Source organism: Oenanthe melanoleuca, chromosome 1 (assembly GCF_029582105.1).
Source record: "Oenanthe melanoleuca isolate GR-GAL-2019-014 chromosome 1, OMel1.0, whole genome shotgun sequence".
Classification (NCBI taxonomy): domain Eukaryota; kingdom Metazoa; phylum Chordata; class Aves; order Passeriformes; family Muscicapidae; genus Oenanthe; species Oenanthe melanoleuca.
The window spans coordinates 15,245,098-15,353,400 of record NC_079333.1 but is presented as its reverse complement, the minus strand read 5'-3'; the positions used below and the strand labels follow the sequence as shown (position 1 = coordinate 15,353,400).

General features: G+C 40.4%; 2 protein-coding genes and 1 long non-coding RNA gene across 16 annotated transcripts; 1 reads left to right on the top strand and 2 right to left on the bottom strand.

The window, feature by feature from the left end:
• Positions 1 to 40,040: 40,040 nt before the first annotated feature.
• Positions 40,041 to 81,039, bottom strand: EMSY (EMSY transcriptional repressor, BRCA2 interacting). Of its 14 annotated transcripts, none has more exons than XM_056485825.1 (21): positions 80,888 to 81,039; positions 79,848 to 79,956; positions 76,325 to 76,424; positions 75,597 to 75,671; positions 73,225 to 73,400; positions 71,819 to 71,971; positions 67,510 to 67,769; positions 62,852 to 63,116; positions 60,585 to 60,854; positions 58,364 to 58,513; positions 56,484 to 56,657; positions 54,023 to 54,159; positions 52,289 to 52,462; positions 51,188 to 51,386; positions 49,729 to 49,893; positions 49,322 to 49,480; positions 47,579 to 47,638; positions 46,418 to 46,569; positions 44,455 to 45,018; positions 43,100 to 43,468; positions 40,041 to 41,547 (listed from the first exon to the last, which is right to left on the bottom strand). In XM_056485825.1, the coding sequence occupies exons 2-21, from the start codon at positions 79,915 to 79,917 to the stop codon at positions 41,353 to 41,355; spliced, it is 3,867 nt and encodes a 1,288-aa protein (XP_056341800.1). In that variant the 5' UTR covers positions 79,918 to 79,956; positions 80,888 to 81,039; the 3' UTR covers positions 40,041 to 41,352. The 14 variants fall into 14 exon arrangements, with proteins under 14 accessions (XP_056341800.1, XP_056341817.1, XP_056341809.1 ...); XM_056485842.1 differs by having other exon boundaries at positions 49,322 to 49,477; positions 80,888 to 81,012; XM_056485834.1 differs by lacking the exon at positions 80,888 to 81,039 and adding an exon at positions 80,430 to 80,759.
• A 9,311-nt stretch (positions 81,040 to 90,350) lies between these two features.
• On the bottom strand, positions 90,351 to 92,070 carry LOC130255556 (uncharacterized). Its single transcript, XR_008840946.1, has 2 exons — positions 91,982 to 92,070; positions 90,351 to 90,756 (listed from the first exon to the last, which is right to left on the bottom strand). It is a non-coding gene; the product is annotated as an uncharacterized LOC130255556 (long non-coding RNA).
• THAP12 (THAP domain containing 12) lies at positions 90,750 to 102,759 on the top strand. The gene is made up of 5 exons (XM_056496409.1): positions 90,750 to 91,843; positions 96,903 to 97,023; positions 98,562 to 98,669; positions 99,615 to 99,651; positions 99,905 to 102,759. The coding sequence occupies exons 1-5, from the start codon at positions 91,374 to 91,376 to the stop codon at positions 101,848 to 101,850; spliced, it is 2,682 nt and encodes an 893-aa protein (XP_056352384.1). The 5' UTR covers positions 90,750 to 91,373; the 3' UTR covers positions 101,851 to 102,759.
• The last annotated feature ends 5,544 nt before the right edge of the window (positions 102,760 to 108,303 follow it).

Here is a 108,303-nt window from a genome sequence, read left to right as displayed (position 1 = left end):
TTTTCAATGACCAAGTTTTGCCTTGAATCTAAGATTCCAAGTGAAAGAAGCCCATGGTTTCTTCCTGAGTGAGGTTAGGCGGGTGATTTCTGTTGCCTGGGCTCATTTTACAGCTTTTCCCTTCGCTGGACCCTTTACTAAGCCTTTGTTGGTTTCCATTGCGCTATCTTGAAGCCCTCTGGAACACATTCACTACTGGGTTTATAAAGAAGTGTCTGGCCAGCAGATCCTTCTGCTACACATAGATGCCAGCCCCCACAGTCCCTCTGCCCCAGGAGCCAGCCCCAGCCCCGTGCTGGCCCTGCTGCATTGCTCTCTTACAGTGAAAGGGGTGCATTCTGCATTCCAGCCCTGAGCTTGGAGGGGCCCTGCTGTGAAGTCCTTAGACTGATTCCTGGGGTCTCAGCTCCTCAGGCAAATCTATTTCAGAGCTCTCCAGGAGAAATCATTTGCAAAGAGCTCCTTCCTATGACCACTGACTTTAACTGCCCAGGGCCAGGGCCAAGTCCTTCAAGCATCTCACCCAACCTCAGCTTTCTGTTCTCAATTCACTGTCTCAGGAGCAGCCCCAAGAGCCCTCTGTGCTCTTCATCACCTCCTAAGATGGGAATGACAGGAGGATGGTCTCCTTAGCACATGCCATTTTAACTTTTCTCTTTTTTCCCCACAAAAACTGTGTTTATAATATTACATATCAATTCCTTCCATGAAATCCTCCTTATTGGGCATTGGAGGAGAAAGTCTTGGTTCATTCTTCTCTCTATGAACAATGTATGTTCAGTTCATAAGGAAGAATGGGATTATTGACACATGCTTTTGGATATATTTTAGATGAGCCACTGCAAAAAGCAGTTTTAGATGTAGTCCTGCTAGGGATGAGTTCTCAAATGTTGAAGCTATTCTTTCAGGAAGGTCATGCTGTCATAACAAACAATTCACCAAAATAGAAACAATACCCTGGGAATCTGAACATTGGAGTGGAAAGTCAGCTTCCTGGCAGATATTTGTGAAGTGCTTTGAAGATGTGAAGAATGACACTGTGGCTAAGAAGTATTTGTTCCCTTTTTTTGTACTGTGATGATGCTGAACTTAAGGGCTTTTTTCAGTGTGTAATAAAACAGAAGCAGCATCTACTCTGCACTTGGGGATTTTATAAAAAAAGAACACAAACCACCCCCCCAACACCTCCCCCACTTACATAAGAAAATCTCTGATATCTCTGCTACCAGCAGAAACATAAACAATTCTGTTTTATGTATAGATTTTTCCATAGTTCTCACTGCTGTGGTATCTGAATGACTCTACAAATACTTAATAGCTACAATAATGTGAAAGAGTGAAGTATTGTTTATATTTTGCCCAGAGGAAACTGAAGCAGAATTAATTAAGCAACAAAAAGTAGAACAGAAGATTAGATGCTGATTGTTGATCTATTGAATCCAAGTTTACTGTTTGTTTTATAAATTAATGCCTGTTAGACAAGGGGGAATAAAACAACAAAAAAAACCCCAAAACCAACCAACAAAAAAAACCACCACCAACAAAATAACCCAAAACACCCACAAAAAAAAAAAGACTAACCAATAAAAAGAAAAAAAAAAGAAAAAAAAAAAAAAAAAAAAAAAAAAAAAAGAGATAAAAAAAAGAAAAAAGCTTTATCCAGAAACCATTTAGTGGTTTTTGGCCTGAGTTGTACAACCCGGATAAGATAATCTCAAAGGTTCCAGGTATCCCCAAAATCTTGGAAATTACAAATTTTCTCTAATTCCTTTGTATTTGGGTGTAAATAATTCTGACCATGTAGAATCCCCCAAAAGGAGGTTTTTGTGAGCTGTAAGTGGACCTTTGTGTCTGTTTCATGTCTCAGCTGTGTCATGCTCCCATCAGGTGGGCAGGACAGAGATCCTCCAAATGCTCATCTGAGACTGGGGTAAGAGAGAGAACATTATAAATGACTACACAGCAAGAAAAATGTGAGTTAGAGTTCACCAGCTTTACAGGAACAAAAGGAATCAGCCAAGAGCTGCAGCTCATTAGGAAACTGGGCTTTAAAATTTCTTGTGTTTGTAGTGCTCCTGACATTTCAGAAGGTGAGATGCACCTTTTACACTGTGAAGGATTTCTCCTCTGGAGAGGTGATTCTCACACTATTAATTTTTAGCACCAGTGGAGTGTGATAGCAGAGTCTGGCTGCAGATGAGACACCACCTGATCTTCAGTCGTGGCTCAGCCCCATTAGTCATCCAGAAGGCAGATTTGGGGTTGGTTTGTGTTCCTCACCTCTGATATGACCTCCAGCTACTCTGAAACAGCCCTCCCACAGCAAAAGCTTTGCTTTCCTTGGCTTGTGCATCTCAAATAATCCAACTGTCTATTAGACTCCTCATTAGGATGGAGACAGTCGTGCTCTGGTCTCTGCTGAGGTTCTGTGAGGGGATGGGTGAGTCAGTGCCCCAGTGCCCTGCTCTGGGGTGAATGCCACCTCACACAGCTGGAAGAGTAGCCCTGGAGCAGAAAAATGTTATCAGACCCTTGACATGACTGTTTAAGGGGATTCAAGTCAAGATTCACACTGATGAAGTGGTTCCTGTGACTGTGGTGAATAAAGCTTATTGTTCCCAAACTTGGAGCTATCCATACTATACACACCAAAGAGAGGATGGGAATGATGCATTTCCCTGGATACCTGGAAATAAGCTTCAGGCCAAACCCCCCAACATTTTTTTTTTATTTATTTTTTTTTTACTTTGGACCCTTTAGCTATAAAAAGACTAACAATAAACTAACCTGTCAAGATACTTTGAACAAGCTTTACCAGCCCTACTTAGGTAGTAGGGGGTTTTATGGAGAACAGAGAGGGAAGCAGATTTCTTCTCCAGTGCTGCCCTTGTTTGCTGTCTGTTAAGACAGAGGCTGTTGTCAGAAGCACTCGTGTTTTCACCTCTTATTCAGTCTCTGTGAAGGACATTAGGCTGCCATAAGCTTGTGTCTCTTAACAAGCTGTTCCCAGCTGTTCCACATAGGAGCATGGATGAGAAGAGACAGAGAAATAGTTTTATATGACTGGGTGATTGTTTGGTTCTCTTCTTGTTTGCTTTTCTGTGACTTTTCAGAAGTTCAGGAAGACTAAACCAAGATACTTCTTTTGTTTTAATCCCACCTAGCAGGAAAACTATTTTCTTGGTCTGTAAGTCAGACATGGTAGGTCCTTAAATGCTGGAGCAACCCACACAAAGTGTTTCTTTCCAGGATCAAGAAATGGTTATAATGGAACTCTTTCCAGAGATGCAATTAAGAAATTATCCAGCTCCCTGCCTGCCAGTATGGGCTTTATTTGGGACTTGGCTGGAAGGTTGTTGTTCATTGTGGTAGTAAAGGAGGTGAAATTTCTTCTAATGCATGAGAAGAATAGATTGATTTTCTGGAGAAATTGTGGCTCTCTCATCCCTGGAAGTGTTCGAGGCTGGGTTGGGTGGGGCTTGGACCAACCTGATCAAAGTGTTGGGGGTTAGGTTTCTTTCCTTTTGTTCCTTTTTATGTATAGAATTTTTTTTCCCCATAAGTTTCTAGGAAACACTAACGATTGAGTACTTAAGAAAACAAAAGAAGTGGCCAAGCTCAGGGGAGGACAGAATATGGCTGCACTTCTCTTTACAGGGAGTTTCTCTCTGATAGACAGAAATACCACGAGAATTGGGCAGGTAAAGGACTTAAAATAAGGACTAGCAATCTGAACCTTTCTCTCATTCCATGGTCAAGTCCTGGGAAGGACAGAATAGCATGATTAAAAAGTGCTGTGCCTCTGCTGCAGTTTGTTACTTTGCTGTGGAATTGTCCTCGTTCCAGTACCTGCTCACCAGGACAGATGTAGCAAGCAGAGAGGAGTTTGCTCACACTCCCCTGCCCCAAGAAGTCACTGCTGGCCAATGCCAGAGGCAGGAAAATGCAGCAGAGGGACTGGCAGGTATCACATCAGCTGGTATTTCTAGTAACTAAAGGAAACTGCCAAAAATTGTATTCCATTACACAACAAATTGTGTAGAAGGAGTGGCTGAGGGATAAAAGACAAAGGTAATAAAGACTATGTTGTGTAGATTAACATAAACAACCCTTTTTTCCTCAAAGAGATGGTCTCTCTGAAACACTCTTTAGCATTCAATTAAAAATGTTGGGGTCATACAAAATGAGCTCTGTGAAAATGTCTGCTTAACACTCAGCTATGACTAAAAATACTCAGAAAAAGCTCTTATGGGGAATTATTATTCTCTACCTGAGAAGGGGTAGTGAACTACAGGATTATGTCACTTAAGAAACCACAGAGTATAGAGGTTTTTGAAAGGTCTTTTGCACTCTGAGCTTTACTCCTCATCAAAAATATAGCAGGATTAGAAAAGATTTTAAAGGGTCAGAACGAAGAATGCTATTTTCAGAAATGTGTGAAAAGACTAGTTGCAAAATCAACTACTTCCAGGAAGGTGGGAGGAACCTAAGGCACCCCTTCAGTAATGCTGGCATTAGGAGCTTATATCTCAGCAAGCAAGAGACACCAGGGCAGGTTTTCATCTTTGCTGCAGAGGAGCAAAGTCTCAGAGCTGGTTAAGCAGTCTGGCCAAAATCTTTGTGAGGTGGGACAGTGCAGGAAGGAGCTGGATGCCAGTTTCCAAGTCTTGATCCCATGCCTTGCTTCCTGCAGGTCTGTGACACATCTGTGATGCTCTGCAAGTAATTAGTATCAATTCTATACTAAAATAAAAACAGCAGTGGCTGAAACAATGAGGATTCAGAGAGGAAATGCCTATTCATTGACCTTTCAATACATTTGCATGTGAAACCTAGAGCAGACAGCAATTCAGCTTCAATCCCTCTTACTCTGTGTAATCACTGGCCCTTGTGCTCTTGCTCTAAGTTAATATTCATCTCTGCTAGGAGATTTCTGGCTGTTTACATATTGAAGTACTTTCCCTTTTATCCCTTGTGGTGGCTTAATGTCTCATTCCCTCTTGGCTTCCCTGCATTTTCTGAGTCAAAATTTCTCTGTATGGGACCATTTCAAATAAGAAACAGCTCTGACCAAGGCAACTGCTGCCTTGTCAGCTTTCATTTCTATAGATTATGACTAATGCTTCAGCTTATGGTTGTGCTGGATTTTTGTTCTCTACCCCAGTGCTTTGATATGGGATTTTCATCTACAGAGTTCTCAATGTATTGGTCCCATTAGAACTCATCTGTGAGTGATGGCATCTCTGGAAATGGCTCTTCTACAACCACCCAGTCTAATTCCTGTTGTTGGCTTCTGTTAACGTGCCCTTGGTTTGCCCTGGGCAAATGGCTGGGATCAGCAACCCATCCTCCAGTCCTTGTGTGGGAACAGGCTGCTCTCTGTCCTTTGGGATCTCCCCCAGCCCCACCCTTTCTCCTTTTTTATCTTCCAGCCATCTCTGGAGCCACCAAATGACGATATTTTTCTGTGGTCTGAGAATGTTAGTGATGGTTCACCCAAAGTGCTCGTTGTTGTGTGTGTGAAAGTTGCTGTTAGGAAGGAAACTCGTACTGCTCCTGGCTGCAGATCCTCTGAGTGAAGGCTTCAAGGCAAATCTAGTCTCTTCCTTATATCCAGTGGAGCAAGAACAAGATCCTGGATCACTTGTGAAGAAGTAACTACCCATAGATGAACATTGTCACCTGGCTGTCCCTTGTGCTGGGTGCATCAGCTCAAGGCTCAGAGCTTCTCTGTAGAATCAGAAAGTACCAACCTAAGACTTGTCTTTGGGACTTTGATGTAAAGTCTAATCAAAGCCTTGGCTGGAGGATATGACCATGTTAGTGCCAACTAGCAGGATGTACAGGTCTGGACAGTAGCTGAGTCAGCTATTCTGTCTGTCATATCCACCACAAGTGATAGACGATTATTAATGTATTTAGATAGATGCCAGATCTGGCAAAACATTTTAACCAAGCCCACAGACTACTCCATGGCAGAGCTGGGATCAAAATCTGATCCTTTGACCTCCAGCTGAGTGCTTCAACCACGTGAACACACTTGTGCTATTTGCTCTCCCTTTTCATGAGCTTTTCTGTATTTATCATATCTAATTTGTCCCTGCTCATAAGGAAAAAATCTACCCCCTTTCAAATTCAAATTGCAATGACCAAAAAACATACTAATGGTCCTCAAACCTTTCTTTTTTTAAGTTTCTGTAAAATGTGTTCTTTGAGTGTTTATTAATTACAAAGGTTGTGAGACAGGAATTTTAAGTACACTAATAAATGTAATCAATCTAATGATGATCCTGGGAATTTCATCCAAGCAGGGGTTTATGCCATTAGATTACAGAAAAAGTTTCCTGAGACATGTGGAACAAGTCAATACTTCTGGGGCTTCAGCTACAAGCCTTGAATGTGCTGATCCCTCACACACTGTCTGCAGAGCAGCTAAGTGGGCCAGAAATGCTGCAGATTCCCTAAATTAAGCAAGGATTGGTCATGGGAACTCCACAGGTAGAAAGAAACTCAAGCAAAACAGGGAGAAACACAGAGATCTGCAGAACCTGAAAGTTTTGGACAGTGAAATAAACATCCAAAACTGGAGTCTGGATTTTGTGAACTCTTCCCTACCTTGAGCCTTTAGGTAATGCATCCTTACAAAGAGCCACAGTATTTGGTATTTAATCTGAGTACCTTGTGTCATTCCTACAGATATTAACCAGATATTAACACAACTGGTGGCTGCCAGCAAGTTCAGAGTTGCATTTTCTGTGCCTCCATGAGGAACAAGCATCCTGATAGCCTTTTCTATGACTTCCCACCAGGTGGTTTTCAAGTCCCTCCTTCCCTCAAGGGATAAACTAACCAAACAAAGATCAGCTGCCAGTGGGGACAGCTTGATGCCCTCATGTCTCTGCAGAAATGCAGATTTGAAGCACAATGTGTGCATGCTGCTGCTTCATGTCCTTGCAGGCTTTTGTCTCAAGGGCTCCCAATCTATATGCCTGCTTGCCCAACTTGTTTGCTGTGGCAATTCCAAGCACCTTTTGCCTCCTCTTGGAATAAAAGCTCCTCACAAGTGCTGTTTCAGATGCTCTCCCTGCTCCCTGTTCTTGCTCTCCACGACTTGGTTTTTTCCATCTGTGCTATTTCAGCCACTTTGCCCTGTGTCTTTCCAGGGTGGGGCTAAGCTGTAAAAGGGATCTGACTATCTTCCCTCGTTCCTTGGCACAGAGCCTTGGGCTATACACAGCTTGGCTAAACCATTCCATGCATTCCTTTTGCTCTGTAGTAAGAGCATAATTCATTGCAAAGGTCTTTTCCACCATGCCCTCCTGCCACAGAAAATTTCTGTTTTGCAGCTGCCTTGACTCACAGATCTTGGGATGAACTTATCTCAAGCATCTTGTGTGCAGAAAGACTCCATGGCAGCATCAAATAATAAACAGATGCTGGAAGTGTGTGCAATGTGCAAGCAGCACGAAAATGCTTTATGTTCCTAGACAGACATTTCTACCCAGATCTTCCTCCTGCTGCCATTTTCCAGTTAGGAATACATGGTTTAACCCAACTGCTGAAATGCCAGAATTTTATGGAACATGCCTCAGTTACCATTTGGTGGACCACGACCCAGCTCTTCCTTTTCCATTGCTGACTGATGAACCCATGGTTTCTGACAAAGCAGGCATGATCACACTGCATGAAAGCCATGTCCCACTCCAAGGATGAGGACTACCCACACGTTTAGCTTTCCTCTACGGAAACTTGGGAAGAAAAACAAACTCACACAAGCTGCATCATGCCAACTGTCTCTGAAAGAGGGTCTCAGGATTAAGAAGGGCATTTGCCTGATCTCTAAAGCCTTTTGCAGGCATCAAATGTCACAGCTACTTTACTAAAAGTGCTCATCCTAAGGAGAGAGGTCTATCCTTAGGGCTGGGACTATGGGGAATCCTATTTCTGTCTCCAGAGCATAGCTGTTGGCACTATATATTCATACCTTGTGCTTGTGTCTTCTCAGAAAAGCATTGACTCCATCAGCTCCATACTGCAGCCCCAGATGATGTTTTACACTGAGGCAGCCAGGACGTGTGTCTGTCTTTGGGTGCACATGGGGTGTCCTGCAAGAGACTGTGCAAGCAAAATCTCCTGGGCAGTGATGGAAGACTGTGAAGTGGAGGGTGAAAAGCTACAGAGTTGGCTCATTCCTAAAGATGAAACAGCTTTTCTTTACTTGGGATGATCAGGGAGGTGGAATTGGGAATTATTTGGGGAGATAAATTAAAGCATTTAATTGACAATCCCCATTTCCTGTAATTAGAGAGAAATGTATGGGACAAGGTAGCTGAAGTTTTTTAAGTGTTTCCACAATTAGTTTTATCTCCCAGAAGCATTCCATGCCAAAAGCCCACCCAAGTCCCTTTTTACTGCTCATTTTCAAACCCAAGTTGGATATCTAAAGTCCAAGAGGGCTAAAATTTCCAGGATCCATCAAACAGCCTAGTTGTTTCACCCATCCTGAAAGAAAAATACCCAAAATTTGTCTGAACATTTGGACTGAGAAGTTACATCCTTCAGCATCTGGTGTCATGGTGAACATGGGGTCCCACTGAGAGTCTCACATCTCCTTCCTAGAAGATGACCATGTTTGCTCACTCACCCTCACACCAAATTTTTAATGTGTTCAGAGTGGTTGCTGAACAGGTTGTGAAGTGAATGCACATCATCTCTGTGGTCTACAGAGTTTGTTTACTGGGAACTTGGAAAGGTCAGTACAACAACATTCCTTTTTGCTTCTCTGCATTTCAAACTTCAGACCTCTAACTAAACATTTGGCTTAAGCTATGGACAACTGCTGGAATGCAGTTTCTGGAATACTTGGTCAGGATGAGAGGGCACTGCCTTTCTTCAAAGAGTTTTTACTGGAGAAATAACTTATTGGAAGAGTCTTGCCATTGTACATTGGATGTTCTGGATGGTTCCCACAGTATGCCCAGAGGAAATGGCTTTTCTTTGGCACAGTTAGAAATGTGACCTTGCAATCAGTGCAGTGGGTGATATCCTTGTGAGGAAAAGAGCACTGGGATTTTCAATGAGAAGCCAGGAGGGAATATTTTGTATAATTTTTGATCATTTGCTCCAGGGCTTATAGATTACATCCTGTTCAAAGTGTCCATTTTTAGTAAGCACAGAGCTTAAATTCCATTTGAAGGGCAGGGGATTTAGCATGGGCCCCTCTGCTTTGACAAATCTGGAACACTTAACATGTACTCAGTGTTCTGGTGACTTCAATGAGAAAAAACTTCTGGGGGGTACAATCAAGTGTTGACTAATGAATTACAGTCATACCAATCCAGATGCTTTTTCCTCAACTCAATCTGAGTCAGATTTCTTGCTGCTGGCTCAATCTACATTTCTTTACTAATGTACACACTGAGGTCTATGAAGTGCTCAGAATACTAAGAATTCAACTATTATTGTCCCAAGATAGCACTACCACGAATTTTACTTCAATGGTGCATGAGAAACTTAATATTTAGTACCAGACAACAAACCTCCTTGCTGACACAAAGCAATTCAGAAGAAAAAAAGGTGACCTGTGAGGACACTTCACCACTGCTTAGTTTTCTAGTCCTTGCCTCAGTGACAGTGGCTGTGTTTGAGGGAACTGGCACTGCAGGTAGTGCCATTATTGATTATATATTTATTATATCTGTATTTATGGAATCATGGAGTCATAGAATTGGGTAGGAAGAAACCTTAAAGATTATCCAGCTCCAATGCCCTGCTACAGGCAGGGGCACCTTCCACTAGACCAGCTTGCTCCAAGCCCTGTCCAACCTGGCCTGGAACACTTCCAGGGATGGGGCAGCCACAGCTGCTCTGGGCAACCTGTGCCAGGGCTTCACATATAAAGATGAAATTTAGTTAAGGAGCTGATGCTCATGTAAGATGCTGCTTTTGTGTGGTCTGATTCTGCTTGCAAGGAAGAAGGCAGATGGCTACAGTCTGCTCTCCAGGCTGCAGCATAAATATGAGACTAGTCGTAGGTTACAATGTAAAGACATGCCCAAAGGGATGTATTCTATCACCATCTGCTGAAACCAGGTGGGGCAGTGATTCTTATCTCTGTATGAGATATCCTCTGCTAATGGGCCATCTGTTAAAAACCAGGTGGGACAATGTTCTTTATCTTTCCCAGGACCCACCCTTCCTCCAGGGAGATATCTTCTGTTAATGGGCCGTTCAGTCCCACTGCATGACTGATAAAATTACATCATCCCATTGGGAGATGCTCCACCCCAGGGGAGGGGCCAAACATTTTCTACCTAGATAAAAACTAAGATTTTAGAACATCAGAGCAGCTCTTACCCACTGGTTTCCAGAGGACAAGAGCTACCAGACCTTTGTACAGCATCACTGCTTCAACAAGACCACTTCATCTGTACTGCTACCACCACCCTAACTGTCAGGTTGTATTCTGACTATGTCAGTGTTTCTTTTTCCTTTTGTACTATTGCATGTATTTTACTTTTTCTCTTTTTTCCCTTTTTTCCTTTTAAATTGTACTTCTGGCTTGTAGCCTCTCACTGGTTTTGATTTCAAAACCATTACACTAGTATTTTGGATCAGCAAGTCTCAAAACACCTGGGGAAAAAATTCTTTTCATCCATCATCTTCAGGAGGGCAGGCCATGAAGAAACACACAAAGAGAAGTCTCAAGGGCACCTGGCAGCACAGAACATGGTACCCAACACAGAGTGGTGAGCACAACCCACCTGAAAACCTTGGTCTGGGGTTCTGCATGCACATAAGCAAGATAATTCATCTGCCCACCAGACCAGGACTGTGATCAAAAGGCTTAAAATGCTTATATTTAATTAAATGCAAATGAGATTTTTAAGGCTGCAAAAAAGATGAGGTCAGGATGACCTGGAAGCCTGGAAGATATCAGCATCTTCCACAGTGTCTTCTTCAGCATCCAAGTTTTCCTGAGTTTTTCCATCTAGGCTATATGTAATTTTGCAGTTCTTTCAGTTATATATATTCATGCCATGGCTTCTCCCAGCCATGCCCAACAGATACATTTTGGTGCTTCAGTTATTGCAACTTCCTCTAATCTTGTTTTGATAAGTGCAAAATAAGGATTTTCAGAAAATAGTTTTAAATTAATTTTATAATTTCTCCTAACTTTATATACCAACATAGGTTTCTTTTTTTTTTCTTTAGCTCATAAAAAAAAATCAGATTTTTCTTACTTCAGGCCTCTTTATGTTTTATCCTACTTTTTTTTGGTTTGAGTCTAAAAGTTTGGATTTCATCCACTGTTGATGTATTTGCTATGTCCTAGGCCTCTAAGAGAATCATACATGAACCTGGATGGCATATTTCAGTTCCTGGCTATGTCCCTCTTGGGAGATTTTTTTTCTGTACTTCCGTTCCCATGCAGTATACAGAAGAATAAACCTTCTTTGCCCACTATTTTTAACTACTTGCTCTAGTTATGCCACTTAGTCCATATTTGTAGAACATTTCACACAGCTCTGATCAGAGATGAAGTCATCAGACACTACCAGAACCTTAGTGAAAATGACACTTTTAGGAAAATAAATTCTATTATCAATGAGAAATTCCTAATGAAATTAGTTATTTGGGTGCAGAAATGTCTTCAGAAATACTGGAAGTATGTAGATTATGGTGGATAAACTATAATAAATATTGGACATCTATCCTTGTTGTCATATGGGGCTGGAGCAGAGAACATCAAACTCCAGAGGGTCTTTGTTATAAAGTTCACTAAAAAATAAAAAAAAAAAATCAAGATCCCCTGAGCAGCAGCAGAAGGTATTGCCAACAGCAGACTGGACACACTGCAGATATGTGAGTTCTTTTAATACCCTCTCCAAATCTTCAAGGGGAACAGTTAGCAATTCTGAACCTGGGGATGTTTTGGGAGTGTGTATATTTGTACTTTATTTACTTATATAAGTTTTTTTTTCAACTCATAATCTGATCACCTTCATGTTCCAGGAGAAAAAACCAACGAAGCCCTGGTGATAACAATTATTGCCCTAACAGTCAAGATTGTTTTCATTTACTCCCTTACAGCACAGACAAGTTGGGAAAGAATTCTTAGTCATGAATCTGGTGCTGCAAGAAGGGAAATTCTTGAGCAGTGAACTAGCACAGCAATATCCCAAACATTTTTCTTTTTTTTTCTTTTTTTTTTTTTTAATGAGCACTATACAAGTCAGCATCAACTAAAGTTTTAATTTATTTGTCTTTATTTTATTCTGATCAGCATTTCCTGTGGAGCGATTCTCATCAGCACAGACTAAAAGATCATTCCAACCCCTGCCATGGGCAGGGACACTTTCCACTAGACCAAGTTGCTCCAATACCCATCCAACCTTGCCCTGTGAGTACATGCCCAGCTCAAAATTCCTTCTCCACCCTTCTTGTATTCTCTCTAGGATTTATCCATAGTTAATTTACATTTTTATCTGTTAGCTTGACAGAGAAATTTGGCCAATATAAATACTGCTATCAAGCCTTGGTATGTCCTATTCCATGGAAGAAAGGCTTTAAATGGTTCAAAAAGAAGCCAGCAAATTGTCCTGGGAAACACTACAGAAAACAAGTTATCAATAGTGAACTGCAGATAGTCCAGTGTCTGACATTTGGTCGTAATTTCTATATCTGCTACTCAAAAAAATACAAGCACAGCAGAATACATTATCTGAGGAAATCTGAAAACATATTTATTGGAGGTAACATGAAAAACGTGGCTTCTTAAATGTCTCTCCATATCCATTTGAAATTATTAAAGTGGAAACAGCTTCAAGCAGAGAGGGATAAGACTGGATAGACAGAGGATGGACAGAGGATTAGATTGGGTATTTGAAGGACTCTCTTGGCTGTGAGGGTGGTCAGGCCCTGGCAGAGGCTGCCCAGAGAAACTGTGGCTGCCCCATCCCTGGAAATATTCAAGGCCATGTTGGACAGGGCTTGGAGCAACCTGGATAGTTGGACTAGTGGAAGGTGTCCCTGCCCATGGCTGGGGTGTGGACTGGATGTTCTTTAAAGTCCCTTCTGCCCCAAATCTTTCTAGGCTTCTATGAAATCAGAGTTCAAATAGCCCTGGAACCATTTAGATGTAATACTCTATGGCATCATATTTCATTCTCCTGGCTTCTTAAGCACTGCCACAAATTAACTTATTTATAACTTTGTCTAACACATTCCATATACCGCTTCTGTCCACCCCAGGGCCTTGACAGTGAAAGCACCAGTTGTGAGCTCCAAGTTACTCCCTGACATGAGCCAATATTCTCCTGGTGGAAAGGTGGGACCATTTTAAAGAAGGGGAAACAGAGGCATGCCAAGGTTGGGATCAGTCTGACCAAAAGCATCCTTTGGTTTGAGACACCCCAGGCTCTCCTTGTAACCCAAGACACTCTGGGGGTGCAATTCACCTTCTTGGGAAAGCAGTGTCTGAAAGAAATCAGATGAACCACAGCCTGAAAGTGCCTTCTCTCTACTGACTGTGAGGGCAGTCATGGGTGGCTCAATCAGGCATAGACATCAACACAAACACCTAAAGTCATGTGTGAGGAGTCACATCTTCTGTAGCTTGCCCAGCACGTGACAGACATTTAGCAATTGCAGCAAAGTCAGAAGCTCTTCTTTAAGATAAATAAAATAAAAATTTGAAAAGATCCATCTGGTAATCTGGTCTGAGGTCCCATGCCTTTAATCTGACTCAGACCCTGTTATTTATCATATTTACATCTCTGTAGCAATAGGAAGTCAACACGCTGGGGGCTACAGGAAATGCAACAACTTTCTGCTGCAATAGTATTGCCAGTCCCAGTGAAGACTCTGGGGGATCTGTGTGGAATCAGGCTCATGCTCTGTGTGTGATGCATGCAGTTGATGCAATTGATACACCAGGAATGGAAAAACTGACCCCAAATATCCTGCAATGTGTGTTTTATATTACTTTTTTTTCCCTAAGTTACTGCTGCACTTCTGAGCTCAAAGGAACAATGGAAAAGATGGACTGCTCTTCCAGCTTCCCCCTGGAAAAGGAATCTGGAGAATCCCCCATGGATTTGAGACTTGACACAAGCGAAGTTTGCTCCAGAGATGGAACCCAAACACCACCTCATCCTACTTTTGCTATGAGCTGTGGGTTTTAGGAGAAAAGCCAGTGGTAAGAAGAGGGCATTTTCATCTGGAGATGGTCCACTGGAATGTATTCAGTGGTCTCCTGGCATTTCAACAATGGTCAGGTGCTTGCAAGGAAAACCATGACCCAGCTGGTGCTCCTCCAGGGCAGCTTGCACTTGCAAAAGACTGTTAGGAGCTGCACAGGTTTCTTTAGCTCAGGCACTGTTTTGTTTTTTATTTCTTTTCTTGGGGATGGCTCCAGCAGACCATGGAGAGCTGCAAGAAATGAGAATTTTGCAATGTCTCTAGACTGAAACCACCAGAAACCTCAACATGGCAGATGGGTGCCTTCAACTGAAATAAGGTGGAAAAGACCCAAAAAGGAGATTTTTTCATCCTGGTATGAGCTCTCCTCTTTGCTGGGGTGGCCCTGGCTGGATTCAGAGCAGGATGGGGAGCAATGTTCAGGTGTTGCTTGATTCCTTATGATAGAATTTCTAAGGACTCAATACCAGCCTCTACATTCTGGGCACACAAGAGAGTTAATAAGCTTTGTTACTGTTGGTTACCTTTCCTGGAGGTGCCTTTGCCACAACTTTTGTGATCAAATTCCTTGTTAAACCTACATTTCCCTGTAGAGGATCACAACTACCATGTACATCTTTCACAACCCCCTGAAGCACTGGGGTTTACTCTGCTTTGGAGTTCAGTTTACTTTGTCCTTAGTTTAGAGACACAGTTCTACTGAGTGAAATTTGCAGACATATGAGTCAAAACAGGGTTCCTACAACCATGTTTAGGGTTTCTGAGAAATGTGATCTCAGCTTTCTGTGGCCATGGAAAGCAGAGGTGCTCAGTACCTTTGAAATATTATTAGCCTTGAAGAGTCTAAATATAGGTTTTAAGGTCTAATTTGAGAACACGGTTTAAAAAGAAAGAAAATTCTGTGGTTTTTCTTCCCTTGAATATCTACAGAATGTAAAATTTCTAGTGCAATATAGTATCAGATACTTGTGATTTTAATTATTTCCCTTACCAAGAAGTTGCTTTTCAGTAGACTTCAGATACTTGTTCAAAATAAGTTTGATGTAGTGTCTATGTTGTCCCATTGCATTTCGGGGAAATTAAAGTTTAAATTATTCTAAATCCCTATTTGAAATATCTATCATGAATATAGTCCTATTAATCCCTTCAAGATGCAAAGTATGAGGACTTTTTTTTTTAATAATAAAGGAAGAATAAAAAAGTTGCACAAATATGTGCACATGCCATATGTCAGGTTTCAAAAGCAGAGAACACAGTTTTGGTAAGATGTCATTTAACTGAGACATCTGATAAATTTCCACTGAATGACGTGCATTTGCATTCTTAATTTAGCTAAACATTCTGTCCTGTATTTTTGTTGGGAAATACTCAGAAGAGTGATGCAATGATCTGAGATTAGAAAATAAACCCATGAGAATCTCTCAAACTTTACCCCTCTCCCCAACAGCAGCGTGTGACAGGAGGTTGTTGTTCCAGGGATGTCACCCTGACTTGTGCAGCACACTGACTGTGATCCATGGCCAGTATTTCATGTGAGCACCAGGGATGGAGCCAGGAGGAGTATTTGGAGTCCAGGAAGGATTGCAGAGCCCTGGCTCTGGTGGTAAGAGGGAGTGCAGGTAGTTTTTTCCTGGATACTCCTGGCCAAAGGGAAGGGGTCTGACCAGCCCAGTTGAATCTGGGGATTCCACTAATCCTTACAGGACTAGTGCCACAGCCAGGGATTCAGATATTTAGAGTGTGAGACTTGCTTTGAGAAACCTGCTCTGCTGGGGACTGATGGGGTCCTTCTGTCTGTAAAGGGAAAAAGCAATTCTGGTTATAAACTGGCCATCCTGGCGAGGAGGGCTGTAAACTGAAGTTGGTGGGGGAAGAGAACCTCAATCCATCCCACTCCCACCAGTTTGGTGCCAAGGCCAGCAACAGATGCCCAGAACATGGAGAGAGATCACAGAAGGGCACCTGAAATCAGTCATAGGTCAGCTGTGCAAATGCACACAGCTTGGGGGATACAAGAGGAGATGTGCACACCCATGCAGCACTGCAAACTGATCAGGACCATGGAGATGTGGTGGGATGGCTGCTGTGCCTGGGGTGCTGGGATGGTGGGACACAGGCTCTTGAGGAAGGACAGACAGCAGTGGGTGCTGTCAGTGACCAGCTGGGGTGCATGGAGCTCTGCCTGGGGATGGATGAGGATGAGCTCACAGGTCAGGATCAAAGGAGAGAAAGGGACAGGTGACATTGCAGGGGCTCTGCTACAGGCCACCTGAGCAGGAGGAACAAGTGGATAAAATCATCCACAGGTAGGAGAATGGCTTCCCACTGACAGAGGGCAGGATTAGATGGGATATTGGGCAGAAGTTCTTGGCTGTGAGGGTGTTGAGGCTGTGTTGAAGCAACCTGGTCTAGTGGAAGGTGTCCCTGCCCATGGCAGGCCATGGGAACTGGATTATCTTTGAGGTTTCTTGCAACCCAAATCATTCCATGACTCTATGTTCTTTTATTTAGCTGAAGATGTGTGTTTTGAACTCCAGGCTATGTTTTTTCTGTATTGGACTGACAAATCAAAAGAAGCTTAACTAATTTACCAGTTGCTTATTGAAATCCCATTAAAATTATTCAACAGCCATTTATTTCTCCCCAGTTATTCTCTTGTATGGTCCTGTTATCAGTCAGGAAGGAGAAAAAAGATATATCTGATGGATAAATTAAATTGTCTCATTTTAGGATCAGGTATAGAATTTAACTATTTTTTATAAAAATAAATGGGACTTCTGCAGGTGAGAGTTTTCAAAGGATACCTGCTAAGTTTCTGAGCATGTGTATTATCTTCAGAATGATGACATATTGTCTGAGGCTTAGACATTTTAAGTCAAATTAAGACATGATTTACAGTTTGCATCACTTTTTCCAAATAACCATGGAAAGTCCCCAGCTGTGAAAATTTCACCAAAAAACAGTGATGAACAGGTATTTGGTAAAAGGCCCTACAGGCCATTTTAAAAATTAAACTCAAAAGAAAAGTGGGGGGAGGAATATGGGGTTTAAAATGCTTAACCAGCTTACATTGTGCCTTCCCTAATTCCAGCCTTGCTGCACAATCAGCTACACCCTTTGAAGAAAAGTTAGTTGGTGACAGAGTGGTGTGCACAGTGGGACCACACCACACACCAGAGCCACAATGGTGCATCCTGGACTCCATCCCAGTGGGCTGGAGGGGATGGAAGGACTGGGGTTGGAGGGGATGGAAGGGCTGTGCTTGCTCCCTCCCATCCCTTCCCCTCAAGAATGACCTGCACCCAGGTGTCATCCCAAAACACTCTTGGCACCCCTTATCCATCACCATAAGGATATGTGGTGTGGCTCCAGCAGGGAAACAGATTTGGGATCAAACCAAGCATTGCATCAAGCAGATAAAAATGTCTTTCCTCCAACAGCCATACAAGTCACAAGTCCCTCCAAGGGATTACAGTGGCATCAAAACAGCAAGTACAAAGTGAGCTGTAACTGGCTGAATGTGAAGTATGAAAAAAATTCCTTACAAGAGAAAAAGCAGGCAAAAATCTTGTGGCAAGTTGTTGCAATAAATGTGTCTGGCCTTGCTTTGAGCAATCTGTGCCAATTTGAGGTGAAATTGTCAATGGTTTCCTCAGGGGACTTGCTCTCTTCTGGCCTTGTGGTGGGAGAACATCCCAAGAAAATGTGGTAAGAAGGAACAATTTTATTGTCATTACTCCAAAGATTTGCACAAGATGATTTATCCTGATGGCAACAAATTCTTAGGAAGAAACTACCACTGACTGACACATCCTACTCCAGACACACCCCAGATGTCCAGTCCCCTCCCAGTCTGAATAGCAGAAGACTTCTCCTAGGCAGAAGAATTCAGCTTAGGACATCACAGTGCCCTTTGTTTAACCTTTTAATGCTCTGTAGGCTCCTACCTGTTAGGTTCTGCTTTTTACTGACTATCAGACAGCTCCTAGATAGAAATGGTGTTTCTTTATGTTCAGCTTCAGCCAAATTTGGAACAGCATCTTAAGAAACCTGACCTCTCTGCAAAGCTTAATGTGAGTCCATCCCATGCTCAAGGCTCCAGAATCCCTTACAGATTTTGGGAATGAAGAGTTTAAGTGTTTATTGCTTTCAGACCTGTAAATCTGTGAGATTCATAAGCAGTTAATTTTGTGTAATGCTGCAATATTGCTCTTTATTCCATTTTTGTGAACAAAACCCATTTTCCACCAGACACAGGAATGAGATGATCTCACAACAGGTTTGCAAGACAGTACTGATAAAAGCAATTAAAATGAAAGTGCTTTGAGGATGCAAAGGTCGCTAGGTGGGAGTGAGAGCAGGAGATGACATCAGGCTAAGGCAGAGGAAATGAAGAAATGGAAGCAGTCTGTGCAAGGGAGACCTTGCTGCTGGGGGAAACATTGCATCACATCTCTGGGTGGCATCACTGCGGTGGCAGGAGAGGTCTGGGGGACTTTTTACCCTCCAGATCTGCCAGAAGGGGGATGGTGGTGACTGAGACCAGCTTAGACTCACACAAAACTCTACCCACGCACCGAGGCAGAGCTGGGTTTTCAGGTCTTGCCCTTCTCAGAAATTACTGTCACAAATTAGGGGAAGATAATCTGAAACTGTTCTAAACCTTCTTAGGCCAAAAGTCCTCAACAGCTAATTACAGCTTACAGAGACAAATCTGCAAACATCCAGGCTGCCAAAACCCCTATCTGTCACACAATACATGTGGATTTCACCTCAGAACACAGAGCCAAACACTGGACTCAGAAAACTGAATGCAGAGGTAGTCTGAGCAGCAAAAACCTTTTTCTACCAGTATTATGCAAAATTGAATTTAGAAGCTGTCTCAAAAAATTCTACTAGGAAATCACATCAGTAGGATTAGGATTTCAGAACTGATCCCTTTTGCTCATTTCAAGCCCAGCCTCTGCCAAATCCTTGCTCTGCTGCCCCATCCCTTCTCCCAGGCTCCAGGGCAGTGCTGCTCTCACACCACCCAATGTCAAAAGGGTGCCATGGGTGTCATGGGTGAAGTGACACCCAAAAACTCATCCTGGCTCAGCTGTGGTCACACTCCTCCATCACTGCCCAGCTCCACCGACCTGCACAAGATAATGGGATGGGACTGGGCTCCAGGTGTTGCTGCAAGGACAATTGCACAGTCTCCAGCCAGAGACCTCATTAGTGTGTGATCTCAGGTGGGGACATCCCCAGGGTGTGCCTTAGAGGCTGTTTTTGGGTGCCTGCTCATTAACAGCCTGGAGACCACCATGGGAGATGATGCTGATGCCTTTGAGAACCTAGAAATGAAACAACATGCTTTCGAGATAATATTAATCTAGGTGGTAATATAAAGACTGGTCTTTACTGGAGGTCTCCAAGGGCAGATATGGAAAATGCCTAAATGCCCAAATGCCAAATTCCCAAATGCCCACCCCCACATGGGGTGAATACAGTTTTATATATTTAGCGAATTAGCAAAAATCACCAATTAGGAGCACAAGTGGTGAGACAACTCCTCCCCACTTCAGCCCCTTCCTAAATCCTTACCCTCAGATGGGCATCTAAATTTTGTTTATGAAAATGTGTCTCAAAAGGCTTTTTTCAACCTTGGTTCCCAGGAAGAACCAAGATGGGAGAGGGGACCTTGTACCTGCTGGGGCTTAGAGGTCTGGAAAGTGTTTTGTCTTTCTGGCCAGGGAAAAGATAGGCACAAGTACTGGGACTAGCTACAAATACAATAATAGGCTACAGAGCTACAAATATATGTGTAAAGAATATAGAGAATATAATAAAAGCAAAAATGATTCTGGCAACACTAGCACCATGGAGATCAGCAAGCAGCCAGCCAAGGCACTCAGCTGCAGCAGAGAATAAAAGTACCAGAAGCTGTGTAGGTAAAGCTATAAATTTATGCCACCCACCTGCCCCCCAACAATATTGTTTTGATGTATTTTGAGGCAGTCAAACCCCTCTGGGCCCCCATTGATCCTCCTTCTTGTTCTTACAGGGAATTGAAGGGGAGTTCAGATGATTAAATTCTTTCCTGTGAGGGTGGTGTGGTCCTGGCACAGATTGTCCAGTGGAGCTGTGGCTGTTCCACTCCTGGAAGTGTCCAAGGCCAGGCTGGATGGGGCTTGGAGCAACCTGCCCATGGCAGGGGAGTTGGACTGGATGGTCTTTAATGTCTTTTCCAACACAAACCATTCTATGATCCTATGAAACTCAAGGTTTTGCATAAAGCCCTGGAATCAGAAGTGACTTTGAGAAAGGACAAAGAAAAATGTGTTGACCTGCAACCCTGACCCATTATTCCCACACACCACATAAGATTTGTCCTTCAGATTAAAAGACTCTGACATTTACAAATCACCATGTAGGCTTCCTGATAAATAATTTTTAAATGGAAATTCTCCAGCTATTCCAGGCCAAAAGCAAACACTGCAGGAGAGAGGAAAGAAGCTCATGGCTTTACAATGGTGAGATAGGACTAAAGGGCTGGAGAAAAGAAGCCAGTGCCCTATGTAATGGAGAACACAGATATCTATGTTATTTGCCATGAGATGCATGCAGGATTTTTAAGGCAGAAAGCAAATGAAATGGTGCTAAGAAAAGAGACAGGTCAACAGTAATCTTTTGTGCAAAGGCCATCAGCAGCTTTGGTCTGTGTTGTGGAGTAGGAGGCAGTCAGAAATGGAATTCAGTAAGTGCCCAATGCCCAGCTTTTAATGGCCACAACAATGCTGTGTTGTTCACAGCTCCTGGACATGCTGGGAAGGAAAACTCCAGGATTTTGGTAAATGCCAATAACCTTGTGTTGTGCTGGTTTCCTGGAGCAGCAGAGGAAGTCTGTTTAGTTATTAGTAGTTACCTCTATCCTCATATTCACATTGGATAACCTGCAGGACAGTGCCATACTGATTGCATTTCTTACAGAGTGCCAGCAGGACTAATAACTGCACCTGTTTCCCTTGATGCTTTCCCACATTTACTTCAGGAAAAACTTTGATTCCCATGGACTCTACTGGTGTGAATCTGGAGAAAAAGGGAAAAAGCAACCACTGGTCTAGAACAAAAACCTAAAGCACTGAGATTGGACATGAATTAGAAATATTCATCATAGAATGATGAATATGGTTGGAAGGGACCTAAAAGGTCTTTGGTTCTAAACTGCCTGCCATGGGAAGTGACACCTTCCACTAGACCAGGTAGCTCCAAGAACCATCCAAACTGCCCTTAAACATTTCCAAGGGATGGTGCTGACACAGCTTCTCTGGACAGCCTGTGCCACAGCCTCAACACCCTCACAGCCAAGAATTTCTGCACAATATCCCATCTAACCCTGCCCTCTGTCACTTTGAAGTCATTCCCCCTTGTCCTGTCACTCCAGGCCCTTGTCCAAAGTCCCTCTCCAGGTCTCTTGGAGCCTCTTTAGACACTGGCAGGGGCTCTAAGGTCTCCCTGGAGCCTTCTCTTCTCCAGGCTGAACACACCCTACTCTCTCAGCCTGTCTCCAGAGCAGAGGAGCTCCATTCCTTGGAGCATCCTTGTGGCCTCCCCTGGACTCACTTTGCATGGTTACTTACCCATTGAGCAAATTACATTGATGTGCAGGGATATGACATGACTGTCTCCCTCTGCTGCTTAACAAGAACCCCAAATCATTTTTTTCCCCATTTATGTCATTGAAGCAGAGTTGGCATTTCCTGACTGACCCAACACACTGATTAATATAATCAACAGTCACATTTTATGACTATTCCAACCTACTTATTCCACCCAGCCTGAGCAGAAATTAATTTCCCTGCTCAAAAAAAAAGCTAATGACTTTTATTATTTAGTTTCAGACCTATTCAGCTCTTCAGTTTCCATAGGTGAGTCAGTCCCCTCTAGCTGTGAATCTGGGGTAGTTTCCTGGCAAAGCAGTTTTTCTCCTGCCCAGCATTCCTTTGAGAGCACTACATTAAGGAAACAATCATCTTGCCATTATTCTTCAGCACCTTTGCCTTCACTCTGAATGTTAATGCAAACTAGAGGTGCCAGCTGGGTTGTTTTGTAGACTGAAGTACCTGAGCAAACTCCCTCCACTACTGTAAAACAGAAAGGACATAAACTTGGCACAATTACATAGACATCACAGATATTGTGACTCTTCTTGGGGACTTTATGGGTTTTGAATAGAGAAACCCATTCCCTTAATTTGGGTGGGATTTGAGGGTGGTGTGAGAGATGGGTGTGGATTAGGCATAAAAGAAATAATGGAGCTTATAAGATTTAGCCTAGGAGACAGTTTTGTGTCCTATATAGAAGTTAATCCCATAAGATATAAATAATGGAAATTTCACAGGGTCAGAGGGGTGGGTTGCACTTGGTTGCTCTGAGCTGGACCAGGAAACAAAGTTTGGGTTGAAATAAACAAAACTATGGAGAGATTCTGCAGCTCTGAGGTCCTGACCCTGAGCCCAGTGACACTCTCTTTTGCTATCAGATGGACTTAGTGGTGCCTTTAGATAGACATTAACTTAGACACATGGAGAGATGTCTGCCAGCCCTATTATGAAGCCCAAAACCTGGCTTCAGAGCCCATATTCCCTGCCCCTACAAGTGCATTTTCTGTTAAATCACTGTGCAAGTTACGGATGGGCTGAAGTCTCGGGAGGATTTCTTAAGGTTCATTACTTTATTGTGTTTATCTTTCTGTTCCATGGTGATAGCTGCAGTAATCCCAGACTTTACTGGGAGTAAACTCACCTGTGTGATCTTTGCCTGTGTTTAGTTAAAGACCACGAGGTGCAATACTTTCCACAAACAGCCTTGCCAGGGGAGTCATGCACTGTGCATCCTGCTGGAAATGATATTGTCCATGTTTAGTACCCATTTGATGCCCAGTGGAGCTGGTGGAAATTTAAAAATGCTGGCAGCAAATAAGGAAAACAGCTTTTTATTTTAATTTTGCCAAAATCTCAGCTGAAGGTTTGTCCAGAGGTCACCAGTCCACCTTTCATTACAAACTTGCTGACTCTGAACTTGTGTTGTTTGTTTGTTTGATTTTCTTAAGTGTCTGATAACCCACAGAAAAGACTGAAACAGAGTGTTACTGAACAAGTTTCAACTTTGCAAAGAGAAGCAATAGAAAAACAAAACAAACAAAACCCCTCAATAAATCTCCAGTTAAAATGTTGCATCTGAGCAAACTACTGGCATCAGTTTCTGGCTGGAGCTTTGTCCATCCCCCAGTGAGCCTTTGAGCCAAAGTAATTTTTGGCCAAGTACAGTTTCTTCAGGAAGGTCAAGCCCTTAACCTCCAGTCCTCCCTTTGCTGGCAGCCTGGAGCCTGAATATTTTGGGACAGATGTTCAGGGCTGTAGATCACTTAAAAAAATAGGGAGACCTGTTTGCCTTTCTTGGAGTTAGACTGAAGATGTTATTCAAAGCTCTTTGCTGCATGATAGATTTTTCATTTTAGTTTTAAATCAAAAGATCTGTTACCTATTTTATTGCTGCTAGTGAAAGAAACCACAAACAATTTTTGTCTTCACAAAACAAAACAAAACAAAACAAAACAAAACAAAACAAAACAAAACAAAACAAAAACCAAAAACAAAAACAAAAACCCAAAGTATTCAAAGCAAGCAAAAAAGTCTCATAACCTTCATCCAGGAGACAATGGCTAACAATTTGTGCTGCACGACTTGGCCTTTCACCCACCTGGGTACCCATCTTCCAGCTGGCCTGCTCAAACATAATTTTGTGCTATTTACTCATAAAAACCTATTTGAAATTAATCTGTGTGCCTGCTTAGTCTACAGAGGAAAAAAAAACAAACTTTGAGATGTGAATCTCTTAAACCAAATTATTGATCTCATTATATCTCATTGTAATTTTTTGCTTTGTTCTCTTTTCTATTATTTTGAACAATAATTCTCACACTGCAAAGCTGTCTCACAGGATTCTGAGAGCTGGCAGAAAGATGGTACCACTGGAATGGACTGTCAGCTAAAGGAAGCAAAACTGCTCTCCCAAAGGAAAAAATTCTTTGGAAATATATGGGTATTCACTGAAAGGAAGAGTGCATTACTGAGACTTTTACAAGTCAAGGGAGTTTGATCATTCTGGTGTTGTTGCCTTAAGCCCCTAAAATCAAGGGCCAAACAAGGTTAAGGTAATAAAAATGCAGTTACTGTTCAATGAAGGATCTCTCCAGGTGCACAACATGCTGAAATACATGTTGAAAATGCACTTAAAATGCACACAGGATACAGTGCAAGTACAGTTTTGTAGGTTTGACAAACTAGCATAACTTACAAGAACCCCCAGTTAGAAATACAGGTAATGAAGTAATTCCCTCTCTTAGTTCAACCCCTTTCTGAAGCCCCCTCCTTGCTTATATATTATATATATATTATATATATATTATATATATACACATATGTATACACATATGTATATATAAATGTATATATATATGTATATATATATGTGTATATATATGTGTGTGTATTTATTTATTTATTTGTTTATTTATATTTGTTTATATCTAATACATGAGAAAGTGTCTTGGGAAGGTGTCATGGTCCTGATTCCCAGAAGAAGTAAGATTAGAAGAGGCTCCAGGGATCAGCAGCAGGTGTCTTCACTGGGTGTTACCCAACCAAGCAGGTAGTTCATTTACCACAAAGACATTTTATCAGCCTGTGTTACTCCTAAAGAAAACTATACCTTAAAAACCATTTCAACACCACACATATAGTATCCACTCTAATACTTGTGAAAAGCCAATACCATAGTATTTATAACATTTATACATAAATACATAGTCTTTATAACAATTGCATGCCATGAGTGCAGCCTCAATGCTAGTGAATTAGTGGCAAAGCCAGAAAACAAACTTAGGAGCTGAGTCCTCACCTGGTGTCTCCAGCAAACAAACAAACACTAGAAAATCAAATAAACAAAAAAAAAAACAAAAAAACACCACAAAATAAGGTAAGAATTTCTGGTAACCTTTGCCTGTAAATGTGGCTGAATGGATAATTTTAAACACAAAGCAGACCCACTGTCCTGGTATTAGTTGGCAAGAATTGTCTAGCAACTCAATCTAAACTGCTGCAAGAGAGATGGGCTGGAGCCTGAGTACATGTCACAGAGGGATTCATGTCACAGGCTATGCTTCACATGTGATGTTTTTCCCCCACCTACTCACACAGTAGGTTTGTGACTTTAATCTGTTTATTTTTAGTAGGAAGTATAAGTAGGTAAACACATCTCTGAGCTGATATTTTAGGCAGGGAGGTTTAATTGTGTATGTGTGCTAGTTGTTGTTATGTTTCTGGGTATTATTGATTTTGGACTTACTTCTGCACTCCAGGGGAATGGGTTGTTTGGCTACTGTCACAAACACTCCCTGCTACTACTCTACAAACTGCTCAGGGTGGGAGTTTCCACACTTCCACATCCCCCTCCTGCTCTCTGCTAAAAATTTGGAGTTGTTGGAAGCTGCCAAATAGATCTTTGGAGAGAATCCTCCTGTTTGTCTGCAGGATGAGAGGAGGGGAGACCATGGCCATGCAGGCTGTCCCTGCACTACACTGGCAAAGGGCAGCCCCCAGGATGGTCAAATGAGCCACAGCATCCGCTGCTGCTTTGCTTTTGCTTCCTTTGCTTCAACAAGTGATGAAATCAGCAATACCAGCAGAGAAAATGGCTGTGAGCTTTGCGCATCTTGTTAACTCCTCGATGATTTACACCTCTCTGCCTCCAGCAGGTCAGTGAAGGTGCTCAGGGCTCAGGTTGGTAAAAGTCTTTCACGTCCTGCCTACGTTGTAAATCTGCACTCACTCAAGTAGTTGTGCAAGCACTTGGCCCCAGTTCCACGTCCCACAAGCAGAATAAGATTCCTCAGTCATACACAGATAACATCTTGGACATCGTTGCATGGGAACATTTGTTGAAGAAAACTTTATAATCTGGTAAATATGCACTGAACTTGGAATCTTTACACAGCCCTCTCCTGATTCCCTATTTCATTCTGACTTCCTGAGTTGAAAGCTCTTTAGGTAAATACCAGATTTTTTATAAACACTCAAGTTCAATTCCAAACAATTTACATGGTTTGGGTAACATCATCAAATAAAACACAGCATAAATAATGCCAAAAGCCATAGTGCAAATAGGTTAAACAAATTACAAGGTCTTGCAAAATGACTTGATTTTGATTAAAACCAAAAATAAAAAGGCAGACCAGAGTTTAGTCAAATGGCCAATGTTATAAATAGCTGTGGAATTATTGGGTTTTGCTGTTATGTGTTTTGCAAATTATTATTAATCACAACAATTTTGATGTAGCACTATTTGTAATCCCTTTTAGCTAATTTAATATAGTATCATCTGTTAGCTTTTTAATGCATATAAATAGTAGTGTGATAAATGTATCAGTTTAGGTGAACTTTTGCAGGATACTTTCATTTTGTAACTAGCTAACTCTAGTGAAAATAACTTAGAAATGGCTGAAACTGTCTGTTTTATTAGATAATAATGAAGGAACCACACAGATAACATTGGAAAAAGGATGTGGAAAAACTCCTTTTACTGACTCTGCATTCCCTGCTGATGGTTGTGAGGAAATGGAATATACATTGTAAGGAAACCACATACACAACTCCCCAGAATAAAATCTACACTATTGAACCACGGGTCAAGGGTCCAACAAAGCTAAAAGAATTCCCGGAACAAGTAAAATAACTCACAGGAATGTTTGGATATGTATGATCTTATTAATATGTAGGTAACCCCCTGACTGAAAAAGTATGTAAGAAAATTGCTTTAAGTTAACCTCTAATGCCAAGGCACCTCAGTGCTGGGGATTGTCCCTTTTATCCCTTAATAAACCTTTAAAAATTTTAAAGACTGAGCTGTGTTTCTCACAGCCAAGATCAGCTTGGACTGGCTGAAGACCTCTCAACCAAAGTGCTAACATGCTTCACTTTACTTTCTAGACTGTAATTAATCACCACCACCCCAAGCAAACAATCTCCTCTAATCACCTCGTTGTGACAATACATCTTTGTAATATCCCAGATGCTCAGAGATATCCTATAAACAGGATGGAAGTGAATGTCTATTAAAAAATTAACTGGATTACTGCAGTTGCTAAATATTATTCCAAGTTTCATAATACTATGTGCTTTAAGGCCAACACATAAAACAGCAGCTGCTGTTAGAGGAGCTTGTTTTTCTACTAATAATCAAATTTTGGCTTGTGAAAGGCTGTTTTTCTACCCTCATTTTCTTTTCCTGGGAACTGTTGCACCAAGCACTGGCATAAGAAAAACAAGGGGGAAAAAAAGAAAGCTGTCTTCCTGAATTTTTAAAATGTGTTTCTTTATTTTTCTCTTTACTCCACCCACCTCTTCACTCATCAATTGCTGGTAGCTCTCTTCTGTTATGTTGGTTCTGCTGGAGACAGCTCTTTCTCTCTGCTAGGACAAACCAGGATATTTCTCAGATTCTGTGTCCAGCTAGGTGCCCCAAACCAGCTCCTGGATCCACACCATGATGCTAATTTTTAACTCAAGCTCTTGTACAAATTAGCAACATAAAGGTGGAGTGGTTTTTTGGACACATATTACCATACACAAGGGAGAGAGCTCCACCAGTCCTGCCAAGAGGAGGATGATAACCCATTCTGCATCAGCTCCAGGTGGGAAACCTAGACCAGGACATGGCTTTCCTGCATCACTGCAGCACCATGAAGGTCAGCTGGAGGTTTTTCTTGCCTCACAGTCAAAGAATAAAGCAAGGGGCAGACAGCTCAGTAGAGACAGGGGAGTGCAGGGCAGCAGCAGTCGTGCTCAACAAAAGCCATCAAAGTTTCTGCAAAGAGGAATTTTATCAAGGAGTGGAAAAGCACAGACTTGTGGTTTTGGAAGCACAGCTGATCTAGTGGAAGGTGTCCCTGTTCATGGCAGGGAGTTGGACTAGATGATCTTTAATGTCCTTCCAACCCCACCCACCCCATGATCCTGTGACAGCAGCAATGGCCACATCCAGGCAGAGGCAGTCGGCTTCTCTACATTGGAGAAGACAGAGGGAACAATGTCTTAGGCAGAACAGAGCTGAAGAAGGTGTCCCTGAACATTTTCCCACAAACCTTTCTGCAAGGGCACCTCTAATCTTATTCTGTATGTTGTTGGGCTGGATCATTGTTTTGGTCCTCCATGCTTCCTTCTCCCCACCTTCCCCCCTGAAGTATTTCATCCATGCTTCTGCCATCCAGCCATGATGCTGGGCCTTGGACTGGGTTTTGACCTCTCTTCCCCCTCTGTCTCGACACAGAGAGCTCTCACTACCAACACCTGCATTTCAAGCACACTTCTTGTTCTCAGAAGTGAACACATTTTCCTCCCAGATCCCACCTCTCCACCTTGAGTTCACTCACAGATCTTTGATTCTTTTTCCTCCTTTTCTGTCCTTGGTGCAGAACATCACTCATGCTTTTCTTTCATTCCCAAGTCACACTGCCCTCTTGGAGACCAACAAATCACACAGTATTCAATCACACAGTTGAAGTTATAAACACAGCTGTCCTATGATCTCTTCTTTTCTACCTGCACTACTCCCCAGCCTCCATAACTTGAGTTCGTCCACCCAGGACCAAGGTCCAGATTACTATTTCATAGTGCACTGGCTTATCTCTATCTTCTCATCTAATTTCTTTTTTTATATCTGCACATTCCTGGCCTTGTGCCTTTGCCCTTTCTCTGTGTTCATCTGTCAAAGGTCCTCTTCAAAGCACTGCTTAAAATTCAGCTCACCAGTCAGCACTCCCCTTTTCTAATCAACTGGCAACCTCACATAATCCTTGTGATGAAATATTTTCTCATGCCCTGCCATGTGTTAAACTTGACTACTTTAGATTTCAAAGTGTCCTAGACAGGGAGTATGTCTTACATGCAGTCTATAAAATACTGTTCACATCTAAGGTACCCTGCAAATGTTATCTAATAAATGGAATTCATTGCACTGTATTTATGATCAGCTATAAAAGGATGAGGAAGAACAGATAAGATGTGGAGTTAACCATTTAAAGCCTAAAACAAAGATCCCAGTGATATGAAGATTGGATTAGGCCCTAAACTGAAGACAGGCAGATATAGATTTGATATTAGGAAGAAATTCTTCCCTTTGAGGGTGGTGAGGCCCTGGCACAGAGAAGCTGTGGCTTCCCCATCCCTGGAGGTGCTGGGTTGGACAGGGCTTGGAGCAACCTGATGTACTGGAAAGTGTGGGTGGAATTGGAAAAGCTCTAAGGTCACTTCAAATCCAAACCATTTTGAGGTTCTGTAACTTTCAAGTGAGATTTTGCTTTGTTGTATAAAGAAATTTTTTTTTTTTCATTGGATCAAAATGCTGAGTTTTGCTTCAGGGCTTCCACTCAGGAGGAATTTACTCTGAAGCATGTGCTCAGATCTGTGAATAGGCATTTCAGATTGCTTTGCTTGAATGGCAATTGTTGTGTTAACTGTTAAGGTCTTGACAACCACAGGACCATGCTCTGGGAGAGTTGCAGCCCATGATGTGAGTCTGCTGAGACCATGTGTGTTGCCATAAATTGGGAGAAAGGGAGTAACAAAAGATAAAAGTGGCTTTTGACAATTCAGAAAAATCCAGAATGACCTCCAGTTCCTTTATAGTCACCAAGCTGGTATCGCCTGACCTTCTATATAGTGGGAATAGAACAAAAGGCAGTTTAAAATATTAAAACTTAATAAAAATGAAGTTCACAAGCAGGTTTCATCCAGTGTAGCTCTGCTACCATGAGCATGGATTTGTTGATGTACAGTCCCTTTGGACCCAGCTAAATCATCTGAACCTAACCATGTAAAACACTTTATCTCCTATCAGAATCACAAACACCTTGGACATCAATGCATCATTGTATTTTGTACCTTGTATTTGTACAGCCACAGCCATGACTTCTATGGATTTTTTTAGTCTAACTCATAAACTTGGACTTGAATTAAGCAATAAGGTTATAGACAGATAATCAGAGAATCTCTATATAAACAACAGCCTAATAATAATCTAATCTAATAATAATCTAATCTAATAATAATCAAATCTAATCGAATAATAATCTAATAGCAAAATAAGGCTAACTTGAGCACAGCTTCCTCTGAGGAGCAGGTAGTGTGGGGAAAACCCTGGAAGAGGATATTAGTTGGGTCTTATCCTTCAGGCATCACCAGGAACATTGCAGGGAAGGGAGGAGTTGTGCTGGAAGAGAGTGATGATTTGCCAATTAAAAGCTGCTAGAAGAAGAAGAAAGAAGTTGCAGGATCCTGGAGAGAACTGCTGAGCAAGGACACCAGATGAGCTGCAGCTTGGGATGTCAAACTGGCCCAAGGAAAGACACAGTGGTTGGTTAATTACATAAAGAGAGTTAGAGACCAGAGAAAATTCTCTAGAAAATGCATTTTTCTATTTATGTACTTTTAATTTTGCCCTAAGTGCCCTAAGCAGTATCCAAGCGACTCAATCACAAATGGATTTTATCTTTACCCTGTGGAGAAGGAAGATAGCCAGAGGCTTGGGGAGCCAAGGGGAAGAGCAAAGCAAGTGATTTATTAGCCTGGGGTCAACAGAGATTCTGGTGATGCAAGCCTTTGTTGAGCCTCTTCACCACAAAGGCATGCTTTGCCCAAAGGAGGGAACTGATCAGCAGCCTACTGGTGTTTATTTGAAAAAAGGTCTGAGGATAAGGAAAACACTAATCTTAGAGTGATTAAGGGTGGAATAAACCCTCTAAGATTATTGAGTACTTATCAAACCAGCACCACTGTATTCACCACTAAACCATGTAACCAGCTGCCGTATCATGGAGAAGTGTCACACACAACCACAACCACATTGTTATTATAACAGTTTTCCATTGGAAAAAGAAAAACATTATCATAAATGTGCCAAGCTGAGGCAGAGCTCACTCTGCATCATACTGTTGGGTGTGCTCATGAAATCCAGTAATGGGATGGGTCCTGATGAGAGGCAAGAAATTGGTCCACCACAGCCATTCATGTGGGTTTTTTTCCATAGACTACACAAAAAGGACTCCTGCACACTCCTCAGCTTGGAAGCCACAGCTGGTCCAGCTGTGTTTCCCAACTTCTGAACAGTTTGGTGAGGTTAACACATTTTCCCCAAAACAACAACATTCCCTTGTGGCTTTTAGACTGGCAGTTCAGTATTGATATTAAACTGATCATTGCTAGGTGATGTTCCCATCATCTGGATACAGCACAATCCTTTTGTGTTTAGAAGTTCTATTACAAAAGTTCACCTGTAAAAGCAGAATATGGGAGATGCATAAACAGCAGAATAATAAATTTAATGGAGAAGCAATTTTTTTTTTCCATTTGACACATAGAATCATAGAATGATTTGAGTTGGAAGGGACCTTAAAGATCATCTACTTCCAATCCCATAGTGAAGAATTCATTCTCATAGTGAAGAATTCATATTTATAATGTCATGGTACATGGCATAACCAGATTAAATAATTCGGGGATTTTCTGGTATTAACTTGCTTTTTGGAGCTTTTCTTTTGTCAAAAGATCACAAAGAAGACCAGCCTGCCACCACACTCAAACTGCAACATAAAAACTGATTAGACATTGTTCTTCACAGGAAATCATTCATAGCATGATGCAGTTTGGGCTGTTCCTTTGGGTTTGCTGTGACACATCTGCATGGGATTGTTTACACTCCTGGAAAACAAGAGAATGTTTACAGCATGGCTGGAGAAACCTGGCTGCATTCCTAGAGAGCTTCATGCAGGTGGCATCCAATTAAGGCACCTGACCCTTTGATTTGTCTTTTACGTCAATAATTGTATGTTTTTGAGGGGGACAGAGTGAAATCATATGTTGAATTTAAAACTCATGTATGTTTTCTGCCAGCTAAATCCTGCATCACTCATAAAAGAAAAACAGAAACATACGACATCATGAGCTCATATTTCAAAAATGAAGCATCCAATTAAGGGAGTCAGTATTTTCCAAACAGCAGTCTTTCTTCACTTCCATTATAATCAAGTTATATTATTTTGGCAAAATTATTTACTTTTTTCATATAAAACAATGAATTCTGAGTAGCTGTACCTGAAAGCAAACAAAAATTGAAGCTGTGGCAGAGAAACCCATGGAAATCCAGGGGGGATCAGGGACAATAGTTTTGAACTAAAAGGGGAGAATTTTAGATTAGAAACTCATTTCCCAGAGTGGTCAGGCACTGGCACAGGCTGTCCAGAGAAGCTGTGGGTGCCCCATCTATCCATCCAGGCTGGATGGAGCTGGGAGAAAACTGGGATAGTGGAAGGTGTTCCCATGCCAGGGGGATTGGAATGAGATGATTTCAAAGACCCCTTCCAACCCAAGCTTTTCTGTGGTTCTATGAAATCCAAAGTATAACTGGCATTTAGTTTTAACCTATCCACACTATTCATGGCCCTGAGCTACTCTTTGTCCTTAGTGCATTGGAAATTGCAGACTCCTTGCTTTTTTATTACACAAACAAGCAGTATCCTACATAGTTCAGAAGGGACTGGTATTACCTAAACAATAATAAAATAGTAAATAATAGTAAGAGAAAACTAATTCTGTGTGCTGAGACTGTAAGAAACACAAGGCACTAGCATTAGGAAGAAATTTTTCAAAATGTTTGTGAAAGAACAGGACAAATTTGAATACCCCACAATAGTAAAATGGGCAGGTTACAGCCACAAACTAAGAGGGACAAGACACTGTGCACAGCATGGAACATGTTATGGATCTCTGTAGGCTGAGTTCCTGCCAAGGCAAACCAGAAGATATCTACACTAAACTCTCCCCAGTTGGAAAATTTATTTTGGTATCAAGAAATTAAGTACCAAATGACATTTTTGGTGATACTCCAACAGCAGCAATAATAAGTGTTATTTTGAGTTCCTATAACAAAACACATCTGGCCAAGGGAAGCAGAAGACAAGTCTGATGGACAAGTCACACCAGGAAGACACCCACCAGAATTTCAGGAGTGAGACTATTCTGTTTCTTTGGGCTTCTTGCACTGGTTTGGTAGAAACTTGGGAGTCTACAAGAAATATTATGATCAGAAGGATGGGTGGAATATAACAAGAAGAGGGCACAAATCACAAGACTTTAAATTTTCATTGAACACCAAAAGCCAAAAAATTGAAACATGATTCTTAAGTCTGTATGAGAAACAATCACCATTTTCTATAGGAATAAAATCCAAGCTGTCCAAGTGCATCCTGGTGTTTCCATTGCCTATTATATTCTAGATTCATGAGTGAGCTCAAAAAGTCATGCAGGAGCTGTCCTTGCTTTAAGGGACATTGCCATAGGATGCAGCAGCAAATGGGATGTCTGGCAGTGGGGAATGTTTTTGTAGTGTCCCATTCCACAGCAAACCTCAGTTCTGTGAGGCAGTGTCCATAGCATGGAAATTCACATCTTCTAGGCCTACAGTGAGGAAGCTGTCTCATGCTTTTCTACAGTCATCCTAAACAACTAAGGAATTTCTTGGCAATTTCCAAGGGGAACTTAATTTAGATTTGACCTAAGAACCTCCATTCCTTACATTACTGCTGTCCTGCTGCACCCTAGGCTGTAGATTACTGCAATATGACCACAAAGTCTGGGAAGAAAAGGACAGAGAAGGAAAAGGAAATCATGGAGCCCTTTGGAAATCATACAAAGGACACCCTTTTTGCCTGAACCAAGACCAAGAAAGTGGTTTGTAATGAAAATGAACCTCACTCTCATAAAAAAGTTGTTGGACAGGAAAAGTGATTTCTAGTAGCTTTAAGAATGAAGTTGGGTAATTTAAACTGTATTCTCTAGAGGTGGAAGGTAAGGAAAAAGAGGTAATGGGGGGCATAGTCCACCTCAGTCAGGAACTTGGTGACTTTCCAAGTTCTTGTAAGTTTTGCACACAGGGGTACCACTACCAAACCACCCGTCTAGGTGCAAACCATGGCTGTGTCTCACAGAACAGGAGCTGCAGCTCTCTGTAGGGGGTTTTGGTAGCTTCTCTCCAGTTGTCCTGCTGGCACAGGACACCATCATTCCCCACATTCCATCTGGACATACCATGTACATCCAAATCAAGCAATTTACCAGAGCAATTCTTCTGCCAACTTCTGCAATGGGACTAAAGCTCTGGGGCCAGAGCTGTTCTTCTGCCATCTGCATCTTGATTGAAATAATTTAAAGGATCCAGATTACATTTACCCTCGTTTAAAGTTTGCAACCCTTGTTCCTCCTGTTCCTCAACCCAAGTTTACTTCAGCTTGAAGTTCCTATTTTATTTCCACACAATAACCTTCCATAAAGCACCTGTGCTAACCTTAACCAAAAATAACCTCAAACCCTCTGACTGATCAGACAAGGAAATTGCTCATTGAGTCCACACCCTACCATCAGTCAAACTTCATAGCAATTATTTGTAATACAGCCATTTGATAACAGTTAATTGTAGTAAAGCCTTCTCCTCTATTCTCTGTACTTAGCAAGCTCTGCTTTGCAGCATCTTCCTAGTTTGTCTTAAGATGCTTTGGCCGATTTTTATTATGATAAAATAGTATCTCCTCAATTCTATTTATTGCAGGAGAACTCATACATGCCTCAGGACAAACTCAGAGGGGAGCACAATCTGCAGCCAAATGAGTATGTGCATCCTCAAGGAATGGCTCTAGCAAGGCTCCACCCTGACCAAAATCCCTGCTTCACAGGGAAGGCAACCCTCCAGTTCTCAAATTAGTCATTCTGGGCTTGCATGTGTCTACATTTACATGGTAGATTTGAACAAAAGCAGTAAATCAAGAGCTAAAACTGTGCTGTGGTCACCTATAGATCTATATTATATTTTTTCATGCAAAAAACCAAAGCTGCACAATGCTCAGTAACAACTATTGCAGCTGGCATTCAAATCCTTCTCTGGACACCTTTTTAATATTAAGAAATACTAGAAAGTGGCACCTGATGATAGTGTTTGTTAGTACCCTGTGTCTCTGCACTTCTCCTGAAGTGGCTGCAAGGAGAATTGAACAAATTGAACTCTGGAGGGGAAAACAAATATTTCTATTTCTGGAAACATTGCAGCAGCAACACTTTGTTCTCACTAAATTTGTGCTTCTTCCTTGTGGTTTGTTCTCATGCCATTGTGAGCCTCTTCTCAATATAGTATTTCTATTTCACATCCAAAACAAACCAAGAGAAAAACCAGAAAACACAGCACATACTAGGAAAGAAGAAAAAAGAATGCGCGGGTGGTCACTGGAAAAGGTTGTTGAGTTTCCATCGTGCTAGGTTTCCAAAAACCCAGCTGGACATGGTCCTGAGCAGTCTGACCCTGCTTTCAGCAAGAGGGTTGGGCCAGATGATCTCCAGAGGTTCCTGCCAACCTCAGTGAAGCGTGGGCACAAAGAACTGCTCCCAGCTCTTTGCTGTATGCAGCTCTTGGGCAGAATCCTTAACAGCAAAACCCTGTGCAAAGAGACTTCCAGAGGCTTTAGCTGCCTTCTGGTAAAGCCTGACACAAAGGAAGGCACAAAGTACTGGAGATCTGGCAGTTCTGGCTAAGAGCTGTGACAAGCTGGGTTTTATTCTATCATAAAAGACAATTTCTGAACAATGTTTGCTCAAATGAGTAATAAATTAGGCTCTTACAAGTAAGGATTATCAAAATTTTACTAAAAGTGCCATCAAAAAGGATTAATGCTAGGTAGTTTGGGCATTCAAGCGACAGAATTAGAAAATCTCAGGTCCTTTCTTCCAAGCCAAACCATTCTTTGGAGCCTAAACCCATATGTAGCCCATAAGAGAAAATGACTGCTCAAAAAGCCCACGGTTGTAGTTCAGGTGGGTGACAACAGTAGCTTTTCTAAATCCATTCAATAAAAGCAGCTACAGCAAACAGGATCACCAGGATCACAGAAAATATGAAAACTGCTAAAAACCTTACTGAGTTGGAAAGCTGGTGAAAACACCAAGATACCTAAAAAAACCCCAACCAATCAACCAATCAAAACAACAACAACAACCCCAAACCAACACAAACAAAACCAAACAAAAACCCCCAAAACAAACAGAAAACCACCACCCCCCCCAAAAAAAAAAACCCAAAAACAAACTCAAAAAAACAAAAGAAAACAAAAATACCCAGCAAAACAACAAAAAAACCCCTGACTTTTTAAAAAGAGGCCAAGGACTGAGCAAAACTAAAACCATAGGAAGTTTTGATAAGGATCAGATCTGGAGTATTTCTTGGACATTTCTAACAGTCATCACAGAATGGTTTGAGCTGGAAAGGACCTTATAAATCGTCCTGTTTCAGTCCCTTTCTGTGGGTGCAGTCCTGGGCTTCAAAAATTAGACAAGACCATTTGACTACGCTTCAGTCCAGTGTTTGAAAACTTCTTAATATCTTTTTTGTACCAAATAATTCAAAGACCCTTTTCTCTAGAATTAATGAGCAAGTTCCCAGGTACTGATCTTACTATTTTAACAGTTCAGCAACTTTGCACCAAAGTACAGTGAAAACACACCTCCCCAAACCCATCCAAGATGACTAACCACCTCTGCATGCCTCAAGGTACCACCAGGTTCTCTTTTATTTTTTTTCACAGTTTAAATCCTTAGCATACCAATTCAACTCTCAATTCAATTGCCATTATCAGAGATATGAGGCCACTAGATTTCAGCCTGCAGCATTTGTGCTGATTGGAGAGAAAAGACTGCAAATGATAGAAAACACTACACCCCTTTTCAATCCCAGTTAATTATCCTCAATCTTACTATTGATTTTTTTTTCAAGCTTACTTGTTTTGTTTTCTTTTCTGTCAGAGTGTCAAGGTCCTGGCTCAAGTTTCCCAGAGAAGCTGTGGCTGCCTCATCCCTGTAAGTGTTCAAGGCCAGGCTGGACAGGACTTGGAGCTACCTGGTCTAGTGGAAGGTGTTCCTGCCCATGGCTGGAGGGTTGAACTGGATGAGTTTTAAGGTCCATTCCAACTCAAATCATTTGAAGATGATACTCTGCCTCTGTACCAGACTGATGCCCCAATAACAATTTCTTCTTGCAAAGGAACTCACAAATACACCTAAAGATACTCCTTCCATAACTTTCTCTTTGATAAGCTATGTTAGGCTCTAATTTTATCATAAGGTGTTTTTTTTCTACTGGAAGAAAACAGGTTCAAAGATTCTCAGGACAGACTCTGAGTAGGGGAAAAACTCAGTCCCACAGTGTGGAAGGAAACTGTGCACAGGCTGTTAGCAACCATTCTTCATGGTTTACTTCAAAACTTAGGGAAAGGAGCTAAGCATAGACACACAGGTGCTAAACATACTTTTTTGCCAATACAGGCAAACCCCAAAGCAGTATTTTTCTAGCTCATTATCCTAAATTATGATCAGTCTGCTCTGGATTGAATATTGCCAAGCTGAAATCATCTCCCTTTGTGTGCACCTGTGGGGATGCACAACCACCTTCACCTGTGAAATAATTAGATTTCAGGAACTATTTTTGCATTAAGAAAAAAAAATATGGTCTTAATTCAGGATTTTTAATTTTTTAGGTTGTTTGGTTTTTTGTTTTTTTTAGAAAATCCCATTGATTTAGTCATGTGTTCTGTTCAAAGGGCCCTTTTTCTATTTTTGCCCTGAAATTTCAAAAGCTTATTTTGTCAGTGGGAGAAAGACTGAGACTGAAAATACAGTCAACATAATGGTTTAACCTTTCCAGAAAACATGCAGTCTTCTGTGATTCCCTGCATCTTTAAAGCACACATAAATCTCCCTTAGTTTCAGTAATTCCTCTAACTTCAGTTCACTTTCTTAGCATTTTTTTGAAATTTCATGTGTTACTGCAGTACCAGTAACCAATTTGTTAAACTGCTGAATTCAAAGCAACTCATTAATGCCATTTCACTTGCTCTACAATTTACCCACAGCTTTTTGATAAGATACAAGTCTATTGCCTGCTAATTCTCAGTACCAAAAATGATCACTACCATACCTAGTCTTTATTCTATTGCAAGAAGGGACACCAAATTAATTTCAGGAATGAAGATGCAACTTATGAGGGACATGGGATATGCAAATATTGCTTTACATACTGATGTTTTATTTTTAGCAAGGGCTATTTTATAGGGCTGTGAGAAGTGGATACACAGCTGCAGGGGGATGAATTATCCCAAGGACAGGTAAGAAAAAGCTGCACATCTGCCAGGCAGGACAGAAGAATAGGCACTGATGCCTGGAGTTCATGCAAAGGAGAAAAGGCCAAATGCTCCAAGCACCTTGTCTTACTGTCATTATCAAAAATCAAGTAAAAAACCAAACTATGTCTACCCTACATTTCAGCTCATCTTGTCTACTTATTTGTAAAGGTGTTCACATGATGAAGTGCTGAAACAGACAAATTCAATAAAAGAATCTAAAAAAACCAAGTTGAAATTTGGGAAAGCAGCAAGAAAAGAGTGCCAAGAATGAACACACTGATTACGAAAATTCCTTCTAAATTTCTTACATCACCCCTAGACATGCCCACCATGTGCTTCAATTTGCCAACCTTAAATCAATCACATCTCATAGAAAAATGAAAACTTTTCAGGTGTTAAAATAATTTGCTGTCTTCAAAGAACTGTCAGATAGTACACTGTAGTTTTCCATGCCTTTGCTCCATTCATCACTAAAGAGGCAAACAAAAGTCTTACATAAAACATCAGAATAAACTGGACCAGAACTCAACAATATAGTGAATGCATTAGATGTTGAATTCATCATAGGCCATTTCTTGATATCTATTTTTGGCTGGGGAGAGCATGTACCTTTTTACCTAAAACTAAAACTGTAACTTAGGGCAATGTTCTTAGTCATAAGCACTTAAGAAAAATCTTGCTCTCTCTTATATTCTCATGGCCTTCCAGTCCTAGGTATGCCAGGGACATTCAAAGCACTGCAAGAGCCCAGATGACAATGAAAATTTGATACATGCCAGAAGAACTCTGTGTGTCACCTGCTTTGGGCCTTTCACAACTGGCTATGGAAATACAGACCATTCCTTATGCTGACTTATGCAAAGCACAACTGACTGTCCACTGCCAGTAACATCAGTATTAACCACTTTTTGTCCTTCTGTAGCAATGTGGAACTTTCACAACTTAGAGCATAACTTGTTCACTTTTGTTGATTGCTGTGATTCTTTAAAACAAGAGTAAAATCTCCTATATAGTTATCAAAACCTTAACTATCTACAGTGACATACTGGCAGGGTTATCATTTAACTTAAGAAAGAAATGTGGAATGTTTCATTTATAATAATATTATTCTCTTTGATCCTGAGCACTAAGGACAGCAGAACCCAAACCAATACTTATTTCAATACAAAGTTAACAAAAAAAATCATTAGTTTTGTAATCCAATACTCCAGTATTTGCATGTCAAATTTATCAGGACATTTCTCCACAATTATAAACTTCATTATTTTGGAACTAATGCTGATGGAAAAAGAAAACAGAAGGAAAAAAGAAGTATAAGAAGGTCCTAGTGATTTAGTTTATAAGATAACTGAGGTTAGAGAAAACCAAGAGCCCCCTCTAGGGGTTACTGTGAGTTCTAACATAGGTGGATACTCGGGTAAGAGAAATGGTTTTTAGGGTTTGTATTTTTCAGTTTAAGTTACTCCAATTGGAATTTCACCTTAATGACAGTATCAACAATAAAATGACAGCTTAAAAAAAAAAGAATGACACAAAAAGCTGTATTAGACTTTGGATGAAATCTACTTACAGTACTTCAGCACCAAAACGTGGGCAGTTAGGCTTATACATGTATATACAATTCAATGACATGTCAAAGTCATAAAATGCTTAGTTATTTATAATGAAATCTATACAAAACAGTTAAAAACATGGTTTTATATACATTTTGGAAAAAAAATGTATTGTCTTGATTACCAGAATTATTAAAACTGGTTCTCTTGTCCCATCTGAACCCAAACTGCTCTCTGTGACTTGTAACTATCACAAAACCCCAATGTATTGCTTCAACAAGCCAAGGCTAAGGCTAATTTTGGAAACCTACCATTGTACACCCATTTAAACTTTTAAACTCCCCAAATTGTCAACTTTAAAAACAGCATGTAAGAGTAAAATATAGATTTTTAAAAGTCTTAGCTCACTTTTAAATTCTCAAGTTCAACCTGGGAAGATGTTGAACTATTTATCCCCAATTTTGAAAAACTGATGAACAGCAAAATACACCTCCTTCTCCCTGGTTTGTATAGAATTAATATAACTGCCTGTTTCACAGGAACTTTTTCAACAACTTGTCTCACTTTAAATTTTATATTTAAATAAATAATTAAAGGTTAATTAAAGTAGATGAGCATTTTATATGCTTAGGGCACAAAGAAATGTCTCATCTACCATTACCTTACTTCTTGTAAAGCATGAAAACAAAACTCCACTAGCAAATCTGCTTTGTTACCAGTTAGCAGTTTTGCTTATTTCCAGGCATTCACCAACAAGAATTTCTAAAAAATATTTTAAGCTTCTGAAAAAAAATTTTAAGTGAGCACAAGTGCAAGAAAGCTAACCAATTCCAAAATTCCTGGGGCTTTTCCAGCACTGTCAGAGACATATTTTCTCTCACATGCTATTTGAAAATAAAAATATTTATTAAACGTTTTCTATTTTTTATGGTGTTTTGCTCAACAGCTAAAAAGACACAGCAAAATAATGATCCCTTTTCACTTAAAGCTGTTTCAGTATCTGGGCAAGGGCTTCAATAGCACAAGCTGTATAATTCACTGCAGATGTTTTTGAATAGGAGTACATTTCACTGTCACAGGTTTACTAAATCCTGGTACCTACATCTCTTCTTCTTTTCTTTCCAAAACAATTTTTCAATACTGTCTTGTTAAAACATACTGAAGCTTCAAGAGTCCAATGAACAATTCTAATAGGCAAAGTGCTCTAAGACATCACAATAGAAGGGCATCTTGGATGCTCAAAATCCCAAGATATTTTAAAGTGCACTCCAGTGTCCCTGTTCCTTAGGACTGTTCAGCAGAACTTTGAGAGGGGCTGGGCTCAGTGCCATCCTCAGTGCTACTGTCCACATCTTGCTCCATTGCTGTCTCCTCATCGTCGAGGCGCTGACTGGTGAAGTTGTTGAGCTCCAGGAGCCCGCTGGGTTCCACCACCACATTGGAGCTGGAGTGACAAGGGATGGAATAGTGAGGGATAGTCTGAAAGAAAAAAAAATATTTAAGTTTAATGAACAATTTTGAAGGTAAAGGAATCTGAGAGATTTGTGAAAAAGGGATTATTTGGTTTCCAAGGGCAATTTTCCCTAACTAAAGCTTCAAAGCAGCCTTTTGTTGGATTGGGTTGTGAAAGATGAAATTTGAATAATCTTGCTCTCCAGGCAGTGATCTTGGCCTTTGATCTTCCCTAAAGGTCTGTGACAGCATAACCAGTGGCCACCATCCACCATTCTGCAAACCCAAAGCAGAGATGCTTTCTTCAGCCTGATCTTTTTCAGACAAGATGTGCCGATGAAAGAATAACCTGAGTTAGAATGACCCACAAGGACCATCGAGTCCAACTCCTGGCCCTGCACAGGACAACCCCAAGAATCCCACCAGGCAGTGCATTGTCCAGGCACTCCAGGAGGACTTTGTTTTTTGCCTGCAGCTCAGAGGCTGAGGAAACACAATACATATTTATTTCTAAGATTATTATTATTATTATGGTTATTATGTTATTTATTTTTACTTATTCTTTCATAGGTTAGAAGATAAATCTCTGACTTTATACAACTGAAATTCTGGGCACTATTTGACTTGTGAAACAGCTCATAGCACACCACAATAATAAATAGTACCAATTCTCAAAAGATACAGATTTCAAGTAAAACAGAAATCTACCTTTGTCTACTTAAGGAGGACTAAAAATGAATACAGAACTGACAATTTCTACAAAAGAGAAGTTAGGCCCAATAAAGACTTCACAAAGCAGGATGAAAAATTTGAAACCTCTGCACACAAATTGTTTCCACATCAGAAGTATTTTCACTGTAACACAAGTATGATACATATTAAAACAATTTCAATCCACACTACCATTTGTGTGAACATAAGCTACACCAACTTGTCTATAAAGATTCACATTACACTTGGAAGACTTAAATACCTCCTTAGTTGACATTCTTACAACTTATTACAACATACAGCATCGTATTTAAGGCAGCAGAATCAATGAAAATATTAAGCATAGCAGTTAGGAAATTATTCACAGCATTTAGGCTAAAAATCAACAGCAATTTTCTCTCAGAGGTGGTCTTATCCTAAAGTGAAGTTAAAAAGCTTTCTTCTAATTTCAGACCTTATTTGCTGAACTTTCACAGTAAGCACAACCCTACTATGTCATTAATTTTATACTCAGAAGCAACTTTAATAGATAATATAAAAGATTCTAGCACATAGCTCCATACTAAGTACTGAGGCAGTTTTAAGCATTGCAAACGAAAGCACTTTGTAAAATGAGATGAGTTTGGTTGTTTTCTTAACAAAAGAAGGAAGACACTAAGGACAGAGTAAATGATACAGTACTGGAGAAACCTGAGCCCAATTAAAAAGAATTGCACTTCAATGTAGCAATTGTTTACAAGAGTAGAAACAGAACCAAAACCTGAGGAATAAACCCACAAGTACTTGAACATCATTCAATGGCTATCACCACATCAGACACGTGTTTGCTCTGCTCAATCTTTGCCTTATCCGCTCAGTCTTCTCTTACCTGGACAACAATTTCTGACGAGCTCTCTTCAGCTTTCTTTTGTGATATATTCTGAATGTGTATGAACTGGTTTGTTGCAGGTGTTCCTTGTGCATCGAGTTTCCTCTCTGTTAAAGCAGGACCAACAGCAGGAGGACTTGAGGTGGAGTCTGCATGTGTCTGTTGCTGGGGGATGGAAGGAGCCGCCATCCCTACTGCAGCCACGCTCGGGCCCTGGGCACAAGGTGACGACTCTGCTTCACTAGCAGCTCTACTAGTGGACGTGGCCTTGTTTGGGGGATCCACTAGCGTGTGTTCTATGTTTGCATCAATCTGAGCTTCCACCATAGACACTCTCAATATATCTGCTACTGATGTCTCCGTGGATGCCTGCATGGGAAATAGGCTGGTAACCAGCAATGCCAGTTTGGGCACAGAACTGCCACCTGCTACCTTTGAAACACAGGAGGCTCATGCCTCTCAAAAGTTATTTCTGTAACAGTGGATCCTTGCATTACAGTTAGATGTTGCACCTGAAAATCACATTTTTTGTTGTGCATATTACAGTTAATATTTTTTTTATTGAAATCCTCATCAATATTTCCAAGGACAGAATGGCACAAACAACATACTTGCTATTAGGAAGACAATTGAAACTCAGTGTTTTAACAAAGGAATTAGCAATGATAGGGCAACAGTTAATTGAAGCCTGGGGAAAAGCAGCTTTTTAGGCTGCTAGATAAGGATTGTAGCAGTATAATACCACAGCAGCCTAATTTTCATTTGAGATTTACAGCCCCCTGGTATGTTTGCCAGTTTTCACATCTACTCCTAAAAGGGTAAAAAAAAAAAAGGTACTTTTCTGGAGTTAGTTAAATACATTTTTTCCCATGTTCCTCAGTCTCTGCCTTTTTCCCTCCCAAGGAAAATCAAATTACTCCTCTACATGAAAACCATGTAACTTCAGGAAGATGTAAACTACAAAGGAAGAGGAACAATGGAGAGCCTTAGGAGACTGCAGTGTATTCATCTTTATTTCTATAGAAATAAAAAGTGCTAAGGGAATGGAAACTACTAATGTGTCATTACCTAAAAATGAAAAGAAAATAATTAGGGACAAATCCCATGCACCAGTGGTGGCTGAAATTAATAAAAACTGTCCAACAAAACGTGTTTGTGAGCTCTATGGATTTTTTCCCCTATAACATGTGCTTCTCTCTCCTAGTGTCAACCTTCTGCTGGAATAATTACAACCAGCGGAATGAGGGATTCTCTCTTGCCAGGACAAAACACTGCTACAGCGACAGGGTCGGTGTTTTAATTTTTTTTTCCTTGAACAGCGACGTGTATTTTGCATGCTATCAATATTCCGTTACCTGGCTTGCTGGCTGTTTCTCTGAAGAGGCAGGTAGCTGCATTTGACTCTGGGGGGGCTGGGGTTGCACGAAGATTTTTTGTGCCGTTGGTGCCTGTTGCAGTTTGGGCAGCTGCTGCGTGGTTTTTACTGCAAGCACCTGTACTACAGTTTGCTGTGGCTGTGCCACTAAGGTAGGGAGTTGCCTTTCTTTGGCCATCATATGGTGTGGGGGGTGCTGTGCATCTGGTTTGGTCTGTGCTTGCTCTTGCTGCAGGGGGGTTAGCTTTTGATGCCTTATGGAAAGTTGGGGCATTTGTGGGAGTTTGTGCTGGATTTGATCAGCCTGCAGGTGGATTGTCTGCTTCTGCTTAGTCTGGAAACACTGCAGAGTTTTCACTTGCAGTTGAGTCTGTTCCAGCTGTGGCTGACTCAGTTTTTGCTGCTTTTGTGCCTGTGGCTGTGTCAGGGCAGATCTGTAAAACAGGCCAGTCTGAGGATCTAAGGTGTCCATCTCTTCCACTTCTCCTTCCTCAGTTCCAAGTTGTTCACTGTGTTTGGTAAACGCTGTGTGACTGCTTAAGGCCTTCAGAAGAAGAAGAATTTAGAGCAAGTTAGTGAAGAGAAATATCAGAATACACAATCTAGAAATAATTTTTAATGTTTCAAATGAACTATAACTCTTTTTACCATTACAGACTCCCAATTCATATATTATAAGATACTCTTATGTGGGTGTTTCACAATATATAAGCAATCAAGATCTATTATAATCATGTTAAACTGTGGTACATCTCTACGTGAAAACATGAGCTCCACAACTAACCCTCAGTGGGATTATGTAGATCTCACTTGTGTGAGACTGAGGCTCAAAGCTTCCTAAGGCTGCCTGGCAGGTGGATATGAAGCAGCAGGGAGTAGCTGAGCCAGAAGCTCCTCATTCAAGCCAGAGCCTCTCTGCACAATAAATTTTTATTCTGCCTCTTGAAAGTCTAATCATCTTCTCTAGGGTTTCTTCTGTAGGGTCCCAATAACTACAGGCTGTCCTCTTTCAGGCAGAGATCCTCTCTTCTCCTTCCTTTCTCAAAATTGCATTGCAATTTTTCTTGGGCATTACACAAACATTTGACTTTTTGAGGGAATGCGCAACCTATGCTTTGTAAACCGAAATGTATAAATCTACTGGCAAATGGTGCTAGCAAGATCAAACAGCCTAATCCAACACCTGTAAAAATACATTGCCTAACACAAGTTATTAACTCTCACACAGTACTGCTCTGGACTGCAGCTGAAATTCTCACAAGTCAAAGCAATCCAGAGTTGAGAAGGTTCTGATCAAGTCATTCAAGAGGCTTCAGCAAGATTTCACCATAAACAGCACTGCTTATTTGAGTTGTTTGGAATCCCCACAGTCCTGACCTAAATAGGATCTGAGTTTTTGATTCAGAGAAGTCTTCTATTCACAAACTAAAGACATCAAATGGAAAAGATACTGCGTGCTGACCAAAATTCCATTTCAGCCCTCTTCCCTCTACACTACCACCAACATAACCTAAAGAGGTCAGGCCACTGCAATACTACAACCTCCCTCACCATCAAAACACAATCACAGAATGGTTTGGGTTGGAAAAGACCTTAAGGACCATCTAGTCCAACACCTCTACCATGGACAGAGACACCTTCCACTAGACCAGGTTGCTCCAAGTTCCATCCAACCTGGCCCTGAACACTTCCAGTGATGCAGCATCCACAACTTCCCTAAGCAACCCATGCCAGTGCCTCATTACCCCTACAGTAAATATTTTATTTCTAATATTTAATCTAAATCTCCTCTCCTTTGGCTTAGAGCTATTGAAGCGATATTAAAAGCATTAATTTGCCTGTATGCTGAACATTTTTGGTGGCAGCACCATGACACATACATTTAGAATAAGCCCTGGCCCTATGCAATTTATATGACCTGCTGGGAGAAGAAAGGATCCAACCTGCTGCATGATATGGGTAATGGCGCCAGTGGAGGATGCAGGAATAGATTTCACCACAACAGAAGTCTGCGTTGCTGTCTGCGACTGAGCCACGTGCTGCAGCAGCGTCCTCTGGGGCTGAGATGACTGGTGGGGCTGGGACCGATGACTGACTGAAAGTAAAGAGGTCAGTGGCACTTCTCCAGAACTAACTGCAGCAACTCAAACTGTTTGCTTTGCAATTAAGCTTCAAATGAAAGCACACGTGAGTGAAAAAGATCTAAGTATGGGAAATGTCTTTCACTCTGTGCTAGTGGCAACTATTACATGTTAGTGGATAGATCTATTCTGAGAAACCTCTTGAAGTAGCAACTCAGGGATTTTGCTTTTGTCTCTGTTTCCTAAGTAACCACACTTGGTCCAAACCTCCTCTGGCCACCCTTTCCCAATACACCAATTCTGCAAGCAGAGTTTATATCTAATGTTTAGCTCTGGGTTCTTTATACAGCACTAGAATATTGCTGTAGAACACAAGTTATTCTGTGGTTTCTACAGTATTAAAAACGTCTCCACAACTGACTGCAATTAGGAACAGCAAGCCTTGCTCACCAGGTTTCTACCACTGATAAGCTGCACGCAATACTTCCCAGAGCATAAGCTAAATTTGAAAGATTAACAGATAAAATGTTTGGGTATTATTAAAGCAAGTGGCTGATCAGAAATGACAGATCAAAAAATGGAGACCTTGTATGGGTCTATGTCACTTCTGAGAACAGATCTAGCTTGAGATACAGAGCTATAGTGATAGGCCTGTAATTAAACAGTGGAAAACAATATGCTGCTGAGAAGAAAAAACAAAAATAGCCATTCTATATTCCACTCACTGATAAGATGTGAATCTAAATAATTTTATGTCTGTCCACATTAATAAGCAAATATCTGTGTAACCTAATTTCTTAGGCTACAAATTATTTAATCACTGAAGGAGAACAAACAAAGTTTAAACTCAATTGTAACTTAAAGAAAGGTCATATTTTGAATAAATATGGTAATTTTACTTTCTCACTCCGAGAAAGTTGGTTTATACCAATACTGGCCTGCATGCTGTGCCAGATTTATCCTGGGTATCTCCCAACAATTCCTACACAATTGAAAATTTAATTTAAAAGTAAAGTTTCTAACCTATATGGTTGTGTAGATATTCTTCCGAATGTGAACCAATACAGTGTTGTCTTCCTGAGTCTGCAGACAGACAAAAAATGGTGACACTAAGATGTGTGAATTGCTCCCTTCATCTCATGAGGAAGCACATGCTGAATCCCAGCTCCCAAATACTTAATCCTCTGGTCTAGGCCCAGGCAGAACATTTCACAACAGACTACAGATTCTTTACTATCTTACTACAGCATTTTTTAGCAGAAAATATAGCTATGTGGGTTACTGATAAATTCAGAGAAGCACAAATTAAACCAAAAAGAAACCTGCATTCCTTGGCAATGTTCAGAGAAATGGGGGAAGGGACAAAAATCTAAGTATAAAATAACCAGTTTAGTGCTGCAGCAGAATCTGCTTCTGCCATCCCATAGGAGCCTGCACTTCTCTGGTAGATTCCCACATTTCAAATCAATGTTTACAGAGATCCTAATATTTAAAATATTATCTCCATATCTCTAGGAATTTTTCTGCCATTGTACTTTGTGTGGCTTCTAAGCTGCAGAAAGTACTGAAGTTTACAAAGACACTGACTGTAATTTTCCATCCTCTCTGCAAAAGGCCCTCTTGTAAATCAACTTTCACAGTAAGACCTATCATAAAAATTGGAACCTCTAAAAGAAGCTCAATGCACAATAGCTGTGTCAGTGAAGATATCTAACTGCTAGTTGGAAAGCACTTTAACACCATATATTATACTTTGTATTTGTTTTAAAGGAGATTCAAGGGAGCATGATTCAAGCATTTGAAACTGAAGCCAGATACAGTAAGTGCTACTTAAATGAATAACAATAACATCCCCCCAGCTTCAATTTCACATGACTTAAATTCAGGCCATACAAGGGATGGGAGCAAGGTGAGAAGGTACACAACAAAATGAAAATATCACATTAGACATTTAGCACTAAAATCACCAGAGCTACAGATATGTACTAATACAGTTCAGTACTATTAAGTTTTATTTCTTTTTTCCAATGTAGACTTTAAATACATTTTTGCTTTCATTTTCCAAATAATATAGAGACCAACAATGTGGGTTTAAGAAATTAAAATGGAAAACAGGTAATCTGATCCTTTCATGTGTGTATGAGACGTGGCTCATACCTAGTGCTCTGGGGTAGCAGGAAACATCAGAGATAAAAGAGAAAGGACTTGCACAAAATCAATGTCCAAATAGGAGGAGTCAAGAATTTAAAGAGATGAATTTGAACAACTTATATATTTTAAAAGTGCATATTTATTAGTTCAAAGCTTTCTAGGAAATAAAGAAACTACATTAGCATGCTAAATGCATACCTGGCTTTATCTCAGGACTAAATGGATTTTAACAAACTCAATGTCTGACTCCTTTCAGTATATACAGAAACCAGGCTATGGTTCCTGTAGCTTCATTTTCTGCTTTCTCCTTACTGGATATTTTCCTTTAAGGGCTGATGGGACAGTCTCTCTTTTACATCCAGGGAATAGAAAATCTGCTCAAGTGGGCTATCCTGAAGCAGCCACTCTTTGTTTCAGTTAGAAACATTTTCCCTTATGCCCCAGCAAGGCAGATGTAATCTCCATCCCATGAACAGGGTCTCAGGAGTGGAAGACTCATTTCCTCTACAGAAAATTACAGCAAAAACACGAAAGTGAAACCTACTGTAAGAAAACTCCAAAACTAAGTCCTGAGATCAACTGCAAAGCCACCCTCACACTACCTTAGCCACTTACCAGTTGTGATATATTCAGCCACTAGTTCTGACTCTACAACAGCAATTGAAGGACTTTCTGGAGAATGCCTTTTTTCTTGAGTCATCTGGATTGGAACAGCCATTTGGCTCAAGTCAATGGTAGGCTGCCTTGGTTTTGATTCCAACTTTTCCTTCACTGCTTTAGAAGAAAAGAAAAGCATAAAATTAACCTCTAATATATAAACCTTCAAAATAGAATAAGCCTGTCAATGTATCAGTTTAATTGAATATAGTGAACACTATAGAATAAATGCAAACAAACTGATACAGGATAAAAAGGAAGGAATCAAGTTGATTCAAGATAAGCACTTTTCAATTACAAAACTTAGTACATAAGCCTGCTTAAGCAAAAAATAACCTTTGAAGTGATCCTAAACAATTTCAGACCTGTTGTCTGCTGAAGTTCCAGCAAAGCTTTTATTGTGGAAGTAGCTGACTGAGATTCACTGGATACATCCTGGTAAATTATTGTAGGGTTTGTGTCCACAGCAATTTCATGTTCGGACCAATCTTGACTTCTTGAAGCAATCACATGGACTACAGGCTGAGAATCTGTTTGCAAAAAAAACCAAAACAAAGGCACATCACAGAATCATGGAATAGTCTGGGTTGGAAGAAACCTTAAAGCTCATCTCATTCCAACCCCCTGCCATGGGCAGAGACACCTTCTGCTAGTGCAGGTTGCTCCAAGCCCTCTCTGACCTGGCCTTGAACACTTCAAGGGATGGGGCAGCCACAGCTTCTCTGGGTAACCTGTGCCATTTCAAGTCATCATAGAACCATTATGGGCTGGAGGGCTCTCATGCAACCTCTTGCTTTAAAGCAGGGTGATAGCTCAAAATTATACCAAATTACTCATTACTTTTTAGTTTTTACATTGTCAAGGATGCATACCCTCATTCTGCAAGACTTTAGTTTCTATTCCAATTGATTCTTGAAGTAAAACACTGTTGATGTTATTAACAGTTTTCAGCAAAAACCCCAGTAGATTTTTGCAGAAGATTTTATTTAAAATATCAAAGTTCAGCAGGTTTTTTTTATGTTGAATTTGCCTTGGATTGAACTTTTTTACCCTAAGGTTTCAGCAGTTCAGGTAATCAGCATGTATTCAGCATTCTGAACTAACAGCACCTATATTTTGGTAAGCTGGTTGAATCTTCAGAACTTTTTAGGAACTTACTTAAATGGCCATATAGACCAACAGTTACAAAATTAAACAGAAAAGATAGAAAGGTTTCACTGAGACACTTGCTTTTATTTGCTGTAGTGATACATATCATGGTCACTCCCAAACACAGGTTAGATTTTGTTTATGCCCTATTATTTATGCTCCTCTTACACACAAAGAGCTGCATCAGTATCATGGCTTGAAGCCAGGGCAGAATTCCCACCAGGACTGCATGTCTGATATACATCCTGATGCACATACATGTCTATAAAAGGACCAAGATTTGTGTTGGCCCCATGGCAGCTTTCAGACATGCAGCAGAGACGCTTCTATACACTCCAGAAAGACAGCAGCAGAGCATGGACTGCCACCAAAATAACCTCCTAAACTTCCTGTCCTGCCTAGCTCTGGCAGACTCTCCAGAAGAGGGAACAGGCTGCATTGCAACAGCAAGTTGGAGCCCAGCAAGACACCTTTATCACCACTTTTAAGGATTAATGAAAGCACATAGTAAGTAGCTCAAAAGAAACAAAAATATAAAAGTAAGGGAACAATGGTGCTTCACTGCAAACAGATGGGGTGAAACCTGTGCTGAAAGGAGAAACACAGAGCTCTCTGGGGCAAGCTGGCATGCTTGGAAGACAGTCCACTCATACATTATGTGACACCAACACAGACCTTGAGAGCTCTGGGAAGACTCTGTAGAAGAAGAGCTACTGTCAGTGTAGGTTTGTGGTTCTTCTTTCACTTCTGGGAGAGATGAGTTTCCTGTCTCTGCTACCCTTGAAGCCTGCTGTAACGTTTCAGTCACCAGCTGTCTGGTTTGTTCACTCACAACTGTTGCTTGAAATGTCACTGGCTTTGGTTTTATGAGGACCTAATTAGAAAGGTAAATTTTGTTTACAGTAAATTAAGCACTTAAAAGAACAGATCTGAGCAATCAAAGTACAGGGTGCCACTCAGATCTACGAACACCACCTACATAATATTAATATTTTACTTAAAAGTCTACCTCTAAATTCAGTAACTTTGATTATTAAACCACAAAGTCCAAGTAAACGGCAATGCACAAGAATGTACTTCTCACTCAGTAATTTGAAGTGTTTAATACAATAAACCACAAAACAGTTATTTTTCAGGACTAGATAAAACTAGTGTGGTAAGAGACAGCTACACAAGTGAGCTGGAACATGCAGTGCACTGATAAGGACAAGCACTTCCACAATAAATACAACTGAACAATCAAAACACACAAAATGTTACATCTGATAAAAGCTTAGTTCTCTCAAATACTAAGTGCAGCCAGAGAAAAAGCTGAAACTGAAAGCATCCAGAAATAAGCCAGGTTCTCTGTATACATCCCAACCAACTATATAAGGTTGCAGGGACAGCCAGAACAGGTATTAAGCAGAAATTAAACCTCAATAAAACCTTGGATTTGCTGGATGACCTATGTCCAGGCTCTGCATCTTTATTTCTAATGGTCTAACCATTAGCTGGAAGATGGTAACAAGTATCTGGAGCCATGGCCAGACAGTTTCAGCTACAGAAAAGGCTTAGTAAATCCTATAGGCTTGCTCTAGGCCTTCACAAAAAGCTAACAGATGCAGATACTGTGCTTGAAAAATCAGGACTGAGGCCACTTCATTACACTACTAAGTCTCATTCCCCACAGATAATATATTAAACCTGGAACAACTGAGGAAACACACTGAAAAATTATTTACTTCCCATTAAAATTTAGGGGTACATTCCAAGACAGAAAGGGGTCCTCTGTACCTGTGTTTTCCCTTGCTGACCATAAACAATTTTGGTTGGGATGATTTTGGTGGCTGGCTGGACCGTGGACCCTATTCCTTTTGGCTGTGTAACAATCATTTTTGTGATGGGTCTTGTGGCAGTGATGATAGCAGGTTTTGCTCCTGCTGGCACTGCCTGAATAGTTTTCTCCCCCTGTAGAGAAGTCAAAGTTTACAGGTTAACTTAATGGAATTGTTCAGTGAGACCCAATTTTCAGAAAAAATACAGTTATATGTGAGTGTGTGTACCATGAAATACATCTGCTGCTACAACTACATTTATTTGATACAAAATACATTAGATGACCAAGAACAAAATAACTTATGGTTTTGAAAGGAAAAAGCTACCAAAATTCACTTTTCCATTACCTTACCTTTTGAGCAGCTCTGAAGGGATAAATAAAAAGAATCAACTAAAAGACAAAGTTTTTAACTTTGGAACTTTCTTCAAACACAAATTTTTTTTAAGACCAACAATTTCTACTAACACTAACGTTGGCAACACATCTACAAAACTTGAACTGAGATTCTAAAACAAAATTATTTAAATATATATTTTTGCATTGTCTTCAGGACCAAGACATTAATTGTGTATGGAGTTTTTTTTCAACTAATAGTTCACTTCATCAAAAAATGCAGATTTACAGCTGTTTCACAGGAATCATTTGACTATAGAATAGTGTTTACACATGACTAGACTCTTGATAGCTTAAGGAGAGCAAAGACATTGAGCATGATTTTTTTAAGCTCTGCACAGTAACAAACCAAGTAACAACATCAGTAGCCTGCCTGTTCCTACCAATATCCATGAAATGCTGGAAATCCCCCAAACCATACTAGTTTCAAAAATACCATCCCATTTTGGTAGCTACTATTATGTAACATCATAAGATTTCCACTTATATGGAAATACACCTTTAATTCTAAATCTAGAGAACTTCAAAACCCAAAACAAAAAATCATAAAAAGGTTTTAAAAAACCCTACTTGATGGGTTCTTTTGTAGTTCTGCTACTCAAGCAGCCTTTTAAATTTTACAGGATTAAGGCATTAAATCTCAGTTTTATCTAGGAACATTGATAATTTTTATTTACTAGTACTACAGATAAGCTCAGTTTATGCTGGAAACTTGATTTTATTCTTAGTTATACCTCAGATTATCCAAAAAATAATTCACCACTATGCAATACCCAGGGCACAGAATGTCACAATGTTACACACCACATTAATTGAAAGTGGTTCCCCTACTGTAACTACTGTTACTGTCTTAACAGTAACAATAGTAAAATGTAAAAAGTTTATTTATGCCCCTTATGCCCAAAACACAAATGGCTGGAGATGCAAATTATTAACACAGGACCCTGGTTCTCACTGGAGCAAACAGATTCTAGTAGTTTTCTAAGATTCTAGTAATTTTCATCTTATTTACTTAATTGCTTCAGGAATACAAATTCATTATCCATGGGAAAAAAAGCAAGTTTTAAAGCTTATATTTTCCTTTACCTTTGAAAACATTCTCAGTTTGCTTTAAGCATGGAATCATATTCTGCAAACCACAGTCAGTTTTCAAACATCCCTGACATCAAGTCATGCAGGATCTGTTAAGGAGCTCATGCACAGTTTGCTTTTAATTGAGCCTTTAGCAGAATGAATGCAGCAGCCACCACACAGCTTGTTACTAGGCTCTCCATTTGAGACTTAAAACAATTACTTACCCCAGCATTCAACAGTGTTGTGACAACATTTTTGCCTGGAAGCCCTTGAATTGTAGTTCCTTTCCCAGTAGTTTTTTGCACAACAATCACATTGGGTTTCGATGTCATTGGAATTGTAGTGATTTTGGTTGTAGTTCCTAATTTTTTGTGGGAAAAGAAATAATGCACATTTTGTATATTTCCTTTCAGCAGTTGTTAAGCTATAGAGGAATCATTGTATTTAAATCTGACAGCACATAAAGAAACCAGCAGCATTTGGAATGGGAATTCATGTCACCCAACTCAGCATGGAAAGATTAGATGCCAACTCGACAAATCTTTCACCTACAGTAAAAACAGGTGTGCCCAGGGGAACATAATGTACTCTATATTAGGACAGGCAACCCTTCTCACAAGTTACAGAGCAGACTAACACAGCTTTCTCAGGCAAACATGTAGAACTTTTCAAAGGCCAGAGTTAGGGTGGGATAAGGACATCACTAATATTCAACTCAAGGTCCTATTTGCACAGACAAATACTCTTCTACAGATGATCTCTGTAGAAGAATCTACATACCAAGGATGTATCTCCAGTCAAGAGAAACACCAGCTCTTTCTGTTGTAATGTAAGTGATGAGTAGTGGATTGAAAGAAGGAAAAAAGAAAAACATGCTATTGTTTCACATTAAGTCCATAAAAGCTAAGTTCAGAAGTGTGGTGGTTTTTTTGTGGTTTTGGTAGGTTTTTTTTCGGGGGGGGGGGGGGGTTGTTGTGATTATTTTGTTTTTGTTTTGACTGGTTGGTTTTTTTTGTTTTTTTTATTTTTTTTTTTTAAGAGTTTTTTTAAGAGTTGGCTTGGCTATTTCTGTTAGTATTTAATTAGTTCCATTCCCTTTATCAGGTTTTTAGTTACCTGCAGTAACAGGTAATTCTGGTCAGCCTTCCACAGTCCACAAAAGTACATACACTGGAATCAGTCATCAGTGCTACTGGACTGCCATCGCAGTTTTTAGTTTTTTATCAACAATTTCTCCTTTCTCCAGAGGAAAGCATCATTCAGTCACAACAAGCTGCAAATCCAGGGATTCCCTTTACTACCTTCTATCCATTAGTCATGCCTGTACATACTTCACAACCTATTTCAGATTAGCAATTCTACTAATTCTGGGAAAGGGAAGATAGATATGTGGACAAGACCATGATTTATTTAATCCTACTGACTTCAGAGGCACCTAAAGACTGCTTCCTTAGCAAAAATTATTAAGCAAACAAAAGAAAAAAAAGCAGGCATGACTTCCACACTTGTGTTCTTTCAACACAATCATTATTATCCTCATCAGGATCACTCACAGATTTTTCCACATGAGCTGCTGCTCAGGAGAATACTTCCACTTGTGTACAATTCATTACAAGACCTAGAAATTGTCTTAACAATTCACCATACCCACAACAGGCTAAAAAAAAGTTACTTGTTGCCAAAGAAGATGCTGTATCATCACTAACTATAATTTTGTGGAAATCAAAACCTGTAAGACTGCTCTACCAGATTACAGCCCAAGAGTGCATTTACTGGATAGCTTGTGCAGCATCTTTTGGTGACTGGAGCTAGCTGGTGCCATGTCAGGTCTTTGATAAACAAAGTTAAAGTCCTAAACATACACTAAGAAACTGTCACTGGTATTAGTGTGCTTGGTCCTGGCCCCAAAGAGACTCTATCTTTAGAGATGATAGAACCACTGAGTGTTTTGGGTTGGAAGGGACCTTGAAGCTCATCCAGTTCCACCCCTGTCAAGGGCAGGGACACCCTCCACTAGACCAGGTTTCTCCAAGCCCTGTCCAATGTGGCCTTGAACACTATAAGGGCTGGGGCAGCCCAGCTTCTCTGGGCAACCTGTGCCAGTACAGAACCAGCAGGGAGAACCAGAGCTAGTCAGCAAACTAACAAAGATTAGCAGCATGGTCTGCATAAAGCTGGGAGGGACTGCTAAGGAAGAACATGGGCTGAAGAAAAGACAGGCTGCCACTGATAAAATAACAAAATAAGGTGGAGACTGCATAGCTGAATTTAACATACACAGTCCATTTTTATTCTGGTTCTCTGGACATGCAGTGGAACAGAGAAGGGCAGCACCGAGATCATAAAATGCTTTAAACTTGGGTCAACAGTGTTTTCTGATTTTTCTGCCCTCTGTACAACATACTAGTCTCCACCCCACATTTCTCTTTCCTCCCAGTTTTCCTTCATTTGCTGTTTCCTTCTTAAACACAAGAACTACCTCAATCCTTAAGAACACTTCACCTTCAGACTTCTACCTATTACCTTCTTCTTCATGCTCAGCTATTTTTTTTCTGAATTCTCTAAAAAAAGTCTTAATAACTCTTAGACCAAGTAACTCACAGAAAAGCCCTGAAGAATTAAAGCAAGCCCAAGTTACTTTTGAAATAAAAGTCTTAACAGTAGCAATAGTACTCATATGCCTACCAGAAACAATATTACTGCTGATGATCTTCCCTCCTAGAGTAGCCAGTGATTTTGGTACTACAGTAATGATGCTACCACTTGTAGTTTTCACATAGGTAGCAGCCCCTGGAGTTCCAGCCACCCGAGCTCCCAGAGAGGGGCTCACTGTTGGCCGTGTATATGTTGCTTGAGTTCCTGTTTTAAAGAGAGAAAAAAAAAGTTCACTGTTACAATATAACCCCCTACAAATATTTGAGGAAAAATGTTAAGTTTAGGAAAACAGTGTCGTATTTATTCAAAGATATCCCAGCCTGCAATCTATTGCCACTGTTTAAAATTATTTTAGTGATTTAAATCCACAGAGCAATATTGAAGTATATACTAAAATTAAATTGATATAACAGTCTTCTGAGTATTTTAACAAATGTTCCGTGACTGCCTTATTCTAATTCGTGTCCTTGTACATAAGATTGTAATTTTCAACAGCTGTGCAGATTCTGCCTGTAGGTTTGCCCCTTGCTCCCTTAGATGCCCAGGAGTGAGGCATCTGATGACACGACCAGACCTCATCCCTTCCTCTCAGGAATGACACTTCTACATGATAAATTGCTTATAAAGAGAACCACCAATGACTGGTTTAAGTAACACCCTTAGAAAAAAATATAATTTACAATGATGATGCTATTTTATGGACTTAGCATATAACAGCACATAAGAAACCTCTCAATGCTGTTTTTTAGAACTAGTCCTTTTCTGAATGGAAAGAGAACTGAGTCTACAAAAGAAACTTGTCCAAAAATAATAACAGCTACACAAACACTGAAATTCCATTCCGCTGGTACTGCTGCAGATAGTGCCCTTAACTGCTAAAGATCACAGAGCAAAGCAGTTTGTTCCATCAAGAAAGGTGTGTTCACATCCTAGAGAGCACAATACAGATTTTACCAACTAAATGAACTGCAAAAATTCTGTTTTTTCCAATGTACTCAAAAATGTATCTGTGGAGTACTTTAAGTTATAAACAGTGTATTAATCATTAATTTATTCTAAGGACATTAGGAGACAGGCCTCAAGTTATGCCAGGGGAGGCTCAGGTAGGATGTTATGAAAAAACTGCTCGTGGGAAGGGTGGTCAGACATTGGAACAAGCTGCCCAGGAAAGTGGGGGAATCAACATCCCTGGAAGCATTAAAAGCCATGAGGACGTGGCACTTGGGACAAGGTTTTTAGTAGTGAACATGGTGGTGCCAGGTTAATAGTCAGGCCTGATGATCTTAGAGGGCTTTTCCAACTGTAACAATTTTATGGTTCTAATATTCCCAGCCCATGCTAAAAAAATAATTAGGAAATTAAGAGTTTACTGAAAACCAGGATAAGGCTACCTTTCAAGTTTTCCTCATGCAAGTTTACAATCAGATCAATCTGCTTATTATCTATTAGAAACACAAATACAATCAGATGCCCAGAAAAACACTGGGAGATTAAATTTCAATATACCAGCCTTTTTATAAATTCACAGCAGGACTATGGGCAAGTCACATGTTTTCTGAAGTCCATCTATGCAAAACAGGAATAGTGCTGACCTGTCTGCTTGAGTTAAATCAGTATAAATCATATAATATAAGTTACTACAGAAGTGCAAAGTATCTGTATAGGTTGCATGACAACTTCCCTTAAAATAAACCCAGTGAGGAAGAAACAATGGTATTTTTGTGTACCAATTGAAACAAAGAAAGACACTCAGTGCAAAAATCCTGATCTAGAATAAATAACAGGATTGTGAATGTGCTGTTGTGCTCCCTGTTCAGAAGAGGTGCTTTTTTTTTAAACCCTAAGAAACCATGTTTGATCACCTGCATGTCTGGGTTTACCCTCCCTTCCCTTCTCAGAGCATAACTTACCAGTGGGAGTAGTGACCAGTTTAGTTGTCATGATAGTCCCATTACTGCTAACCACCATAATGGGTGAATTGCTACTGCTGGGCAAGGTCGCTGTAACTGGTTTGGGAAGGATTTTACTGGGCTGCACCTGTTGAGTGATTATTTTAACACCTAGGAAAGGAGAAAGGTCACTGTTAAAATACAGGCACAATAAGTTACTTTCTGAAATGCTTTTTCCAGACCAAGGCCTAGTGGGCAAGTAGCCCCCACAAGGCTTCAATTCTCAGCCCATGTATTTTTGATCATGAAAAAAGTTATTTAATTTTTGAGGGCTTTTTTTTTTTTGCTTAGTTTTGGTTGAGTTTTTTTTGTTTGTTTTGCAAATACCAAGAAAGTCATCAGCTTTGCCTTTCGTGTGCCTGTTTCAGTTCCTAGCTACTTCCACTGTCCATTCCATCACTGATATGTTGATGTAATTTTTTATTTTTCCTGGTCTATGATACAAAAAACAAGAACTTTCCCAGGAGCCAACAGGTTACAACCAAGACTGAATTGGTTCATATACAATGAACCATCTAGAAGCTAAGTAATCCTTCATCAATTCAGTCAGTAGATACTAATGTTTCATAAGCTTAGACAAACTTCACCATCCTGAATAAATTAAAAACATTTCTGCATAAGGAGTATTAGGGACTGTAAGGAAGTAACCGTGACACTGGCTAGGGAAGGTTATTTTAAGTAAACTGCTCTCTTTCCCTTTGACTTACAGGTTATCTTAAATCCACAAAGAAATCTGGCTTAGGCAATGAGTAGAATCAGTAAGAATGAAGGACAAAAGCACCTTAGTTCCTCCAGGATTCTGTTCCCCCTCTCAATTTTGTGTTGGGGAATGGTACCTCTGTGAGATTCACTTCTCAGTTGTAAACCAGTGGATTCACAACACCTGCTCAAAAGTATATCCAGGAGATGTGCATCTTGTGATCTGTTCCATGATGAGGTAAATGCATTGCATTGTGGTGGCCAAATGCCATGGAACACACAGCCTGGATGAATCCCATCTAGATGAAGCACTTACGTTTGTACACAAGTATTCCTAGGTGAAAAATTTCGTCCACTTGAGATGTGGAACATCCTCCAGGGATGTTTTCTTCTCTCTACACTCACTATAAAAGCAGTACAGAGCAAGTAAGCTCCAAACTGAAAGAGAAATTGAAGTATCTGCATCATCCAGACACAAGACTGGATAAAAAGTAAAGTCTCCATGAAAATTGATTTAGACCTTCCAGAATGAATTGGTATCAGATGGTATTTCCAAATAAACTTGTAACTAAAAAGCACAATGAGCCTAAATTCCTTGTAGAAGATAAGGAAATGAAGCTCATATTGATATTGTTCAGCGGCTGGAAGGTGTTTTTTATGTTTTAATTAGTAGCTATTATTTTTCTTAAGCAATGGTCCTATAATCCAAAAGGTAGTTTTTTCAAAGGACAGGAGTAGGGCTGTTTATTTTTTCATTCCATGGTCTATTTTAATTGTTTGATCTAAATACTATGATATAAAATAATAATTTTACTGTCAGGAATAAAATAAAATACTGATTTTAAATCAATATACATAACAATACTTTGCACTTCTTTGAGAACTGGATACATTTGCACACTTTATTTCTTACTACTTCTTGCTGAGATAGAAAGTGTACTACAGCAGAGAAAAGTCAAGAAAGAAAGGTTACATGACTTGCCCAAAGTCAGCTGAATGAATCAATGTCACAATAAGAATCCAGTCTAACTGTATTTGTTTTGACAAGTACCTCAAAAGTACATTTTGATTTCTGGACCAAAGAAATAATTAAAACACGGAGTAACTTCTTTTTCCAGGTGATAAGAGTTGAACAACTCTTGGATCTTCAGAAAACTGAGGTGTTTCAGGTTGCCAATCACATGACTTTTGAAGTTATTTACATACCTCTCAAGCTCTAAGACAAAAACATACATACCTAAAGCATGGTCTGTAATACCGGAGCCAAACAAGAGTGAAAGAACCAAACTCTTCAATTACCTTTACTTGAAAACATTTAAACATCCTTCACTATCTACTTATATTCATGTTTAAAGCCAAATCCTGTACTCAAGAAATGATGCCTTTGTGACCACTCCCCCATGCACACTTTGGGACAGAATTCTGCCCTGCTTTCCTGAGCTGCAGTCAGACCTCACCAATGTGACCCAAGAACTCCAACTACCTGATTCCTGTTTGATCTGAATGGTGGGCTTGATGCCAGCTGACAGCTGAGACTGCTGTGGCTGCTGCTGGGCTACAGAACATGGCACCAGCTGCTGCTGCTGTGGCTGCTGCTGCTGCTGTTGGGCCTGTTGGACTTGGTGCAGCTGCTGCTTGGGAGACTGCTGATGCTGTTTGGGAAACTGTGCTAAGATCTGAGCTGGATTCCCAACCAAACCTTTTGGGGAAGGTAGTCTGGTAGAGGCAACTTTAACTGCTGATGTAGATACACCTGTGAAAGAGTAAAGGGTTTAAGATTCAACAGTGCAACGAGAAAGAAAAATACTATAACTTCTAAAAGAATCTTACATTTCAATTATCTTTACTACTGAAAAATGCATTGATAAACGAGAGGAAATAAAGTTCCCATGCAGCAGAAGTTAGGAGGCAATGGAGCTTTATACAAATTTTCAATGTGGCAGCAGAACAGCAGCTAATGGAAAGACCACAAACCCAGTCTACTTCTGCACCTTTTGTATTACAAATAATTCAATAATATTTTCAAGGTCTCATCTTTAAGCTTCAAGACAACAAAATATATATAGTGGAAGTATTTTATATATATATAGATATAAACATATTTATAAATATTTGTAACAATCTATAGTTTAGTGGGACATGTTTTTCCCCCTGGCAGGGGGGCAGGAACTATATCTTTAAGGTCCCTTTCAACCCAAAACATTCTGTGATTTGATGATTCTGAAATCACAATGACAAAATGTTGGTGATAGGACAATGTCAAATATCAAACCTAATAACGTTGGAAGGGAGTATCTTTTAGCAAAAGAGTTGGTTAGCATAAAAAAAAAATATCAAGGAAATGTATGTAAGTTATAAAACTGTGGGTCACCTGTTTTGTGCTGTTAGGCGATCTTATAAGTAAAAGTGAATAAAAGAAGTTTGCTGTAAGATGGAAAGGCAGTTCCTAAATAAATCTTAATATTTCTGTCATTCCTCTACATAGCTGTCACAACATTTACAGCAAATTTTGGCTTTGTATGTAATTCTAAACTACACATCCATAAGCACCAACACAGACAAACAAAGTCTGTATCTTATGAAGTAATTTTTTAACTAAATCCCAGTTATAGTGGAAAACAGAAATGGATGGCAGTGACAATGACAGAAATCACAGTAAAGGTACAATTCTGGCAATCTAAATCAGGAACCCTTTTCTCACTGCATCATTTAAGATGATTACACCACTTCCTTGGGCAGCTCTTTCCATTCATGAGTTTAACTTTACATTTGAAGATATTACACAAAACTTTTCACCAGCATCTTCTGCAATGACAGTCTTGGAAAAAAAGCAGCTGGAGAGATACCCCACCTAATGTACACTAGAATTAAAGTCTCCTCCATGATCAAACCCAGCTAAAAATCAACAGTTCAAACAGTATGAAAGCCTGCTGTGAGCCCTTCTGATCCAAACATTAATATCTGATTATATTAATACAAGCAATAGTGAAGGAAAACACCTCCTCAGCCTCGATGTGGCTACCCAAAGTTTTGTGGAATGAAACAAGAATGGAAAATACAGACCAAGAAAAATTGTGATGTGACACTTGTTACTGTCAGGCAGTTTTTCTTTCAAGTGCTGCTCACTAAGGCCCATTCATTCATAGCTTCCCTTTTAAATGCTAGCTGGTGGCTGTGAAGCTGAAATAGTCAGGCTAGCATACACAGTTGGAATTTGAAATCAGAAACCTAGGAATTTCAATCAGGCCCACTCAGGTCTTAATTATAAAGGACCTTAAAACTGACATGCTGGTAAAATACATTGATAAAAAGGTGTAAATATTTCTCTACCTTTCAGAATTGTCATCTGGGCATGTTAGTAAGCTGTATTTACTTGATGTTAGGTTTGCATGTTTTTGTGAACTGGGATTTTAGAGATGCAATCACCTTCAAATAGTGAAAATATACATTTCTCTATGCACCAGACAAAGTTCTTAAAGCCAGTGATTGAGGTTATATTGTTTTACAGCTAGGTCACATCACCCCACCAGATCCTCTTTAAAATGAGGATCTGCACATTAACTGCTGAAGTACAGAGGAACACAGTTCAACAAGAACTTCTATGGTGTCTCTTGGATTAGTTTCATCAGCAGATTTCTTTCACATGTCCTGTGGTTTACTCATATGTAAACAAAAAGGGCATCTCCCCAAAGCTACTCTCAATGCCAAGTCCAATTCCTCAATGAAAGAGCCTTAAGAGAATTGCCATACCTTGTGCTACTGTTGACATAACCACTGACGGCGTGGATGACACTACAGCAGTCACAGCAATGGTATTTGCAGTGCAGGAGGGAGTGGAGCAGCTGCTGCTGCTGCCCACAGAGGACTGGGAAGCAGTGATAACCACGGGCTGCTTTTGAGTAGTTGAAGTAATGACTGATGTTGGGACAAGTTTTGTAACTGCTGCATAGTTGTGGGACTTGGAAAGGATGTTGGGTACAAAAGTTGAACTTGGAGACGTGGTTACTATTATGACCTAAAAAAAGAAAAAAAAAAAAGAACAAGAAGAAATTCATTTGTTCCTTGCATCAATTTCAGTATTCAGAATTTCAGTAACATGTCTGTTAGTTTTAGGGATACATGTTTATTAATAGCTTTTAGGACTTTCAATCACATTTGCTCACAAGAAAAAGTTTCAAGTATTTTGAAGAAGTGGTGATTAACATTTCCTTAAAATTAGGCTTGTTAAGGAAAACAATTACTAGAAGGAAAACAATTAAAGTAGAATTATCTCATGTCTGAAGGTAAACAGACAGGAATGAACTTGATTTCATTAAACTGGGCCAGGAAGCTTGAAACCCATTTAAAGAGAAACTGAATGGATTTTCAGCAAGTTTTAAGTGCCATTCACCCAAACCTTGTAAAAATATCGATAAACAGCAATGAGAGAAAATAGATGATTCTTTTTTCTTTAAAAATTAACAAGCACTTGCTGAGTCAGTAATGGCAAATGCTTTTGATCTACAAGGCTGTAAACAATATTTCATCAGTGAAAGAAAAATGGTTTAGATTTGAAGCAATTTCTGCTTTATTTAGTGCTCTCAATAACAATAACTTTTTTCTGATTTGTCTGAAGAGAATAAATACCACCTCACTGCAAGTAACAACTATGACTCCATGAATCTGATCTGACATAGAAAAACAAAGAATTCATGACAGCATCAGAAGAAGTCTGTCCTTATGGAACTGACCTAGAAACTAAATATTTATTAAATATTGCATATAGGGACTGTTTATGTAAAGAAATTCCTTTCATTCAATTTATATGTACCTTCTTGTATTTACACAGTTAAAGCAGAAAAAGAAGCACAAAAATACAACACTTTCAGTTTATCATGCAAGAATATTGAGAAATCATTTTAATAATGCTGTTGTCACAACAAAAAAACTGTTTATTAAAACCTTAAAAATTTAAATTTCTTAATGATTCAATGCAACAAAAGCTGATAGAAAAATAAGGTACCAAAAGGGCAAATAAAACCTGTGTCAGCTCACGCAGGAAGTCTTACACTGCTAGCCAAGCAACTACTGAAACCCTGCCTGATAAAGAAATATTATGATAACAGCACCAGAAATAGACATATGCAACAGATCAAGCAGCAAGAGATTATGAGTTTATAATTTGCTTAAAAAAAAAATAAAAAAAAAAGGGAAATAGCCACATGGATGGAATAAAAGCAGCAAATTTCACTACCATGGCTGGTTCTGCCTCTCCTTTAGCCTCAGCTCTTAGTTTGATGGTCTCTACTGCTCAGATAAGCCTTTAATATCTTGATCTGAGGAAAATCAAAACCTTACTACCCCACAAGCTATAGCAGGTTGACCACCAATTAACCAGTGTCTGAAGGACACAATCTGCTCCTTTTCTACTTGATTGCATTCTCCAACGAGAACATTTTCTCTGCATCAGTCTTATTTCTGCATTCTGCCTTATCTTGATTTAACCAAAACACCTTTCTCAAACTGCTCTTAGGCTACAAACATGTAGTTGAGCTGAACATGACACATCTTGTTTTAGTGTGAGAATTGAAAGTGAAAGGATTCTATGATATGCCTCTGAGTTTTATCCTGTTTCTTAAACTGTCCTGGTTAACACTAGGAATACTTCCAACTGTCTGAAGTTTAGGGTCAGCTCCATTCCACCTAGGGTAACTAATTTAGGAACACAGTCAAAGGACAACTTGCAGTTCAAATAGGCAGATTATAGGTTAGTGTGAATATGGACTATACATATACATACAGCAGGGCAAGTTCAGCATCATAACAATGCAGTAGACCACTGCATTTTCTTAAATCCAAGATTATCACTTAAAAATACTTTATTTAATCAAGGAAGGAATAAAGCTTGCAAATCATTACAGTTCTATTGTGACTAAGCAGGTTTGTGTCTGTCTATTCTATCTTATCTTTCAAAATTAAGAGAGTAGATCAAAGTTCAGTAATCTTCATATATGAAGTATACCCAGAAAACATAAAATTCAGGTAAAAATTTAAGGATTAAAGTTCAAATCACAACCATTGTATTTCTGAAATACTATTTTGCCATGTATGTTGAAATTATCCAAATAATCTCATCATGAGTACTAAAACTGGATCCCGTGTTTTACAGCAGAGAAACTGCCTGGCTTAAAACACATACACACATAAGTCAAGGTGGTAATTTTGCTGTTGTTGGTTTTAATTGTTACAGTAAAATATAATTCCCAATATGTACTGAATTTAGTCCTGTCAGCTCAATTTTGAGAGGTCAAAACTTAAACCCTGAAAATATAAGGTAATTGTAACTGCCAGAAGCTTCACTAGCTAGATTCCTTCCATGTCCTACACAGGTGACTTTATTGCACGAGAATACAGAAACTGGAGCTGTGGCATTATTAGCTGTTGTGACAAGCCTTCCTCCAACCTACTAAAATGTCAAAACAATTCAAAGAGCTGGCTTGCAGAAATAAAAAACTTCATTCATATCTAACAACTTCACTCATATCTAACTACTATACTCAAATTGGAAATGTGCTGTTGGATATGAATGAACAAGACTGACTTTTAATTTAAAACTACTCAAGGGGATTGCTCCCACCAAAATCATCCCGTTAGATATTTTGGAATATCTGAATCCAACAAAAGATGGCACTGTGACAAGTTCAGATACAAACACTACTCTGGCTGCCTAACAAAACAAGCACTGATTTTCCTGTTATTGCAGATTAGTAAGACAGTCAAATAGTAGAATGCAAAGCAAGCCCTAAAATTTCCATGTCAGAACAAGTGGAGAAGCATAACCGCAGGAAAAATCCTATCAACAGTCCACTCTTCTGGAGACTTGGTACACTCCATCTCTAACTTCCATGATATATAACACCCATACTTAATACAACTCTACAAATGTTTAAGGCAAAAAATTCTTCCTGCACATATTATAACCCTAATGGGCAACAGGATGGATAGGTTAAGCCCTGTAGTAGCTGTGGTCTTGCTGCACTGAATTTAATTTGATGGTTTATGCTCACTCACGAATTTCTCTTATACATTCATGTATTCAGAGATGAAATTTAGTTAAGGACACTGTTAATGAACAGTGAATCAAATGAAAGCATCTTCCCTGGATTGAGAAGAGGTCAGAAAGCAAGAAATTCAATTTCATTTATTTCACTTCAGTTAATCTTACTTGGTTTTAAAGTTTCCAAAATTTAAGACACAGGAACTCTCCTGATCCAAGGAAAGTCACAAAGCAATTAAGATGACTAGTATGACAAATACCATGCAAAGGTTTGAGCTCAACAGTAAAACCCTCACAGTTGGAAAAAAATGCTTGTTAATGGCCAGCCTACATAAATCTGCTGCTATTGAGGCAAAACTAATTCCAGAGACCCTACCTTCTACTGAAGCTCTAATTAATAACTGTACCAAGAATGAGCTTGGTCTGAATCATTACCTTTTCTTAAATCTTAAGAAAGAAAAATAGACACAACTGAAATGCATCCTAAAGAATGGTAATACAATCATGCCATAGATTAGGCACTTAAAAATCTAAGTCCAGCACAAAATTCAAACAAGGAAAACTTTTCTTGCACGCTGCATTGTGGTGAAAGCTAGACACACTCAGCTGAAATAATGCAACTGATTTTGACCACTGTAACACTGTTAATGTAGAATGAGAAATGGCACACTAGCACTGAAAGGAAAATAAAGCCCCCCGGACTTTGACCAGCTCCAAGAATAAGCATTACAGACCCCAAAAAACTGGTCTCTAGATAGAAGGCTTGGCAAGGGAAAGCCCATGCCACCTCTCCTGGGATTCTACTATTGCAAAGAATAATTATAAATAAGGAAAATAGAAATAAGAAAGATTACCTTTGACCAACAGCTGTTACCATCTGAAGGCTGTTCAGTGGCCTATGTGATCCAGTTCTCAGTGGACTAGTGTCCATATCACAAAACCCAACACCACAAATGGTACTAACTGGTAACCTTGTTGGCAGTCTCACCAGACAGGCCAAGAATTGAATGAGCATGGAGACTGAATCCCCTCTCATCCCTAGAAGTGGTCCCTTCAGGTCAGGGTTGAGGCACATTGGTGGGGCAGTCTGGGGGAAGCTTGCACTCCCGCTGCCTGTGCTGTACCTGTTCTGTGGATAAAAAGAGGGCTTCAGTCTCCACGGCTGTCAATCCAGGTCCTTTCACACACAGGTGAACTAAATTCATACAAGAGTTTGGTTTTCCCTTTGTTCGTTTTAAAGAGGGATTACCTTATCCCAAGTGCAATCCTTAAAAAATAGCTAGTCAGATCATAGAAAGGAAGAGTCAAACATCACATCTTACTCATTGATAAAAGCAGAATAAAGTAACATTTGGCAGCTTCCCCCACATACCTTCTGTGTTGTGGTGTTTGTTGTCTGTGTTGAGGGCTTAGTGAAGGTTATTTTCACAGGCGACATGTGTGGTGGTAAGGAGTTGGCAATGCTCTGCATTATATTACTCATTTTGGGGCTCCCACTTACAGGCACTGTGATAGTTTTAGTGATGGGAGTCACTGCCTTCGGGACTTCTTTCAGGAGAACAGGGGAAGAACTAGAAGAATTCGTTCGCCGTCTTTTGCGGGGCTTTTCATCGTCATCGGAGCAGCTGACACCTGGAAAAGAAATACTTTTTCTAAATCATGTTTCCCCTGTCTGCAGATCTCAGTGCTTCCTGAAATACTACATCCTTTTTGAGCCTTACACCTTCTCTCAAGGAAGATAAAAAAAAATAAAGAAAAAATTACATCTTATGGTCACAACCAAGATGTATCACATCTCAGATGCTCTTAGTCCTTGATATGGGCCAGACTCACAGTGCCATGAATCAGAGACAAATCACCCAACATTTCAAGCTACTCAGTTGGGTTATTCCATTCAGTTTGAGAGATTAAAAGAACAAAAGAGCCAGTACAGGGTTTTCATTCTGTCTACAGAAGTTTGATTAGTGAGACTACACACACAAGGGGACTGGGATCATGCCACACACACTTCAGTTTAAAACTTTAAACTACTTTGGATTTTTTTGGCGGTGGTTTTGTTTACAGCAACTGGACTATCAAAGTTTATCCTCCTGTAGTTTCCTTAGACTTCAGCCTTTGCACCAACTTTCATGTCATGTTTATCCTTACAGTACTCTTCTGCCTTTCACCTCAATACAGCATCTTGAGATATAACTTTATTATGTAGTTTAACTGTGAAGATCAATCCTCACTTCATCAGTTTTTGCCTTCTTTGGTGCATTTTGTGCAACAGATATAAAATAGCACCTAACACACAATCATGAAAAACAAAAGAAGTGCAAGCTCAAAAAGAGTTCTTTCTTCCTCACAATCATATAATGCATGCATAGAAAAAAAATCTGCTGCAATATTCAGCTCAGCAAATGATAACAGTATGATTATTGCATCTTAAATCCAAATGAAACTTGCCAAAGTAGGCAACAGATTAATAAATTACAGAAAGACACAGGTCTAGATTACAGAAAGACACAGTTATAACCTTGCAAACCTTTTACAGCTACTCGGTAGCATTGAAGGCAGGAAGGCTCTGCAGAAGGATCTGAACAAGCTGGATCCATGGGTGGAGGTTCAACAAAGCCAAGTGCCAGGTCCTGTTGGATCACAACCATCCCATGCAGAGCTACAGGCTGGGGGCAGAGTGGCTTAAGGGTGGCCAATAGCTGGCTGGACATGAGCCAGGTGTGCCCAGATGGGCAAGGACAATGGCACCTGGCCTGCACCAGCACTGGTGTGGCAGCAGGACCAGGGCAGTGACCATTCCCAGTGCTGGGCACTGCTGAAGTACTTCCATTCCTGAGGTCACTGCTGGGCACCCCCTGACAAGTGAGACATTGAGGTGCTGGAGTGCATCCAGAGCAGGGAACAGAGCTGGGGAAGTGTCTGGAGCACCAGGAGCAGCTGGGGGGACTCAGACTGGAGAAAAGGAGATTATGGGGGCACATTCCTGCTCTCAACAACTCCCTGACAGTAGGGTGTAGCCAGATAGGGGCTGGGCTCTTCTCCCAGGTAACAAGTGCCATGACAAGAGGAAATATCATCAAAGTCTGCCAGAGGAGACCCAACTTAGACATTAGAAAAGAAAAAACTTCACTAGAAGAGTAGTCAGGCATTGGAATAAGTTGCCTGGAGAGACAACAGTCTGGAAGTGTTGAAGAGGTATCTGAATGAGACACCTGGGGACATAGTTTAGGGGTGATTATGATGATGCTGGGTTGATGGTTGGACTAGATCTTGCAGGTCTCTTCCAACCTCGACAAACCTGCAATCCTGTTATTTAAGCTTACCATGTTAACCTGTGTCAAACCATTTAAAAATAAAAACAATCAGAGAGAAGCTGAACAGATACAATCCTGCCTATGCAAAAGATGATTGAAAATCTTGTTCCATATGGCTGGAGCTTAAAGACAAAGAACACCATCACAGTAAAAGCAATCTTGCTGGTAATTAAAGCAAACTTGGTTGGTAGTCAATCTAATCAGGGCCAAGATCTAATTATGGCCAATCTCTAATTAAAATTACTAAATATTCTGGCATTCAGAGTGAAGATGCAAGAACTAACATGGACAAGAAGCTGCTCAGCACTACAACAGAGAATTTCTGAAAGATGGTATTCTCTCTCAGCAGGAATAGCAGCTCATTTGCAGGTACATGTCCAAAGGCTGACAGTTGTGTATCTACAGAGACAGGAAACTGAAGTAGGGAAGAGAAGCAAACTTCAAAAATCATAGCTTTAGCTGGCTGTAACAGTACAAGTGAAGTGTGGATCTACAAAACCAGATTTCAAAGCTCTAATCCATAATTTACTTCATGCCCCTGAATAAGCCTCATGGTGAACCTCCTTCTACAAAGCAGAGGTTTGATTACATAATTTTAAGGTTTATTATGGACAGGCTTCTAAGTATACTGTGGCTGCACTACAGAAACTTGTAACTAATCAAAGTTCATCATATTAAATAATCATATTTAATCCTAATTATATATTATGATTAATCATATTAAATGTGTGCAGTAATTTAAAAATCTCAGAATCCATTTAAAGCCAAAATCCACATGCAGCTAGCATTTGAATTGTTATTTTGGTGGGGCACCAAGAAATAGAGAAAACTTTATGGTCCTCATCCACAAAAAACCCATCAACCAATCAACCAAGCCATAAGAAAACAACATTAAATTCGCAGACCATTATTTTATGTTAAGTACAGCTCATTCCACCTCCTGTTTTCACTGCTGGGGTTTTGCAAGAATATTATTCCTATCACTTCATGTTGGAAATTGCTGTACAGTTTTCCATGACATTTATTTAAAATGTAATACAGCTTTGACTATAACTCACACTTGGTAAGTAAGGAAAGATTAATGGATCAGACTGTGACCTGGAAGAGTTAGACCACAGACCAGTGGCAAAGTCCTGACTGTAACTCAGACCTCCTAAATGTGCTCCTAAGCAGGTTTGCTAAAATCAATGTGACTGATGTAACATGCTCTGAAATATAGACAATTCCTTAAAAAGAAGTCAATAAAAACAGTAACAACAAAATGAAGCGCATGAAGTAGGGAAAAAATTAAATCCAGGGACAGACAATAAAAATTACCATACCTGTATCATGTGTCTAGACTTATTTGATACTCATTACCATGTAATTAAAATTTCAAGATGTTAAGAACATTTTTCCCCTGAATCTTCAAACTAAAGCCAAGTGATTAGTGCATAGATCAGAAAAATGAAAAAATGTGATGGGTTTCACGGGTTGACAGAGCCATTAACAATGTTTATCTGCAAATAACATTATATTTATGTATTATGTGGCATTTCTGATTAGCTAGAAACTTATACAGATGCATACATATAGCATAAAAACAATAACTTTTAATAGATAATAAATATTTTTTTAAAATATTAAAGGTATGCACAGCAAGCCTTTATCTACTTCACTATTAATCTTCACTTGTTTTGACAGAATCAAATAAAAACTGAAGGAAACATTTTAATAGTTATATAAAACTACCCATAATGAGGGCATATATATGAGAGCATAATCTGCTTTTAGAACTAGTTGACTTTTTAGCCAAACAAAGATGGGGACACATACACACTCTGTTTCTAGAGTCTATGTCCTGGATCTCCACATTTAAATACATGAAGATGGGTCTCTGGTAGGAATTCAAATGAAGTTTTGCAGCTGCTGAGGAACACAAGCCTCACTAAGACTGACTTCCAGGTAAATCACAAAATGGCCAGATACAGTATGTAAGCACAAACCAAACTCTTGCAAACTGCATCCAAAAGTAAAAAAATCCTATGTCAACTGTGAAAGTGGAAAAGAGAGACCTCTTCTAATTCAAGTGACTATGCATTAGTTCTCAACAAGATGGATCAGAAACTCACTGATATATAGAAATTTCTATATTTAATTTTCAAAATGTGTTTCACTTGTTGTCCCTGTAGCATTTTGCAGTGAGTGGATTTATCCTGAACACTATTTATCTGAAAAAGGGAAGCAATTAATTCATTCCCTAGACTAAATAAAGGCACAAAGGCCTTAAATGACTTCTCCAATTGCTGGAGTGTTGAACTTGGTCTGTGCTTCAGCCACGTTCTCCCTCTCTTTCCCTTTTGTTAACCAGTTGCTAGTATCACTTACTTTTGACGTAAACAGTACTTCCACTTGGCAAGACGACTACATTGGAGGCTGGGCTGGCAGGTCTGGGGGACTTCACTGTTGCTACACTGCCACTTGGAACAGGGGTAGATGTAGGGGTTGAAGTGGTACTTGTGTAGGAATAGCAAACCACCACTGAAGAGGAGAAAAGACACCTTCCATATAACTGAAGTGCAGAATCCCATTATTCTATCACTAGTTTTACAACTGAAATGGAAGCCAAAGACCTACTGTGTCATTATCTGTGCATTTGCCTCTGCATTTCTGTTACTGTGGAATACTACCCAGTTAGATCTAAGCATGGCCACGGAATTAATGGTCTTCAAAAACAACACAAAAAATCCAAACTCACGTCCTCCCATCCCCAAAACTCTGTGCTCCCAATGGGAGATTTTTTTTTTATTAATCTCTGTTTTACTTTATAATTTGTAATTTTTAATTTGAGCATTAATTTAGTATGTCGATCTTTTTGTTTTTCTGTCAATGATCACATCTAGACTAGTAACTGATAGAAAAGTGTTGCTGCCTCATCAGTACATTAGTTGAAAAAACCAAAATATTCTTTCAGTAGTGAAGAATTGATTGTGCTAATCAGTTTTTTTAAACTGCTACTTTTAAGTAATATCACAATGATACAGTATTTCTCACAAAAGCAGGGTAAAGCAGCTTGTTTCAAGAAATGTTACACATTCTCCAGTTATATGAAGCCTAATTCAAGCCTGCTGAGCCAAGCTAGTTGGAATGGATACTAGCATTATTTAAAAAGCATAGGGAAAGCAGAAAGCAACCTTTTTGCTTATTACCATAATACATTTAATCTGAAGGATAAAACTCAAAGCTGTATTTTCTTGACTTTCACCAAAACCTACCTGCATTCTTAAAATAAAACATACTGAAACAGCTTTCATCACTTACAGAACTTCACAACATCCAGCCATTAGTCCAAGTTTTTAAAGTTTTTACAGAGCTGAAAAATTAATCAGTGAATGTCAAACGTCACTTGCTGACAAAATGGGTTGTTTTTACATTTCAGTTACTAGAGTATCAGTAGCACAAAGCAGTCAGATTAATGCTGCAGATACCACAGAGGTATCTTTAAAAAAAGGGGTGTTTTATATTTCTGTGAATAATGTTTGATAAGAAAGACTTGGATTTTTTTTCAAAGGTTCATAGAATGGTTTGGGTTGGAAGGAACTTTAAAGCTCACCCACATCCAACCCCATCAGCAGAGACACCTTCCACTAGACTGGGTTGCTCCAAGCCCCGTCCAACTTGGCCTCAAAAAAATTTCTTTAATATTTAACACTTAAAATCTAAGACACCAGTTTATACTGTGACACTGTTTGTACATTCCCACAGAGTGCAGCAGAATCCCATCTCTCTCTCACCTTCCTTGTTTCCAGTCTCTGCAGGCACTGGAAGAGACGCGTTGTGCTGGACGGCCGCGTTGGCGACAGCGTTTGCGGTGACAGTAAAAGCTGTCTGCGGCACCAGTCGTGGCATCAGTGGCACCAGCCGCCGGCCTTCTATGGACCACTCGGAAGAGCTGTTTGGCCCAGACATACTAAACAGAAATGTGTGTTCTGTAAGTATTTTGATGAGTTTCCAAATACTCTGTATCTTATTTAAGTGCATTTTTTTCCAGTAGTACAAGTCTAAAAAGCAGTTTAAGACATACTAGAGCATTAATACTCAACTTTCATTAATTCATGAAAGCCCTTGCATTTTTGTCACCTGATATAAAAAACCTCCCATTTTAAATTGAAGAGTTGACTCTTCTTTTATTGTTTTGTTTTACAAAGCTGTTTAATGGCCAGAAGTGTGTGAATGCCATTCTCAAACCCCCCACATTAGGTTTGCCACTATTCAGGTACAGTTGGAACACTCTCTGAATCACAAAAACACCAAGAAACCAAACAGCTATCATAAAAAACTCTTGAAATCGATTATGTTACAGGGAAAAACTCTCAGCTTCTAAGGAGAATTTTTTTTTTTCACCTGAACAGAAGAGTTTCTTATGCTTATAAAAGTAGCCCCAAACAAGATGACAGAACATGAGATTAAATACACCCTAAGCATCTTTCTAAACAGAAAGCAGTCTTCTGCTCTAATTTGCTCTTAACCCTAGTACTTACACCCACACAAGACTGTTTCATAAAAAGACTCTTCTTATCTAGATGGAGAAATATTTTTGATTGTTTTACATGAATCATTTGTCAAATCAGCAAAACCAAAACAGCAAATTATTTTTCAATAATGCTGTAATGTTTTTAAGCAAATCAACTCATTTAATGTATTAATATATTCTAAAAAAATAACTTCTGACATGAAATAATTCAAGCAAGTTGCAGCAAGAGCTACAACAAAGTAGACTGTAAAATGCACAATATTTGCCCTATTGCTAAATCTTGATATGCTTCAACATTCCTCATACATATGCATATCGTATAAAGACAGCTGAGGTATAAATACATTTTAAAAACAACAACAACAACAACAACAACAACAACAACAAAAAAAAAAGAGTACAAAAGCTAGCAAAGTAGGCTTTCCTAATGAGTTAAGAGAACTACCTAAGCCAAATACGAGTAACCATAGGAAAAATTAAGAAAAGCAGCACCTCAAAATTGCACCTTGTCTGGATTATAAAATTTCATTGAAGCGCAACACCTCAGAACAAACTATTCATGTTCTTCAAAATGCTAAGACCTGAAGCACACTTAAAAGGAAAACTTGATTCAGGGAAAGAATCCTGATTTGACAACTATACACTCTCATTATTTCCCCTTCCATTTCTATAAAGGAGTGTAAGGAAGTTGGTGGGTTTTGTTTGGTGAACAGCATACTTCTAAACCTTTAAACTCGAAAATTTAAAAACTCGAAAACTTAAAAGTCCTTCTACAGCACTAATCCAGTATGCTGATTTTGACCAGACTTGGATCAAACAATTGCTGCCTCCAAGTGTCCTGCTATTCACATTATTTCCTCTCCTTCCTCTTCACAACACCTAAGCTATAACAGTCAAACTTTAAAAAGTCAACAGTTGTAACACAGGGGAAAAAAAATACAGACCCAATGCAGCTGTTTAAAGACAGTCCTTAACAGTAAAACTATTAAGTAACATAACCACTTGATCTATTGCTTGTCCACCTCTCAAAATCACGTGGAACTTGTGAAAGCAAACACAAGGAAGAATGAGCCCAGCTGATGCCAGCACAGCAGCTGAAACACAGACACTGGTGGACACTGAGGTCATCAGCTTGCTGCAGCTTTTCCTACTCTGACCATTTTTTCCTTTCTATGTTGATACACTGTTTTCCACTAATCTGCCATCTCTTTCCCTCTCTTTGTCCTTCCTATGTAATTTTTTCTTTCCTCTTAATACAGCCTTTCCAATCTGATTAAAATAAAACTAAAAGCAAAACAAACAATAGCAAACATGTTTGTCTTACTTAGGAGCTTCTCTATTTTCTCCATTTTCTGTTTATTCTGGTCTGTCTTACAGAAAGGTCTCCATGCCAAAAAGCTGTTTCTTACATTGTACTTGTACAGTGAATGGGATGGCCTTGGATCCAAAACGTAAAATACTAAATAACTGCTTCTAGGTCCCTGTCTGATAGAGTAATTCCCTCATCCATACAGTGTTTTAACTACTGGTTCTTTAAACCACCAATCTTCAAAATTCTACCATTCAGTTAAGACATAATGGATTCCCGAAAGCCACTTTTGGAAATCAGGGACAAAAACATGTGGAACTTACTTGTGTGCAATTGTTGTCAGCCGTTCATCATTTACTGCTCTCCGAACCTCGGCGCGATGTCGCTCTGTTGAAATACTATTAAAAAAAAATAAAGTAATATATTTTAATCAGAGGAAGACATGAACATTCATCTAAAAATTTCAGCTAAAATTAAACTTATGAATAATTTATCAAAGAGGAGAAAGGGAACAGGACTTTACATTTAAGAGATTGCCACCTAACCACTTGCTATCAAAGAGAGAATCAATCCTATTATTGCTCAAAGAGATTACTGAAGAATGAAAAGAACATTACTGTTCACAGGGCACCCTTGAAAAACAGCTAGAATCCAGCCTCCTAATGACAGTGATACATTCAAAGGATATGTCAGAAAAACATTCACACAGGACATGCAGCATTCTTTCTTGAGGTACCTTGGGCTCAAAGACCTTGGAGTTTTACCTTGACAAAACCACAAGCCAGTGTACACTCATGACCTGGCTGTAACCCTTTTAACATTCAGTATCCCATAAAGCACCAACACCAACCAGTAAGGTTTCTACCACTGAAGGTTGGTTGTTTTCCTTATTAAAAACTCCAAGGAGAACATGAATGAATGAATGAAACCTCAGCAACATGGAGCATTACTTCTCCAAATTCAGATTTACATTTTGATCCTAGTGAAAGAAAAAGTATGTAACACCTTAAAAGAAAACAGATCATGGTTAAAAAAAATCAATCATGGTTACCTAAGCACTTTAGAGAGTTCTCCAAGAAGATCCTTCTTCTCTTTTGTAAGGTCTCCCTGTGCACGTAAGGCACTGATGACACCTGCATAGGCCTCCAGTTCTGAAGAATTAGAGCAAATAATATTTCTATTTAATGCTCACAGCAAAGGGGGGGAGGGGGAAATGTTGTTTTCCATATTACTGACAGTATCCTAATAATTTTCAAAATCATTAAGAGGAACATGTCTTTCAATTATTTAGTGCTTTTTCAAAAGAGATTGATGATTTGGAACTCTCTCAGTCAATTACTTTGCAGCATAAAACATTTCTATGAAACAATTACCTCATCACAGAAGATTATCTAGTTTATAAACCCAAATGAATGTGTCAAGCTCTCGCTGACCTGACAATTCAGGCAAAAATCTTGAAGAAACTATTTGTAGAGTAGCTCAGAATTCTCTTAATGCATTTCATTATTAAGAGTTTTATAGAAAAGCTTGGCTTGGAAAATAAATACACTATCAAAAGAGCAACTGAGGGTTTTTTTTAATGCCTTTCCTTAATTAGCATGGAGAACATCACCTCTAGTTTGTTAAGTATGATCATCATAATCTTTTATGCCTATTTACTTGATAAGGTACCACTGCTTGAATCCAAAAGAAATGCAATACACTGAATTAAACCTGCTCAACACAAAATAAACAATCCAGCTATTCTTAAACACAGAGCTACCACAAAGACTAATTCACAAAAATGCAACTCTGATTTACCAGAAATGTATAATTCCAGGTGACTGTGATGTCATGCCATCAGCATTTTAAAAAAACAGAACCATAAAAGGCTGATGCTATTTTTGAATTTTATCCTACTAAAGTTGGGTGAAGACACTCCTAATGCAAATAATGAAGCCTGCTAATTTAGGAAAGAATTACTTGTTATTCTCAGCATCACACAGTTTAGGGAAACCAGAAACAAAAATTCTTTTGATCCTTACATAGGTGCCTTTCATTTGACACCTCCATTTCAGCAGCCAACCCAAATAGCCCCACAACAGATCCCAGTTAACCAAAACCAAGAGTAAAAGGTGCAGGCCAAAACCTAATTACCAAAGTTTGCTTAAAAAAACAAAACAAAACAAAAAAACAAAACAAAACAAACAAAAAAAAAAGACTGTTGCTATTCTGAAAAGCTTTCAGTTGAGGATTCCAAATGAAATCAAGGAATTGTGCCGAAAAAGACCTCTGCTCTCCTGTCCCAATTAAGCAGATAAAACAAAAAGCAGAGTCATTTTGGTTAACTATGCAGCCTGCACAGGGATGCTAAGTGACCTACAGAAGCATTTACAGCTTCAGTTATAAAACATTCACTAATTAATGCAATGGTTATTACTAATATCAACATTTATTTAGACAATCATGTTACAATATTTACAATACTAATGATTTTCCTCTGTTAACAACTTAAAGTAATTCTCAGATGCAACCATATAATTATTTATCAAGGGCACGCTTTTTTTTTCCTTCTGCATTATAAATAAAGATCCTCTACACTAGAGCTGTAAAAATGCACAGTCTGATCTTTTGGAAGCTAGTAAGGATTACAGAACAGCTGTAACTTCCTCCCCTTTGTGTTTATGCAGCAGTCACTAACTGGTGCGCTCTCTTTCCAACACAAACCACATGAAACAGCTAAAATGGGTTTGGCAAGGAAACACCATTATTGCTAGTGTTAGGTGCTACCTTGTTCAGTAATGAACCACGATCAACACCAGGTCCTGCACACCTCCAGACATGTTTCAGCCTCACCTCCATCCCTGCCTCACTCCTTACAGAGTACTCCCACTGCTGTACCATCAGCCAAGTCAGATGTTGGGCTGTGAGCTGGAAAAGCAGGACCCTCTGAAGCAGATGGCTATTGCTGAATGTGACTGCCACACAGCTATTCTCCCACTGCCTGTGCTCCTTCACCCCCCAGTCCCGTGGTGTGCCTCCTCCCAATCCACAGAGGCAGTGCCTCAGCCTTACCCTGCTGCAGGGCCCCCTTGTGGGGACACAGCTCATGCCAGCAAAACAAAAATGATTATTTTTAGATTTTTTTTTTCCTTCCTGTCAGCCTAGGTTATGTCATTGAAGGAGGTGTAGCTGCAGCTCTGTTTGGCTCAGCTGCACCAGCAAACGTTCTGCCAGCCTGTCAGCTCGAGTGGAAGTTTTTTTTTTCCATGCTTCCAGCCAGCACAGCTATGTTAATGAAACTCAGTAGCACAGATCTGGTCAAAAGCTTTTGGCACTCTGCACTTTCTCCTAGTTTTTGTCCTTCTTGAGCCTTGCTTAAGACTTATAGCTGTCACCTTAACAGATAGTACAGCTTGTTGCAATGTTGTGTGCATCACTATTTCAACAGCACATAAACCCCACATTCCCAAGTAATAAAATAAAAAGGGCAAAGGGAGGGAAAAGAAATTCTCAACTCTCAAAAAATAAAGCGGATGGCTCCACAATGTATGAGAACCTTGGCACAGTTAAAAATACAGCACACCATCTCATAGCAGTCCAAGAAAAGCTGTCACTTGACAGTCACAGGAAGTTAGAGGGAGCCTCAACTTTCTTCTTGACATCATCTCCTAGATTATGGTCCTCAGAAGAAACTCTGAAGAATCTAAGGCTTTTTTTTTCCCATTTAGTATCATTTAACTGGCAAAACCCCAAACCCTTAATTACACAAATTCAGCCATAAGAACTCAAATACCAAATGAGATCAAAGGTCTAATGAAGGATTCCTTCCCCTGCAGTAGCCAAAAGCAGATATGTGAGGAAAAAGTAAAAGTTTTTATTACTTTCCAAAACACAGAAGCATCTCTCCTCATACACTTAGATCTACAAAGACAGAGCACAGAAATATCTCCCAGTGTCTATCTCTTGGGCAAGGGCCTCAAATACTGAGCTACACTAGAAATAATGAAAAAGGCTCCTGTGCTGATGGCAGTTGAGCAAGGACATTGTTTTCCCACTTCTCTGACAACTTGTGTAACTGCAAATCACATACAGCACTTTTTAAAATCCTGTTTTATGCCTTCATAATAATAACTCCAATACTTGAATTCATCCCTACCAGTGCCAGTTAAACCAGGATTTCACTATGTTTTTTGGGGGTACAAAAAGGTATCTTATACAGAAATGAGGGGGAAAAACAATCAAAAACCACAGCAAAACAAAAAGGAAAAAATCAACCGAAAGGTGTTTTTTTTCAAAGAAAATTTTGTTACATGTTAATAGTGACAGAAAAACCCAGCCCTGCAACATGGCAGCTAGGACATCCAAGAGAGATTCGACCAAATCAAAACAATTCTTCTCTACTCGTTTTGCTAGGACTGAGAGTGTCAGTCAAACAGAACTTTAAGCCAGGGTTGTCAAACCAACAACACATGGAAAATCCAAGAAATTACTTGCAAGTTGCCTGCAGACATATTAAAATACTTCATGCAAACAGCAAGAAGACAAATCTTAAAAGGTCAAAATACAGAGCCACAAATTGTATCTTACTGTACCCAGTTTGCGAAGGATCCTCTTGCACTCATCCCTACTGAGGTCCAGAAGAGTCGGCCACACCACAGGCATCCTTCCCTCGTGTCTGTGCTCCCGCAGAGCTCAGCCTCACTGCAAAAAGAATATAAACGCTCAAGCCCATCATTTATTGATTTCCGAAGCCGATTGATGCAAACTCCTCTCAGCCTGCTCACAACTCCACCGACACATTCGCTCCCATCCCCGCCCCAAGCTTCGCAGTGGCATGAAGGAATTCGGCAGTTTCGCAATGGACTTCCTAAACTCTCCAGCTCAAATGCATCACCCAAGCCTTTTTACAGAGTTTTTTATATCCTTCTCAAGCCTTTTTTTCCACGCTCAAATGCTCTCCGAACTGATGCTCCAGTCTCCTCCCTCCCTTTATGCAGAGTACCTATTAAAAGAATTCTTCCAGCGAACCGCACGCTCCCCTTCCCCCCGGCGAACGCGTTTTGCGCCAGCCTATATTATATGACAGGATGGCAAAAACACCGTGTGTGAAAATTTGCTCTCCACATACCAACACCAACCCCCCCCTCCAAAAAATAAACCAAACACGGGAACACCTCCATCCCAACGCGGCGAGATTCCGGTGAGAGAGGGCGCATCCCCCCGACGCGACGAGGATAATAAAGGGAAAAAAGCAGCCGGAGGCGACGGCCCGGGCAGGGAACGGCAGGGCAGTGGGGGTGGGGAGGGGTGGGCACCGGGAACAAAAGCCCTGGCGCCGCCGCAGCTTCCAGCGGGGCTGGAGCGGGGGAGGGTCTCCTCCAAGGGCGCCCGAAGGCAGCCGCCCCCCGGCACTCCCCGCCGCCCTGCCCGGGCCCTGGGCGCGGGGACCGGCCGGGATCGGGGAATGAGGGAGAGGGAGCGGGCGGCGGCTGCCGCTGCTTCCCCGCATCGGGCGGAGCGGCAGCGCTGCCCTGGGCCCGTAAGGGGGCGGCGGGTCTCCGCCGTCCCGGAAACGGAGCTGCCGCTCTCTCCGAGGCGGAGCGCCCCGACTAGGGCGGGGAGCAGGACCCACCTGCCCGGCCGTGCCCGGCACATCGAAGGCTCCGCGGCGGCCGCGCCTCCCTCCCCCACACCGTTCGCCAGTGCCGCGCTCGGGTTTGTTTAGTGGCGGCGGCGACGGCGTTTACTCGGGCCAAGATGGCGGACAGGCGCGCTACGCATGCGCGGGCGCCGCGAGGTACGCTGGGAATTGTAGTCTCTGCCGCCCCTCGACCGCGAAGAACTGAAAGCGGCGGATGCCAAGATGGGCGCTCGGGTGATCATTGCGCATGCGCAGTGACAAGGAGCATGCCGGGAAGAATAGTTCACTCGGCGTTACTCGATGCGTGGGAAGCGGCGCCCACCGTCCCGCCATGGCTCGGCGGGCGGGTACGGGCAACCGGAGGGGACAAAACACATTGCGCGTTCTCTGCCCGGGCTGGGGCGCGCTTCACGCCCGAGCTCTTAGGAATTAACAGCTGGCCACCACTCCTGGAACGAAATCTAGCAGGGGAGAACATCACTCCGATGCCATTTGGTCACTTGCATTTTCTAACTTCAAACGGGCGCGCGGGGCTGTAGCGAACAATAGGGAACGTTAAGGGAATAATATTGTAAATATTGTAGGGAGCGATAAGGGAATAAATTCCGCACCTACAGCCGCTCCGGGGTGTCTCTGCTCCCCCCTCAGCAGCACCTGCACCCCAACTTCGAGTGTCAGTGTCAGAGCCCCAGGCCTGACCGCTGTTTTGGATTTTACAGCGATTATAACTTGTTTTCCTAAAGATTTCCATGAAAAGCAGTAAATTTTATCTGTTTGAAAATCCTCGGATCAAGTTAGAAATAGAAAATAAAATGTCTCTGGGGTGAGACCGAAAAGCAAGGCATCCAGTTGTGGCCACATGTTGCAGCGAGAAAGTCTAAAAGAATCTGATCCATAAGACTGCCTGCAAGGAAATCACTGGAAAATCACACCCAAGCCCTTTCAGATTGTCACGAAAATTAATCCACAACCACCAGAGGTTTATGTCCAGAAAGGAGACAGAGGAGTCCTTTTTGCTTTATTCGAATAAAGGGAGAGGCCATGGGGCATTGCCCTGGGGTGTCTCAGATTTTTGGAGGACGCAGCCTCCTTTTTATCTGAATTTCCCGGCTGCATTTCCCTCTCTCTTTCCCCCTTGGCTGAGGTCCTTGAGAGGCACAGACTTCCCAAACACCTGACACCTGAGATTCCCCTCTAATGTATAACCCTCCCTTTTAACTTTTAATTCTTATAAAATTCATACTTTTTCCCCATTTCAATATCAATATCCAGTTTCATTTACCAGCAAACCTGCAGTTTGTTTGTAGAGGCAAATATCTTTTTCCATTCACCAATCAGTGGGATCTATCCCATTGTTTCTTTTATCTCTCAGGGCTAGTTTTATCTCCCAGCAGCCCCACAGCTTGTTTGTAAAGACAAATCCATCATTCCTCTCAAGGATGAGGCTGGCTCCTGGCTCTCTGTGGCACAAGGCTCCATTTTTGCTGCAGGCTCTCGTTCAGCACGCTTCCCCTCTTGGATGTGTTTGGACACGGGCGCTTGGGGCCAGGCAGGTTGGTGAAGATGAACAAAGGGCTCCTGGTTCTGCTCTCTCCCAGAAAATCGTGTGCTACAGTTTGCTTTCAGAATGCCAGAATGCTGGACCTTTGCCCAGGAGGATGGATGGTGTGCTCTGAATCATAACACCTATTTCCAGCAGATCTGCAAGGGCTGTTTTTAACATCTCCCTATAGAGAGAAATGTTTCTTCCCTGTAATCACTGATGAATCTTTTCTTACTTAAAGTTTCCTATTATTCTTCACAGTGGTATAAATCTCAAGTACTTGAAAACAATTATGCTGAACAGTACAAGACAACTAGAAAATTTTTTCTCCTTTTAATACCTTCCTAAACTAAAACAAGCTGAAGGCAAGTAGCATCATCTTTGCATAATATTGTTTAATAAATGTCCTAAGATTTGCATAAATGGGAAGATGCAGGTTTGTGCCAGAAGTTGAAGTTTCCCTTTCCAGGTCAGAGACTCCACTGGAAAGGAAATCACAAATTCAAATCTGGAAATCACAGAATCCCAGCATGGTTTGGGCTGGAAAGGACCTTAAATCTCATCCAGTTCCAAACCTCTATCATGGGCAGTAACACCTTCCACTCAACCAGGTGGCTCAAAACGTGTCTTTTACTCAGACTGCTCTGGTCAACAAGAACAGGCAAGGACAGCCTCGCTACTTACCAGAATATAACCTTTTTGAGGCATATTTTATCATAATTTATTATCATAATTTATAATTATGATGCTCTAGCAGAGTATGAGTTTTATTGCACCCAAGATGTTTAACAGCCAGCCTCAATATTTGTAGAATAAATTATTTAATGAGCAGAAACTACCAAACCTGCCTTCTTAAAGACAACTTACCTACTAAGATCTAGATTTTAGCTGCATGTTGTTTCAGTTTGTGTGTTTCTGAAAGTGCTCTGTTCTCAGAGTGAAATCACAGGTAATGATGCAGCTAAGAAGGAGCAGAAATATTTTTTCAGACCTCCATAGTAGCTAAATTAATTAAATGTAATTAGATCTATTTTGTATTTGTTTTAGATCTTTAATTTTTCTTTCCAACATGGATGAAAGTAGCCAAGAGAATTAAAAGTTATTGTGGGTAAGGTGGACAGGCACACACTGATACTCACATATGCTCATATGTATATATTAAAAAAAATAGTATTTGCTTCGTTTCCTTTGGCATACAGAACAGAAAAGCAATGTAAAAAATGAGTCAGTTATGTATGTATGAAATGTCTGAAGCTGTGATTGCTGCATTTCTACAGACATCTTAAGACAATTTCCAAGAACATTTATTTTTATTAAGGATGAAGACCCAGACTTGGAGGTGTATGAGAATGTCTGAAATCCAAATTTTTCTGGTAGTTAAAGCTATGATGTTGCCATTTACTTCAGACTAGGCTACAATCAATTCTCCATTACCCAGAAAAATGGGAGGGCTGAGATAGCATGGACAAAGTAAAAAAATGCCCAAAGCACATAAATAATGAGTCCTGAAAAGCATAAAAAGGCCAGAGAGTTCTGCAGTGGTTGATCAGCTTTGATCAATAACCAAGGTTGTACGAGCAGATGCATCAGAGCTACCCCAAGAGCAGCAAGGTCTGGTCAGGAGGGTCTTCTCTAGTCAAAACCCACATCACATAGAAATCATTACACTGCTATACAGCCTTAACCAGTCCAAGAACAGCACAGATCTTTCTGTAAAACTGAACTAGGCTTGTCTGAACTCAGAATGACTGCAAGCAGCCAGCTCAGATCTCCTAGCCTAATCCAGGAGACTGAGACTTGACAGCATTTCTTTGTGTCTGATGACCAAAATATCAAGTGTTCCAGTTATAAACTAAAAAAAATGAGAAGAAAAAAAAGACTATATAATTAATTTGTCAGTCAAGGGGAGCTAAGATCTCAAATGATCAACTCTGATGGTGACCTGATGAGCAACACTCTGCAAGCTGTTGTGATCTCTCTTGTGCCTTTATTTCCCACTTCTTAAAGCATTTTTAAAACTAATGACAGACAGTGTGATAGAACAGCTAGGCATTATATGCAGGGTGGTCAGGCCTGGCACAGGTTGCCCAGAGAAGCTGTGGTTGCCCCACCCCTGGCAGTGCTCAAGGCCAAGTCGGACAGGACTTTTAGCAGCCTGGTCTAGTGGAAGGTGTCCCTGCCCATGGTAGGGGGCTGTAACCAGGAGATCTTTTAGGTCTCTTCCAACCAAAACCATTCTAGGACTCCATGATAATTTTATAAAAGCATGCTGCTGAGTATTCTTTTTAAGAATTTGCTCAATTATATGCATTTAAACAAAATCTGTTCCTCCTTCCAGAAAGGGAAAGAAATGACCATCAATCTCTACTACTTTTTGTTACGTTTTCTACAATCCAACAATTTCAGATTCCCCATTGGCTTAAGTAATATGAATCTCATCAATAACATGGTCTAATTAACCTCCCTTTCTGGGTGCTAACAGAATATTCTGTGCCTCACCACACTTATTTTTATCCTCAAAGACAATGGAAGACAGAAGGAAGTAAGCTTGGAAGCCTCAGCAGTGAGATGGCCCGAGGAAGAGCTATGATTTTCCCAGGGAGGTGATTTGTATGCAGCTCAGGTCACCAGGACAAAGCTGCATTTCTCAGCTCTTTAGGAGCTCATAGGAAATGAGTGGAGCAGCCTCGATGTAGTTCTCCCTCGGTTATTAACTGCAGCTCCCCTCACATCACTACAACCTGATTGATACAGGCTCTGCAATAATCCCTTTTCTTCAGAACAGCCTTTCATGGGTAGAAGAGAGGTGCTTCAGCTTGGTGCTATATGGGAACCAGGCACAGCTACTGCAGCTGCTGCTTTTATGAGAAAAATGGTGAATTTCCAGCTTCCAAGAGACTTATACTAGTAATTTTAAAAGTATAACTGGAAAATCAAGAGGAAAAATGTATTTGTTTCAGTCTGCCAGCAATTGAGAATGAAGTAAACAATCCACTATGCTTTTGACACTAAGATGAATGCAACATTGATTTCAAATTTTAGGGAATTTAAGGATAGTTTGAAGTATCTCCCATATCTTGCATAAGACAGAAATAGCCTAGATTCTAACAGAAGTTGAATTATTTCTTGGCCAGTTTTTTTGTTTGTTTCCAAGTGGCTAAACCAATGGAATTTCCACTTCTCCTAATAGGTTACTCAGTGACTCGGTACATTTTCCTGGCATAAGCATCTCTATTTTAATGTCAATCTTCTGCCTTCAGACCTCTGCTAAAACCTCTCTCCCTCCTCAAACACCTTCTTATCACATTTTTCCTCCTGGCTAAGAGAAAATCAGAAGCCTCAACAATGTCTAGGTGCTGGCAGCCTGCAGAGGAGCTTTTTATACACAGCCTTGTCAGACAGATTGTCACTCAGAGCTATTTGTATTTAAATTCACAAAGATATTTCAACTACTTTCACTAAAGATAGCTTTGTGTTGCCAATCAATAGATATTTCCCCCTCTACTGTACGTAATATATATTCTATTAAACAAATGCTTTTGTTTTACAAATCCTAACAGCCACATATGTGTTTTACAAATGCTGGGTATCTCTAACAAGCTTTTGCCATTCAAAGTACATATATCCCAGATCAGCAACTAACAAAATTCAGTCACACTGGGACCTGATTTGCATTTTATTTTAGGGAAGTTTGCATTTTCTCTTTCAAGTTACACTTTTTACCCATCAACAGACTGCCTATTGTTTTAAAGTTCAAATCAACTCACCAACAAATTACTTGCTCCTGATTTTGAATAATTATTTTTACAAGGCTGGGTATGCTATAAATACTGAGGAAGGAAATGAGTATTAAAGATTATATAATCCAAATATAAGTATTTGAAATTATATTGATCCTGGAACACCTGGCAAATAGGAATTTAAGCTTACAGTATTGTTGTAGGGTGACAACAGCGACAGAAAAGCAAGCTGGTGCTGCATTTGCAAACCAGAAACTAGCATTATTGTCACTGTGCAGCTTTCAGTGAAATTTTGGGCAAAGTTCACATGCTTTAAGAGGTTGATGTTAACACTGGGGATTAGCAAGGTTTATGCAGATAAAGACAACCCTGAGCAGGGGCAAGCAAATAGGAAAAAGAGGAGTCAGGCTGTCACTCCTAACTCCTTCATGGTGGTGTAACCATGTACCTGCAGCACAGCACGGGGTGGGGAGGCTGTGATCTTGTGCTGGCTGGAACTTCAGAAACTGCAGCAGCTCAGGTGGGAGCCCAGACTAAAAGCAGCTGCTTGGAATTTAGATGGCTGCTTCCCTCTGCAGCAGGGAAGTAGCTGTAGGCCAGAACAGACAGCTGAGTAAAAAGAGGAAGAAGTAGAGCAGGTAAGAATTCAGACAGCCTGTGCACAAAACCATGTTTTTTGGGCAGATCCTCACATCAAAGTCCAGGGTTGCAAAGACAATCGCCCTCTGGGACTCCTCATATTGAAGATCTGATAGGACACCTATGAAAATCACCACTCTTTGAATCAGAACCATAAAAAGAAAAACGATCCTAGTGAAATAGGAAAAATGCAATGGAAATTTGGTCTGATAACTTCTTAATATCATCACAGACATTGTTAACTTTAATTTGCAAAAAGCTAACCTCAAGGGAGGAGCTGGGATGCTGCATTACTGTAACTTAGGGTGGGAATTAAGTTGCATGTTGATCACTAGTATTACTTACTCTGCCTGAATTCACCTGTCCCCAACGGTCTGACACACACCACTTGCACGACTTGGTTGTTCCCCACCTTTGCTTCCCAGTTCTTCAGAACAGCAGGCATGCAGGAGTAAAAAGAGTATGTATCAGCTTTGGAAGGAGAGTCAGGTCTCTCAGGAAGTATTTAAGGGAGTTGCTAGGGCATGTAGGAAAAAAAATTAGGGAGGCCAAAGCTCAATTCAAACTTAATTTGGCAACTTCTGCAAAGGAAAATAAAAAAATGTTTTTACAAATATATAAATGGCAAAATGAAGGGTAAGATCAACCTTTGTTCTCCACTGGATGCAGGAGAGAACTTAGTAACTACAGATGAGAAGGCTAAAGTGCTTAACTAGTATGAAGACAACTTGTCCTCAGGACAGCAGTCCTGCTGGGTTGGTAGATGGTGTCAGGGAGCAGAATGGTTCCCCTGTTATCCAGCAGGAGGCAGGTAGGGTGGATGCTCATAAATCTATGGGACCAGATGGGATCCACTCCAGGGTGATGAGGAAGCTGGCAGATGAGCTTGTGAAGCCTCTCTCCATCATTTACCAACAGTCCTGGCTCACTGGGGAGGTTCCAGGTGATTGGAATCTGGACAATGTGACAGCCATTCACAAAAAGGTGGGAAGAAGGATCCTGGTAATTATAGGCCAGTCAGCCTGACCTCAGTACCAGGCAAGGTAATGGAGCAGTTTATACGGAGTGCCATCACACAGCACTTACAGGATGGGCAGGGTATCAGACCCAGCCAGCACAGGTTTCATTGCAGGCTGAACATGAGCCAGGGTGTGCCAGGTGGTCAAGAAGGCCAGTGGCCCCTGGCCTGTACCAGGAATGGTGTGGCCAGCAGCAGCAGGGAGGTCATTCTTGCCCTGTACTCAGCACTGGTGAGGTCACACCCTGAGTGCTGTGTCCAGTTCTGGCCCCTCAGTTTAGGAAGGACACTGAGATGCTCAGATGTGTCCAGAGAAGGGCAGCAAGGCTGGTGAGGGGCCTGGAGCACAAACCCTGTGAGGAATGGCTGAGGGAGCTGAGGGTGTTTAGCCTGGAGAAAAGGAGGCTCAGGGGTGACCTTGTCACTCTCTACAGCTCCCTGAAATGTGGTTGTAGCCAGGTGGGGATTGGTCTCTTCTCCCAGACAACCATTGGCAGAGCGAGAGGACACAGCCTTAAGCTGTTCCAAGTGAAATATGTGTTGGATATGGTGTTAGGGCATGGCTTGGACTCCATCTCAAAGGTCTCTTCCAACCCAGTGATCCTGTGAATCTGTGTGATTCTCTGAACCCTGGACTGAAGCAGCTTGGGGTTCACAGAGTTATTGTCAATAGATACTTCTAAATACAAATCTACAAAACTAGCTCTGTGGGATTAACCTGATACCCATTTAGGTCTTGCACTCAGGTTATCCCAACAACAAGGCTATAAGGCTTGGAAGAGAACTGCAGTAGTAAAAAGAATCATGGAAGCATTTCAGACTTTAAATATTCTCTGCATATACATTTTTTCATAGCAGGAAACCTGTAGGAGTACACTGTCACACTAACAGTACTCCCAGAAAATTAAGGCATACCAGCTTTCACCATGGGAAAGAGACATACAGTCCATTTCCAGAAGCACACAGAAAAAGTTATTTTATACTCACTGTTATGTGAAAAAATATCCTGTATTTAAGATATAGCTAACCTTGGAAGACATGGGGGAAAAAAGCAACGCGAAGACACAAAATTCCTTTAAGAAAAATTTATCACAATAAATTATACAATAATCAGATTGTATTCAACACTAATACAGTACATAATCCCTGTTAAATTTCTGTAGACATAATCGGAAACATACTGTAAATAAGACTTGAATAATCAAAATTATTTAAAATCTATACGTACACTTCAGAGGCTACTGTGCAGGAAAAATGGTTTCAGGGATTTCTGCACTCTACAACAGAAGATAATTTTTGAAATTTCCCACTAAGTAGTAATGTAAACTAATTTTTATTTTTAAATAAAGTGCTTCTAGTATTACTACTGGGTTTTGAAAACTATTTAATTTTCTTTCCATTACATAGAAAGCACTTAAGTCCTCACATAAAAACCAACATCCAGACCACAGTAAATCCACTTTATAATCAAGTCTTACCTTCATTTCATTAGGATAGCTCCTATGCAAATATACACACATCTGGAAGGTAAAAACCTAACATACTTGTATAGTGCTTCAAATGATACAACCAGTATCAACTGAGACTTTGGTCAGAAAAGGCAGCTCAGAAATATGTGCAATGACTAATTTAATTTTAATACTGCCATAGTAACATTCTGGGGCTCTGGTCTCAGAGTAGTTTTTTCCTACTGAAACACATTTTAAGAGCTTTAAAATTCACTCTAACATTATGCAATTGTGCTCCTATACTATTACTACAATTGAAAATTATCCTGCTCTCTTTTTTTTTGTGTTTCCTTGTATCAGCATGAACATTTACTCAACCTGCAACACAAATGAGATGGCAGCTACCTGGACTAAATCTAACCCGAGTTTATTTTTGAAAATATTACTTAACTGATTAATTCTTTTATACAGTTCACTGTCCATGAATGTTGGTGACTGCCCAGTAAAATCAAACCAATGGGATACAGCTACAGATACCTTTAGCATTTACTTAAATGACTACTCAAAACTACTTCATCTACATACCAAGGCAGAATTCAGGCCAACAATTAACACCAAATAAACTGATGTTATTATAATTGGTCAGGAACACTTGGTGACAAGACTTCCTCATGTAAAAGACTGCTTTAATCCTGCTCATATTAAACAAAAAAAAGCTTGAACTATTTGAAGCTCAAAAGAAATCAAATAAGTAGGACTTTTTTGTTATTTTTCCTTTATGCATTCTTCTGAAAAAATGACCATTTAGTGTCTTTGGATTATCCTTCCTAAAGCCCAGCACAACTCTAGGACAGGAGGACTTTTTATGTGAAGATACACAAAGGATGGATCACAGTTGAATTCTTAAAACCACAGCAGTATTACACCTGAAACAATCATCACTTGCCATCAGCATGTATAATTTCATGCTCTACCAACTTTTAAATAGGACATATTTGGGGAGGGAAGCCTTACCTACCATCCATTCTGTATTCTGTTGTTTTTTCTAAGCTTTATTTTTACCTAATAATGGCTTCTGACCAGCACAACCTCTATCTAATAATGCCATTACTTAAAAAGCTTGTGGCCTTTACCATTACCTCTTTAACTACCTGAAAGGAGGTTTTAGCCAGGTGGGGATCAGCTTCTTCTCCCAGGCAACCAGTGATGAGAAGACAAGTCTTAAGCTGTGCCAGTGAAGGTTTAGGTTGTACATCAGAAGGAATTCTTTTCACAGAAAGGGTGATTAGATATTGGAAGGGTCTGCTGAGGGAGGTGGTATTGTCACCATCCCTGGAGATATTTAAGGAAAGCCTGGATTTGCTCTGGTCTAGTTGACAAGGTCAAGGCTGGACTCAATGATTGCAGAGTGTCTTTTCCCACCTAATTGATTCAGTGATCCTATGTGGGATTATCCATCAGGCTGCATCCTCCTAGAGCCAAACAAAAGAAAGAGAACGAGAGAACAACGTTAGGACCTCAATGTCCACCCTATGCCTGGTTTTAAAGCAGACACAGTGTAGCATATGTACAGACGGGGAGCAGCCCCCTCTGTGAGTTTCCTCAGGGAGGGAAACTATGGGAAACTTAGCCACAAATGATCAGAACTGTAACAATGAGGCTGGCTAGCTGGAGACCTGTGGCTGGTGACCAGGAGCTGTGAGCAAAGAGAGGAGGGACACCAGTCGTGGAGTTAATGGGGGAACTGGGGGTACTGTGCTTGGAGAGCGGGGGTTAGATGAGAAAACGATGTAGGGCTGCAAATACATAAAGAAAAAGGGATAATGTGGCAGGAGAGAGCAGGAAGACCGGGCTGACATGAATAAGTTGGACTGGAGAAGAGAGTGCTGGATAGGAGAGAAAAGTGCTTGACTGTACAAAAAATCTTATGATCGCCCTCCTGCACTGGGTTTTAGTGGCCACGGCGTAACAAACGCACGCTGTAAGGAGTGCATGTACACCTGGAGCCACACACGAGCATCACACACACGGTGTGACACAAACGCACAGGCCGTAACACACACACAGGGGTTAACAGGCGCACGGTGCCATGAAAACACGCGGTGTCACACGCAAACACACAGAACACGCGGAGAACAAGACGCACACTGCGGAACTCACTCGCACACCGCGGCCCCCGCGCATGCGCGCCCCCGCGGCGGCCGCTCCCCGCGCGCACGCGCAGCGCCGCGCCGTGCCCGCGGCGGGCGCGCGCGGTGCAGTGTGGGAAGGAGGCGGCCCCGGCCCGGCGGAGCGCGGCGCTGAATCCTCCCGGCCGCTCACAGCACTGTGGAGCCGCTTCCCGCCCCATCTCCCCTCCGGCCGCCGCCGCCGCCGCCTCCTCCTCCACCCCACACACGCATCCTCCCCCCCGCCCCCCTCCCGCCGGCCCGCCGATTTAAAGGGGCAGCGGCGCCGGCCGGGGGGAACCATGCCGAACTTCTGCGCGGCGCCCAACTGCACCCGCAAGAGCACCCAGTCCGACCTGGCCTTCTTCCGCTTCCCCCGGGATCCGGCCAGGTGAGACCATCTCGGGAGGGGCGGGCTCCCCCTCAGGCCCCTCCGGCCACAGCGCTGCCTGCCGAGCACACACCGTGCCGGGGAGCCGCTCGCTCCCTCCCGCCCGCCCGCTCTGCCTCCCTCGCGGCGCCTCCTTACCCGCGGGGCCGGCGGGCGCCCGCACCGCCGCCGGTGCCTGCGGAGGCCGCGCTCGCTCTGGCGCCGGCGGGGCGGGGCCGCGGGACCCTCCGGGCTGCGGCGGCTGCGCCTGCGCCGGGCCGGCAGCGGCTGCGGCCGCCGCCCCTCGGGGGAGTGGTGGGGACGGAGCGGCGGCGCTGCGGGGCGAGCGGGCAGCGGTGCGGGGCCCAGGGGGTGCGGGGCTGTGAGTGAGCCGGAGCGGTGCGATGTATGGCTGAGAGGGATGTGGGGCAGCTGGAGGGGTGCCGGAGCCACGGGCTGAGGTAGGGGAGCCCCGCACCGTGGGGAGCCCGCACTGGCTCCAGCAGTGACAGTCTATCAGTTCTGCGATGAGGTGTGTGCGTGGCGAATGGGACACTGCTGCGACAAGTCACAGGATTGTTGGGATGGTGGCAAAGCATGAGCAACAGCAGAAGTGATGGGAGAGATTCCCAATGGGTGAAGAGCAAGGGTGGTGTGCTAGTAGAGCAAAAAGTGCATGAGAGACAGTGGAAAATACTATGAAAAATAAATAATCTTATACTTAAACATAGAAATCCCCATGTAAAGATTCGCCCTTAAATTGAGGTAGCACTATTAAAATCACTTGATTTAACGTGATGCTCGCAATATTGAAAGGTGCATAGGCATAGTGCAATACCATTTACCTCTTTTCTAAGAGTAGATAGTTAAGGGTGAATTTTTTAATGATTTATACATGATGTTTACTTGCTTCCTTCCTTGAAGCTGCTTGACCTGATTTTTGGAAAAATCAAAACCCTATGAGAATTATGCATATGTAGTTTTTTCCAAAGAAACAGACCCACTTAAGTGATTTCAAATGAAGATACAAAACGCTTATATAGGTAGTCACTGCTCTCTGAAGTTGTGATTTCGGATATGTTATGAAGCTCTCCTGGATGAATGCAATGCCTTGGTGTAGAGCTTGGCTATCCAGACGTCTTCTTGATGCCTAGTACATGCAAGGCATTATAGTAGAATCCACATTCCACATGCTTTTGCTTTAATAAGAACTGAAATCAAAGTGGTTGCTTACCTACTCTTATTCTTTCATTTTTATGATTTGCTTCTACTGTTGTCTCTTTCTACTTTCTGTCCTGTGAGACCCTCAGGATCTCACACAAAGGAATATCTGCAGTTTGTGTGGAATTGAAGAAATTCGGTGCTGTCTCAGCTTCAGTCTTGATTTGTAAGAACTCCATGCTGTAGAATGTGAGCCATATCAAGCTGTACAGAATTCATCAATAGGTGACAGTTGACTATGAAGAAAATACTCTCTTGAGTTTGTAGTTTTTTTTATGGCAGGACATTTTGAAATGAGTGTTTTCCATGGTAGCAGCGCAGCGATGCAGTTAAAGGTGTGTGACTAAATGATTGCATTTTAAAGATTATTTTTTTAAAGCTATTTTATAAACTCTAGGAGTGGTTTGGTTTGGAAGGAACCTTAAAGCTCATCTTGTTCCAAGCCATGGGCAGGTGCACCTTCCATTAGACTGACTGCCTTGCTCCTAGCCCCATCCAGCCTGGCCTTGGAACACTTCCAGGAATGGGGCAGCCTCAGCTTCTCTGGGCAACCTGTGCTCCATATATGTAACCTAAATTTCCCCTCTTACAGTCTGAAGCCATTCTCCCATGTCCAGTCACTACAGTTCCTGATGCAGGGTTCCCCTCTGAGTTCTCTGTAAGGCCCCTTCAGACGCTGCAGGTCTCCACACAACCTTCTCTTCTCCAGGCTCAACAACCACTACTTTCTCATCTTGTCTCCTTAGGGGAGATGCTCCAGTCCTCTTACCAACTTTGTGGTCTCCTCTGGACTTAGTCAAACATTTCTATGTCTTTCTTTATATTGGGTCATACTGTACACAGTATTTCAGATGGGGTCTCACAAGAGGGAGAGAATCCTCTGTCTAGAGAAAGGAGAAACTATGCATAAACTCTATGGAATCTTTGTGCTCTTAAAAACAGTGACAAAGATGATGTTCTAAGTCCTCCAGAAGTTCTCTCCCTTAATACCTTACAACTTTCTGTCCAAAGTTTATCATATATTCTATTTTACCAAGAGCATTTAGAAGCTGATAAATCCATGCATCCTTTTGGTTTTACGGACTTGAAGGTGCTGGTTTATTCTGTGGATTGATCTACAGAAGTCTGCAGATGGAATTTACAATATGTTCCATGTACTGCTTGCTCTCACTTTTGTAGGTCAGACTGGGATAGTGAGCAAAGTACTTTGTACCAAAATGTTGTTTGCACTTGGCGTCTTACAGTGGGAAAGCTGAAAATAAAGTTGTTAGAATACATCTTAAAATAAATTTTAAATTTAAAAAATCATTGATGGTAAATGGATAGTGCTGGCTAAATTGTTTCTACTACCTTACTGCTTTCATTGTTTCTATAATAGCTGGGTAATTGCCTTTAATGTTTTCCCAGTTCAGTGCTAAGCAGCTCCAGTTAGACATTCCAAGTCTGATCTTTCAGGTGTTAGGAAGTCAGTGAGAGTTAACCTGTTAAGACTACCTTCTTTCATTTTGGCTATTTGAGAAGATAAGTGTCCAGAGATTAGCCTTTGGAGAAGAGCTTCCAGCATTTAATGGGTGATATATAGTCTTTTCATATTGAGTGTAAGTAGCCTCTGTTACCTTCATAAGGTTGTGTCTTTTATAGTTTTATGCAGTCTAGGCAGTGAACCCCACTGTAAGATAAGTTTGTTTAACTCTCATCTGTGATTGTGGCTCTGGTCATCATGATGACTTGATTTACAGCTGAGATATGAGTGTTTAGAACAAAATACTTCTTAAGCAAAGAGATGTTGTTCTACTGCAGATGACCAGTACTGAGGTAATATATACTCTAGCTGCATGTCAGTAAAATGCCATTTCAACTTCCATAAGATTTCAGCAGATCTCTGAAAATGTAAAGTTTGTGACTGAAGGAAACCTTCTTAAAAGCTCATGAGAAATGTCTAAGCACCTAATGAGCAGTGCCTAAGTGGTATCAAGGAAACTTTCCTGCCTGACCATTCAGGAGCCAGGCTTGGAGTCCCATTTGCATGAACCAAGACTTTAATTGCTGTGACCAAAGTGCCTCCAGGGCAGGTGGCTCTGGTGAAACTGAGTGCTGTTTGACTCCCTGGACATGCCATGCTCATGGTGGGAGACAAGTTTCCCTTCCAGCCTCGACCCTGGGTGTTCTGTAGGAGAGTCTTAGATGTCTGATTCCTTTCACTTTAATCATGACGTGATAACAGCTTGAGCTGATGCCTCTGGGAGTTGACCCTGAACCAAGAAATCCTGGGCTTTCATATCCTTACAGTCTATGCACCCATTCTGTAACCACTGCCCTTATGTACAGCATTATTCCAAGTACAAATATAACAAAACAGGATTACCATAGGGTAGAGTTAAAACATTATAGATTCTTGTGCACAAATACTTAAATGGTTACCAATAAAAAGTCGCAATCAACCAGTTGACCATTCACTACTCATTTGATGTGAGAATGGTATATCCAGTTTCCTTACCTAAATCTTACAGCAAATAGTATGTGGCAGTATATGGTCCTTCCTACCAAGACAACTTCCTATTTGGATTTTACTGAAAATACCTTCGTTAATCCTTCATCTCCAGGTTGTATGTCATGGAGCTGTATTTTGTTTTATTTGTAATTTATTATTTTGTCTGAAGTGGTCTCCAACCATTTACTTTCTAGGAGTCTAGTCCTGGATATAATTCTCTGCCAAACACTATTCCTGTTGATGACCACTCTAGAGTTTGGTGGGAGTTATTTCCAATTATCTTGCTATCTCATAGCACTATTCCTAAACTCCAGGCCCTTTAAAGTCTACCTGACTACAAGTTTGAGCAGTTTCATTGTTTGTTTCACAGGAGCCTTTGGTATGAGCTGCACAGCGTACTAAAGCAATTTCTCTTGCAAGCTTGGTAGCTTCTAGCAGCACTTGTATTTCAGTTCCATTAGATACATTGTTTTCTGACCACATAAAAAAACTATGGTTCTTTCTGTAGTGTAGACATGTGACACTCTCCAAAAACACGTTTAGAATTAGTCACTCATTACTTACATCCCCATCAGGCTGCTCTTCCTAATGCAAGTTCATTCAGCCCCTTGGGCATTCACTAAGGGTTTTAGAGGTTCTGCTTCAAGTACCTCTAATTTTCTCATTCCTGTGTAGCCTGTGTGTCATTTTCCATTCATGTGGATCCATTCTGCAATGGATCTTCATGTATGAAGATCTTGTAAGGACTTCATCTGGTGTTTTCTGTGCCCTCCAGAAATATGTTTTATCAATGAACCAATTGCCAATGAAGTGACTTTCTTTGGGCGTGGAAGCACTGTCTGTAGAATGATTGCCTTTCCATTGTTATTATTCCACTTCCATAAATCTACTCTCAACTCTCCAGTGACCACAATAAATAAGAACAACACTGTATTATGAAGGGAGGTGGAGAAGACAACTATCTTAAAAACTGCCTAGAAAATATTATGACTTTAGACTACAAGCACATCTATTTGATTTTTAATTTTCCTTTTTAAGAGCGAATTCTTTAGAATTAAATAGTTAGGTTTCATGAGCAACTGTGCTATACTTTGCTCTGTGTATGTGTGTGAGACACAGGCAAGAATATATAAATTAAGGGAAAAGACTCCTGAATTTGCTGAGGTGATATTGAGTGGTGAGCAAAAGCAGAAAAAGTCGTTTTTGCAAAGATTTGATGGGATGTTCCAAAGGAAGTTTTAAAGAACTTTCCTGAGCCTTGCATCAAGGTCACTTACACTCACTTGTGCTCCAATTTTGAGTGTGGTTTGAAATTGTAAGGGATTTTGTTTTATCCTAAGATTATCTAATTCTTCTCCTTGTATGCAGATGTCAGAGATGGGTAGAGAACTGTCGAAGGGCAGATTTAGAAGATAAAACTCCAGATCAACTCAACAAACATTACAGATTGTGTGCTAAACATTTTGAGACTTCTATGATATGCAGAAGTGTAAGTAAAAAGAAGCATTTGTTTACTGCATCTTGTAAAATGTGGCTGATATTTTTTACTAGAATGCTGCCTTTTAATCTTCCAGGTCCTGGGTAACTGGTCCCTAGGAAAATTAATTTCTTAGTCTTAATTGGGATCACTGCCATTGTCTGGGGCTCCACACAGGCTCACGACCATTGAAAATTATAATGACCGTGAGCATTCAGAGGAGAGAGAAAAAGTGGTGCTCCTGCAGGTTTAATGTGTTTATTGAACTGGTCCTCACTGCAGTGCTTATCACATGCTTGTTTTGTTTCACTGGAGATTACAATATTATGTAAGTTTATTTGGTATAAGTTTGCATGTCTCTAATTATTTAAACTTAGTAATGTCCTGTTCCTGAAGTGTGTGCATGGTGTGATTTGGTTAAATTGCACTCTGTTGTTGCCACAAGATTTAAATACTCTTTACATCTGTCAAGCTTTTATTTCCTGTTACATTTTCATCCAGCTAAAATCAAAGCACTTCTTTCTTTTAATGAAGTAAAAGCTTTGAATTATTTTTGTCAAGATTATGATTTTAACAGCTTGCATAACAGTAGGAGAGGGTGGACTTGGGAGTTTATACAATAAAGTTTTAATTTCTGGACTGTATTTCACTCTGGTTCATAAGCAAAACCAATCTTTTAGTTATAAAGGATAATTAAAATGTACAGGTCAAACTCTGAAGTCCTGGTGGTATTACACATGATGAAGTCTTTAATTAGCCAGTATCGCAGAAACAAATGAGAATTGGAAGGAATTATGAGTCTGAAATTAAACTTTGCAACTGGGTTTGTTTGAAATGTTTTTTAATCTAGTGACAGATGCCATCAGTTACAATTTTGTACTTAGTGGAAATTAGCCAGTATAGGCAACACAGGTTTACAGTATATCCAAATATAAGCTTTTACTAAATTTTTTTTTTTTTTTTAACTGGGAGCACTTACATGATCATTTAGAAGTCTTTTCTTCTTCTTTTTTTTTTTTTTTTTTTTTTTTTTATTCACAAATAAATTTTCCCTCAATATGATCTTTCACAGTAGTGCTTGTTTGGTGGACTTCATAATTCTACAAAAAGAAGCAATTGAACATTTTCACAATTAAATGTTTCTAGAATTGTGAAATAAGTGATAAAACCCAAAACACAATAGTAACAAAATGTTTTCTCTCTGATGCGTAAATGTCTTTTTATCCAGAATGTTTATTTAAAAAAAAAAAAATCATAGTATTACAGTAAATTAAAATTATTGGATCCCAGGTCTTCGATATGAAGATAATGGGGACAAAAAAAGATTTGCAGTTTGGATTGGAGTTTCCTGTAGTATCTGTTTTCCTATTTTCAGTTTTCTCTTGATATCCTTGAACTGTGAATTGCATGGCTTAGCTTTCTCTTTGGTAACATCAAAAGTCAAAGTGCTTTAGAATAATAACATAAACAAGAAAAGGAGAGGGAAAAAAGGGCACATTGTCTGAAATTTCTCAAAGAATTCCCTCATCTAGATGTCTGTTTTCCTACAGAGCCCATACAGAACAGTTCTACGGGATAATGCTGTGCCAACTATATTTGATCTTACAAGTCACCTGAACAATCCCCACAGCAGACATAGGAAAAGGATAAAAGAGCTGGTAAGTTTTTACTGTAAAATTATTGGTTTATAATTAAAAGAAAAAAAGCAAGTAAGTTAATGTGAAACTTTTACATAAAAAAGTAAAATAAAAATATTTAGCACTCGAGTGTTTGTATTTTCTATGCTGCCTATCCCTGTATCTTTTTTGTTGATTGTAAGTTAAATGCATAATAAAAATTTCATCTACTACGGAAGTCTTTGAAAAATAATCTGGAAAATTAAATGCATTGATCCAGAGCTGATTCTTTCATCCAAATCAAATGTATAGTTTTCTTTTCCTTGTTACTACAATGCCAGCTGAACACAATTGATTCATGATAGCCCAAAATTCTTGCTACATATTGATTGAGGTCTTCAGTTCACCCATTTAACTTCTGAAATCTGAATCATCTCAGACATGCTTGCTTTAGCTTATTGTTCTTAAAAAATTATCCATGGATGAAACCAAGATTGAGAATTTTTTCTGTGGGATTGTGTCTTGTATGTCATTTAGGCAGAAAGTGTCTCTGTGGTTATAAGTATCCTGACAATTAAGAGGAATTCCATTCCTAGTCTCTGTCTATATTTGAAAAATTACAGACAATTTCTAAATACTTCTTTGTGAGTTTGGTTGCATCTGTTGACTGAAAATGGAGTTAGAGATAGTTCTGTCTACTGGCAGTACTTTATCAAATTGCAATAGAATCTATTTAATGGAATTTATTTACTAATAATTGTACATACTGAAGAACCTCCTAATAGAACTGTTCTCATGTAGTTAGTAGATACGTGTCATGGCAGTAGTGAACTACCTCAAGAAACCTCCTGGTCTTAGAATTTCTAGCACTTTTTGGCAAATGTTAACTGATCTCATCTTCAGTGTTTGTGTCCGATCTTGATGTATTAATATTTTGAGTGTTAGACATTGTCATCAATGTAAGTTTTTTTTGTTTGTTTTTTTAAGAGTGAAGAGGAAATAAGAACATTGAAGCAGCAAAAGAGTAAGTGGTCAAAATAATTGAGATAAAAACTTTATTTGCTAAGGCTGACAAGGTAATGCAGGACTCATAACTATTAGTTTATATGTAGCAGGAGGATAATTGAGTTCCTTCTTGATTCAGCCAGCCAGTCTAAATTGTTTCCAAAATACTCATTCACTTTTAAACTGGAAACATTATTCTCTGGACTTAAAGGTAATGGGCAAGTGAATGTTATGTTTTATTTTTGACACTTACAGTATTTTTCATTTTGTAGTTGATGAAGCTTTTGAACGGAAACAGGCAACTCAAGAATTGAATGAAAACAATGAGCAAAATACTGTCTCAGAGGAAGGAGGGGAAGAACAAGAGGAAAAAGCTGTCCCCTTAACACTGGAAGAAAGAGAAAACAAAGATTACCTTAAATCATTATTTGAAATTTTGATCCTAATGGGTAAACAAAATATTCCATTGGATTGCCATAATGTTGATGAACTTCCAGAAGGTATTTTTGCTTCAGATAACTTTCAGGCTCTGCTGGAATATAGAATAAATGGTGGCGATGAAGTTCTGAGGAAACGATTCGAGATGACTGCAGTCAACCTTGAGTATTGTTCGAAAACTCAGCAGAAACAAATGCTTGAGATCTGCGAAAACTGTGTTAGAGAGGAGACACTGAGGGAAGTAAGAGACTCGCACTTCTTTTCTATTGTCACTGATGAAGTAGTAGACATAGCAGGGGAGGAACATCTGCCAGTGTTGGTGAGGTTTGTTGATGATTCTCACAATCTAAGAGAAGAATTCATAGGATTTTTACCATATGAGGCTGATCCTGAAATTTTAGCTGTTAAGTTCCACGCAACTATTACTGAAAAGTGGGGTCTAAACATGGAGTACTGTCGGGGTCAAGCCTACATTGTCTCCAGTGGATTTGCTTCTAAAATGAAAGTTGTGGCTACAAGACTCTTGGAAAAGTATCCACAAGCTGTGTATACACTCTGTTCCTCCTGTGCCTTAAATGTTTGGCTGGCAAAATCTGTTCCTGTTGTTGGTGTTTCCATTGCATTAGGAACAATTGAAGAAGTTTGCTGTCTTTTTAATCAATCTCCACAATTATTAGTAGAACTGGACAACACAATTTCTGCTCTTTTTCAGGACAATGACGAGAAGGGTAATGAGTTGAAGAAGATCTGCCGTTCTCAGTGGACAGGCAGGCATGATACTTTTGAGGTTTTAGTGGACCTCCTGCAAGCACTGGTAATGTGCTTGGATGCTGTGAGTAGTGACTTGTCTGTCAGGTGGAACAACTTCATCGTCGGTCGAGCATTTGTACTTTCAAGTGCATTAACAGATTTTGATTTCATTGTCACTATTGTAATTATGAAAAATGTTCTGTCTTTTACGAGAGCATTTGGAAAAAATCTCCAGGGACAAACATCAGATGTGTTCTTTGCAGCTGGCAGCTTAACAGCAGTATTGCACTCTCTGAATGAAGTGATGGAGAATATTGAAGTTTACCATGAATTTTGGTTTGAGGAAGCCACAAATTTGGCTACAAAACTGGATGTACAAATTAGACTCCCAGGAAAATTTCGCCGGGCACAACAGGGGAACTTTGACCCTGATATGACATCAGAAAATTACTACAAAGAAATCCTAAGTGTTCCAACAGTAGAGCATATTATTCAAGAATTGAAAGATATTTTCTCAGAACAACATTTAAAAGCTCTTAAATGTTTATCGTTAGTGCCCTCAGTCATGGGACAACTCAAATTCAATACATCTGAGGAGCATCATGCTGACATGTTCAAAAATGACTTGCCCAATCCAGACACACTTTCTGCTGAGCTTCACTGTTGGAGAATCAAGTGGAAGCACAGAGGAAAAGATATTGAACTTCCAGCTACCATTTATGAAGCACTTCACTTACCTGACATAAAGTTTTTCCCTAATGTTTATGCATTGCTTAAAGTCTTGTGCTTGCTTCCATTGATGAAGGTGGAGAATGAAAAATACGGAATAGGACGAAAGCGCTTAAAGGCATACCTGAAAAACACCTTGACAGGGCAAAGGTCAAGCAACCTTGCTTTGCTGAACATTAACTTTGACATAAAACATGACTTAGATTTGATGGTGGATACTTATATTAAACTCTATCCAGATAAAGCAGAATTTCAAGACTGTATTCCTTCAAACAATTCTGAAGTAACAGATGATGCCTAACTTTTTAAGCTCTAACCAATCCGTTGAAACAGCTTGTTCTTAATTAAGTTTCAAAGCTGGGGAGAAAAACTGGTGAAATCTTAAAAAATCACTGCAATTGTGTTTCCATTATAGGCCTTGGACTGAACAAGCTGTGGTCAATGACCTAAATTATGTGTTGTTAGTCCACACTAAATGTGTTTGGCAAACAAAATCAAGCCTGACACAAGCCCATGCTGTTGGCAGAGGTGCTTTCTACATCTGATTGGCTTAACTAGGTGCTCATTTACTTTATTGCATCGTGGAAAAAGTACATTATGATTGTAGATCTGATGGGGCTGTTACGTATTCACTGATGAATTAGGATGAGAAAGAAACTCAAAATATTAAAAGGTGTAATCTATTTCAGTTCTGTTACTTAGGAATTTTTTTTAAAAAAACAAACTTTTAAGAAAGTCTTTGATGTATATTTGAGTGGCATTTTGGAGAGTGGATTCAGCTCTTGCACGCTCCCTGTGCTGTGGACAGGTCTCAGTGTAAAGTGAATGTCAGTGATATAGGGGAACTTTTACGGTTTTGTTGGAAGAGTCAACCTCTTTAATCTCTTGATGACTGTTTACATTCCTTTGTGTCAGACACAAAACTTTTTTCTTTAGGCTTAACAGGCATGGCAATATTTAAATTCCTAAATGACACTAAAAACTTAAAATTTATTCCACAAACATTTAAATCTGTTTGCTCTGCCCCGACTCTGACACAAACCCATGCATCTTATGTTTATTTGTAAACTCACTCTGGAAAGATTAAAATAAGAGTTTGTTGTTTGTCTAGAAGTAAGATTGAAAATATTGCTGTTATTTTTGGTGAGAATGAAACATTTTTGTACAGTTTATGGAAATTTAAAATAAAATGTGAATTGCTTTTTACATAGCACTGGACTTCTTAGTAAAGCTATGCCTCTGGGAATATGTTCTGTAAAGATGCCTTTTATTTTAACAATTTTTTCTTCATTGTTTTTGCAGTTCTAGTGAGGAGCATTTTCTGAAGACAGCAGAAATTTCAATAGTACTGCTGATCTGCATGTTTTTTGAAGTATTTTGAGATAGCACTAACTACAGTGCTTTTACTAATGGAAGTTCTGACAATCAGGCAGAAAGATTAAATTTGAAAGGGTTCAAAAGTAAAATTTTGCAGCTATCCTGATGCATGACAGTTTTATAACTTATTTATCAAATCAAACATCTAAAATTGAATGGTTTGGGTTGGAAGGAACCTAAAGATCATCCAGTTCCACCCTGCCTTGGGCAGGGACACCTTTCACTTGACCAGGTTGCCTCACCTGTCCAGCCTGGCCTTTAAACACTTCTAGGGATGGGGATGCCACAGCTTCTCTGGGCAACCTGTGCCAGAACCCAGACCCTCACAGCCAAGGGTTTCCTCTGCATATCTAATGTTAATTACCCCTCTTTTAGCTAAAAGCCATTCCCCCTTGTCCTGTCACTACAGTTCCTGAGGCAGAGTCCCTCTTCAGCTTCCCTGTAGCCCCTTCAGACACTGCAAGGTGCTGTGAGGTCTCTGCACAACCTTCTCTTCTCCAGGCTGAACAGCCCCAACTTCATCCTGTCTCCATAGGGGAGGTGCTCCAGTCCCATTATCAACTCTGTGTCCTTCTTATGTTGAGGGATAGGTGGGAAATTACAATACTTTTACATACTTTACAGTTGCAGTGAGAAAGCAACAGCAAATTAAATTATTCTCAAGACTGAGTTCTTAGTGTTCTAATGTAGTCAAAACAGTAATATCAAATTTGGAAAAAACCCCACCTTTTCTAAGCATTATCTTTTCTTTCCACTAGTATTTGTATATGCTTTCTGACATGCTTTCATGTTACTGCAATTCTTGTCTCAGTAGTAAAAAGTGTTTTACCTTTCTCTGTTCCTCTCAATATATGAAAATAGCTTAGAAATCTCGATTAATGCTATAAAAAAGCACTTTAAAATTAAAAGTCATATGGAAATGACTCATATCTCAATTGCAATACTAATAAAATAAATTTTAAAATACTTCCCATCATGGAGTTCTGTGAGTTCCCCTGCTAAACACAGCAACGTGGTGGTCATTACCCCAGAGGTCATGAGCCCTGTGTCAGTAAAGTCAGGTTGGATAAGCCTGGGCTTACAGGTGCAGAGAAGGAAAATTGATATTCAGTACCACAGAATTGGCCAAAAAGAGCTGAAGACTGTGTAAATGAGTTTCTAACCAATGTACTGAGACAAATAGAAGAAGGGAAGTGCATTATACTCTCCTTAAGTTACTAAGTGTCAGCTGAAGACATGCTTGTGATAAGCCTTGCTAATCAGCTGCCTCAATCTTTTGGTTCTGCACTGCCTTTCACAGAGATATTTAGCTTGTCTGTAATAAAGCAGAAGCTCTGATTTATTACAATTTGATTTGTCCTGTTGGTGAGGAATCTCTTGATTTTTGACGCCTATAGGAGTTAGTCTGGATAGTGATGATTTGTTAGGATGCTGAAAACTAACAGAAGGGAGATTATGACTAGATGTTGGGGAAAGTTCTTGTCTGTGTGGGTGGTAAAACCCTGACACAGGTTGCTCAGAGAAGCTGTGGCTGCCCCATCCCTGGAAGTGTCCAAGGCCAGCCTGGATGGAGCTTGGAGCAGCCTGGTCTGGTGGAAGTTGTCTAGTGGATTGAGATGGTCTGTAAGGTCCCTTCCTACCCAAATCATTCTGGGATTCTGTGATTGGTTTGTGATGTGGAGGAGCAAAGGCAGAGCTGGTTGCAGTGATAGGTGCCTCTTCAACAGGAGAGGCTTCTGTGGAGGAAAACCATTTACTGAAACTATAGTGCTTCCCATCTGATTTCTAGGGTTGCACAGAAGGAATGCAACTGAAGTGTAATCCAGGCATACAGTTTTGATAGAGCAGGTCTGAGACTGATATAAATGTGAAACAATCACTGAAGATAAACTTTGATTCTGTTTTGTCAAACAGATTCTGGAGACGGGGAGTTAAGGTTTTTAAATATTCTGTCTGTTCAGGGCAGTGTGTATTTCCAAGGTGTATGTGAGGTATTTGCCTTAGTTTGACCTGGCATTTTGGCACACTCTGTGTAATGAAGTAATTGATCTGTTAAAATTAGTGTAAGTATTGCTGCTCAGATATAGTTTTTAGTGAAAATGGATTTCCATAACTGCTCAGCCCATCGTGTTCTGTGAAAACAATGCTTGTTTTAATACACAAAATGTATTTCCTTTTCCCATGCACAGAATTCCTGCTAGAAACCAGTATTGGTACTTGGAAAAGGAGTATGTATCATTTTGTCTCCTGTAGTGTTATTTCTGTCATTGTCTTCAGAAATCCTGTATCCACTTCTTTGGGTGCCAAGATTGTGCTGTAAAGAAGTAAGGAGCAGAACCATTTAATGATTCTAGGTGCAGCTATTCTGTCTTCCACACTCACTTTCTGTGCAACAGTGAAAAATCTGAGTGGCCAGAAACATCCCAGCTACTCTTAAGCAGAGGAAAATAAATCTCTTTATTGTATCTGTTTCAAGAAACAGCCACTAACCTAGAATAACAATAGATGTTATCCCAAAGAAGCTTAACATTCTGTCATTTCCAGACCTGTAGTGCTTCCTGCTTTCCGTAAGGAAAACAGTTCCAACAGGGAATAGGAATCTCCCCAAATTTTGTCTAAATGCAATTAGTGAGACATCAGCAAGAAAAAAAATGGAGTTGGAAGTTTTAAACACAAATACAGCAGTTTCAAAACGTGCATGTTCTTTATAAGCTTTCTTTACTTCCAAACCCTCATGGCCACAGCCTCCAAAGCAGCACTATAATAAAAAGATGTTTTTCAAAAATAGTTGTTTTATATAGGCACATACTTGAGTGCCCTCTTGCTACAACACCATGCTCTGAGCCTGGAACATGGAGTCCCAGCTGGAGCCCAGGCTTTCCTTAGAGCCCCCAAGAGATGGGCCTGTGGCAGCTCCACCTTTATTAAAAGATGCAAAGAAACACTTATTTACATTTAAAATTTGAGATTCCTGTGAAAGCCAGTGCTAGAAGCATCTCAGTACATCTGCCAATAGTTTCAGGTGTCTCATGTCATCTTTCACTGAGAGGAGACTGCTGAGTCTCTCATCTGTGGCAGTCCACAGTTGGAGCTGGGGCCGCACACAGACAGCACTGTTAGAGTGAAAATTCAGCTTGTCACCTCTTCAGCCAGCAAATCTGAGTCTGAGTCTGTCTTTCCTTGCTCCTGCAAGAACCTCTAGGAGATTACCTTTTGCACAACCCCCAAACCTCAAGTGGTTTTTTAGCAAGTAGATTCTGGCAGCCAAGAGTCTTCACCATCTATTGTCACCAGGACAGAGATTGAGAAGAACTCACCAGGACCTTGGGTTTTTTTTGTTCTTACTCCTGGAACAACACTTCAGTCTTCATAGCTGTTTCCTATTGAAGCATTTCCTGGAAGCTCCTAGTGTACACAGACACTTCTGTACAGTAAGCACTTGCTGTCTTGGTGAAGGAAAGATACTTGGGAACTACTGGACGTGGATTTGGGACATTAGGAAAGTGGGAGAGGGATGGGGAGATACGTGAGAGAGGTCAAGGGCACCATTTCACTGGCAGTGTGATGCTGGAGGCTGGTGTAAGTTCTGCACCAGAACTAAGCCCAGGTGGAGTCCTGGTCTTCTCCATCTCCACCTGCAGCAGTGTCAGTCCTGATTCTTTGCAGCCTTCAGGCAGGGTAATACAATAGAACCTGGATGCAGTTTCCCATCTGAGTGCAACATACTTCTTGGGAAACTTCAAGGAAAAAAAGAGTGCTGAAAGTGCAGACACAGCCATTTTCCCTCCTGTTTGCTTCCCCAAGGTATGCATAAGCTCCTGAACACCTGCTGGTGTGGTCCTTCGAGTCTCACTGGTCTTCTTTTCTTCCAGAACTGACTGATAGGCAAAGAGCTGCAAGGAGGACAGGTTTTTTGCAGACCTAGGTGCTATTTTTCTGCAGCTGCCCCATTGTTTTGTGCCCAACTTGCTGCCCTCTAAGGTCATGTGTTTTGAAGGTCAGTGTTCTTACTGCCTGTGTTTTACATTTCCATTTGGAGATGTATTGAAAGGCTGTGGGGTTTAGAAACTGTTTAGCACTACCCCTCTCTGTGGAAAGGAGCTTGAAAGTGGTGTCAAGCTGAGCATGCACAAAGGCAGGAAAAAGCACAGGCTTTGAAAATCTCCATTCAGGAATAAAATTCAGCATTTGAATAGAGCACTGGGGCTGTCCTTGTTTAGCTACCTTGTATTTCTTTTCATTCCCCAGGTGGCTTTCTGTAGGTACTGGGAAGCTAAAATCTTTCTAAACAATTTTAAAATTTGCTTTTTTGATATATCCACTCATTTTAATGGTGGATTGGAGAATAGAAAAATCAGACTGTACTATGTTTCTGCTATTAAATATTACACACGCTGTACTTTTTCCTGCTTTACACATTTTCATTTCCCCTTCCCAAATTCAAGCCAACAATTCTCCATTTTATTTGTCTACAAAGTAACCTTTGCTTCTCAGTTTCAGTTCACATGTTGATCAGCCATTGCTTCTGATCTTTAGAAGACTTTTTTTCTATTCTGATCAGGATATGTTTGCAAGATATGTTGGGTTATGTTTACTGTTTAAATAAACAAACCCATAATTTTTCTCTAGCATTCTGTTTTCCCCCACATCCTAAAATATTGCTTTTATGGAACCCAAATGTAGGTAAGTGACAAGTTCCTCTTCACTTTTCTTCAAACACCAATTTTCTTCAAATATTAAATAAAGATTTGTGCTTTCCTCATGTATTTTTGCCTGTGCAGGGAGCCATGCTTTGAGGAAAAGGTGACATTATACATGATGAAAAAATGTCCTAGGCTTTAAACTCGCATTTCTCTTTATTTTCTCTGCTCTGGCTCTCAGCTGTTAAAATGTTGATTCATATCATTATGTACCTCTCCCTACTAATTTGTATGAATGGTAAATCTGAGCATGGCCTGCTTTAGTGTAGTATTCAGGTCCCTGCTCTTTGTAGGCACTTCACTCTGTGCTCAGCTCATGGTCCAAGGAGACTGGAAACCAGGAACCTGCAGTTGAGTCGTTGAATCCCAGACTAGTTTGGGTTGGAAGGGACCTTAAAGATTATCCCATTCCATGCCCTGCCATGGAGGGGCACCTTCCACTAGACCAGGTTGCTCCAAGCCCTGTCCAACCTGGTCTTGAACACTTCCAGGGATGGGGCATTCACAGCTTCTGTGGGAAACCTCTGCCAGAGACTCAACAGCCTCACAGCCAAGAATTTTTCCCCCATATCCCATCTAACCCCTCCCTCTGGCAGTGTGAAGTCATTCCCATATTCCCATATAAAGCCATTCCCACAGCCCCATATAAAGTCCCTTCCCAGCTCTCCTGGAGCCCC

What these genes read in the sequence shown, in the direction of transcription:
- THAP12 (XM_056496409.1), top strand. Translation starts at nt 91,374, where the DNA reads ATGAAAACACGCGGTGTCACACGCAAACACACAGAACACGCGGAGAAC. An exon ending in TTCCCCCGGGATCCGGCCAG is followed by an intron (nt 91,844 to 96,902) that starts GTGAGACCATCT and finishes CCTTGTATGCAG; the next exon opens with ATGTCAGAGATGGGTAGAGA. An exon ending in GGAAAAGGATAAAAGAGCTG is followed by an intron (nt 98,670 to 99,614) that starts GTAAGTTTTTAC and finishes TGTTTTTTTAAG; the next exon opens with AGTGAAGAGGAAATAAGAAC.
- EMSY (XM_056485825.1), bottom strand. Translation starts at nt 79,917, where the DNA reads ATGCCTGTGGTGTGGCCGACTCTTCTGGACCTCAGTAGGGATGAGTGC. An exon ending in ACTGGTCACTACTCCCACTG is followed by an intron (nt 56,658 to 58,363) that starts GTAAGTTATGCT and finishes TCTTTAAAACAG; the next exon opens with GAACTCAAGCAACATATACA. An exon ending in AGAAACAGCCAGCAAGCCAG is followed by an intron (nt 43,469 to 44,454) that starts GTAACGGAATAT and finishes TTTCCCATGCAG; the next exon opens with GCATCCACGGAGACATCAGT.